The following is a 143,613-nucleotide window of genomic DNA, read 5'->3' on the forward strand; positions in this document are numbered from 1 at the left end:
TGCAGCAAATGTAACGAGATACAAAGACAAAATGTAAGGAAGACCGTAAAAGCACTAAGTAATAAGAAACCAGATGAATTCAATGAATTTAGGAAAAAATATGATCCTAATCGTGAGCATGAGAAAGACTTCGCTGCTTTCGTCCTAGCTGTTGACTAAAGTAATGAAAATAATCTGCCAAGTTAAAGGAATTATGGCTATACCCCAAAGGACTTATGTATGTGGAGTATTACTTCTTTATTAAAATTAATTGCAAGTTACCAATGTTTTTTATTTTATATACCCTATTTAACAATCATGAAGGTAACTTTTTTGTATTTTTTTTTGCTACGCTATCTTACCGCTGTTATAAATAATGTACATACAAATAATTCAAGCAAAAAATCCCAACTGCGGAGGGCGTAATATTTGGTTATGATCTGGCACGATATACTAAAACAATCATCAAGCACAGCATCAGCAATATGATGTAAAATCACGGAATCTGATGATGCGGAACGGTTGCACGACATCAAAGATTATGTGACTGACTTGCACAATCTATGGAGTTACGTCACGGTGCACTGGCTGGTGGCGCAAGCGGCTTGACTGGCGCTGCTGACACAATAACCCACATGCTGCGCAACCGGCTAAATTAATAGCAATATACACGGTCCTTCGTTGAAGGATGTTGCAAATATTATCTGTAGGTCGCTCCTCCACAGCTTATGGACTCAACTTGGGCCTCATTTTTTAAACTAGTTGCATGTGGAACGGACTGCCGAGACGAATATCCGCAGGTTCCAATACCAAGGGTACAGACCTCTGACTTTTGTAAACATTATATGAATATTCGTTGTGACACATCGCTTGTTTTAACAGTGAAGGAAAACATCGTGAGGAAACCTGCATACCTATAGGAATTTTGAAGGAGTGTGAAGTATACCATTACGCACTAGGCCAGCGTGGTGGACTAAGGCCTAATCCTGCCCACTAGTGGATGAGGCCCGTTCCCAACAGTGGGACTGTATACAATACAGGGCTGATATTATTATTGTAGCTTTTCTACGGGAAATTACGGTATAAAGGCCGGTCCTTTTGGAAGGCTTGCGTGGGGACATGGATCCAACACGTAGAGGCCCCTTTAAGATACATTACTCTAGTTGGGGTTTATATTATTATTATTATATAATTATTGAGCAACTTGATTGTTAGATTTAGAATGTCGCTCTATCTGCATTTCAAGAAGTGTCTATTCAGTAGGTAAGATTTGGGACACATCCATATTATTATTAATAGACACTTCTTTTCATTATTAATAAATTTAAATCTAATATAATATGTAGTACACCACTTTTATTCCATAAACTCATCAATTATGGAAAATCAAACAAACTATTTTTGTATAAAATATCAAATATTTTTATTACAATATCAGTCAACATCATGATATTTAAATAAATAACACAACAATGTATCTGTAATCCAATTAACACTGTTAACCACTACAATCGAATAAATTAAAACTGAAAACCCTATTTCGGACACTGAGTATTATTTCAGACTTATTGTTTTCAGAATTTATAAAACTAAAGAATATTATGATTAGTTATGTAGAGAGCATAAACTATTTAAAGGACGTAGAAGCATCAAGTGTAATTGGAAATCCACCACGTTTACCTTGAAATGAAAATTAAATTTAAACTTAACCAATTGTGTCTCTAACTCGAATGCTTAACTTCCCTGAATGAATTTGTCGAAGTTGGCGCGGTGCTTGCCCGAAGGATCATTTTTCTTCACGAGCTCTTCCCATTGCTTAGGATATTTCTGTTGGATCGCTTTGATCACTTTTCTGATGTTCACCTTCTGTTTTTCGGTGCACTTGGCGCAAGTCGTCTCTACCGCCTCTGGTAACGCTTCTGTAAATTTAAGGATAACATTTGAATTAAAAGAAATATTTCTTCTTTTTTGAGTAAATATTTAATGTAATTATTAATGACACGTAATCTGGATATATTTATCGTATATTCATCACACTAGTTAGATGTATTGCATCTCAGAATTAAAAATTACGTGCAACATAAGATCTATCAATATAATCTAATTTGATTGTGCTTGATACAAAAATAATTAATTACCTTTAATGTTAGCTCATTACATGAGAACGAATTTCTTTAGAAAAAGTTATTTAACCTCAATATGCAATGTGCATAGCTTTGCTTCTACATTAATTACTATTTTAATTTAAAATATATGTTTAAAAATGTACATATTCAATTATAGCCTCCTTTGATATAATGTTGAAACCAACTAACGACAAAAATGGTACTACAAAATTTCAACATTGGTATAATTCAAAGATTCACTTAAGCAACCTTCTGAAATCCCTATTTTTATTGAGTCGATGTAACAACGTATCCTTTGCGCCGTACCCTCGACCCAGTTTGCGCCAATACGTTCGAACTGGCAATATCGGTTTACCCTATGTTACGCAAATGTAAATCTTCGACGACAAATAATTCTCACTTTACTACGTGAATGTTACAATTTACCACTATCATCGATGCGTAAATTTTAAATTAATATTCCTACAAAATATTTCGATACATTGTCCAGTAAATTTTAAAGTTGATAATATTGTTTAATCTTAATGTTTTTTCGTATAATTAAACAAATATTCGTAATAAAAGGGCACTTACTTTTGAAATCGGTTCCTTCGGGCGTGCACCGGCCTTTGTCAAGGAAACAGTTTATGTACGCCTTCAGTAGCCTTTCGTTCGAGATCAATGTGTCCACGTCAAAGTTGTCATATTTTGGATTATATTTCTCAGCAGCGAAACACGCTGCTACCAGAAAAGTCAGTACAATGACGGTTCTCATGATGTATACTCTGGAAATAACAATAAGTTCAAAAAATCAACCACACTGTATCGTCTCCAACGTCAGAATGCATCTACGAATCGTCTATCAGTATACAAAATCAGTTTGCCGTTGTCACCATGAACATTGGACGGGACCGGGGTGTGATCTGAATTTAAATGACGTTGTTAATAGTCGTTTATATTTATTAAAAACATAAATTAATGTTGAAGTATTCATGCGTCTACAATTGTTAACTGGAACGTCACTGTTTCTATTTTTTTTAAATCACAGTTCACTTTGACACTAGCGAGAGGTTCATTCACCCACCTTTTACTCTCTATAATGGGCCTAAAGAACTAGCTGTGGCCGAAAGCGACAGTGGTTTATATTGACGAAGCGTACCCACTACCTTCGGTGATACTTGGGTCAATCGTTAAGAAGGTGACTCATTCGACTTTGGACCTTGCCTGAAATACTTACGAACTATAATGGACAAGCGGTGAGGACTATTGTTGGTGAAATGTATTTCTTAGGCCGCAGCCCAAACATATCATAGATTGCCGCATATTACCAGGAACTTGAGCAATTCACAAGACGTCATGGACACGAGTGATACAATTTTTTTGTTTCATAGTGTGGCAAAATAAGGATATACGCCATTCTTAATAAAAGTTAATGTTGAACATTTTTATTACTTTTATTATATGTCGAAAATAAAAAGTGCCGATAGTCGTTTGTTTTCGCTCTTTTCTTCGATCAAATAGACTTTTTCTACAATTTGCATAATATATTTTTAAATTATCCGCGTAATGTTTTGTCATTTTCTGTACTGTTGATATAGAGCAGTCCAATTATTTGACTTCAAGGCGGTGCGCCCAGCAAAAAGGCACGCTAAACGTAATTTTAGAAGATACTTATAAAAAAATTATAATTCATAAATAAAAATAATAAACATCATATTTCTACAGTATTCTATCTTTACTTTTGCTCTTTCAAATTTATTATAATATTAATATTGTTTTATTAATTTGGTTATGATAATGCAACTAAAATTTTCTATTCCGTGCATCTTATCCTAAAGTACAATTCATTATAATTTGAAACTAGCACTTCTCTATCACACTCTTAAGGACGTATGCTTCAGGGAGGGCCTTAACTAAGATGCAAATTCTGTCCTCACTATATTGATTTTCCCGCAATTACCTTACGTTTTAACTAGTAGATAATAAATTGTCCCTCATGAAAAAAAAACTAACAAAAAACTATAAATCATATGGCTAAACTGCAATGAGAAAAGGTTTAATACAATTACTTCATTGTAGAGTTATGATCAAAAACTGATCAATAAATCAGTAAAAATCTGATATGGACAAGAGTTACAACCTAATATCTGTAACTTTTGTAAAAAATGTTTAGAATCTTCGCATTCATATTATCGTCACCGAGCTATCACGATTTGTTTTTAAAAGAAGTTGAGTATAAAGTTTCAATTAAATGATCTAATTAAATCATTTTAGAGATAGCACCTAAAAAAACCTAGCAAACATAAAGTACTTAATGTTGTTATTCTGTATACGAGTTCATAAACCAATAAATATGCGCGCGACGTTTTCGTCTAAGCTTCAATGATCGATGAGTAACACATGAGAACAAAGAAAAATATTTGTCATTGTAAATTCCGCTAAGGAAGTTACAAGTTCCTTTAAACTCACCTCGTAGGTACTAACTTAACCGACTTCAAAAAGGAGGTTCCTTACATACATTCAAGCATTTGCTATAACCTTCTCGAAGGCGTCATAGTACTTATTTTCTGGATCAAATTTTTGTCTCAATTCTGCGTGGCTTTCTGGAAAATTTCTTTTAAATGCGTTAAATGTCTTTCGCGCGAACCTCTTCTGATTAGGAGTGCATTTGCCACAAGCTGTCACTATCACCTCGGGTATGATCTCTGAAAAGATAGAAAAAAGAATATGATACAAGTTCTATGCTTTTGTTTCCCAGTATACAAGTGAGTTCTTCGCACATACGATTTTGGTCAATAACTCTCACTCGACAATTGTTTTTTTTTTTTGCTTTTATTCGCCACCTTGTTTCTCGAAATATACGCTATTAAAAATAGTAACTCTTAAATAATATAGATCTTGGCTACTCAATCCTAGGCCCAGATGAAGTTGGCCCATGAAAACAAACAAAAAAAATGCCTGCATAATTTAAAAAAAAAATATGCCGCAGAACGAACGAATCTCGCCTCGTCTCGTATCCTTATTAGATTTTTATTACACAATTATTAAATGGAAATAAAATAGGCACTATACATGGCCCACCGAAATTAACCCAACTATTAAAAAAGTTGAGCAGACATGCGATAGATCTGTTAATAAGATTATATTTATTCTTGATGAGCTGTATAGAATTTATCTTCGTCGTATTACTTTACATTCACAGGGATTATGATAGGAAGTGCAAATACCATTTTTAATTTATTTTATTTGAGAATAATTCATTTTTTTTCCTGGTAAGCGATGTGACTACTTGTGTACCTCATAGTTACAATGCAGTCCAAGTTCAATATTTTTTTAGGTAATACTGCCGATTCGTCCCAGCTTCGCGCGGATATTACTAATTATCTAGATATAATGATTTCTTATGTTTACGTGAATGTTAGACATTAAAATTAAACTTATCGACTGCCGAGGAGTAATCATCTCTCGTCAGTCGACATTCTGATGGACCCCAATCCACCTATCATGAGATGTGTAGGTCACTTCACCGTGCACGTAAAAAACAATCCTAATACAACTTTTAAAAACATCTTTATAGACTATCGACATTTTCAATGAAATAACAAATTTTATGTTAATAAACATTACTAAAAGAAAGCATTTTCATAAACATTGTTCCCAAACCTTTGGTCTCGACACAAGCACGTAATCGTATTTTACATTCATTCCGCTAAATTTAAATATTGACGTCACACACGGATTTGTATGGGGAATCCGCAACCGCCTAGACTGACGTAGTTACGAATTCTAAATGGTTATTTACTAATTTACAAGATAAAAACGTGAAGAACGAAAACGAAATTGCACGCAAGGTTTCTTCAGTTATACTAAAATTATTAAAAAATCTACGCATGACTGAAATTTCGGCGTATTAAAATATTGTTTCTTGTTTCTTGCGACTATTTGAAAAGACATTCTCATCGCAATACTCAATTTTCTAACATTTTGACTATTTTAGTGACGAGTCTTTAAAACAATACAAATATTATTTTGATAATTTTGTTGCGATATGTTAATAAAAATCTCAGTTAAACCGAGGAAACCATAATAATACATTAAAGGAATTGGAATACATGCACATTTTCACACGAGTAATATTTTTATTTGCGGTTTCACATGGTCAAGTATTTACAAATGTATTTGTGTGACTAGAATATTCAGTGTGGGAACAGAGCATACTATACTCTATTTTAAATTTAAGTACAAAATACTATTTTTTGCTTAAATGTACCCAAATTCTCATTTCGGGGGAACCTTAATTCGAGCCGCAATGTATTTTCCATGCACTTGGTAGTGAGTTGCTATCAGCTGCCCTAAGTATTTTTCTAGTTTATGCTATAAAAAAAATTTCAAATCAACTCATGTTAAAAGTTTATACCAATCACCAAATCCCTATAAGTACGTCAACCACATGAATAGAATCGATTGTCTATTAAAGTAATTAATAAAATTGTTATTAATGTAAAATATTTTAATGTAAATATACATTATTCGTTCAATACAATTTTACAGTAAGATTCACCGAATACCGACAATGATAAACAAACTGTAACGCAGTAGCTTAAGTGTTGCTCAAGACCAGCCCTCATACCTTATTTCAGAAAGACAGGCATATCTGTGTGGACTGAGGACATATCATCTTTTTTCAATCGAAACTATCAGAACACACTCTACATACCATCAGGTACCGTATAAAAACCCTATTTAGATTTTTGCATACAATGGTATCTTGGGTACTATAATATTATATGACGTCATCTACATAATTCAATTGCATTAATACGGAAATCACTTTCAGTAAACCTTATGTGTAAGAATATCGAGATTTTAATTAGGCAAGGGCTAAATAAACCCTTCCCGTAGTAGAGGCCGTCCATAACACAAGACATTTTTTTATTACTGATCAAATAAGGATGGTGCTCTTCAGACGAAATCAATATTTGAAGGAATACTAACATCCTGTTAGATGAGAAATTAGTAAAACAATTACGTTTTATATACACTAATATATAATGCTGAAGAGTTTGTTAATTTGAATTAAAAAAACTACTTTATTCATAACTGCTTTGTTCACGTAGGCGAACATAGTCGCACTTATGATAGGTAAGTAGTGTATTAGTTAATAGTTACTATAGTTAATAGCGACAATATTGTATTAGGTTTAAGGTACCTGCAAAGTTATTGTTTAAATGATGACAATAAATAAAAATGATAAATCAAGGTACATGAGAATATTTAATTATTACTGAAATAAAATCGTTTACATAACTAAAGATATTTTATATTAAATGTGCTAGTCTAAGGGACCACTAAACCGATTTTTTTTCTCTCTAATAGGAAGCTACATTACTTCCAAGTGCTATAGGTCACTTTATATCCCAAGATAATATTTAGCCCGGAAAAAACATTTCACGCGGGCGGAGCTGCAGGCAAAAGTTAGTTACGTATATGAATAACTACATTTTTGTAACGTTATATTAAAATTATTACAATAGTGCTGTTATTCTCAGATTTTACGATTTATTTCTATATGAGCACTATGTTTTACGATGTGTGATATTTGCACAGTATCATTACATTATCTTGAGTATGGTTTTGCAGGAAAAACACTTAAAATATCAAATAAAACGGCCATAATTCTGATTGCAAACATCCTGTAAACGAATAGCTAATTTAATACTTACGTTTAAATAGTCTTCCAATTGGCGTGCACGGGCCCTTTGTTAGGAAACAATCTAGATATTTCTTTAATAACCTAGTATTTTGTATCAAATTATCTCCATCATAATAATCGTATCTAGAATCGTAATACTTTTGTGAAAACACACTCACGAAACATAAACTTAAAAACAGAACTGTTTTTATTTTATTCATTTTTAAATAATTAATTAATACTAATAAATCTGCGTATTGTGAATTTGTCTTCTAATAGACTAATCTCAAATGAAGAGAAGTGTTTAAATGCTTCTATATAAAACCCTCGGATTGTTTGACCTTCAATCAAAGTTAATATTTACAAGGAAGGAGCATCACAAAAAATTTAATGAATGGTGAATATACAATCCGGAAAGTTCTACGAAGCATCACACGCTCAATATGCAGTTATTAAAATCTGCAATCTAGACGTTCTTATTAATTGACAATTATCATATTAGATTAAAATATATAATTATAATTGGAGGTCATTATATGAATGATTTACATTTGCTAAATGCTTTAATTTTGTTGTTAATCTTTTTCCCCTTTTCAATACTCTACAATTTCGATTGCCCCACTTAAAGTTCGTACACAGAAAAGAGATATTACTATTTCGATCAGTTTGCACCTACTCGTCAGTCTCAGAGCTTAAACTAACTGTCACTAGAATAATGAAAGAAATATCATGTCACAACATGGAAATATATTAGGAACTAAAAGGGCGTACTTCACCTCTGCATTTGAAGAGTTTTTGTATAAAACCCTTCCCATTTTAAACTTTGTTATTCAGATGTACTACGTATAACTGCATAACGAAGCCATTAAAATCGACTACTAGCAACACCACTCAGAATTTTCAATCACAAAATACTTAAGTACCGCGCTCGATCCCTGACATATAGGTTGTTAGGTCTCACAAAGACTCGTAATTATACTGGATCCTTTCCTTCATACGAAACGGTGCTTGTGTATTATTGCTTCGCAAGGCGAGAGGCAAAGCGGCGGTACTTAGCCAGAAACAATCTAGCACATAAGATATATTATAATAGTAGGTGGCTCTACTCATTAAAACTCACGTGTAGTTTACAAACGTGAGTTTAAGTTTAATGTGTATGTATAATTATTATATTTTGAGATTATCTGAAATTATGAGAATCAATGAGATCTCTCCATAGCAGTTTATTTTATCTTGTCTCCTTTAATTTCATCTTATAAATGCAAAAGTTTGTAAAAATGCTTTATTGTTGAATAAAAAATCATAGAGACAACTGAATGGTTTTATTTATGGTTAGTCTATTTTTTTTCAATAGACGGTACTGGTAGCCTGCAGGCGGTGCTAAGAGATGGTGGAGTGCAACGCAGAGAATTTTTAATTGTCAAACTATTAATAACATTGTCTTCATTGTAATAATATTTAATATCAATTAAAACAACAATATAATGCAATTTATTCTTGTATAGTATCATATACTCTCTCACATCCGAGCATGGACCTCCTCAACAACAGATAGTGAGTTAAGTTTTAATTCCACTACGCTAAGTGCGGGATGGCAAACAGATACCTTCTAAATTCTTGGCGAGAATTCTTAGGTATGTTTTCTTATACCACGGGCAAAGCCGCAAGCAACACCTAATTACAATAAAAATATTCATGTTAAAATTGTATTTTGCATCAGCGTGGAAAATACCCATGGTGCAAAAAGATACAAAATGCAGTAATAAATAGTAACTATATAATTATAACATACATATAGAATGCAAATTACGGTTATTATAATATGCGGCGAACCATGTAGAGACAGATGTAGAGTTTATATTGTTACTAACATTAATCTGTATTATTAAACAATGGATTCCTATTTAATTATAAGACAATACCCAAACGCGTCGCGCTGATATTTTCAGCTTACTTTGGAGTAACACTACACAAGCATGAAACTGGAACCTCAGGAACTTCAATAACAGTCTACTATATAAGAGTTGAAGTGTTTTATCAAGTTTAAAACGTCTTCAACATGCATAAATATCAATTTATTTGTATACAACAAAATAACAAAACACGAAAGTCATTATTCAATCTTATACAATCCTCGCCTTTGCGTTCCAAAACTACGTGGCTTGCGGAACCACAGCTAGATGGTATCTTCCATCTCGGCGCAAACCAAAACGTTCGTGATGTAAGTATGTATGTATGTGTGTATGTCATTGTGTCTCAAAATCATACCTGCGCCGCACCATCAGGCTGTGTAATGTGCCGGCATACGTGTTCCCTATTTCTTATAACTTAGGGTCCTTAAGGAGGAGCTTGAAGAAGCAATTATGCAGGCCGGCATGACTGTGCTTACCGTCTAGGGATGCCTGTGCCTTTTGCCGGTCGGCAATTTCTTTGGGCTTTACTTCTCTTAACATCAAATGCACTTTGCCGAGCTACGACAATCTCACCTGACGTCTCTAGACTCCAACCTATCCCGATTGTCTTTTGTGCTACTTTTATAAAACGCTTTTTATCTTCTGAGACTGCCTCAGTGGCGTAAGTGTGTTACAGTATGACTCCATTGCTAAGGTACCGGGTTCGATCTCCGGGTTGAGAATCGAACCTACTTATAGCGTGGGTCGGAGTACAGGTGAAAGGTGGGTGCCTCTGCTTACCCTTGGGAGATAAACACGTTATGTGTGTGTGTTCTTTATTGTCGCCAGGTATCCCATTTTTCGACCACAGAAACGAGTGGGATACTTTACCTGTTTTATTATGCCAAGAAAAAAAGTTGTATACTTTGAAGTCTTTTTAGTAGTCTCCGAAGAAAATCCTATCCGTGTTCATATTATAAAAGCCTAAGTAGCTCTGTTGTATCTCTCTATTATACTTACACGGCTGAACAGATTTCGATTAAATTTGTTAAAAAGATAGTATAGAATCTGGGAAGTTCATATGACATATGATACATATAAGTTCATGACAACTTAAAGTGTTGTACATTGAATTATATTTTTTGTAACGATTTTCGTATCCATGCTACAATGTAAGTAACAACTACTGTTTGTCCAAATAAAGAAATAAATAAATAAATATGCTTTATATCGGGAAAATATGTAGCAAAACTTGTGTCCTGGAAAAACTTTTCTTTGGGTGAAGCCGCAAACGCTATAATTTTATATACTATTAGCATAACGTAGCCTCGATTCTAAAGTTACTTTAACACCTATATAATTTCTTTTTATGTCTCAACTTTGTAACAACGTATCATGTAGCTAATACGTAATTATAAATTAGAAGGCGGCCATAACATTTGAATTATATAAATAATAAATTTGTTTTCGTGTATACATGATTTGCTATCAAAAACTACTAGTATCGTTTATATAATAAGGCTAAGCATAGTGTATTGATAATTTATAGGATTTATAACTTTTTGAATTCTTTTCTTCTATTATTAACCCACAAGGCAGCCTGGCCTTATACTGAAATTTAATTTTATTCAATGAAGATTAAAATTTAATAGGTAGTAACAAAAAAGCCAGTTTTAAATAGTATACTTTTAATTCACACAGCAATCTGATACGATAAAATAACACGAATCACGTGTCTTTAAAACAAAGCGGTTTAAAACTTGTTAATGAATACGTTACAATACAAAAAAAACGAACTCAATAATTATAAGAAAAAACTTCTAATTTAGTTACGTCTTCAAATTGGCTATTATTGCCTACAAGTCAAAGAATTACATGGTTTAGTTTGTATATAAAGTTAACAGAATGGTGCGGTTAATTTTTTAAGCTTCATTTAAAACTTGGCGATGGCCGCTTTGAGGGCTGCAAAATATTTGTTCTCTGGATCGTATTTGTTCTTAAAAGCCTGGTATAGTTCTGGATACTTCTCTTCTAGACCTTCGAAGTATCTCTTCGTGATGTGTTTCTGCTTGTCAGTGCATTTGGCACACGCCGTCTGAATCGCCTCGGGTAGATCCTCTGTCGAAACAAAACAGTAAACATAAATAAATTACATAATAAAATTGCAAACAACAGGTCCGTTTTGCGCACGAAACTTGTACGATTGTGGAACAAATTTCATTATAACGAGATATTTTGGCATACTGAAATCTGTTGCCGAGTATGGCAGGCCATTTCTATCTTATATGTCTTAAAAATTTCATAAATGTTTTTTTATTTCTTTTTCGTGTATAATATTAAAGGTATTTTGAGATTAAACTAATTACAAATACTACAAGTGAAATAGTTTAATCTTACATAGATAGTAGTATTTTTAAATCGCCTATAAAATAAAGGTGGTTTATAATTCGATAGTATGTTATTACATCCGTTAATCACCAGTTTTTTTTTTATATTTTGGGAAGTAATGACGATAGCAATAGCTCTTTAGAATAGACTGCCCCGGTCGTGTTAAGGCAATTTATCGGATTACTACAACACATATTAAGATACCTAAGAATAGATGTATTGACGACTTGAACATACTCCTCATCATCTTCGAAACAGTGACAAATAGCATTGTCCATGCGTATCTTCGAAACTAAACATGCTAATAAGAGAATAGTTCAAAGTCCACTCATAAATAATTGACTAAACATATTTGAATGAATGCAAACAAAGTATTCAATAAACTAGCTGTAAAATATACCATACTCACTCTTGAAATCGCCAGACACGTGGTCACAGTCCGCAGTATCCATGAAACAGCCGGTAAACGCCTTCATAGTATCCGCGTCTTTGATCACTCCCTCAATATCTAGGTCATCATTCTCTTCCGTATACTTCTCTTCGGCGTACACCGCCACCACCACCAGGAACAACAGACAGATACACTTCATCTTCGAGATTAGTACTCAGTCTGTGGGATGAACATTACAGCGAGCCTTTAAAACTGGCTAGATGCAATCCGGCCATGAACCAAAAACTTGTTTGTGTTTTTTAGGTCTTTTCTTTTTGGTATCGAGTGCGATAAACTTAAGCATGCGTTTAATAAAAAGTGATCTTTATATGGTTAATGGATTGGAGTTGTAATATTATGTTCAGAACGAAATAAATTCACCAATTTTGTTTGTTACTTCAGTATTACTTAACACAGTCTTCTGAAATAAGTATTCTCATACTTAATAGAAGGCTTCAACCTTAAATGATTATATAATGGGTTACTGAATAATCATCTTACTATTTCTATAGATTGACTTAATGACCAGATGCGTTTGAAAAAACTAAAACAAGAGACAATGTATTTAAATATAATGATGATAATATATGACAAACAAAAATTAGTAATGAGTATACAAAGTCACTGTTTATACTTTCTGATTATTAAACGAGATAAGTACTAAAAACACAACCGAATAAAATATTTATATTATACTAAGAGGCTATCGATACTATATTATTATTCCAATATAATCCTTTCGTAGAAATACCTACTAGAACAGATTTGTGTTTTATCATTAAAATTAAGAATATTATAAATGCATAGTTAGATTCAGTTCAATTCGTTTCTTCGTAAAAAAGATTGTTTAATAAAAATGGTGTTACGTAAATCTTATTCAAAATAAGATTATGAAAGTGGTTTGGATATTTACAAACAAACAATATTCCAAGGTTATGAATTCACTGACATAAAGTCGCATGTATTACGAGTAATCTGGATTCAAAGCAAACTTCACGCAGAATAGAATAGTATTTTATTCTATAACAAATTTCAGTTCTTTATTACGGATTCGTTATATTCTAGCTAAAAGTTTTGATATAATTATAATCTATATTTATATTATTAAGCTAAATACCTAGTTTGTTTGAACGCATCTCGGGAACTACTAAACCGATTTTGAATTTTTATCACCAATAAGAAGCTACATTACTACCTACCTGAGTGTTACCTCTTTTTATCCCGAGAATATATTTATCCCGAAAAATCTTTTACACATGGGCAGTCGCGGGTAAAAGCTATTGTCTATACTACATTAACTTCAATTTTGAAATACGTAATATTTTTGAAACTAGTTTACCAACGATAACTATAGAACTTGTTTCTATGAGTGCATTGCTCTGTGAAGCTCTTACAGTGTGGCGAAGTTTGGGAATACCCAAGATTAGATTTTATAAAATGGAAACTAATATTTACTTTGGTAGTTTGCTTTATACTTGTGGTCACGATATTACATAAATAACACCGTATATGACTTACATTAGAGACTAACTATTGCCTACAGCTTCGCCCGCGTGTTTATTTTTTCTGTAATAAATATTTTTCCGGGATAAAATACTTTTTATTTATCCTATAACACTCAAGAGTAAGTAGCTTCGTATCAGTGAAAAAAAATAAAATCGTTTCAGTAGTTCCTGAGATTAGCGCGTTCAAACAAATAAACTCTTCAGCGTTGTATATTAATGTAGATATGTGGTTGGTTTACGAATCAAAGTATATTCCTGCCAGCAATGTTAATAAATGTATAATGCATTTAAAACCTAGACATGAAATAACTCTCGAGATAATATGCGACTGTCATTCCCTATAACCTAGAAAATTAAAGCTTTTTATAAATGCTTATTTTTTATTATAACAAACAACACAAAAATATAAACATATTAACTGTTAATAAAAATTACATTGCTTATTTATACACACACACTCACACCATCACGCATTTTATCCCCGAAGGGGTATGCAGAGGTGCAACCAGGACACCCACTTTTCGCCAAGTGTGTTCCGTCTCATGATGTGATAGGGGGCGAGCCTATCGCCATATCGGGCACAAATTCCAGACTCCGGGCTGATACTGAGCAGAAAAACTCAATTATCACTTTGCCCGGCCTGGGATTCGAACCCAGGACCTCAGAGCGCTGCCGTAACGCGCATGCAGTACAACTACGCCACCGAGGCAGTCAGCTTATTTATAAAGTTACAAGTATCTCAAAATAAAGCATGGATGAAAAAAATAAACATAAATTATCAAACGTAATTAATATTATATCATATAATACCTTAGATGGCACCTAAAATAGTCCGAGCTTCAAGACGAAACACAAAGATAACTATAAACTATAAAACATGACTCAAGGTTTGTAACTAACTACCGACCACGTTAATTACATTATTATATGAAGGTTGTACGGAATAACACACAAATTACACGTTAATAAAAATATGGACACACAAATAAACATTTTTAATTTGTGTTCAAACGAATTAACGTATTATTTGTAAAAGTGAATGGATCTTCTATTTAACTTGGGAGTGAAACTAATAAAACAGCGATTAGCTAAAACGTTAATTATTATATAAATCTAAAATGATTAGATCGATAGCCTAGTTGGTTGTGGAACGGAATGCCGAGACTTATATCCGCAGGTTCAAATCCCAAGGGCACACACCTCTGACTTTTCTAAAATTATGTGTACTCCTTGCGAATTATCGCTTGCTTTACCGATGAAGGAAAACATCGTGAGGAACCTGCAAACCTTAGAAGTTCTCTATAGGAATTTTGAGAGGGCGTGAAGTCAACCAATCCGCACTAGGCCAGCGTGGACTAAGGCTTAAAGCCAATAATGAGACATTATATAATGATATTATTACGCATTAAACGATTATTTCGATTATATATAAACTTAATTATAAAAGGTGGTGGAGATTAAAAATACCGTTAAGAAGCAAACGTGACTTTACTGTACGTTGACATTGAATATAAATTATCAAATGCAATAAAAAGTTTACTGATAATGGGCCAGTTAATAAAAATAATAAAATGTTTTTGTATTGACTCGTTAAACAGTCCATAAACTTATATCAAACGTCTTATAAATAAAGATAATAATTAATTTAATTGGTACAACGTGGTCTATAGGATTCATTAGATGAGTTATTGACCCTTATCATACGATAATGTAAAAAATATCTTTAACAGATTACATTATGTGCAGACTCACATAATATATTGCCAAATCTAGAAATCGCACCTACAACTTACTACATTATATACTCTATAACAAAATCGTACAGTACAATTATCTTTACCCTTTCTCCATGGCAAAATCATAAAGTTCACATCTCACATTATTCATTCTCTAGAAGGATTAATTTTCGTATAAGCTGAATTAATTTTCATGTTAAAGCTTGCCCTTTAAAAAGATCAGTTTATTTCGCCATGACATATCACCAAGGTTTTTAAAATTAACGAAGATATCTTGCATTCGAATTTTCATACCAACTTATTAACCTGCTACGGATATGTATATATATATATTTTACTTTCTCTTCTATGAGCAATATTAATTAACATTGTTTCCCAAAGATAAATGAATATGCCTTAGAACGAACTCCTGGTACTTTTGGTTCGCTGACATTGCATATATATCCCTAACTCAAGGATCTATTTATTGTTTCTATAATACACTTTTTATACCAGAGATCTCGTAAATACTTATTTTGCGTTAGCCTTGTTTTAAAATTATACCTCAATTTATAAATATTACAGAGTTATTGATAAATATGGCAAATTCAAATAACTTTAATAAGTTTAAACTGCAACGTTAATTAAATTATTATAACATTTGCATTTTTAAACTCGAATTAAGACTTAACTGCACTTTAAAACTCGAATTAAGACTTTTTGGTCGAATATTAAGCATTTTTTTAATATTGTGAATTTTTATTATAGTTTATGAAAACGAGTACACGCTATGAATTTGTGTGAGTGTACATTTATACATATAAAAAAACTCACTCCACGCTTTTTCCTAGATAAAATCTCGCCTATATTAATAAAGGGCTTAACCTATCTATCTGTCAGACTTCACACAAATCCCTGCACTAATCGCTGCCTAACAAACATCTTTATAATCTTATATCCTTCCTATGGGAAATCACCACACGAGCGCCAGTCCTTTTGCAAGACTTTCCTAGGGTTTCCGATTAAGCACCTAGACCCTTTAACATGCTTTAATATAGTTGAGGTCTGTACACCTTGCAGGTACTCTCTCTGTCTGTACTTACAGGACATATATACGATTATACACATAATATACAAAGACAGGCCCTACAATATAACGGCCGAACGTAACTATCATAATCGCTAGTATTCAAATAAAAACATACAATAAGATGTCCTCGCAAGTTTTTAAAGTGTGTCTAACAAAGAGTTTTTACTAGAACGTGAACTTGACCTGACTTAAAAAAATAATAAACATATGACAAATCTAAACAAAACCCTTGAGATCTTAATGTCGGCAACACACGAGGCCGAGGAATATTCCTACATAAAAATTGACCACATTAAGTTTTATGTCTCGAGATTAGAGGAAAATTCTGATCACGTAGTATGCGCGTCGTGTATAGAGCAAAAAATATGACGAATGCGGTAACTTGAGGATTCTTTAAACATAGATAAAATCACAGTTTTTAGAAACAATGTCTTAATTAGCGTGAGAAAATAATTGTTTTATTTAATAAATACATATAATGGCCTTGAAAAATAAATTTGATGCCAAACGTATTTTTATAAAGTAATATTTTTTAAATATTAACCATGCAAAACATCATATACTTTCCTTTTTGATATTATGATATTCAAATATTCTATGGGAAAAATGAATAAGGACGAATACAATGTACTAAAATATACAATAAAATATAACAAAAAGGAAAAAACAAATGCACATAATCTATAATATACATTATGAAATGCAAGATGCAAGATTAATACGTAACTAAACATAAGGTCAAAATTCAAGCATCATAATTTATATGAGGTTAAAAATATCAATACACAACGGGAAAACCGTCTTAAATAAATAAAAGCGTACAAGCAAAAAGTCTTACTTTACAAGTGCGCGTCGCCTTGCCTTCTCGAACACTAACAACAAGGACAGATTTAAATACTTACTGATCTTACATATTTATGAATTACATATAGATAGCTATACACTAAGAATAAAGAAAACGATGTTTATTATTGATAAAGTAATGAGCTTATCGCCCCGCGACGTTACAAGTTGCTATGTAATAATATGTCGTAATCGCAATGGAAGTTTAAAGTTGTGTTTAAAAATATACACCACTTTATACTTATATTGCAAATGGTGAGGTGTTCGTTATCGAATATCTATATATATAAAAATGAATTGCTGTTCGTTAGTCTCGCTAAAACTCGAGAACGGCTGAACGGATTTATCTTATCTTGGTCTTGAATTATTCGTGGAGGTCTAGGGAAGGTTTAAAAGGTGAGAAAAATTCGAATAATTGCCGGGAAAATCCTCAAAACAGCATTTTTCTATTTCCCATACAAACGTTTTCTAACTAATACGTAGAGTCAATTTGAGCTTTATTGCTATTGTATAAAGTTCACTGTTGTCTAAGCAATGTAGGTGTGTTCCTAACATCAAAGCAGTGTGTGTTGGAGCACAGAATATAATAATGCAATGTCGCGTTCTGAAACTCAACAAAAGTGATATCGCGGACCCGACTAAATTGAACAGTCACAAAATTTAATATATCATTAGTTATTTGGTTGACTTCACGATATTATTTCTTTTGTTTTACTTTAAAATGCATGTTTTCGTTATGGACAATTTTTGAGCTACTTTTGCATATCTATACTTATAATAAATCTGTAGAGAGGTCAATTCTGTACATGAAATATATTTCCAAAATAACTGGGGGTGATTAGGGATCGATACTGATGCCAAAAATACAATTAGTAAAATTTTTGTGTCTGTCTGTATAACCGTTATAGAAACAAAAACTACTCGACGGATTTTAACTTAACTTAGTACAATTATTTTTCATACTCCTGAGCTGGTTATAGTATACTTTTCATCACGCTACAATTAATAGGAGCATAGCAGTGATGGAAAATGTTGGGAAAACGGGAGAAGTTACTCCATTTTTTAAGCTTCCGTCATTTCGTGTGCAACTTTAATGGTTAAAAGTTCCTTCGATTTCACCAGGATCCCATCATCAGACCCTGACCGGACAATCGGACCAACTGCATATCACCATAAATTAAAAAAACATCCCGACAAATTGAGCACCTTCTCCATTTTTGAAACCCGAAATCCACGCGGGCGAAGCTGCGGGCGGAAGCTAGTCTTTAATACATAATAAACCCAAAATAATTACCTTTTGTTTATGAACATAAATACACGGTCATTTTGACATAGCGTTAATAAGTGATGTCACATATTCGTATTTACCTGTGCTAAAATGTGCAATAAATCGTCCATGAATAACATAATTTTTTTCCAAAATCCTAGTAATATTTTTTTTGTTTTATTTATCAATAGATAATTTAGTGCGTGTAAAATGAAAATGACGTTTTATTGATATTTATTTTGTCCGTAACTTACAATTTTTTATTGTACCTCTGCTATTTGAGTAACTTATTGTAAAGTGTTATTTTCAAGAAGATAAGGATGTCGATTCATGTATTAACGAAATGTTAAGGTGACAATATATTGTACCCGAGTACAGTATATACATATTATAAGAGAATCTTTTTAAATTAAATTAAATTCCTTAACGTTAAGGCGCTTCTCCAACCCAACAACCCCCCCCCCCCCCCATGTAAACGGCACGCTTACCGTATTTTTAAAGCATATCTGTTCCAAATTTATAATGCAAATACAAATAAAAATAAATATGTTTCTGCAATATTTTATCTTCACTTTGGTTGTTTTAAATTTTTATAATGTAAATATCGTTTAGTTAATGTCATGATGAAAATGCCGGTAAAATTGTAAATTACGTACATCTCCTAGTAAAATACACATCATGGCAATTTGCAACTAACACTATTAGAAAAACAATTTAATAATTAGTATTATGTTACTTTTTTTTAAAGACTTAAATATATGTTTTAAAGAGATTATTCGTAAATGAATTGCTCAAGGCCGTTTGCTCGAAGAGATGCTTTAAGATTATATCATGAGCTTATATTACAGCTGAGTAATTTGTTAGTCAACCCATTCTCCTTGACCAATATTATGATCGCTTATTGGTTCTTAAGATGCGTATTTTATAAAAAATAAACTTAAGCTCAATTATTGCACATTTTGCTTCTGTGTATTTCAGGTTTAACACTTAAGTAAATACTGTAGCAATAAAGGTATTTTTAATACCTCACTGAAAAAGACACTAGAATGTATGGCTTTAAGCTAAATTATTTTATGTTCGATATTCAGATAAAATTGTTACCTCATTTTTATGTATATTACAAGTTCAGCGATTTTATTTAAATGAGTCATCATTTGTCCTAATTCGATAAATTGATAATAACAAGACCTAACTAATGCCATTACCTGCTGTAAATTTAAACCAACAACATAAAAGATAGTCATGCTTATGTGAAAATAAATAAAAAAAAAACGAAATATATTAACATCACGTTACACTAATAGTTTTGAGATGAAACTTATTTCCACGAAATATTATCCGTTTACGAACTGCTTATATATATTACTTCATAGTTTTATAAAACTGATATCCATTAGACACCACTCGTAAAATAAAGGTGTTTGTTCCGTACAAATACGATTATAACCCGGTAGTGAACTTTAAATACCAACTACCTTGTTTAACTTGGCCAAATCGAAAAGTCTAGATTATGCAATTTAATGTATCCAGCTTTTAATCTAACGCCATAAAGTAGTACAGCTTAAGGGGTGAAATAAAATATGTTTTTATTGCTATATTCTTTGTTTTAAACATCAAGAAAGTATCTTGAATTTTGAAGATATTGTCGGTAATAATAAGACTGACGACTGTAGTTGGTTTTGTAATCGCCAAAATAAATAATAGAAGCAATAACAGAGAGTAAACTTGTTGCCATTACATAATAGTAGGCGATTAGTCGTACAAATGGCACTACTCTAATCGTTTTTGGGAATAATATATGTCAAATGGAGTGCTCTTCCAGCTATTGTGACAGCATCTTGTTTCTTGTCTTTCTTCCTTGCCTAACACGACTTAACCTTGCTGACGAAATGTGAATACTGTTACCTACATCTCTACTTAACCATGAAAAGGGCACAAGTCGTAATTCTATTTTTTTTTTATTATATTGAAACATTTTCTCCAACAATACAAACTTTTTTTATTTCAATAAATTTGAACTTTATCACATTTTAATATATGTTAGAATTTAAGTACCACAATTTAAAAATGAGCATGCATTCGTATTTGACTGTAAGAAACAAGATAAAATCTACAAGTTACAAAGCACAGTCTGGGCCCTTATTCTGTATGATAGTGTAAACGCGTAACGCGGCCGTGTCATGTTATCTTCGAGAAATGTGCGTGGAATGGTATTCTGTAAGCCAAATTTCTATAGTCCTAAACATGATGCGTTGTGTTACGTTCTTGTTACGCACTGTTAAAATAACGTGCGGGATAGAGAATAAGGCTCTGACTGTTAAAAATAAATGATCTATTATAGAACACAAATCGATAAGTGCAAAATACTTGAAGGCATACATGTATAATGTATATTCTGTGGTAATGTTTTAAATGATTAAATTATAAGTAATAAGTTCTCGATTTTAATTTATGATGGCACTCAATGAACTAAATATCAAACTACGAAGCTTTAGTTATAATGTAGTCTTGAGTTCAGACCATGACGAATGATAGATAAAAATATTTTTCTAATACCTCATCTTGGAATCAGCGATCTGTAAAAATTGTAGATTCCACCGATACTCATATTTTAAGTACTTACACGCCTTGCAAAATAACAATAGCAATGTTAGCAATATGAAAATTAAACCAATAATTTCCGTCAGGAAATAAAGCGAGAATTAATCGTTAATAAATATAGGTTCACTCTAAGAGATATTTTAACAATATATTTCAAATGTAATATTAATTATGCTCATAGGAACTTTAATAAATTTTTCTCACCAATTAAATTAAAGACACGCAAACAAGATTATCTCCTTTGTAACGGACATCGATAATCACAATCGATTGGTCAATCTAGGTTCACGACAATCTAATACGATAATGTAATAAATTATTATTTTCTTTCGTAAAAGTAAAAACTGCCATTAAAATATTAAGTTTGGGAGACGGAAAACTAGGAGGAAGGAGATTAATTTTAAAAAGCAGATTATTTTCAGTCTTAAGACTGTTATTGAATATCGAGTTGCAATCCTAACTAAGTTACATGACACTTTTGAGAATTCCCAGCAACTACCTACCACATCAACATAGTAATATAATTTCGAACTGGATTGAAGGTGTCAGCTCGTCTATAGAAAACCTTTATCGTATAAAATATTTAGATTAAGTTCTGCCTCGGACACGTAGTTGTATTACGATACAACTGCAGGGCTGAGGTCTCGGGACCAATCCCCGGGTCATGTGACATACGGTTTTAGTATTCAGCATCAAATCGAAGTATGGAATTTGTGCCCAATATGGCAATAGGCTCGCCCTCTATCACATCATGAGACGGAATAGATAGGACGAAAAGTGGGTGCACGCGTTGCATCTCTGTCTAAACAACGAATGTGTGAGTACCTAGACTGATTTAAAATAAAACATAAAATTTAAAAAATATATTTTAATAAATAATGAGCATAATATTTGATAGTACTAATGTGATGCTTTAAATTTACAAGCCCCGTGAGTATTCAGCAAACCTTCCAAATATATGTGATCGTGAGATAATTGACAACAACTTGGTCTAATCGGTAGAGTTGATGAAGGCGAGGAAGTCCTCCTTGTAAATGCCCTCAGGGTCTTCCTTTTTAGCGAGCCGCTCCCAAAGGTCAGGCAACTTGGTCTGGAAGCCCTTCACTACCGTCCTTATGAGGTGTCGCTGCTTCGGCGTGCATTTTCTGCATCTGGTTCTCAGCGCATCGGGGATATTCTCTGCAAGTAATAATTAGCATTAGGCTATTTTATCGAATCTTATAAAAATTTAAAATCTTTAAGAGAGTATAGTATAGAACTTCGAATTAAATGTAAAAATATAAGTAACCACGTTAAATACGATGTAAGTGCTGTAAGAAACTTCAGAAAAGAGAATTCAATCAAGATTTGTCATTCAATCAAATGTACAAGGATCCATAAAGCCATTTTGCATTTCTCTATATAAAAGAGTATAGGAAATTAATTATGCGTATGATACAAGTGCTCCAAGGATCTATAATCCCAAAAAGTAATGCAATGACTGCCTTAGTGATGGGGTAATATTATGATGCGACTGCGGTATTGAGGTCTCGAGTTCGACCCGCTGGTCGGACAAAGTGATATTGAGCTTTTCTCCTTAGTACCACATCATGGGACGGAAAATAGGTGCACTAGTATCGTCTCTGCCTACCCCTTAGGGAATAAAAGTCGTGTATGTATGTATGTCTGTAGGATTTAAACATTATGTTATTATTACTTTTGAATTCTCTTCCTTCAACCGTGCACGGTCCCTCGTCGAGGAAGCATTTTCCGTAGTTTTTCAGTAGGCGAACGTTGCTGACCAGCTCGTTAGCATCGAAGTTGTCATACTGCGTACTGTAGTATTCTTCACACGCGACCGCTGCCACGAGCGCAAAAAGTACCAAAATTGTCTTCATGTTGCTTTCTGAAAATATTTAAATATTTATGTTGTTTAATAATAATTTTAAATTTGTCAACATTCAGCCAGTCTGAACTCTCAAGGTAATAACTAAAGTAGGAGCCAGTAGAGTTGCCACAACACAAGTACCAAAGTAACTTGAAATTTTACTGTTAATGTCAATAGATAGACTGGAGGAAAAGTGTAGATCAAACAACTTTTTACGCTATTTCGCCCGCTTTCGACTTTTGCAGCATGTTCCTTATATATAATATCGTTAGGTATAAGGAAACCGATATCAATAGACAGTAGCGTTTCAATTAAGTAAATACCGCTGAATGAAGCTAAATAAGTGACCCAGCAATTTATATCTGAGATATTAATCAATATTCTTTGAAATGAAAATAAGACAGACTTTAATCTTGTATTTTTAAATAATATTCAAGTTATATGAATCTACAATCTATTAAGCACTGTGTTGTACGCATTCTTATTTAACATAATAATTTACTAAGTAAGAGTGTGACCAACACTTTCTTGTTTCTATTTAATAACATTAAAACCAGCTAAAAACGTAGGGAAAATCTGTTGAACTGCTAATATATGTATATTTACATTTTTCAACAATTATAATGAATTTAACCAAATCTAAACGTAATTACTAAGTATATGTTTTAACTCATGTATTTAGACTGTATTGTATTTTCATGATTTAAGTCTATACGAGTATTTGAAAGCAAATAAGAGGCTAAATACAATAACATTGTTTCCTTGTTAGTCTAACAATTCCAGAAAATTATAGGATATTTTATTTTATGACCAAATCTATGTAGTAGTAATGTTTTCCTTATTTAAATAAATATAACTAAAATTATGTTAGAAAATATAACTTACATAAGAAGTATCCTGCACTATTGTTCTGTCAGAACTGTGCATTGGTATCGACCGAGATTCTTTTATACGGAGCTTAGAGATGGAAAATAATTCAGCATACGTATATAAATAAACAACAATCAGATCTCGCTGACGTGTCCAAACTTGCGAGAATAGGACGTGCAAACTTGACCAGTGTCGAAGCATTAATTTAACCGAACGTGATAATGACTAAAAGCAACATCACTTGGACCTTGAGACGATGGTCGTTAGGTACAAAATTTATCAATAACTAAATGACAATTTTGCAGGCTTCCGCATTGGAACAATCCTTATAAGGTATAAAGACGTCAAAACACCTTTTACATTAAACTTCATTCAGAGCCTTACATAAGATACATAAAATGACCTATTTATTTGTAGTGGCAGCTTTCTTGAACACATACGTCTTGGTCACACGAACACCTCAGTCCGCCTCTTAATCAGGAAGGCTGCAAAGCCTTCAAAATGTCGGGGAAAAAAACGTGATAAAATCCGTGGTCCACCCCATAACCCAAGCGTCCAAGTGACCATCATATTTATTTGTTGGCCAGGCGATTAAGTGACTTCTAGTAAAATTTCTCATTAGTAAAAATGAGGAATTAAATAAAAATAGAAATGTTACCAATTTTATTTTAGAAATATACTTCATTAATAAAAAAAAAATTCACGACATTCTGTAATGATTATTTATTTAATATATGCCAAGATTATTAAATTCGGTACGGCAGCGCTCTGAGGTCCTGGGTTCGAATCCCAGGTCGGGCAAAGTGATATTTGAGTTTTTCTGCTCAGTATCAGCCCGGAGTCTGGAATTTGTGCCCGATATGGCGATAGGCTCGCCCCCTATCACATCATGGGACGGAACATACTTGGCGAAAAGTGGGTGCCATGGTTACGCTTCTGCATACCCCTTTGGGGATAAACTGCGTGATGTTGTGTGTGTGTGTAAGATTATTAAATGGAAATAAGTTGGGTCTTATTTGTTCATTTTAAAATGGTGAAATATCCGTAACATTTATACCATTAACTACAATTTTAAGTATACCTAAATATATGGTTGAAAAGTAAAAACAAGAAAAAATCTTTCGTTAGGGGTTTTATCAAGCCAATTTGGAGATTTTTGGGGTTTTTCGATTTAGCGTTAGGAGTAAATATTTTCAGATTTGGTAACCCAGGATGAAACCAAGATGAGCTAAAAACTGACCTTTAAAGATGTAAGGATTTCAAAAAGTACTATATAAGTATGCTGTTAGAAAACTTTATCTTCCACACAAAATGTAACAGTAATTTTCCAATTTATGGTTTATTTTTTATAAGAGAGTGGTACTATCCCGGAACTCCAAGTACAAATATGTTTCGGAGAAGGTTACCATATGAAAGACTTTAGCTGCATTTGACAAGCTCTTAAAGGTCTCAAACAGTAATTTATGAAAAATTATACTCTCAGAATAATTTCAATCTTGATCTTAATTTAAAAAACATTTGGTAATTAAATTGTCAACAATAGTATCTATTGTCTTTCTTGCTATCTACAGACTTTTACTTTAAAAAGTATTTATGCCGGAAAATCAGACTTTTAGGGATCTTAGATATTTTAATAAATTGTACCTGTATTTCCAGATAAATACTTACCAAACGCGTATACTCTATTGAACGTGCACTTCCAGTTGTATTATTCTTCTTTAAAATTGCTATACATGGAATACGTTTTGACCTTCCTTAATAGCTTTATGGCATGGTTAAAATACAGACAACATTATTGCATATATATTTGTCACAGCTACTACTGTATCTGTTCTAATAACTATAAATTAAACATATTTGTTTACCATTTTTGTCAATGATATAGATGTTTCTTTCGCTTATTGAAGGTTAAAATTAAAATTTGATAATATGACATCGACATATTGACGAGTAACAGTTTTATGAAGATTTCGTTTTCGCAACATTTTTCAAGTTTTTTTATTATCCTTTCGAATAATTTTTCCTCCCTCTTTTGTTCACTTCAAATCTATATTTTATTTTATATAATATTTTATCTAATTAAGTTTCAGTTAAAAACAAAAAAAATCTTCTGTTCATTTTCCATACATTAAGGGCGGAAACCACTTTTTATGAAATTCTATCAGCTACACACTGTTAAAGTCTCTTGATCACAAATTACATCCTTTCAAACGTTTTTTTTCTAAATTATCATAGTATGTAATTTGATGTTATAACAATATCTCCGTGTTTTATATATTTTTATAAAAAATAATTAAAAATAAATAAATAAAACAAATAAATTTAAGACGAAATTCAATAGTACTATGTTGGCTCGTTACAAATTAGTCTAAAGTAATACAAATAACAAACATAGTAAGAGGTTTTTCGATATATTTCATAAACCAAATTTCTATATATATTTTTCCGATATTTATTACTGGGGTTTTAAATGTGTAAAAATAATAGGATCCATAAAAAATAATGGCTTTTTGAGATCTTCAGCTAAGGTAATACCTTAGAGTTAGCTGAAGATCTAAGGATACCTTGGATTTTTTCGTGTTTCCACCGGCGGTAAGCACCTGTAGAAAATTCCGACAGTGTACTTTTCCGAAACCAACAATAACTTATATATTAATCCATGATATGATCTATATATGTAAAATTTATCTAAATATTCCGTTACGGCTTTCTCTTTTAATAAAAATCCATATTATAATATTTATATGTAGAAGGATTAGGAATATAAATTCATGATATTAGTAAGCAAAATTTTTTTCTTTAAGATCTATTAATTATTTTTTTGCTAGAATATATTTTATATTACCCGCCCGTATAGAGACCACCGTACACATATACACCTTACCCTGCCATGTAAGTGTGTCACGTACCGGTAACAGCCAGTGTATATTCAGTTCCAGAAGGCCAGCATAATTGTGTCGACTGTTGAGGGATACTCATCTGTCTTTAGCCGACATTCTATTGGACCTCATTCTACTTAGTATCAGGTGCAGTGGGATATTTAGCCGTGCTGACATATAAAAAGAAAGAAATTATAAAGTTTATTTCGTTTTATTGTAACGCAGTCGCATCGCTGTGGACTACAAGTTTTCTTCACAAATACAACCGCCTCCACAAGAGGATTGTAGCTTCCGTATATATTATACTGTTGATTCGACTCGCTTGGTCGCTCAGGTATAGCCAGTGCTTTACCGTTATTCATATTATATTACATAGTATTTCATTAAATTATTGATAATAATTAGAGGATCATTGCAGTTAGTTGGTATAGAGTACATGCAAAAGGAATATAAAGGGCATTTTGATATAGCGTTACTAAATGAAACCACATACCTACTTAGCTTCATGAAAATAAAACTTTACAATAAATTACTGAAACTGTGGATGTAAAATAAGAATATGTAGGTTTTAAAGAAAATAAATACCAAAAAGTTTTATTTCAATTTTAGACCTCCCAATGCCAATGTCACAACTGCAAAATAATTCCTCGCACCGCCTTGATTCCATTTACAGTCAGAAATAAACTAGCAGACTCACCATATTCGAACTAAACTAAACTAAAATCAAAGAATCAGAAAGTTAACAGGGATTATTGGTGAAAATATTCGTTATTTCCAGCAGATTTTTGGCACATTGTTAGATGAGATAAAGACGAGTATGTGATTTCATTTATTAACACAATGTCAAAATTACCCTGTATTGTGAGCGACTATCCTACTAATATAATAAAAGCGAAGGTTTTTGAGAGTAGTTGTATGGATGTATGTTTGTTCCTCTTACACGAAAAAACTACTGAACGGATTTGTGTGATACTTTACAATAATATTGATTATACATCAGAAAAACACATAGGCTACAATTTATAATGATTTTGTGTAATTTAGTCATAATATAACGTTACATATCAAGTAAGTCGGAAAAAAATATTCCTTCTAAACGAAAACTCCTTCACGCTGGCGAATCCGCGAGCAAATACTATTAGTTCATAAAGCGAAAAGTTTTCTATAGTAGCTCATTGCGAAGAATTGCCTTTCAGGGTCAGCCAGTGCCCATACTACATAGTACGAGTTTACAACCACTAGGTACCAGTAAGACTTGGCGACACAATTCTACCGACTCTGTCAAAGGTCACGATGTCTTACTTTGGACGACATTGTATTTCTTAATTTAATGTATAAGAATTTTATTTATATTTCGAATATATTTGCCTTAAGGTTCAAATACAAACACATATCACGCCTTTATCCCTAAAGATAGAAATAAACTGGGGCACCAACTTTTCGCCATGTATTCCTAAATTTAATGTAAAAGAATTTTATTTATATTTCGAATGTATTTGCCATCAGGTGCAAATACAAACACATATCACGCCTTTATCCCTGAAGATAAAGATAAACTGGGGCACCAAGTTTTCGCCATGTATTCCGTTCCATGGTGTGATAGAGGGCGAACCCGCCATATCGGGTTTGTATTTAACTTCTATCTTGCAGGTGGCACTATGAATCACTACAGTGTTGTAGGAACTTAAGTGGCGGAAAACGCCTATCACGCCGGCGAAGCCGCGAGCAATTTCTAGTATTGCACCAGTTGTTATAAAACATTACTCAATATCATAATCAGTAACAGTGCAGCTGCAAATCGATTCCTTCACGATCCATATTCAATTCTGATAAGGTCTGTTCTACTTCTATCTTTTATAAAACATAAACAAACAAACACATATCACGCATTTATCCACGAAGGGGTATGCAGAGGCGCAACCTGGGCACCCACTTTTCGCCAAGTGCGTTGTCCCATGATGTGATAGGGGGCGAGCTTATCGCCATATCGGGCACAAATTCCAGGGCCAATACTGAGCTGAAAAGATCCAAATATCACTATGCTCAACCTAGGATTCGAACTCAGGACCTCAGACCACTGCTATACCACGCATGCAGTACAATTACGCCACCGAGACAGTCATACGCCACATTTTTATAAAACGTGCAATTAACTATGTACTTTTATTGTATGATTATAGTCTATACTATTATATAGACTTAATTAACTATGTACTTTTATTGTATGATTATAGTCTATACTATTATATAGACTATAATCATACAATTAAAGTACATAGTTAATTGTATCACAGTTTATTTGTTACTACGTATTAATCGCGACTCCACCCGTCTGATTTTTCAAGGAATAGAAATCCACTGTGCACAATTCCAGAATAAAAAGTTTGCTTGTATGTGATCCAAGACTTGGTTTATCTGTGTGCTAAATTTAATTCAAATACGTTCAGTTGTTTCGGCGTTTACATTAAACAAACACCTAAACTTGCGCACATACAAACAAACTTTCCCATTTATAATATTAGTAAGAACGATGAAGACCTATAATCAGGATGTTTCTATACTTATGATCATATTATGTCCTTTCGAGTGATTGCCTATACACAATATCTCGTCTGTTATCTTACCAGAGGCACTTTATCCCTTAAGACATTCCCCAAACTGGGTCGCTGCCTACATCTGGGTCCTGATTGAATATTGGATGAGTGCTGAAAATTAGAACATGACGGACCGAACGGGTTAACAGCCGCACGGCCACTAATGGACAAGAAAAGTGACCAAAATTTCTGTTACGCGCCGCTATCCTAGCCGATTGACATCGGGCGTTTCCGGAAGTATTCGGCTGCTCGGGCAGGCTGGCAGAAGAGAAGATATGTCACGCGACGACTATTCTATTATTCTCTTTGGTTGCACGTAGTCAAAAATGTTTAAAATGAGTGGAATGAATGTGAAATAATGGACCACCGTAAGGATTTTCTTAAACAAAACTCAGAATATTGAACTTTTATTGGCGTCATTTAACTTTGTTAAATTTCTTTGATATCAAACAGCATTAGTAAAATTTTAAGATCAAAAACTAAACAGTTTTTGTAAGTTCTTAAATATGGACCATATGGTTTCAAATGGGGACCATATTGAATGTTATAAAATAAAAATTTAAATTATGTAAAATTTAATCAATCAATTATAATAACTGTTTACCCCAATTTACCCCAGAGTAATATTTGTTCAAGTGACGATCTTACATAGGTAGTTAAAACACACATTTTATATTGACAAAATCGAAAAATGTTCCTCGTGGATTAATCCGTGGGGGTTACTTTATGACAAGCGATATAGAAGCCGTGTTTATACGAATACGAACAACTTTCTTTGTGAAATACCGGTGGTCCGTATTAAAAGCCTGGTCCATATATAACGCGTTTACTCTACACAAGTTATAACGTCAGTTACAAACCACATACAGTGATAACTGATAAAGCTCTATTAGGAATGATTGCCGATAGGTATTTAAAACACATGAATCACGAAGACAATAACTAAAGAAGATGCAACATTATTTTCCTTTGTTATACACTTTCATAAGTCACTTCCTCATTTCACACACTGAAGTAGTTAAAAATAATAGTCTATTACCTTTTATTACTAATAAAGACATTCAGTGGAACAAAAAGGAAAAAGAAAAATACAACTTGACATAAATATATATGTTTTATATTTTCTACGAGTATGTTATTTCACGCTGTAGAGCAAAGAACTTAGATTTTTAATAGTAAAGGGCTCGAGCCAATAGTCTACAGTGTACTCCATGTCTGTACAGTGCGACTTGGTATGTCATCAATGATCAGTCAAAGCGGTTATTAAGATTGACTTCATTTTGAATTTACTGGTGGCAGGTGAGTTAGATCTCATAATATATGAAAGTTGGCCTGGGTAGGTACCACCGCAATGTCTTTTCTGCCGCCAAGCAGCAGTGTGTGGTCGCTGTTGTGTTCCGGTTCGAAGGACATTGTAACCAGTGTAACTAATGGACATAATAAGACTTAACATCTCATGTCTCAGGATGACAAGCGCAGTGAAATACCAAACAATACTTTGTTATTCAAGGTGTTAGGTGGTGTTTTTACTATTTATGGGCGGTCGTATCACTTACCATCAGGCGAACTGCAAGCTCGTCTCGCCATTCAAAGCAATAAAAAAAATATGCAATATTTAAAAGAATATTAGTTAATTTATAGAATCTTAATTTTATTTGGGTAATCTAGTTTAATAATAGCCCTAAAATAATAAAATGATAATCATAGCCTAGGGAATTGCAAGTACCTGATAACTTCATATCAAAAGGTATAACCCTTGTTATTATATATGTTTGATGAAGCGAGAAAGTTCTGTTCTTAATAATTGCATTTATTTTAATGTTATATTTCTTCGTTTTATCAAAGTGCTACGTCATTAAAACTTCGTGTTATGATGATAAGAATAAATGTTCGAAAACGCAGTTAAAACCTTCGATATTAAACAAGCGGGTCAAGAGCGAACATTTAGACTCAATTTAAAGGTCACCTAAATATATGAAGTGTTGCCAATACATAAAATTGTATTTAGTTTTTTGAATCATTTTTGTTTTTATACCTCACTGGTGATTGTGAATAAAAATTTATCTTTTCTGTACATTCATTCAATTGTTTTCGAAGTGACAAACGTTAATTTATTATTTAATATCGTGACATAATGAAGTCTTTTTTTCCATTTTGTACGGCATCTTTATCTTATTTTTTAATTTTAAAATATACATACTCAATACTTAAACATATATTACGATTTAATAACATGTTAATTTTGTGAAACTAGTCTAATATAAGCACAAATAATCAAGCAACTACTAAAATCTATATATTTCGCACGACGAAAACACAAGGATAATCGGTATATCAGTAAAACAAGTTTTTAAAACAAGGTAAATGCAAGATCACTACTACACAGAAACCACGCAACAGGAGAATTGCAAAGACGTATTATTGTACCCCATTGGGCTCATTGAGGCAAATTCAATCACTCCCGATGACATCACACACTAAAAGAGATACGAGTTCCAACTGACACTAATTGAATGCGACGACTAGTGGACCGATCGGCTGCGTCGACTGTTCTAATATAACCTCGTTTGCAGCACTCGTCTGTAAAAAATACGTACAGAGAAAATGACTGTGTATATTGCTGGATTTATATGCGCACTTGTCCTGGTAAGTCCTTTTATATCTCTGCTTACACCTACTTACATTCCATAATAAATTACGCGTCATTAGAGTTCAAAGTTTGCGTTTACGAGTGATTTTGTAGTAAATAATTTCTCTTACTACGTAATTAATGACGTAGTTACAGATTGTATAGAAAAATATTTTCTTTTTAAGGCAGCGTTAGTGTTGGCTTGGATAGCGTATTGCATGTTCGTGAGAGAGAGACACAAGTCAGAAGTGTACCAGTACAGCATCTCCGATCTGCAGCATCGGAACTACCTCATGTCACAGACGCCGGAAAACGAGAAAAAGGAAGAGAAAGAACTGACTGTTGGTTATTTCGTTCTGCCGTCACGCAAACACAAGGAAGAGGATTACAACAACAGACCTGATTACCCGGAAAGTCCTGTTCCTATTTCACAGCCTAGTACCGATAAATTGATTGAAATATTAAATGAAGAAGAAACACACTACAAAGATGGGATATATGAAGTTGACTCAAAGGTTATGTACAGCGAGGTATAATATTCTTTTGACAATATTTTCTCAGAGTATTGCACAACTATAGAATAATTATACCTACCTTCAGCACCTAAGATTTTTTTAATAATTAGCATTACTTTAAAGATATATTTTTCTAATAAAATTATTTTAGATATCGACATTTCTTTATTAATAATTCCTTCACTCACATTAAATAACCATAGATCAAATTTTAAGCACGATTAAAAATTAAAATAAAGGTATTCGTAATTAATTTTGAGACCATATAACAAACTTTGTTTTTATTAATTACGGTCTATCAATCAAGAATAATTTTAACGGTCTTTTAGCCTTAACTATTTCACAATATTTTACTTGTTTGCAAATAGCTATTACAAGTTATTATAAAAAAATATAACCTATAGATGTATAACTAAACCTGTAACACCGATTTGCTAGAACAATTTCCATTTTATAGTTCAGACAACAAAGACCAATACATATAGTTTTATAAAGACTTATGAGCAAACCATCACAAACATAAAATGTGTAGTAAACATCACTTAACAATAAAGCAAATAAATACACACAATACAACCGGCTTGCATTTTACATGGCTTCAATGCAGTTACGTAACTGCGCAGGTCATATAATACATTCGCTTGGAACTGGTTATTGAGATAGACTCTTAAAGCCGTCTGCGACTTTATCGATCACGCTTTTCTCCGTTGGTTTGAACACGTGTACGACAGCGTCTCCTGCGTCGCTCATAGTTTTGACCACATCGTTCCAGGCGCTTTTTATCGAGTCAAAAATGTCGCGTTTCTCTCGAATACCTTCTGACGGGAACGCCGACACGAATGTGATGATGAGCTGAAATGTTTTCAGTCCGATATATATTGTAGACTTTTAAATTTCAAATAAATATCTAGCAATATGTACTTAATTTTGATGTGAGAATATTAGAGAAAATACTGGCTGATGAAATTTTATCGGCATCGAAATGAAAAATATGTTTTTTTTAAATAATCTACTTATATGAACTACATTGAATATCGGATCTTTAAACAAAGTTTATTTTGATTATTCAATAATGCACGTACTCTATAAATAGCGTTATACAGCCGATAGTGATAAAAACTAGTGCAACCAAGCGATTGACACAATATCTGGCATTGTTTTTTTAGTATACTGATACAGGCATCAAGACAAAAGTACAAGTATCGATATTCAAAAAAAAATAAAACGAGAAAAGATTTTATAAAAATCAAAATAAACTACCATGCTTAAAATCGAAAGCGCAGAACAGTAGTACTTGTGATTAATAGTAATGACCCGACCATGACATCTATGAATGGATATGGAGTACCTACAAGCAACAGCACAGGAGAGCGAAATATAAAAATCCACTTACAATGCACAAGAATATCAGCTTAAAATCCATGTCGACACAGATTAAATTTGTTTGCAATTACTGCAACAATAGATGTTATCGGTACAAAGTTCTGCCTCCTACTGGAACACAAAGGAGTAGCAGGAAGATTTGAACTCGGTTTAGCCACGCATTCGAGTCAGTAATCATGCGAGGAGACGAAATTACAGGCGACAATAGATGGATGACGCACAAGGGCTGTGTGTCCGATGGCCAAACATCGTTCCAAACAATAGATTGTATTTTATGTTCATTTTAATGATTTTATTGTGGAAAAAAAATTGACCTATTTTATTAAAGTTGTTAGTACTATATACTACTACTATTACTATATAAGAATTTTGTCTGAAAAGCAGCACAAAAAATTGTTTTTATTATATATATTTTTGTCAGTACTAAATATTACACAATATTTTACTTATTTTACAAATAGCTGTTGCTAGTGAGGCTAGCAACATAAACAATTACGTATAAACTTTACTACTAACTTATGTTGCAACACCGATTTCCTAGAGCAATTCCCATTTAATGGTTATTACATACGAAGGTAAAACAAAGGGCACTATTACGTTTGTTATTATACTTATTTATATACAGACTATTGATAATCCATCAGAAACATATTAAATATATATCACTTTACAATAAAGCCAATAAGTATAAACACATACAAGCGGATTGCATTCTACACGGCTAATGCTTATACATAACTGTGCAGATTTAATACATTCCTTCGGCAACATATATTTTCGACAGACTGTTGGTGCTCTCTGCGACGTTCTCCATCACGCCTCTTTCCGTTGTTGTTGGTTTAAATACATAAAGGACAGCGTGTTCTGCGGCCCCTAAGCTTTGAACCACTTCGTGGATAACGCTTCTCTGTGTTGTGGGTCTGAATACATTCGCGACAGCGTGTCCTGCTTTGCTCAAAGTTTTGACAACTTCGTGCCAAGCGTGTTTTATTGAGTCAAAAATGTCGCGTTTCTTCCGGTCACCTGATGGGTACGCTGACACGAATGTAACTATGAGCTGAAAATTTTTGACTCCAGTATAAAAATAAATAATCCATATTTTTTTTATTTGTCATAGCAATAACTACAACCAATAAGTGCACTGCAATCCAAACATTTCGTCTAGATATCAAACTTTGATTGTTACATTGTATTGTGTGTGCACATGTGTTTTTTACAATGTTGTTAAGTATTTACGACCAAATAAGTTTTAGTAAATTTGCAGCATGACAAAAATGTTGTTCTCAAGAAATAGTACCAAATGCCTTTATAAATTTTATGGAATCCAGATTTGTAAACTTCTACAGCCTAGGGTTAAAATTATCATGAAGTGGAATAAATGAATAAAAATTAGAGATTCAACAAAATTTTTATACTTAACCTTCAATAAAAAAATATAAAAGATTAGTTTAAGTAGCGTTTAGTGTATTTGTCACAAAACTTATTCTAGAACTAAAGAACCATGATGATAATGACGTGGTCAATCAATCATAAGATATTAATTATCTTGCGGTGCGTGATGACAATAATTAAATTCGATGTCATGTTAATGACTTCAGTTCTTAACGAACTTGTATTTGACGCAAAAGTAACTAGTAAGTAGTAATTGGCAGATGTCAATCAAAACTGAGAAATGTATAAAACTGTTTAGTAATAGTTTCCCTTTAAAGTCAACTTGTGTGTTGCCTATACACATTCGATGAATCCATCTGTTTCGATAAACACACGTTACCAAGGTTTGCATCTTTTCTTATCTTAATTATAAATGCCATAGTTTGTGAAAATATTTAGATGTTTGAATGTTTGTTAGAAGAAAGAGCAGATACAACTGAACTGATTTAAATGAAAAGAAGAGGATTTGAAAATGATTAACCCGAAAAGCCTTGCGGGCTAGCGAAACCGCGAGCAAAACCTAATTTTTGTATAATTTAAAATACATTACCTTAAATGGAAAGAGCAGTACGGTATCACTTGTGATTAATTGTATTGGCCCAACCATGACACCAATAAGTGAAAATGGAGAACAAACGACAGCACACTTAAATAGAGAATAATAAACATCCGCTTACAGTGCACAAGAAAATCAGCTTAAAGTCCATGTCGACACAGATCGAATTTGTTTGCAATTACTGCAACAATAGATGTCGGTACAAAATTCTGTCTTATACAGGAATACAAAGGAGTGGCAGGAAGATTTGGACTCGGTTTAACCACCCATTTGAGTCTGTATTTATGCGAGAAGACGAATTTTCTGGCGACTATTGAAGGATGATGTACGAGGTCCACCTGTCCAATAGCCAAACATTATTCCAAACAATAAGTTACTTTAATACTTACATTTATTCTCAAATACTTAATACTAAGCAAGAAGGAATTAGCGTTAATGCTCTGTTTTGCGTGAAAAGCAATATCCAAAATTGTTTTTATTATAGTTCACATCTCTACGTACTTGTTATTACCAGTCGCAAATATGCATGACAAACGATCCATAAAGTTTATGATTTAAGAATTCCATCCAATTTTTTTGGTATTTCGTTTAGTAAACATAGAGCCAGTGTCTTGCAATCCATATTTTTTTATTTAGGTTGGTTAATAATGAAAATTGTTCCTTAATACTGATGTCTACTGACTTTAATAGCGAAAGGTATCTTATCTTCCAGGATCTTTCCACTAGGCCTAGAACAGCACCATCGGAATAGATTGGACTAACATCAAGCAAACTTGGTATGACTGAGAACCTCAATAGAATCGGTTTAGGTTACGGCACAGACAACCTGTATGGAATTTATTATTATTGTGCAGACTTGATATTGGGTCACTTGCATCTTCTATAAGGTCAGTCGGGGGAAGTGCACCATAAAATTTTCATAGCTGGATTCAATGCTAAATAATTTCTTTTTGTGCTGACTTAAGAATGTAATTTTATTAATTTAAGAATATTTGGTATTTTGTGATAACAAAAAAATGGTAGTAGGCGCACTTGCCTCCGGAAATGGGGTAAGAGCGCCTATGTAAAAAAAACGCCAATATGAAACATTATAAAGAAAACACTCACTTTAGTCCATAGAGAAACAAGTTTTACTCGCATTGCTCTTGGATAATTTTTAATCACTCAATATTATAACAAACTATGGCTGTCAAATCAAATTCGGGGTAAGTGCGCCATATATATGTAAATCAGGGCTTGAAAACATTTTAGATTTCTTTTTTATATATAATTTTTTGCTATGTTAGAGTTTTGTGTGCGGATATGTTGGAATAAAAAAATGGTAGCCCTAATATAAAATCCATTTAATTTTTAATAACTAAAAAAAACATACAAAAATGTAGGAATTAACAATTTTGAATGCGTTATAACTCAATTACTTAGAATTTGGCCTTATGACATTTGATATGTTTTAGCTGCATTATATCCAGATAACGTGCCTGATCGAACAGTTGCAACCTATTCACGTAAAGTCGCTCTAGACCAAGGTATTTCAATTTTTCTTTTGTAAAAACGAATTAACTAATACGCCCTTTTATTTAAGTCGGCTCAAAACAAAATACCTTGACTACAAAAAATTCTGCTGTATATAAGTATAACATTTTAATAATAATAAATCATATTAGTAAAACTTATTCTCAAAAAAGGTTGGTTATATATGGATCAGGGGCAAGTGCGCCATACGACTATTAACTGTGGCGCACTTGCCCTACTCGTCAATTTTTAGGTACATTTTTCGCATTGCTAAAAAATCCTTTATTTTAGTATATATAAATAAAATACAGGCAGGAAGTTAAAATAAAAGGTTTAAACTATGTATTCACTTTACTGGTTTACAGAAATATGTTAAAAATCTTGAAATATTTGATGTTATCTTTTACGGGGTCATCTCGGTTTACAGGTCTAAATGACACTTAAAATAAAATGGCGAATAAATCGTATTAAAATGAACATAGCCATTTATGTTTTTAGTGGAACTGTATTTCAGTTAGTAGCATAGATGTAAGATTGCGGTAATTGTATAACATCAATAGTTTTCGATTTTTTTAGGGCAGGTGCACTTACCCCGTCGGCGCACTTGCCCCACCTGACCTTAATTATAATTGTTTTAACCTACAGTGAAAATAGTCTGCTTAAAACTTAATTTGTGTAATATGCAGCTCTATCGTGTTATTCTATAGTTATTAAGCTACTAATTTTGGTTCTGACTGCCTTAGTGGCGTAGTTATATTTGTACACGATACCAGTACGACTATTGCGCTGAGATCCTGGGTTTAATCCCGGGTCAGATCAAAATTGTGGCAGGGTTTTTCCAATAAAATTACTCAGTCGCAGCTCGGAGTCAGGAATTTAGCGCTGTGATATCCCCGTGCCTCGGAAAACACGTAAAGCTGTTGGTTCTGCGTATGATCTCCCTCCGGTCATGTCAGATTGCCATCTCACCGGACTATGTGAGTGAAGGAACAAAGAGTGCAGCTGTATTATTGCGCACACACTTGTTCACTACAATATCTCTTGCGTACTTGGCTGCTTCTCGTCGAGATAGGACACCGTAGCAGAAATTCGGTTAGGAAGAAATCAATCGTTAATCAATAATAAATATATTGACAAAGTAATGTTTTGAAATTTACATGCATTTCACGCAGGTATATCGATGCATGGGTCTAATAAATTTTCAGCAAATACGGATGCACGCACGGCATTTACGTTAAACGAAATAAATTCTTATCAACCGAAATGTCTGTTAACATTTAGCCTACATTGATGTTTTTATTGTTCATAATAATGTATCATACAATATAAGTAAGTACTTAACTTTAAAATATTTTTTTGCAAAAAATCAAAAACCGTGAGTCGGTGACTAATTGAAATGAAATTCCATACTTTATGGCTGACTCAGAGGTGTAATGTATGAATTAAGAAAGGATGAAGGCACAGGCCTTACAGCAAACGTTTCCAGGTAAAAAGGTTTTCCAGTGCGCCTGCGCAACTTAACTAGTACAAATCGTTTATATTGCCATTTTAACTGATATTTAAATAGATAATTACATAACATTAAAACGTGTAGATTTCAATCCGTATAAGGGCTTCACCTAATATGCAAATAAATTTTCAAATCTAGAGCACACGCAACATTTCAATACAGTTTTAATTATGTTACATATTCATTTTAAATATCCATGTTATTTCAAAATTGTTTAATGTTATTTAATGCCTCCTTTAGGCCGATTTCAATAAACGATCCCAATATCAATCTTGAATCCAATTCCTAGAATGAACCAATCAGAAACACTCACTTGTAAGCATGTCGAAAAAACTTTGTTCTGATTGGCCCATTCTTGAGATAGATCAAATATAGCGATCGGGATTCTTTATTGAAAATGACGTTTAGACTATTGCCGAATAATTCTTGCATTATGAGAAACTAATACTCGGATAAGCTGTTTACACACCATATTCGTGTCTATTCTTCTGTACCCGGCAAGTATCTTAAAATCAGGGATAAAATAATATTTTTTTACACGTTGGTCACCCGAGCAATCGCTCGAATTGGGTAATCGGCGTACACCGGAGGTGACAGGCGACTCGAAATCAACAATATAAATAGCAATACGATTCTGGGAACCGATTTGTTTTGTTACACTTGACAAAATGTATACGGTAAATACGATCAATGGTCACGATCGTATTGTTATGTCATTATTTAGAACGAATTGATTGCGCAAATTGACAAACTCAGCTTTAAAAGAAATTTTCATTGTATATTTAAATATGCAAATTAAGCAGCGGAACCTACCAAGAACGCACACTGTTTTAATTAATGGGAATTGTAATTGGTGATAATTATTGAGTTATAAAGCATATTCAACATCTGGTGTGAAATGACAGCGCAGCTATAATACAACGTGTGTCGACTATTAAAACAAATAAATATAATGCGCTTATGTAAAGAAGCAAATCTACTCATTTTTAACGCAGCTTCGTACCCATATTTATTATAATCTTCTCTCAATATAAATTATATGCATGATAGACCTCTTCCAACCGGAGCGCAGAAATTACCTGGGGGTCATATCAATAAATAAATACGTGTTATACCTCTGTGTTCGTCACCGAGTTAATGTAAGTGTTTCATAAAGATTTTTTTTACTCTTTATAAAGGGCTTTTGTCAATTTGTTCTAATTTTAATGTCGGGAAACTATTCTTGAATTGTAAGTTACAACGGATATTAAAATTTTAGCATGTTGGTGTTTAATACACGATACATCTTCAAGCTAATATTAAATGGCGACTCTTACCTGTAATGCCCCAGGAATAAAAATAAAAAATAGTTTAATGTCAATAATGCCAATTTAAATTATTATTGTTAATAAAAGTACACTAAATAAAACAAACATAAAATAGTCATAATTATAATTAGGAACCACTTAATATATACACAAATTGAACCTACAATCCATTCTATAAAATATAACTTATAAATATTTTCAATATCCCATATTTCTTTGTATCCATCGTCCCGTCTTATTGAAAAATGATTTTATACTCGATCCGGCACTTTCCGCTGAACTCACAACTTTGTTTCCGAAATCTTTAATCGAATCCACCAAACTTTGCCATGTTTGTCTTTTGGAACGTACTTCGGCAGAATCAACAGGAACCACGGCATCAAGGGTAATTACCTGAAAAATATTTACATGATATATATTTCTTAATAATTATAATATCAGCCCTGTATTATATACTATCCTACTGCTGGGCACGGGCATCGTCTACTACTGAGAGGGATTAGGCCTTAGTCCACCACGCTAGCCTGGTGCGGGTTGGTAGACTTCACACACCCTCAAAATTCCTATAGAGAACTTCTCAGATATGCAGGTTTCCTCACGATGTTTCCCTTCACCTTTAAAGAAGGTGACAATTCACAAAAATTCACACATCATTTTAGAAAAAACAGAGCCCTTGGGTTTTAAGCCTGCAGAGATTCGTCTCGGCAGTCCGTTCCACACCCAACTAGGCTATCGCAGCTTCAATACAATTTCTCAATGCTACCTTAATTACAAATACGGCTGTTATTGTGTTTTAACAATAATTTTAAACACTGTAGTATAAAGTTTAGTAAATTAAAATAGTAATGTAAATAACTTAATAAACGTAAATTAATGTATATGAAAAGATTAAATTTTATTTCCAATTAATGTATATTGGAAATAATTTTACACGCATAGTTCCGACCCACACAAAGTGTATTGGGTATTGGAAACTTCCCATTATACATTTTCTTTCTCTGTACAGGTACTGAATCTGCGATCACAAGTTAGGCTTAGTACCCACTACTCAGTAAGCATGCTGTACGAGTAAACAACCTCTATAGCAATAAAGTACTGTACAGAAGACGTGTTTAACGCGGTATTGGACACCACGAATACATTTTTAGAGCGAGAAACTGACTACTTGCGAATCAAACCCGAATCATCATTATTTAATTTAACTATTAGTGTATATGTTTAAATTAAAATTACCACAATCAATACAATAACGGCTTTCTGTATCATGTCTTACTTGAACCACAATTAAAATGGAAGAATATGATGACATCGCAATAAATATGTTTTACTTCCCATATAATGGTTTACAAGGCACGTACTTATGTGACATATCTGTCGAAAGAATCATCACAAGAACATGTACTCAGATCTCGCTGATTAAATCATAATGTAACATTCTTATCTTTAGAATTATTATTGTACTGATAAACTCTTTTAAATCTTCTGTATTAGATTTCTGTCTCTTGTATTGCGTGCACGGTACAATATTCTGAGGCCCCGGATTCAAATCCTGGATCGGGAGAAGTGATATTGAGTTTTCCTGCTCTATTGGTCCGAAGTTTGGAATTTGTACCCAACATGGGGTTATGCTCACCTCCTATCACGATTAAAAAAAATCGATTGTTGGTGTTATTTTCTATTATAAAGAAAACCCAAAATGAAACATACATATTTATTCATTTAATTTTTTCATCTTTAGTGAATCGCGCAAATAATATCAACTTGCTGATACTTATTATATTATGAAAAAGATAGAATAACAATCGATTATGAAAATTCTTGTTAAATAAGAATATAAATTATATAATTTTAATAAATGTATATTTTTTTAAATAGTACCCTAATATCGAGGCACTTCACATTAATTATACTTATATATCTCACTTAATGCACTCAATATTGTACGACAGGAAACCGAATACGTGTCATAAAAACAATAAAACGCTTTATTTTACATACTTGCATTGTTATACTCAGATAATCAAAAACGAGTCAATTAAATTGAAGTAACAACGTCAATAACAAACAGATAGGGGACTTATAAATACGAACCAAAAATATATTTGCATACACAACAGCAACCATGGCGCACAAGGTACGTATTTTCAATTTGTTTAATATTTTTTGTACGTTATTAAAAAAAAATCCAAAATTACTCTTATAAGAATTATCAACGATATAGGCTATAATGCCTGTAGCGTAGACCTCAAAAACAAAGTTAGATCCTCTATAAGGTTGGGAGAACCTTTCTTTTAATTCCCTAGGGCATAGGTAAGAAGACTTGGGATTCATTTCTATACTATATACCTGTCCTGATGCGGATTATGTAATTTCTGTGTGATTTTTAATTAAATAATTCGAAAAATTTATAACTTATATATAGGCTACACGAAATATTTATAACAATTTGTTTTTAAGCACCCTCTTCAGTAAAACGTATTTTTAGTTGCTATCTATTCGAAATGACATATAAAAAACATATTTCTGCACAATGTTATCTTTACTATGGTAGTTCAAATTATTATATAATGTGGATGTTGCTACATTTTCATAATGAGAACCTTAATAAAATTGTTGATGTGTGCATCACCTTCTAACGTACACATCATTTCAACATATAATCAACACAACTAGATAAACAAATTAATACAAAAAAATTTGGTAGTTTAAAATTTTCAAAATTACAAAATTTTAACGAAGGTATTCATAAATATTTCCATATTCGCGTTTATAATTCGTGCTTCATAAATGTTTGCAACGAAAGCTAAAGTAGTTCGCTCGGAAGAAAACAAAAGAGAAACAGAGAAGAAGGGTATTTAGACTGTGGAAACCGAAACGGCGGTACCTAAGACTTGTCTTATGTTCCATTTCTTGTCTAAGCATTAAAATCTTTGTTATCGATTTTAACCATAGTTCAGGTAAGTCAAATTCAGTGTAACTAAGGTGTTTATGGGTGAAACCTTGAACCACAGCAGGGGCGTAGCTACCGCTGTAACAGTCGTATCAGTCATACGGGACCATCGAGCATTAAGGCCTCTCTTAGCCCCTACCTCCATTAAACTAAGCGGGCGCTCAAAAGTTCGTACTGCCCTAAAGAGCCCCCAACAAATATAGACATAGGGCCAAGCTACGCTACTGGTTCACGGCTCAAGTACTCTGCCGTGCTAGGCCACTGAGGGGCCTACATATTATCAACAAATAAATCTTAAGAATATGCAAAATAGTTATATGGTGAACTATATTTATATTCCTTGACTAAGAAATCAACGAACTTACGTTGAAGACGCCACTTTGCTTTTGTTTTAAGATAACCTCTATTAGTACAAGCAAATAGTTCTTTATTTTACAAGATGACGACGTTCATATTTTCTTGGTCAGATTATAAAAGGCTTAATGCCGGTTGCGGACCAATAACATTTTTTCTTTCGCAGGGAAAAAACGCGTTTTCGCTACTACCACTTGTGTTCCACTGATCGGAACGTTTATGTTGGTTTCACCAGTATTACTGCCCAATGTCGACAGTCGGGGGTATAGCATCATCCGAGCGAGCGTTGGACCGAGTCCTTTACCCTATGTATATCCTACACCAGTATATTATACAACATTCGCGGTGTCCTTCTTCGGCACAGACGGAACGGCCTCAGAGCACCTTCTTGCACTGAGATCGCTACATGAAACTATGCGTTTGTGATACCGAATGACAACACCTCTCTAATTTAGGGGACTAAGATAAAGGGCCGCCTTATCCCCGTATGCTAAAGGACGCCTTTGGCGTTTATAACATCAGAAAACCGACTACCTGCACAGTCGTCCACCTTGGAGTCGCTATAGCCGAGCGAGCAGCTCCCCACGACTCTCCCTACGGATCTCAATACGCCCCAATTAGTCGCCTCCTACGACAATTGGGGGATGCCGTGCCGGAATTCTCATTCACAGGGCACACGCGGACCAAGAACCAAGCTAATCATTTAGCTTAGTTCACAATGACGAAATATTATTGGGCTTAGAGTTTTCAATAGGACAGTTATTGGGAGGTTTATCCTCCTAATAGCCCAAAAAAAAAAAAATTAAGTTGTTTAGATAAAATAGATTCATAGCTTGCTACTGTATATTATAATTGATTTATAATTTATTGCGGAATATTTTTTTATTTATAAAAATCAATAAAAAAATAACATTGAGAAATAGTTCCTAATTATGTCGTCAGTATTAACTTAGATTAATTTTTGTTCACAGATGATAATTATGATAGTCCTTTTGTACATCTTCGGAACCTTGCACTATGCATGTGCCGATGATGATGCGGAGTTATTGAGTTTGAATCGTCCGCTTGAAGGGATTATGTTGGATCAAAATGATGACCAGGAATTATTGAGTTTAAATCGTCCCATAAAGGGAATCCTGTTTGACGAAGCAGCTGCTACTCCTGAGACAGGGGAGGCAGCTAAGCCCACAGGAGATGGTCAACATGGCATTCAAAGTTATATTGATAAATTCGGAGGGTTTATAAAGAAAAATCCGGTATTTCAGAATTTTTTCCACCAATAGATAAAAATAAATACTACAGTTGAATTCGTTGTTTTTTTTAAGTTACTCTCTATAATATGATCAAAATTTTCTTTATAAAATAGTCTTTTAAAAGCTCTTTTGAATCATCGTAAATCTATCAACTCGAACTGTTTTATCGCTGTAAAAAAAGCGGCGCAAGAAACGTCCTCACCGACATAGTCTGTCAAAATATAAAGTTTGTAGTTTGTATAGACGATGCCGGTATAATAATATACTGTTTTTCTTTGTATTAACATTTTGACAATCGAGTTAATGGTATGAGTTCTCACTTAGACACAAACTACCGTGCAATGACGAAGAAATTATAAGTTACACTCTACAAAGACGTCATTTTACATTAGAAACTATAATATCCAACTGAAATTAAGAAATAAATACCTTCACTTAGAATGGGATAACAAGAATTTCGTATACATAAGTATATGATGCAAGAAAATTAGTGCTCTAAAAATGCTGGAAAGAAGTTCTAAAGTAAATTTGGTTTATTATAAGAAACCAATTAAAAGTAGATTTCGAATTTTATACCTTGCAATATTGTATTTACTGATTGCATAATTCGTAACAGTAGGTACCTGCAATGAAAACTATGGAAAACCCACTACATGTTACAAATTAAAAGATACAGGAGTAGAGATAACACAGTACTTACCAACACGTAATTTCTCAGCCGATAAGAATAATTACAGTCGGTAAAAATGCTTATTTAAATCCTGGTTTGAAGCCTAAAGTTTCATTTGTGACACGACATTTTGTGAACATGTTTGCAAAGATATTTTTAATATTTATTTTGAAGAATATCGTTAGCGCTAACTCCAGTAGCGATAAAGAAGAAATTAATGATGAATGGCTACCACTTTTTGGATCATACGAAGAGCGACTTAAGCCAATCAAAATTAAAGAACCCAAGAATGAAGACAAGTTTTATTTTCAAGGTAGTTTCGGGAAGCCCTACTTTGCAATGCCGTATGTACCAGGACTTTACACTTATCCATATTATATGTATGGAGAACAATCATTCTATCAATACCCTACGTTTCAAGACTATTTAATTAAAAAAGAAAAATACAAGCAGTATGTTCCAACTTACAAAAATTAATTTCTTATGTATATTATAATATATTATATCATGTATATTATATGGAGAATATTTAATAAATTAATGTAAAATAGAATGATGTTTTAGTTGGTCATTTAACGTCCATTACCTCTGCCTGTTCTGATGTATTAGAAGTGAAGGTAAGTCAATTATTAAAAAATGATACATACAACGTTTTAAAATAGGATCAAGAATGATAATATTAATACCATATCGGAAAGAATGTTCTAACTACTGACTGGTGGATTCATTCTCATAGCCGATTTAAAAATTTAGACATTAAAAAAATTCAAATGATGCTTTTATATTGTGAAAGGGTTTTCTGTGATTTATCCTGAATATATTATTTATATATTTTATTTATAGCAGACGTTTTCGCTCCTGCTCCTGTTTCCTGAATTACTCCTTACAAAATAGTAACACATGAAAATATATGACCCCTATCACACTTTGCTCGTAGTATTACATTAGGAACTAAGAGATCAGATACAGAAACTAATAATTGGTACATACAGCTACAAAATACACAATACAAGAAAACAACTTTACACTCCTTTTAAGCACATTGCACGTGTTGAGGAATGTGAGATTTGGCGTAGTTAAAGATCATATCAAGAAAAATAAAATATTATGTGTTACAAAAATGACCACTAGCAAAGATATTTGTTATATTTCTAAAAAATTAGAAACGAAATATGTAAAACCAAGTTAAGTTACTAAATAATTATCATGGAAATATAAAACTTGTTCCAGGTTTGGTTTGTGTTAATTATCGTCACCGCGCTTATATCTACAACATTATCACAAGCCCAAGACAGATTTGGGAGACCAGGTGACTTCGGTGGCTCAGGAGGCTTTGGTAGTGGATTTCGACGCCCAGACGGCTTTGGAGGTCTAGGCGGCTTTGGCAGTCAGGGTGGCTTTGGAGGCCTGGTTGGCTTTGGAGGCCTGGGTGGCTTAGGTGGCGTAGAAGGGTTTGGCCGCGGATAGCGGAAAATAAATGAAACTAAAACCTGATGTTATTATACTTTATAAGATTTTAACTGTTAAAAACCAGAAATAAACGTAATCTCATTAATAGTTTTCATATATTATTAAGTTGTTATTATCTTTTCAAACTGTAGTAGGATTAATTTAAATCTATCTATACTAATATTGTAATATGGAATATTTTGTAGAGAGATCTCTGGAACTATTGAACCGATTTTGAAAATTATTTTACTAATAGGAAACTACATTACTCCCGAGTGCTACAGTCTACTTTTGGGATTTATCCCGAGAAAAAATTTATCCCAGTAAAAATGTTCTCGCGGGCCGAGGCGCAGTCAAAAGCTACATTTGACATATAGCTATTTATATTAACGTAAACTACTATGTTCTTAATTACTTTATTTATTTTATTTTTGTACACACAAAACAGGTTACAATCATAATATAAACTTAATGCTACAAATGAGGTTTTATAACATAATGATAACCCAAAAGGACATTGTTCTGTGCCCATACATAATTCGCCCTGGAACCAACAGCAATGGAAAAATGTTTGTAATATTTAGAATCATTAATAAATTCTCATGACATATTATTTATAAAACGGACAAGCTGGGATATCGCATCAATCCAAAAAACGATGAGATTTGGAGGTTATAATTGATAATAAACATTGAAAGCTTTTCAATGTTCAAGATAGTATTTATAGTCCTATCATTTACGCTTTAAATATGCTTTTATTGATATAAGTACCTATCTAATATATATAAGCCCTAAAGATTCATCACTATGTAGGTATCTTGATTATTTTTACTTAAATCAGGCTATTTTAAGACTTGATTCATATAATTTTTTATAAGTAAAAAGGTACCTAATTATGTAGTTATAGTATTTACATCCTCTAAGAGTACCCTTCATATTTTATGTACTTTCTATATATACGTACGTCGTACGTATTCCCTGAAGAGACAGACAGAGGCGCACTGTTGCGCATTCACGCTTTATCAGAAGCATGGCATATTTTACACACTTTTGGTAGACTCTTAGGGCATGTAGGATTAAATTAAACAAATAAAAAAATATTTTTAGTTCATATTATTTATTTCCTCATCACCTACATTGTTTTATAAAATATTATCTGAGTATTGTGCAGGAGGGTTGTTGTTATGGTATTATTTATCAATTCAGTTTTGCCAATCACAATCACCGTGTCCGGAGTTCCAACATTCTATTACAGAGCACGCAGCTACTACTAACATTGTTACAGCTGAAGTATGTATAGGCTCTTGGGCCGTGGTCCAACATGCTGTACATACAAGATCAAGGGCTACAACCTGAAAAAAAAAAAACAAAAGCATTATTGTCAAATTATAATGGCAATATATTAATATTGTCTCACACGGAAAGCAGATTTATGTATTCAAATCTTGCAGCTGAATTTAATTTTAGAAACCTTCAAGCATATGACACACATTTTTAATCAACAATATACTTGCTAGTTTGCTCTTAAATTGCCACAGCCACATGCTAAAGTGTGTAGTAGGTAGTATACAGACTCTGTTCGCTGTTTCCACGCAGTTACCAAGAACAGGAACTGAGGAGCGAACTAGAAGTTTGGCGGCAGTTACACTTGTACGATTAAAGAAAAATGTGCTTACCAAACAAGGCGCTGTCCATTGTTGTATACAATGGCGAATCTGCTCGTTCTCCAACACCATGGATTCGCCAGCAGAGCCACAATTAATGCAAAAGCAATTTCCATTTCGTATCCGTTATCAATGCCAGGTAAATTGTTACATCAGTTCACAAAGTCCAGAAATCACAGCCAGTGTATGTCAATATCGTAATCAATCGCACAGAGTCTTTATAATAGCCGAATCGTCAATAATATAGTAATAGTCAGAGAATTATAATATATTATATTATATGGAAATAGAGAGTCTAGTTTATTTGTCTCTGATGAGTGAAGTGTAAGTGACATTAAATTGAATTGAAAAATGAAGTAAGAATTAGGGATACTACTCGACTAGATTCTGGATCGATTATATCGATCATTTATACAAAAATCGATTTTATTCAACATAGGGTTATTTTTATTCAGAAAAATATTTAGCGGGACCCTTATCCCGGAAAATCTTTCACACGGGCGGATCCGATAGTAATTTAATACTTTTTATATGTATAATTCATAAATATTTTGTACGACAGAAGAATAAATGTTCGCATAATATATTATGCTCTGCTATCTGTACGAAGCCAGGGCAGATCGCTAATATAGAATCTAAATAAACAAAGTAAATCAATATGAATTAAAAACTAAAAAAAAAAAACGTTTTTCATAGACGACTTGAACTATAATCAATTTAGTCCTAAATAAGTAGTTAGACTTATTTATTTGAGACGCATCCACTGCTCGATTAAATATTATTATAATAATTAAAGAACATATCGCCTCACAAATGGAATATATTAAAAATGTTTCAATAATTAATTATCGGTAATTAGATTTATCGTTTTGTCGAACCGGTACATCTCTATACACAATTCGTTGTAAACATGTCGGCGACTTTGGCTTTAAGTCGTTACAATATTTTTATATATTCATTTTGGATGTAGCAGCTTGTCCGTTTTATACACATATTTGCAAATAGTATAAAAAAATACATAAATAATTATGGTGCTAGTCACACCTTTGTTGGTTCTAGGGCCGTTTTCGACAATGTCCTTTGTGTTTCACAATAACTTTATACAAGTGCGAGTGATATAACTGTTAATATATATGACGCATTACTGCGTAACTACTCAGTTTTAAATTTAAATGATATTTCCGGAAGAATTGACGAGTAGATCTCTCCGCAAAATGTACGCATTAGTTACTAATTAAATATAATCCGGTTAGAATTATAATATATATGACGGTGCCGTAGCTGTACTTTATGCGCGGTATGGCAGCACTCTGAGGTCCTGGGTTTGAATCCTGGGTCAGGCAAAGTGATATTTGGGTTTTTCTGCTCAGTATCAGTCCGGAGTCTGAAATTTGTGCCCGATAAGGTGAAGGGCTCGTCCCCTACCACATCATGGGACGGAACACAATTGGCGAAAAGTGGATGCCATGGTTGCGCCTCTGCGTGCTACTTCGGGGATGATTTAGTTGGAACAGTTACCTATTGCCGAATAGCAAAACAACAATCATCGGCCACCTTCAAAAAATCAACCAGTAGAATTGAGTATGTAGCAACAAAGCATTTGTTTGCAATGACTAAACGCGCGGTAATCCCCAAGCTCAAGGATACGTAATTTAATTATCAAACAACGAAGTCTTACTTTCGTCAACTGTGATTTACATAATATCTAATATTTTATATAAATATTTTCGTACACAACGTTTTTCTCCATGTGAGATCCATTCCTAGAAACATTTTTATAATAGTCAAATATACGTTCAGTTATTTAGACATGGAAACAATGATACTCAAACTTTTGAAAAAAATATTCTTATAAATAAAGATATACCTTTGTTCGAAGAAATCTTTCAATTTGAATTAAAGTATCGTCAGTTATTATCATGATATTGAAATATATATTTGATTGTTTTTAAATACAATACAAAATTATAAATTTGGGTATCAGATATACCCAATATTTACCTAAAAGAAAACTTGAGAAACATCATTATTTGATCTACAAATTAGAAGATAATAATGAACAAACCAAACATGTAAAATATAGTATATAAGCGAATGAAAACTTCCATAACAGTATAAATGTAGATAAAAAATACCCATCAATCGTGCGCAAAATAGTTTTCATTATTAAAGATGACTAGGATTAAGGTAAATAATAATTCATAATGATATTTTTACGCGACTTCTAAAAGGATATTAAAAACTTAACGCTTAATAAAACCTTATTGTACCGTCAATAATATTATAAAAAATAGTACCTATCTAGTGAGAAACGATGTATGTGTTTAAGAGTTTTAATAATTCTACCGCATTTAACCTATGGAAACAACAACGACGTAAATATTCAACAGTACCCTTTGAATATTATTATTGGACCGTAAAAAAATTAACTTTATTGACATTCTATTGTAATCTAAATAAATTACACTTTCAAAATAGACAATACGTGAAGAAAAACGTTACACCCCTTTTTAAGCATATTGCACGTGCGGAGAAATATGAGATTGTCATAGTTAAAGATCATCATATGTAGAAAAATAAAACATAAGTTATATCATATGCATTACAAATACGACTAATAGTAAAAATAATTGTTATAGTTCTAAAAAATTACATTCCCAAAACGTGTAAAACTAACTAAACTAGATAATTTTGATGGAAAAATAAAACTTCTTCCAGGTTTGGTTTGCGTTAGGTATCGTCACCGCTCTTATATCTACAACATTATCACAAGGCCGAGGCGGGTTTGGGCGACCAGGTGGCTTCGGAGGCCCGGGTGGATTTGGCGGTGGACCAGGACGCCCAGGTGGCTTTGGAAGCCCACGCGGCTTTGGAGGTCCAGGCGGCTTTGGAGGCCCGGGCGGCTTTGGCGGTCACGGTGGCTTTGGTAGACCGGGTGGCTTTGGCGGTGGACCCGGAGGGTTTGGCGGTGGACCAGGTGGCTTTGTCGGTAGACCGGGTGGCTTTGGCGGTGGACCGAGTGGCTTTGGCAGTGGACCTGGTGGTTTTGGCGGCGGACCTGGTGGCTTTGGCGGTGGACCAGGTGGCTTCGGTGGCGGCCCAGGCGGCTTTGGTGGATTTGGACGCAGATAGTCAAAAGTTAAAGTGCAATTATATAGTGACGTTATTATACCTCCTAAGATTCTAATTGTTAAAAAGCAAAAATAAATATTTTATCATTATTTTATATTTTCTAACTGTAGTAAGATTAACTACAATCTAGACTAATATTGTGTGTACCTGTTATTGGTGTATATCAGCCACAATACCTTGTAGCTTTGTTTGTGTATAATTGTATGTATCAATATGTATGCTGCTGGTATACCATTAAATAAAAAAATAAAATATTATAATAAGAAAATCTTTGTAGGAGCTAATCTATAGAACTACTCTACGGATTTCGAAAATTCTGTCACTAATAGGATAGTGAGCTACATTACTCCTGATTGCTATAGGCTTTTTATTCTGGAAAATATTTATCCTGGAATTATTTTTCAAGCGGGTAAAGCCGCAAGCATAAACTATATTTGACACATAGCTATGTGTGCATATTTACGTAAACTACTATGTTCTTAATTTTTAAATATTTCATAACATATAATTACTGCGTAACTAGTCAGAAGAATTGACAAGTAGATCTCTCCGCAAAATGTACACATTAGTTGGTAATTAAATATAATCCGGTCATAATTATAATAAATTACTTTCCTAAACTCTTTCATTATGTGTAGTCCAGTCAAATTAACATTTAAGTTAGGAAAAATTCGCATAGAGCTGAAAATTAGTATAGACGTTAAATATGTCATTACCAATAAAATGTCAAAAGTCCCCATCGATCCTATGTGTGCAAAAAATTTTATTCAAGGTCAAAGGTCAAAAATCCATTTGAACCTATTGCAATATGTGAAAATACGGTCTACTTTTAGGCAATATGATATAAAACTCTATATTACAGAACGAGGTTTAACTAAAAACTTTGGTTTAAACCTATACAAAGTACGGTTTATATAAAAATGGTATTACAAAAAGTGGTTTAACGATAAACCATGGACTATTTGATGGTCTAATGCTAAACCTCGGCGCCCCTGGTTTGATGATGGTCTAAATCGTAAATGTCAAATCAAATTTCAAATCATTTGTCAGATTGTGTCAGATTATCTCTTAAATTAGCGTCTGTTTCGTTGTCTTGTGTTATTTTTTACACGAAAATGGATATTAACATGGTAGATTCAGTCGATATTGAGGACATTGAAGCCGTTGAGCTACTGGAAACGCCACGCCGACCAAATAGAAATCGTGTTCGAGTCAATCCCTTCATTGATTTATCTGATGAAGATTTCAGGCAAAAGTATAGATTTACTAAATCTTTTGCAATGAAAATAGTAGATTTATTAAAGGACCCATTAACTCGAGACACCCGTGGATGCCCGGTGTCTCCCGAAATCCAAGTGGTTTGCGCATTGCGAAGCTGGGCTCGACATGAGGTAAGTCATGAACAAAGCTTATATTTGCATTTAACAACACACTCATAATCATTTATAAAAATTATACCCAAGTTCCAAATCAATATTTTGTAATTTTTTTAATATAGATCCAAGATGATACAGCCGATTTGCATGGAGTCTCACAGCCCTTTATAAGTAAAATATGCAAAAAATTAGCAGGAGCCATAGCCGGAATATCGCATAGATTTATAAAAATGCCTGCTACATTGGCAGAACAAGAGGAAGCAATGCGAAAATTCCATAGAATTGCAAATTTTCCTTCAGTAATTGGTGCAATTGACTGTACTCACATAAGGGTAAAAAAATTATGTGAAGATGGTGGTCAAATATATATCAATCGCAAAGGATTTCCATCTATTAATGTCCAGGTATTCTGATTTTATATTCATATTTTTCTTCTAAAATAAACAATAACTTGTATGCAGACCAATCCCTAAAGTACATTTGACTTTACAACCTTATACTAGGGATAGAATGTCTTTGTTTAGTGTGACTATTATACAATAAATAATAAAAATTCTAGGTCAGATAGTTATTATTTACGGTTTGCAGGGATACAGTGGAAAACTATAATTTAAATGTGACTATGCTCTATAATATGAAATGATAATATGTATAGTCAATTCATATGTACGTGTTAGATACTAAAATAATCAACTATTGTTCCAGGTAGTCTGCGATGCAAATTTAAAAATAATAGATATTGTTGCTAGGTGGCATGGCAGTGTCCATGACTCTCGAATTTTTAGAGAAAGTCGACTAAAGCAGAGATTTGAGGCTGGTGCCTTTTCAGGCATTTTGCTTGGAGACAGTGGGTATGCATGTACACCGTATTTGTTTACTCTCTTACTGAATACCTCAACACCACAAGAAGAACGGTACAATAGTGCTCAAATTAACACCAGAAATGCAGTGGAGAGATGTTTTGGGTTGTGGAAGCAGAGGTTCCGTTGTTTATTAAGAGGCCTTTACTGTGACATTGAAACTGCAAGAAAAACTATTGTAGCATGTGCTGTATTGCACAATATCGCAATTGATATGAAGGAAGATGTGTTTTCTAGTGGTCTCGAAGACGAAGTTAACAGGCAATCTCACGCAGTTGTTTTGGCCGCAGAAAACAATGTTCGCGGAAATATTAGAAGAAGGCAATTTATTGAAAGACACTTTTAATTAAAATAATATATTTTTGTAATAAGCTTGAAATTATATTTTTTATACCTGAAAAAGAAAATGATATTAGACATAACTAATATGTGTATTACTGTGACACTAATATAATCATAGCATTGAAAACTTATATAATAGTGGTATATTATTATTCATATTTTTTTTCTTTGCAGTGTTTATGACACTTGCATTTTAAGTTTTACTAAGAATAAAAATCTCCTTAAGTACACATTACCTGTTAGCAAAGATTCCTATTGTTTATATTTTATTGCAGAAGTAAATACACAATTCAAATTTAAAATTTATAATATTATGTTTGTCAAAGAAATGTTCCATTTACCATTTAATATTACTCTGTACTAGATTTCTTCGTATTTTCTAATAATTCTATTTCTAGCTCTAGTTTTTTTATTTTTTATTTTGCAATTTTAATGTTGTATTCATGTTCTTCTGCTAGCATTTCCAGTTGTTATTTTTTTAATTGAGTGTTGCTCTCTAATATTTTTTCTTGTGTTGCTACTTTTCTGAAAAATCAAATATTTATCCTTTATTCCTAATTTGTTCTTAGTAAATAATAAGATTAATATAAACTTAAGGTAATCTTGCTTACATATTTTGAGGGCCCTTTTTATTATGAATGTTGTTTTTTTTTTCGTCAGTAGTAACGGCAGTCGTCACATTTTCATTTGGGGCATCTGAAAGTATTTTAGTTGTATTAATATAGACTAAAATAAAGTCTCATTTTCATGTTTTATTTGCGTACTTTTACTTCCTTTAAATATTCGTAATATGATTACAGGTTACAATATATAATATATTAAAGAAGATTTTAATTAAATATAATTTTTACCTTGGTCCATTATCACTTCTACCACATCATTGTATTCAAGGGGCATGTTTGAACGAGTAAAAGCACTACTAGATCCAGCTATTACTTCCTTAACTTCTAGGGGTTGTAATTGAACCTAAAAATATTCATTATATTGTTAAATTGTTATTTTTATATTAATTTAAGCAGTATTTTACAATAATAAATAAAAATCAATTGTGCTAACAGCTGTTTTGTTAGCATCACTGTCATAGTTATTGAATTCCACAATAAAATCATGTGGAGCAATAGCCATAATCGCTAGATCTTCTTGCGAAGGTGACTTAGGCTTTTCACCACCCCCTGTCTGCATTTGGTGATTTCTATGGGTGGACAAATTAGCTTTAGCAGCAAGCTTCATTCTTTTCCACGCTAATTTAACATCACCATCAGACCTATTCTTTCCCATGAGTACATTAATCCTGAAAATATTTAACAAACTTTGTTAATTTGCTTGGTAATAACTGATTATAATAATATTATAATTATAAAAAAAAAACGAAATACCTCTGTGCTATGTTTTACCATTCTTCAGTCTTTTTCTTGTTGGAAGAAGCTTTTGTATTTTTGTTCTCTATAATATGGCGGGATTGTGCAATTAATTCGCGTAGTACATCCTATAACATTTTAAATGTCGTTTAGCTTGAAATCCATGTATTATCTTTAACAAATTAAAAACTATATGACGGATTTTTTGTTTACTTACTTTTTCCTCAATACTCCAATTTTCAGATCTTTTTTTCTTCCGGTTATCCATCACAATAGTACAAATAATCAATAATCTATATAATAATACACTGATAATAAATTTTAAAGCTATTTGCAAAAGTTACCGCAATAGTTTTGTTTATTGTTATGGTTTCATATAACGCGCGGGAAGCTTACGTTTCGTAACACGCATTTAGATGTATTACCAGCTAATACAACATTAGTCAAAACTTAAAACCTATAAAAAAAGTGCAATCGAAGTTACAACTATTATTTATCTTGGAGCAAAATAACCACGTCTTAATATTTTTAATACTCCTAAACATTATTTAATCATTGACATTGTTTGAAAACGTTTTCATTTTTGTGTATATGGAACGTTGCGATTGAATGATATCGTATTGAACGAATGTTGTTTGTATTTGTCTGTGGTTTATATATAGGCCATAGTTCAGATGGCAGTACTAAGAAGTCTACGGTTTTTATGAGTTTTGTAATAAGGACAAATTTAAACCATGGTTTCTCAGATAAGCCTGGTTTTGTTAGTACAGGTTTAATCTAAGGTTTATTTCGCTTTTTGTAATAAGACGGTATATTTTTAACACATTGACAATCTGTTAAATAAATCGATAACAATTTACGTACATTGACTTATTGATACATCCTTTGGAAATCATAGGTGAGTTTTTATGTTTCTATCGTTATGGCCTCAGAAACGTTTTTGTTATTATTACATCATTTCATTTCACGATAAACTTCGCCTTTATTAACGGACAATAACTTGTTAAGGTGCTCTTCCTATCAAAGCGGCACGCTAGGTGTATTTTTAGAAGCTTTCTACAATAAATTTATAAAACATATGTAAAAATAAATTAAAAGCCATATTTTTACAAAATGTCTCTTAATTTTGGTAGTTTACATTTTTTGTAATATAGATGTCATTAATTTACAATAAATGCCTATAAAATTGTTGTTTCCGTGCATCTCCTTCTACAGTTCACATAATTTTTAATGTGTAACCAACACTACTAGACAGATAATTTAAGAATGATAATTTTGATAGTTTTAATTTTTCAAAAACACCCAAGCAGGTTTTGTTAAGAAATTATTCATAAATCTTAGCATCTTCCCGCTTAACTCAACCGCCGGAAACGTACGGAACGAGTGCCCAAGGCCATTTGCTCGACAGAGGATCTTAATTTTCAAATGCATTATGTATAACAAAAAACATCCATCTTATGTTTTTACTACCTATTATATTGAAGCGACGTTTAAGCCATGTAATTTAACAAACCAATGCTAAATCTTACAATTGTTGTTAACTATCTAAGAACAGACTGGCAGAGTTTCTCAATATTTCAGTGATATTGTAAATGAAATGAGTGTGAAAAAAATCATAATATTAAAACTGACGAAATGGTTCTAATTCTTTCAGATTATTCTCTTTTGTCATATTTATTACTACAATAATAATTTTCTTACGGTAGTAGTCATAATTAGTTTTTTTTATTGTAGGAATTAACTTGATTAGTAACTATGAATTCAATTCTCCTTTAAAATTATAAAGGTAATTATTTAATTGAATAAGGTTATCCTTTTAAAGTTTTTAAGTGTTAACCGGTTTATAATGGGGTTAGTAGATAAGATAAATTTTAAGTAACTTTTTTTTTATTAATCCAATGTTTGATGAAACTATACTAAACAATTATTTGCATCAGTGGAAGAATTGTACATGCTAATACTCTTTAAAAAAACAATCTAATAAACTTGGATCACAAGTATCTATACTTTTTTTTTTTTTTTTTTTTTTTTTGTTTTCGCGGAGAAAGTGTCTTATGACTACCGCTCAGCCTTCGTGGGGGGCGACTGAACGGTTATGTTGGGGTCACCGTGCCTTACGACCCGGCATTGCGCCGCCTGGATTTGATGTCGACCTTCAGGCGACCGCCGGGCCGAGTCCCTAACCTATGTACAACGCACGGCATACCAACTAAAACTCCGCGGTGGCCCTCTTCGGCGCATTAGGGACGACTGCGAGCTTCCTCTGACGGAAATGTCTAAGTCTGCTTCCACAGCCGCCCCTGCGCGGTGCCGCCTAGTGCGGCCCGTCTCCTGTGGGGTAGGGGCTCAGGAGCCCCAACGCACCGAAGGACGCCCTCGGCGTCTACGGCAGCATGAGGCCAACTGCACACTGCCGTCCATCCCGGGGTCAACCGAAAGATGTGCAAAAATGCACAAAAATGTACTAGGGCGGACAGCCCCCTGCTGCCCGCCGACGACCCCCATCGTGGCCCCTATTAGTCGCCTTTTACGACAGGCAGGGGATACCGTGGTGAAATTCTCCAAACGCCCCCAATCCACAGGGCGGGAGACGCCGGTCAGTCGTCCACCCGGCGCCTCCTACGTCTCCTCTGACGACGGGAGGGATCCTCTCTCTCCCGATCCCTCTCGGCACTCTCCTTCTGCGAGAGGACCACCTCGCAGAAGTGGGCCACCGCACGCCAGGCCTCCCGGCTGCCGACCATGGAAGCGATCACAGCCGGCAGCGAGAGGTCTCCTCCGACGACTGAAACGAGAGCGCTGCGCTCCTCCTCCCAGGCTGGGCAAGACTCCAACGTGTGTTGGGCCGTATCGCGCGGGCAGTTGTCACAATGGTGACACACGGCAGACTCCTCTACCCCTACTATCTGACACAGATACTCACCGAAGCAGCCATGCCCGGTGAGTACCTGCGTCAGGCGAAATGTTGCCACGCCGTGGCGCCTGTCCAGCCACTCAGCAAAGACAGGACGCACTGCCGCGACAGTCCGGAGCCCCGCTGACGGGGCCTCCAGCCTGAGACGCCACTCCTCCACGGCGGCTTGCCGTAGAGAGGCCTTCATGGCCTCCACCTCCTTCGGGGCCAGACTCTGCCCGCGATTTAACGCCCCTCCCTCCAATGGAAAGTGTCGGAGAGAGTTTTGGCGTCCAGATCCCAGGGCAGGAATCCGGCCAAAAGACAAGCCGCCTCGTACGAAACCGTGCGGTACGCCCTTACGGCCCGCTGCGCCACTACTCGCTGTGGGCCCCGCAGGAGAGCGACAGAACGCTTCCTCAGAGCGTCAGCCCAGATCGGGCTACCGTATAGTGCCATGGACCGCACGACCCCGTGGTACAACCTTCGGCAAGGGATACCAGGACCTTCCAGGTTGGGCAGCAGGCTAGAAAGAGCGCCCGCTGCCCTGGACAACTTTGTCCGCAACTTCGTGAAATGGATGCGGAATTCCCACCGGCTATCTAAGATTAAACCTAAATACTTCATATTATTTCCGATGGGAATCCGCACCCCCTCTACCACGATGTGGGCACCGGTTGGTGGTCCTCTCCGAGGCCCGTGGAAACAAATGGCCTCGGTCTTTTCGAGGGCCACCTTCAATCCTAGACGACGTATACGATTCACAACGTGACCGGTACCCACCGCCGCCAGAATCGCAGCGTCCTGGAAAGTCCTGGACGTCGCCGTGACCAGCGTGTCATCTGCGTAACACGTCACACCGACGCCCCAGAGATTGGCACCACGGAGCACCCAGTCGTACCCGATGTTCCACAAGAGGGGGCCAAGAACCGACCCCTGTGGAACACCGCACGACATCGCTCTTCGGTGCCACCCGTCAGCGCCCGGATACACCACGTCCCTGTCAGAAAGGTACGCGTGCACCAGACGCCGAAGATAGGGCGGCACCACGTGATACCGCAGTGCTTCATTGATGCAGGGCCAGGGTAGCGAATTGAAGGCATTCGAGATGTCTAAAGAGACTGCAATCACTACCTCTCCTCTGGCCACTGCATCTTCCGCCTGTGACTTGACCCGCAGACAAGTATCTATACTTATTAGAATAAACCATTACAAGAAGATTTAACTTGGTTCTATTTATTACCTGGTTCCTGCGTTAGTTTTTATGTTTCAAGTAACCTTTTATGACTACCGAAATTAAATCCTATGCTTATAATAATACACAAATACATACAGATACAGGCACTCTCGGCTTTTATCTCCGAAAAGATACTTTTTTTTAGTTTTAGTTTTTGAAGCAACGATAGTTAGACTAATCGAGATAAAAACCGTTCATCTTGTTTTTTTATAATCAAAAGATTTATTTAATATAAATTTTGTAACGCCACACGTAACAAAGGACTACATTTATTATATAGGAACAACTTTGAGAAACGATGATAGGCAGTTTTTCTATGAACTGGAAATTTAAAGTAATTTCCAACTTTTTACTGGGGTTAATATACGCCCATACTATATAAATTCAACCTTTACAATAATCAGGCTACAATTACTAAAGACGTTAAGGAATCACCATGGGCTCATTCAAAGTAAGTTGTTTTGTTAGACCAATTGTTTTACTATAAAATTGGATATAATAATTATTAATGAAACATTTTTATTGGAAATCCAGTAATTATCATAGTTAAAGATAACTAATTCACATAAATTGCTTGAGATATTTACCAATTCAACGGCATTTCTATTAAATCTCTACAAAATCTTTCTAAGATATCCCCACTGCTCAGCATTCAGATCATTGTAATTTGTGCTACTCAATGAAGGAAAGACCCACAGCCCACAGTAATCCATTAATCATAAAAGTCGTGACAATATACAAATGAATTCCTTATTCTCCAGGTTATTTTGCTCATAGCAGCAATTGCCGTGTTGCTATCAATAGTCGCTGCTCAGTTCGGTGGTCGTTCTAACGGCTTCGGAGGAGGTTTCGGGGGACGACCAGGTTACGGTGGCGGCTTCGGCGGTCGCCCAGGCTTCGCAGGTGGTTTTGGAGGTCGACCAGGTTACGGAGGTGGTTTTAGAGGTCAACCAGGTTACGGAGGTGGTTTCGGCGGCCGACCAGGTTACGAAGGTGGTTTCGGCCAAAGAGGTTTCGGCCCAGGTTTTGGATAAATATAAATGACTATGGCTTGATTTGTATTTTTATGTATTTGCAATAAAAATGATTCTAATCTAAATTTTGTAATTTTTTTTTAGTGGATAAGTAGTAACTGACAGACATCTTGTAACCTCTCCCAAATAGTGCCGCAACCCTATCTGCCACAACGTCGTTGTTTAAAGTTTAATATAAAATATTAAAACCAAACATATTACAACATTTAATCAATTGAAATTAAACTAATTTTCGGATTCTATCGCGGTTTTAGTATTTTATTTTGTCCCGACGTTTCGAAGACTTTGCAGACTTCAAGACAGTGTGAGCTCATTCGCGTAGATCGGACCACCAACAGCTAAAAAATTTGAAAAAAAGTTGTATAATTGTAAAATGTAGGTAGATATTGTAACTTTGACTTTACGGATGAACAACACCTCAGTCCCCCCCCATGACCATGAAGGCTGCAAAGTCTTCCTATCCTACATGGTAAAGTAAAATATGAAATAAATGATCATCAAAGTTTGAGGAACCTTGATTTGCGGTATTACTACGAACTTGTTTGGAATGGATCTCTATTTTTTACAAAGTTTACTAAACGATCGTATATAAATTCGAAGGCGACAAAAATTCGGCATAATCACTATAGACGCAAAGCATTCATCATGAAATCTGCCAAAGTAAGTTATATTAGTAACCACATAATTTATATTTTAGCTTAGTACGATAAGAACTTCTAGTAATTTCAAAATTTGATAAAGTGCTCACAAAAATATTGTTAAACCATATTCTTTTACAGTCTTTAAGCATGATCACGCGGATAAAACCTTAATAATAATAATGAAACAATTTCGCACTCTTAATAAAATAATGACCCATTCCAAAATTGCCAATTTGTGGAAATTTTCAAACAACCAATTTCTGTTTGGGACCTTTTAGTTTTTTCCCTTTTTTTTAATGCTATAGGTTTCATTTTTTACCTATGTCTGATGTCTCTCGGTATATTATTATACATAATATATTATTGATATAAAACATTTTTGCTTCACAGGTATTTCTACTAATAGCAATGATAGCAGTTATGCTATTATCAGTTGCCGCCCAGAACGGTTTCGGACGCCCGGGCAGCAACAGTGGTTTCGGCGGACGACCCTCAGGTAGCCGACCAAACTTTGGCGGCAGACCTGGTTCTGGAAACAGCGGATGGTTTGGAGGCACCAGGCCCGGCCCCAACGGACCGGGGACTGGATTTGAATATTAATATCTGAAAATACGGGCTTGTGATTTGATTTTATGTAAACATACTATAGGAATATATTTACTCTAATTATCGTAATAAAAAAGTGCAATCAGTTAACGCTACCATTATTTCTCTATACATAGACACCATGTATGTTTTATCCTATGAGCTTTAATAAATACTGCGATTCGACAACAAACAAATAAATAATAAGCATTTTCTTCAAATTACGAGTGACGACGCCTTTCATAAATAGGTTTCATCCGCATGCATTGACGAATTGCGTGTAAATATTAATTGTAAATGTGCTAAGTACCGTGAAAGTGTTAAGAATTAATTAAATTGTTTTTAGTATATAATTGCTACTTTAAAGTTACGCACGCAAATCACATTGCTATTATCTTATTCATGTAACATCGCCCTCTTGTTTTAAAACCTTGTCCATTGTGCAATATATACTCAATTATGTACTCATCTCTTGCGAAATATCTTCATTTTGGCTTTCACTTGACAAATTAACTTCTTAGATGGTTTCGCATTATTTTCTTATAAGTAATATAGTTTTTATCCAAGTGTTTTCACTTAATTAACTTTTCACATTTTAATTTCGATTTTGACGCTACTGTCTCAATTTCTGTTCATTTAATAATTTTAAGTAGTATATAATTTATAATAATTGCAGTTAAGATTTAATGATTTTATTCGCGTTATCGAATTCTCTAGACAGATGAGTAAACATAGTCGCATGACATACTTGTGATAAAATATCCGGAATATTATTTGGATACCAAAATAAATATTAGCAGTTACAAGTTAGAAGTTCTCAAACATTGTCAATAGCGATAATATGAATTGAAATAGCGTAGATAATATGAATTCGCCGACTGCCATATATGAAACTGCGTAGGTACTACGAATTCTGCAAATTGATATAACATCATGCCATATGTCTTAGGAGTAAGCAGAGGTCCATCAAAATATCATCATGTTAACAATTGGCAAATCACAATGAATAGGTCACCAACACTGCGGCATATTTTATTTGAATCATTAGAATTCAATAAGAAATGTGCCTTGCATTATTTATTATAATAGCTATATTAACGCCTTGATTGAATAAAGTACCAATTTTCGATGATTTCTAAAACTTTCTCGAATTTTCAAGGAAAAGATATCTCGACTATTCATAAAACCTGCACAAAATTGATCAATATTATTAACAATACTTAAAAATGTATATAATCGCAGTTTGAGATCAACTGATTTCATCGCTTCTCGGAAAACGAATGTAAATATTCCATATATAGAGACATAGGTATAGAGGTATGTACTACGTATTACTTCAATGTCTAAAGCAAACAAAAGGCACAAAAAGATCAAGCATCGTCTAATACACACGTACTGACTTATGCATATAATGGGAATCTTCAAGGTATTTGTTGTGGTTATTTAACTTTATTATTGTTTCACTATGGAATCGTTTGGGTAATATACGACTTTCAGAAAGAACATAATATCCGGCTACCGCACATTTTATTAGATTAGCTTTTTTCTTTATTAATTCTAAAATATTTATAATTAATTTCCAGTATTTTAATAACGTGATTAATTTTGTGACTAAAAGTTTTTCCTGAAAAGGCTTGATTTGTTTTGACAATGCGTTTTGTGGGTCTGAAATACTTCTGATAAGCGACTACACTATCTAAAATAAGTTGTGTAAATTTAGCATTAAATTATAAACTATTTAAACCTTTTATCGAAAAGAAATAATATGTTGTTGGATATTATATAAAAAATGTTTCATTATGTTTTTGTTTGCTAATTTAAAATTTGTGATATATAATATGCCTCAAAACAAAATTATTGAAAATTAAAGATGTAAGTACTTACTCAATAACAATATGACACAGAAAGCAAAGGTAAAAAATAAAACAAGCTTTAAAGTATTTTCTAACACTTCTATACTTCAATATATGTATAAATTACTATGATAACAATATTGTTTTCAGTTCACACTTATAGTATCTGCACTGACCTTGTTAGTCCCTGATGTAAGCGCCTATTATCGCGGCGGCTACGGAGGCTACTATAACGGTTTTAACGTCTTGGGAAATGGAAGTCCAAGTTTTGGAGGTGGATATAGACAACTTGGCCACAATGGCATCGCTTATGAAGCAGCATCGGGTCTCAGTGGAATCGGTCATGGCGGCCATACTCTGAGCGGTTTGAATACCAATTTAAACAACATCAATCGAGGCATTGAAGGTACATATTATAGACAAAATAACCTCGCTCATGGGGCAGCTCCAGGCCTCAGTGGTTTTGGCCAAAATCATTACGGCCTTAGTGGATTCGGCCCAGGCGGCCATAGTCTGAGCGGTTTTCGACAAAGAAAGCACAGACTAAGCGGTTTTGGCCCGGGACCTTTTGAACAAAACGATTTTAGGCAGTACTATAGAAATGGTTACCGCCGTTAAAGGAATTTATCGAGAAACGCCCCCATTAAAGTAATGTATGTATTGCATTTATGACCTAAATTTTTTGTATCAATCTAATTTTCTTTATCATTCCGTATACTAAGCAAATGGCGTGCGCGGATTATTAAATACCTGAGTCATGAAGTGCAGGAAAGCGCTGCCGAGTTGTATAGCTAGTTTCGATCCATTTCTTAGGCCATCTCGTTGCAAAAACCCCGAGAACAAAGAGGGAGGCGGCGTCTCCTTAACCTCTTGAACTGGTGGTACAATAACTGGAACCGATTTCTCAACACTATTCAAGTAATTATTGATTGATGGTACACGGGATATGTCTGTATTAAGATTATTTGGAATAGGTGTAGGAACTAATACTATAGGTGGAGCTTGAATTGGAATAGGAGGAACTGGCGTTATAAGTACGGGGGGCGCTTCTGTCGGAACGACAATTACTTCTTTGTGCACTATTGGTGCTGGCTCTTCTACTGGTACGATTGGAGTTTCGGATACTATATTTTCAACCACTGGTGCCGCGGAGGGCGTAACAAGAGGTATTTCTTGTTCGACTTTTTCATGTATGATTTCTTCATCATGATGCTCTACTACTGGTGCTACTGGAAGAATTGCTGGTCGAGGAACTTCAGGCACAACGTAGGCAGGTACTGGCACTGGTGTGACAATCACTTCTGGCTCTTTTATATTTATATCTTCCCTCTTGGCAATTTCGTGTTTCATTCCAAAACTACCGAACGGTGTCCATTTCTCTTTTATAAATGCTATAGGTTTAATTGGAAATGGTATGAGTGAGATATCAATGCCTTTCTTGATACTTAATCCTTGGAATATCGTCACTGAGTTCACTTCTCCGAGTAGAATGGTGGTCAGTAACACAGATATCTGTTAACAAAATCAAAAGAACGACAATTAAGTACGCTTAATTTTCCTTAACATTTTGTTTAGTTAATATTTAATTATGTTTTAATACCTGAACCAGTTTCGTCATGTTGTCGTGGATGTTGCAACAATAATAAACTGTAAACTGATTCACGACTTTAAATATTATTATTTTTTCCCATTGAAAGTCTTGAAGAACTGAAGGCATTTTAATGTCCTTATTGAAGAATCACGCTACTTTATTACTCACGGCATTGTTTCTACAGATTAATTATGAATAAAACATCAGTAATGAACTTTGTTCAGGGTTTCTGTGCCAGGATTTGTCTTGACCCCCTTATTTTACTTCCGATAACCTAGTTTTATGTTGTATCAATTAATATCATCTAACTATAATCTAGATCAGATGAATTTTTCACCGGATTAAAACAAGAGGACGTAACTAAAAATACTCGTTTATAATTCTCTCTTCATGGTCAAATTATAATATGCAAAACCGCTCCCTCCACCGTACATAATTTACCTAAGTCTAACAGGGATCTACTCTTACTAATATTATAATACAAAAGTTTGTGAAAATCTTTGGATGTTTGTTAGAAATAAGCTCAGAAACAGCTGAAGGGATTTGGATGAAATTTGGCACACGGATAGACCATGTCTTGAATTAACATATAGAATATAAAATGACTATTTTTTATCCGGTAATTTTCTGAATATGGGAAATTATGGACTGTTTTATCTGATTCTTTTATAGATGGCGCTGACGTCGTACAATGTTTTATAGAGTTTTGTATCGGGAAAGGTGTTCCACGCAAACGAAGGCACGAGGTACAACTAGCAAAAAATCCACTCTATTAGTGTTTACTGTCCGCTTTAAAATTATAAACAATACTTTATAATCCTGAGAATAATTCATTCAAGTCTAATGATAGGACAGCACACTTGGCTAAGCAATTAACCTTTTTTTTCAGTGGGCATGGCAAAGTGACGCCACTGCACCTAATGGTAAACGGACTGGGGTCCAATAGAATTTTGACTTACGAGAGATGATTACCCCTCGACAGTCGACACAATTATGCCGGCCTGTTGGAATCGAATATACACAGGCTGATCCCAGGACGCGACACACTGACGTGGGCCACTATGCTCGGTTTTAACATCTTACGGGTAACTAATTGTTGTTCCGCAGTTCTTAATTATCAGTTATCCAATAGCTTTACACTATATTGTCTTTGTTATATTATTATTAGCATCTTATAAATACTTTTGCCTGGTAAAAACGCCGCTATACGATAATGTGCAGGGTGAACATTGGAAAAGTATTCCATACGAAACAGCTATCATGTATATAGACTGCACATAATGGCCTGCATATCCAAACAGTAGTATATCAAGAAAGTAAATCAATCGGTTTCGAAATTATGAACTGAATACTGATTACGGCCAGAATGCATATATAGTTTTATAGAAGAATCATATAATATATATAATAGCATATACCTATACTTCAGTAATTGCAAAAGCCACGCTGTTAATAGTTTTGGAGTCTCCGATATTTCTAACTGTACAAAGCAAGGAAAAATCTCTCCTCGTAGAACATTCTAGAAGCTAGGTAATGATAATTATCATAATTTATAGTATTACCACCTTATTGGTCCTATGTCAACGCACTACGAAGGCTGCCATGCCGTCAGCAGTGAGAAACCGATTTGTTATCAGAGCAATGCTCCGTCCTAAGATAAATAACGTCTATGAATAAGAGGGTTAGATAATAATATGACATCGTATACACACTCATCGACAGTCAGTAGTATATGACTCATTAGCCTTTTTACTTTCTATAATTTTAGTAACACGTGAAATGAAATGAAATAAAATTATTTATTTGAATCCGTAAAATGTTATACATTATTTAGATTCCGTCAATATTAGCTCTACCACCAGTTCGGAAAGCAGTTCTCACCAGAGAAGAAAGGGCAAGAAATTCTGGTGTTGCTCGTCTCAAAATCAGTTTAAGGTAAAGACTACAATACATGATACGGAGAGGAGAAAAAAAACACAGTTGTTTTTTATTGTTGTTTGGAGCATTTCATTTATATTCTCGTAAAATAAGGAATAAATTAATTGAAATTTTTATATGAATGCACAACCCTCTCAGGAATCATGATTTTCTTCTTTCCTCTTTTTTTTTCTTCTTTAGTACATGGTACAGAATGGTACAAAAATCAAAAGCATAATAATAACTTCCTCATACATCGTAAAATGTCAATGTAGCGTGTAGAATAATATATAATGTTTCTATTAAAATACAGATCGATAGTTGTTAGCAGGAAAAATGATTTATCGTCTTGAGCTAGAATAAATATTATTATGTAAGTGCGCGCATCACAATAAAAACATAAGCCGTCTGACGCAGAAGCTGCTTTGTGACTAAAGTGTTATTTATGTTTTTTAAACTATCTTAACTGTTTTTTACTAAGATTATCTTGACTGAGTTTGTTACTAAAGAACCGTATTTACATACACTTAGATCTAACATTGCGTATCCAAGCACAACAAAAAGGAAACACTATTTTGAAACACTTGAGAAAGTCTATTTACTTTAAATCCACGTAACGTACGAATTTACAGTGTAGAGCTAATACATTTTAGTCACGATACACCAAAGTACCATAATATTCGCATAAAAGAAAGTTGAGCCGTGTGGGGATGATTGGTATTCCGACGAGGCAAATAAACAGACAGTAGTGTTAAAGTTGTCATTTGTATCGCAGTTAAAAATAGAATCAATAATGATAAAAAGGAAAACAATTTTGAGGTTATAGCAAACAATTTAATGATAATGATGTGAAGTGAATTTAGGAAAGCGATAGTGAATTGGACTTCTTCTGAACGTTGTTTTTAAAAATAAGTATTATCCGTTATTTGATATATAATTTTGAGTGAATACTAACAATTGTTTATGAAGGATTGTTATTCGAATAAAAATAAAGGTAAGCATTGAATATGGTTTAGTATTATGACTGAAAATAAATAATTCGATTCAAAATGCGAGTTCTTGATAAAACATTTTGTAAAATTAATTTATTTGAATATTACTCCATGTCGGTAAAAATACTGTTGTACTCTACAATTTACTCTATTCTCTGTTGTTCTTGAATAAAATAAAATATCGAATGATCTTTATGAAAATATAGTAAACCAACATAATGATTCGTCGTAGTGTGTCCAATTTAGTCAACTGGCTTAATTTTTTTTTTTATAATCTCCGCCGACCACCTTTCTAAGACTAGTTTAGAACGAATGAGAACATCAAATTATATGTGACTCATAACCTAAAATCCTTTTTGGACATTTGTAGCTAACAATCATGCAATTTTAGAACAGGAGCATAGTGTGATCGAACATAGTCCGGTTCCCAACATACCGCATTTTTTTTAAATTAAGTATATTAAAACATTATTAACTCAATTCAAATTATGCGGGTTTATACATCTGCGATCAAAAACGACATTGCATCTGCGGCTGGTTCCAAATACACCATTATTTTAAAAATAGCTCAAATTTTTTGTAATGCCTCGTCATGAAGCCAACTTATTATATTAAGTATATAGAAATTTAGTGTACCATTGTTTGTAATGTTACACAACAGTTTGACGCTAAATGATTATAAACTTTATTCCTTTTTGCCTCTTGTTCCATTTTCACAAGATTTTACTGAACTCAGTTGAAAATTCATTCTCCCCCAAAAGTTTCTTATACAAAAATTATATTGTTGAAAAATAATATACTATTTATTTATGCTAAATCATTTCGTAATGATTTGAAACTTTGTAGCTTTACTAATACTTACTTGTCGATAGCATACATGTACTTACGTTAATTTAATTATACGGGCCATGGCAGAACTCATTTTTTTTAACACTCACAATCCATGGTTGCAAAAAAAATGTTGTAATGTAAAAACATACAAGACATTTTTGTTTATTGTTTTACTATAAAATATGTTACAATTTAATAAAAAGTTTTTCCTTATTTCCTTCATGAAACGAATTTATGCAAATTTAAAAATAAAACGGCCCGCAATAGTTCCGTTACTTAGTTGGTTATTTACATTATATTTCACTAAAACTTATACTCACTTGCACTTGTTGAGAATAACATAAGTTTTGATATTTTTTTTAACTAATTGCACAATTTAGGAAGATAACCACCTTAATGTTGAAGAACATAATAATACATTAAACTTATACCAATTATTAATTTTAATTAATTTCATATAATTTCCCTTCCAAAGTTCGAGTTACTCTAACATACTTAATTTATTTATTTGTTGAACTAAGGAAAGGTAAAGTGATTTGTGAGATCAATATACACTTACGTAAAACCGCAGATGACAATGAACACGTATGAAATCAATGATATTTGAAAAAATATATCATTGTATGAATTATGTACTCATAAAGTCCTCATCGTAATCTTTTTGACGTACAAAATTGATGAAAATTACTTACCACAGCGTTATTATAAATAATCCTTAAAAACAATATTAAACGAAATAAACATATTTATAAAGGTCGACCCCCGATAATAACAAACATAAGAGGTCAGGTAAGTTAATAATAAGTACATTTTATTTAAGTAAGACCCCGAACTGGTCAGTCAGTAAAAAAAAATAGAATAATTAATAAAGATTTAATCGCGATTTGTTATTGTATATTACAAATGTATATAATATAATTGTAAACGTAGATTGATATTGTAACTTTGACTCTGTCACCAATACCCTGGTCCACCTCGTAACCACAGGGGCTGCAAAATCTTCGAAACGTCCGGAGAAATTTATAATATAAAAAATCGCTGGTGGTTACTGGTGATAGGTCTCTTATATTTGAGAGTTCGCCTGGGTAGGTACCACCGCAATGTCTATTTCTGTCGCCAAGCTGCAGTGTGTAGTCACTGTTGTGTTCCGGTTTGAAGGATATTGTAGCCAGTGTAATTACTGGACATAATAAGACTTAACATATCATGGCTCAGGAAGGCGAGCGCAGTGGTATATCAAAAAATACTTTGTAATTCAAGGTGTTGTATGGTGTTTCTACTATTTATGGGCGGTCGTATCACTTACCATCAGGCGAACGGCAAGCTCGTCTCGTCATTCGAAGCAATAAAAAAACCGTGGTAAAACCTGATTTTTTTTTTCAAAACATAATATTCGCCTACACTGAGAAATCATTATAGCATATTGTTATTTGGTCGAAGTAATATTTCACGAAGTTTATGCAATGTATAATATACCGGGAGGTCGTAGTTCTATAATTAGCTATTGTTTCATTAAGAAACCAGTTGCTTTCTTTACAATTCGCAAGCCAGAAATATTTTGGTCTTAATTAGGTACTTTCTACAAAAAAATGCTTCAGTTCTTGCTTCCAAACCCCCGAGAATCCACACAGTTATAGAAATAATATCAGTCTAAGTGGAACGGTTTCACACACCATTTGATTTTACGGTCACTTCACCATAGTTACCTTATAACACCTCAATGATTATTGATTCCAGCTGTGTCGACGGACTATTTAATATGACATTACCATCGGACTACCCGTTGTATTGTGTTGTATTATATTCTGCGCAAAAGTTCGAGAAATATCTATTTTCTAATTATATCGTAATTTAACTTAAAACAGATTTATGACATTAAAAACCTTAAACCTTACCATCAAATACCTTATAGTATAATCACGAATTTTGGGACTATAATCTTTTGTTTTGTGTTCCATATAATTGGAACTACAACAAATAACTAATAATAACTCATCTTAGTTACTCGCTTGTAAGAAATTGCATCATTAATTGTAGATAGTTTTATATTCTATTGGCCGTGACTCTGCCCGCGTGCTAAAGTTTTTCCCGGATAAATATTTTCCCGGCAAAAAATCCTATAGCACCCAGGACAAATGTAGCTTCCTATTAGTAAAATAATTTATAAATAGGTTCAGTATTTCTAAAGATTAGCCCCTTCAAACAAATACTCACATTTTTTTATCTTTATAATATTAGTACAGATTAATGTGTTGCATGCTTTGTTAGGAACAAACATCTTGCAACCTTATATCCCACTCAATGTATTGATTTATTTCGAAACTTATAGCGACCCACTAAAATCCGATAAAAAATGTTAAATAAAAATAAATAATTATACCTGTTGGTCATGGCTTCCTCTAATACTAAAAGAGTTTTGGTCTTATTTCGAATTGGTGAACTTCCCATACTTATTAAATGTTAAGTACTTACTTCAAGTAGATATTAGCTCGTCTTTTATTTTCAAATAGCAAGTCAGAGACAATTTGTGCATTATTTGAATGCACCCACACTCTAAAGAACTTATTTATTTATATCCATCCCATGATGTGATAGCAACAATACTAAAACATTGCCATCATACTCAAATGTATCCTTCGAATTAAAAACTCAGTTATATTTCTGTTAGCCGAACCAAGATTGAAACTATACGCCCTATATCTCGGCCAAGTCCAAAGGCATTAGTTGCAAGTATTGTTCTGAGTGTCATATACCTATAGATGTAGGTAATATTACATCAGGCATAATGAATTAACTTCACATCGTTGTTTTCGCTGCCATCATCATTGCTAGTAGTATGTCAACATTACATAACAGCTTTCCTTGAAATAAACAGGTTCTCCATAATGCCAAGCCCCCGAATTAAATCATAAACAATGTGTTATATAACTATTTGAGTGCTAATGTAAAACATAGAAATGAGTCAATATCCAAACTGAATCTAGTTTTAAAGAGCTCATTTGTTTAGCGATATTGAGATATGTGTAAATTTAACTTATTTTTCTAAAGCGTCTAAAACATTCTGATTCATTTCATACGTTTAGTTTACAGAGTAAGAAGTCATGACAAATTAATGATTTATATGATTGCATAAAAGGTGAACTTGTATAATATTTGGTATTATTAACACATCACGGATAAAAATCCGTGGTGCTTTACAACTGACTTTTCTATATAGTTGTAAATGTCTGCATAGTTAAGGTTCAAATGCCGCCTTAGTGCATTATTATTTTGTCTCTCGCTATACCATCGACGAAAGTGTATAAACAATATTTCCAACCCCGCCCTATCTTTCTATTTGATTGTTTTCATTGCGGGATATAGACAAATTAGTGTTTCCTGATACTCGCCGAGCTTCACCACTCGTTGTCATAAAATGCTTGCCACTGCTGAGCCTGGCTTACAGGAGTTGTAGTGATGGATGGAGGGCGGGAAAGTCTCTAACACAAAATAGCTTAGTTTCGATTTTTAGCTGCTATGACATAATAGCCTCTTGAAGTTACAAGTCAACGAGTAATGATCTTAACACTAATATCAAAAACTGCATATCGGTAATGAATACACAATAATATACAATCAGACTCATATCGTCAAGTGGGTGAGTGAGCAGACGTGAAAATCGTACTTCCTATTCGCTCATTCCCGTCCTATAGATTAAGGTAACTGACCGCCAATGACCGCCATTATGAGATAATTTCCAGTCCTGAAGAAATTGTGACAGTCTTCTCACAATTCAAGTGTTTGTGGCCTTTTCTCGAGATCGGACTCAGGACTTTAGCAGTTTCATAGACTGAGTAGGCTACCATTAAAAGTGCTTTTTCGAACCAAAAAACTTCCTACCCGAATGTAAAAACGCCTATAGAAAAATTACGATTAAATACCTCTAATAGACTATTTTGTAACAACTTTATATTCAAACGAACCGTTTTATTATTTCAGAACCATGGCAGGCGTAAAACTTCTTTTTACAATTATCGTCATAGCAATGGTGATATCGACTTGCAAAGGGGGTATTTTAGAAAATATATTCCAATACATCTTCCAGCAAGCGACGGGCAAGCGCAGTATCTCAGAAGCCATCACGGATTACCTCGACGTGGCATTTCCTAAGGACGATAAAGAGACAAGGGTAATGAAACACATATTTATGATGCTTTCTGATGAAGGTGATCACGAAAGTCAGGCTGCTGGGATGGAGTACCTCTTGGATTGATGATTTGTGAAGCCACTACGACGATATCAACCACCAATATTTAATAAAATACATTGTATTCGGATGTATCGACGGAGATAAAATTTAGTACAAAATTCTCCACTGTTCGTTCACACGGAAAGTGGCTTTTATAATTTAACTAAATAATTTATTTTAATATTAAGTATTGTTATAAAATTTTCTTGTCAACCAGCCAGATGCTAATTATATAAAATATTTTATGTACAATAAACTTATTTAAGTAAAAAGATTTTTTAATTATCATCAGTACAATACTAAACCGACTAAACATTGTAACTCAACACACGCCACCAAATAGTACCAACAAAAGAATTGCTCTTTAACAGCATGTAGGCGCAACATCGAACAAAAAGAAACAGTCTTTGGTATATGCACTGAAGACTACTATTAGAAATAAAAGATGAACAAACAATGCACGTGTTGATTTCAAAGTATATTGAGGAAACGTATCGGTAATTGTTTTGTCTATTAATAATATGTGCAATAAATTCAGAACTTGTACCACGCCCGTCCTTGGTATGAGTATTATTTGAAAATTGTATATTCATATCATAGGACCAATGACAACAATACAATTATTTACATCTGGGTTTTAGCACATTTCATTACTTTTATGAAGTTATTTAATAGGCCCCTATTTCCCAATAATCATGTAAATTTTATTCTACACTTATTGTATTAAACAGCTAATGTTCTCTTTGATATTTTATTTAGGAGAATAGATTCGATAGTGACTTTTGTATTTGGTTGGCTTATACTTTTATGAGACGAGTAGCATTTACTCAAAAGATGTGAAATATGCCCTCAAGATAGATAGTGTGAATATAAATTCGACTTTATGGTTGGCTTTACGTGAGGTCAATATACTTATTAACTGTGGCTTCGAAAACTTTTTATTCATTACCGCGAATTACGCTATTAATATTTAAATCGATTACATATGAGTGCACACAATACGCTCACGAATCTCAACACATCTTGTAACGGCACTTCGATGTTTCTTCGTTGTTAATTTGACGAGGTATTTTAATTTTTCTCTCACTTCTTCACTTTCATCGCCTTTGTCTTCCATAGGTTCGTTCACATCCTTATCTTGACTATCATTAAGTTTATCATTCCAAGCAGGAGGTCTCCTTAGATTGGTAAAAGGCGGCTGTTGGTATCCACATTCTAATCTTCCACCGCGTATCCTGCACCCTCCGTTCAACTCAATTGGATTATTTTTGCTAATAGGTTTGCCAACATTCAAATTGTATCCACAAAGTACCCTGTCATCAACAACTCGGCACAAGGAACTATCAAAATCGTACGGACAACAACGGTTACGAGGTCTCGGTGTCTGGACATTTTGATCTGGAACATTCTGTTGTAAATACTCATGTCGAACAGTCGGAGAACTTTGTATTTGATTTTCAATATCTTGACAATGTCTAGGTGTGGCCAATTTTAATGATATTATTAGTATCTAATAAACGAAAAAAAAACTAAATTATCACATCTACCTTACTTATTCGAATTACGTAGTAGACACAAGAAGGAAACATTTATGCAAATGTTTCTACTAATTTAAAATCGAAAGATTTTCTAATGGGGCAATTAAAGATAATTTTATTAAATAACAAAAAGCTAAAGATAGGGACAATACGAACATAATTTTATTCATAAAACCGTTTAAAAATAAAAATCAACACAAACCGTACATATTTCGATGTATCTCATCACGTTATCAAAGCCAACACAAATGCATTTTAATTAAAAATAATCGAATGTACGGTTAACAAAAATAACTTGGAAAGAAAAAAGGAAATTTAAAGCAAGTCGCAAAATTTTGATCCTCATTTCGTTTCCTGCTAAAATGATTATTTGCTAATATTGCAGCTTCCTATTTTTAAATAATCTTCACCGTACATTACTTATATATGGAGTGAAACTGGAAATAGAGCTATACTATAATACGTATAAACAAAATCATTTTTAATGTTAAGGCGTCGTTAAATATTTTGTTGGATAGATTACTCCGTAGAAGGGCTTTGGAAAAATCACGGGCACACGTATAAGCGTAGTATTAAACTTCCCAACTTATATTTACTGTACGAGAGATTACTTACTTTTTTCAATTTTATTTCATCATTTCAGCAACCATATGATCGTCCGTTTTAATATTTTGTTTTCAATACCTAACTCTTCCACATTAATCAGGCTAAGATCAACTTCGTCTATGTTTACATTGTCTATTTCTATATCATTTTCATCTAAAAGATCTGACCACTCTTTATGCGCTTTAATAACACTTTTTGCCCATTCCCATAGCTGACGTCTTAATTTTCGTTTGAATTTACTACTTATAAAACTTTTGCCAGATGTATTCCTAGACATATCACTGTATCGCTCCGTACCACTATAACCAGCTTTACTGGTTTCAGATGAGCTCGGTGAATTCCCAAGCATTGCTTTAAATACATATTTTTTAATATCTGTTTCTTCAAATTTAAATTTCTGAGCAATATTTTTTTTTACTTGTAACCGCCGCTCGACTATATACGTCTTTCCAAAGATTCGTCATTTTTTTACTCAGGCTCGTTTTCGAACTTATTTCACTATATGGCAGAGACGTAGAATCTATATCGCTTTTCGACAGAGACTTGGCATCTATGCTGTATTTACTTAATTTAACAACGCTTTTATTTAATTCTTTCCGTGATGTAACATTAGTATTATTGATTACACCATATTCATACTCTTGTGATTTTTTCTTGAAGATCCGAAAAGAGGGTTTCGATGGTACGTGCGAAGAATAATCAAACGCTATACCTGCAGACAAAGGTTTAGTAAGCTTATTGTAATTGGTAGTTACCAAAGCTGGCTGTAAAAGGTACAAAAATATGCATCTTTAATTGATACGGGCAACATTTTATTTGATAACGGTGCCTAATATTCAATAACGTTACAATATTAACTTGCTTAACTAAATATAGCAGACAACAGCCATGATCCATCAGTTAATATTCTAATATGCTTTTCCGAAGTAACTGCCAACGGCACTTTTAAACTCTTCAAGCTTAGAGGGTCTTGCAAATGTAACTCTTCTTTTTTTCTTCTCCTGCTCTTGAAACTTCTTTATTATGATACTTATTTCTTTTTTACTGAGTTTTTTTACGTCCAGTTTGCATATTTTAGATGTAGCTGACTTTGATAAATCTCCTTTTTTAAAACTTTCTAAAACCTTATCAAACAACCCTCTTTTCAATGAACTTAAAGAGGTATTTGTCTTCAAATTGCCAATAATAGCTTCTGCTATAGATAGTCTATTATTTTTACTCTTCTCCGCATAAGTTTCCAACATTTTATGTAATTGTTCCTTATCCAACTTCTTTAACTCATTATATTTAGATTTATTTGACATTGACCCTGCTGCGGAAAGATCCCCTTTTTTGTAATCGTGAATTAATTTTTCCAAAAGCTTTTCTTTGGATCCTTTGATAGAAAACTTTTTTTTTAAATCTTCAAATTCCAGCCCGTCGATCAAATCTAAATCCTTTAAAGACATATTTATTTTTGAAAATTTCTTTTTATTCTTAAAAAGCGTTACAACAGACGCTAGTTTCTTTAGAGAAAACCGATCCAAATTATCTACAAACTTTTGTTTTATGTCATCCACATCTAAGCGGCCTAAAGTAGATTTAACAGTTTCCTTGAAGTTTTCTATATACATTGAATCAATATTTGGAGAATATTTAGTTTTCAATACGTCAATGTCTATTCCAGTTATATCGTACTGATCAAAATCAGGAGTTACTACATTAATTATTTTTTTCTTTATACGTCTTTTTATTCTTCTGCAAAAGAATCCACAAATCTTTCGTATACATCGTACACAGCAGCCTTGCCTCTTTGTTTTCTTTGTTGTCTGAGTCTTTGTACTTTTTGTCTGAGTGGTCGGGTATCCTGAATTAGAGCAACTTAGATAATCATAATGCGCTTTCACTCGAAACCATAATAATGTGAACACGATTATGTAGACAACCCATGTATTATGGAGCAGTCACAAAAAAATAACAATAAAATTCACACACACAAACATACACGCACACACACGCTTCCCTGAAAATACTCTTATTTTTGACTGCCTGTTATTTAATTTTATAAACTACGTATAAATCCGTTATTAGCCTTAGGACATGTCTATTAGTTTGTATCACTCTAGTATTCAGGGCTGTGGTTTTTAATAAATTAATAAAACTAGACTTTACTTCATGCTCATTAGAGTCCCTCTCGAAGAGCTGCCGGCAGCAATTAACAGTCAACAATTGGGTCAAAACATGCATTTTGACTTATTATTATATTATCTTAAATTCTTTCCTACATATTTAAAATCTGTATCTGGATTCGATAAAATATCGAATATATGTTAAAAGAATGGGCACTTACTTTTTTTACGGCGAATGCACATTACATTTTGATAATAATTTTATAATGCGTTTTTTTAAGTTCATTACATTTTAATCAGCGAACCATATTTAATGTGGTTATTCCATTAAATTCAACTCTTTGATTGTGGCAATCATAGGTGGTAATGTAATTGTTGTGTTTTCTATCATTTTACATATTGATTTTAAACTGTCAACTTCAAAGAAAACACGTATTTTAGTTGAGGATTTCAGTCAATTTGGCTGTCAATAATTATATCAGGTGTCCTTTATAAAAAGAGTTATTTATAAAGAGAAAATACTCAAACGAACACATAAAACAAATATCGTAACCATACATCTAACCATATAATTAAAGGATATTCTAGACGGAAAAAATATAAATAGTAAAGACAGAGTAAGGGCCTGTACACAACTCCTGAGGAAATGCAACTCGCCACATAAATGTATAAGCCGACAAAGTACAAAAGTTACACTCTGATCTATGCTCTCAAATATATGTTAAGAAAATTAGTACTATGTACTATACTACGATAAGTAAGATATAAAGTTATTTGAAACTTGTGAAATAGGCCCTATAATAATAATAATAATAATAATATCAGCCCTGTATTATATACTTGCCCACTGCTGAGCATAACAATAGGCCCTAACTATATTATAAATATAAGATACGGTCGTAACATGAAATTGTTTTTTTTCAAGTTAAGGTAAAAAAAATATTCTTTATAAATCAAATACATGTAATTGACGTGTACGTGGCGTGGAGGTGACATGTGCTACGTAGTATCTACCCAGACAATATCATGACACGAGAAACTTAAGTACCACCTAATGAATTATCCGAAGAAATCACACCCAGAAGCCTAGTACAATCACTAATATTATAACAATCAGGTTGATATTTAAAATATTCTAGTGTGTATTGCGAACTGTACTTAAAATTAACTTTCATATTAACCATATGAGCGTAAAATTTATACATCACATTTCATGACTAAACGATTTACGGTTGCGATGTGCCTACAATGTCAATTTCACTATCGGTAAGAAATTATTTTGCAATGATTATAATATCATTAATGAAATTCTATGCGCTTAGGGAAATTAGGATTAATATATACATATTTTATATTATGCAAATAGCTAACACCATCTACTTAATAAAATATACAATATGGTTGCTTGATGAAAAAATTAATATTACAACGTCCGGTACTAACAAAAGTCAGTTACTTAACGTCAAAAGTAAACGTTGCCCACATTAACTTTGCTTTAAAATTATTAATTTGTCTGTATTATAATTACAGACATGCTTCATAATTTCTAGAATGTTTATAATCAGCGTATGTGCTCCGAAGTTAGAGCGCCTGCTCACTAATTCTATAAGTTCAGAAAGTAATTATCTTGAAAATGACGACATTATTGTACCACGCCAAAACTTTCATATTTTAAGAGCAATTGATAATTCCCAAGAAATATCAAAAAAAGATTGCGCTGGCTACGATTACGATGCAACAAAATGTAAATACGTCAACGATAGAATACTTTGTGGTTACAATAAAAACTTAGGTAACTTTAACGACAATAAAGACGTCATAGATTTGGGTAATGGATGCCAAATGCGCGGAAATAGGATAGAGTGTGGATATCTAGTTGGCCCTTTTGTAAATCCTAGGCGGCCACCTGCGCACGACAATGAAGAAGAATATCATACAGAACAAACTCCGAGAAGGAAGGCTACAAATGCAATTAAATATTTAGAATTAACAGAAAAAGAAAAGGTTATTGAAAACACGAAGCCTACTACGAAATTGGTGGTATTAAATGATTCAAAAACCAAAGAGACAGAAAAACCAATACTTGACACACTAACGACGAAGAAAATGACTCCTAATACACCAAACACAAAAAACACGCCATTTTTCAGCACGACACTTAAAAAAATTACTACTAAGATATACAAGTTTAATATTACAAGCACGCCACCTAAAACAAGTCCACAAACAACGGAAAGCGCAGCTATAGAAATTATATCAACCAAGAAGAAACCAATGTCGAAGTGCGTGGAAAAGGGTGATCGCATAGTATGTTATGATTAGTCACCTTTAGTATTTAAAGCCGTTTAAGATTTTATTAGTTCAAATAAGTGCTGTCACCGTTTTAATTAACTGAGTTGTTGTGTATAGTTGTAATAGTGCTTCAGAGTTAATTAACTTTTAATTTTAATCAAAGTAGATCGTACATTTGTTTAATTTTTACTTTGTAGTTTGTAAGTGTACCTAACAAATAAATCAATAATACAATAATGTATTATAGAAACACTTGGTTCTTAGTATGAGTTAGTGGCAAGCAAGCAAAAATGGACGTTAGCAATAACAATTTTATTGCATTTTGTCATTAATAGATGGCGATAAAAATAGAAGAGAATTCACCAGATTTATCAACAATGCACAAACACCTACACAATGGTGATACGACTTTAAATATACCTTTCATTACGTATCAGAATCTTTGTATTACTATAGCATCATCATTATTTATTCTTGTCTCATCAAACACTAGTAACAGAAGTAGTAGTTATAGAAGTAAAAGTGGTATGAAAGAACTTCTCAAAATAGATGTACGGGTATCGTTATCATTCGCTTTTAGTTTTTATCTAATTACAATAAATCATGGGCTTATACGAAAATGTATGGAAACAACTTTTTGTGGTTTGGAAATATACGAGAGGATGCAATTAAGAAAAAAAAAGTCGTGGCGGATTATTATGAACTTTTTGATTACTTGTTTAAAAGTCATTTGATGAAGTCATGATTTTAAATTTATATCACTCTTCTGACGCATATTAATTTTAGTGTATCAAAATAGCTTAGCTTCTAGAATTTACTTTTATATGATATTAAAATGCAATCAAATTATTCAATAATGAATTTAGTAGTTCTCAAAAACCATGTAACGATTTAAGTGCCCAAAGTTCCAATTCTTGTAACAGTGAATATAACCATTATCTGGACTTGTGGCCGAAGCCAAAAAACCTTTACAATCGTTAACGTTAATGTTATGTATGGGCATGATATACCCTAGCGACAGATTTATCGCTAGGATATAATATTTCCATGACTGTCTTGGTGGCGTAGTTGTAATGGGTAGACCGTACGAATACGACTGTCGCTCTGAGGTCCCGAGTTTGTTACCGGTTTAGGCTAAAACCGTTGTGACTGGGTTTTTCTATCTTAAAATTACTTAGTCACAACTCGAAATTACGAAGTTAACGGTGTGACACCCCTGTGCCTTGAAAAGCACGTAAAGCCATTGGTCCAGCGCCTGATCTCTCTCCGGTCATGTCGGATTGCCGTCTCACTGGTCTATGACGGTGAAGGAACAGGGAGTGCACCTGGGTACTGGGCACACACTTGTGCACTATATGTATGTCCAGCGTGCCTGGTTGATGTCTGTTGAGATTGGACACCATGGCCAAAATTCGGCAAAGCAAGAAATATACACCCATACATTTCTTTTTCTATTAGCGTTGACGATTGAAAAAATGCATCTTAGCTACGGCCTCCGATTGTAATTAGAATTTAAATCAAGAAAAACACTAATCAACAAGAAGCGATAACTTTCATAAGCTCGTAATTATATAATAATAATATTATATACTGTCCCACCCAGCAGTGGCACGAGCTTCCTCTATTATTGAGGGATTAGGCCTTAATCCACCACAATGTCCTAGTGCAGATTGGCAGACTTAATATTTCCCACAAAATCTTATAAAACTGTTTATTACGTCGACTTATTTAATATATACCATTCATCCGGCAACAAAGCATCTCGTTTGTAGTGGAATAACCCGTTTATAAGACATAAAAATAACAGCGATAACATCTTTATTGAAGACACAAACTACAGGTAGCCTGTTAATATAAAATAACAAATGTTTTAACCGAATAGTTTTACCCGAAATTATAACAACTCACTCTCAGGATCCTGAATCACACAGGACTTTAAAAATAATATTAAAGTCACATGGGATACTTACTATATTCATATAAAGACGTAGTTCACCTTCATAATCTAGAAACCACAACAAACATTCAAACGTAGTCCTATTGACGGTATAAAGGTAAAATTCATTTTGTTTATATCTTGCTTTTTAGTTATGCAATACCCGTCGAAACAACATTTATAATCTGATATAAAAATTTAATATATTATGAAAATAAATAGAGAAATGAGTAACCTGTTAATAGTAAGTAATTTTTGGACGTTCTAATAGAAGAGCAGCTTTGATAGACGTAAAGGTAAATAGGAGATTTTTTCCTATAATACCGCTTACAAAGCTGTCCTTCGATTAGAACGCCTGTAATTGCAAAAAGACAGATTCCCCGTAAACGGAACAAGACACCCTAACTATACTCAGATATTTTATTTACACATGCCCTAACGGCTCCTCTATAAGATCAACACAGCCGCAAATAGTGCATCCAATTTGCGGTATATGCATTCCGTCTTATCTTATAATGTGAAAAATGTCGAACCTATGGCCATTTCGGTCACCAATTCTAACCCTCGGACTGATACTGAGCTGAAAAATCCAACATCACTTTGTCCGACTGGAGTTTTGAAGCCTCAGGATGAATTTCACATCTAACTTAAACAACTACGACATCGTTATAATAAGAGGTATATTACATTAAAAAATGTGAATATTTTTCTAAAATCAGTATAACCTTTTAATACCTATCAACCAGAAGTTTATTAATCGCCACTGTATTTTAGGGTTCATTGACATCTTTGGATTAATCCAATGTAAGTAAAAACTCTGTTGCTCCCGGATTCCGTTTAGTTATATTACCTAAGATATCGTGTAAATCTTAAGAAAGCAATTGAGTTAAAAAAAAGGAATTTAATACATATTTTTACATTAAATATGTCTTATCTGATTTACTAATTAAATTTTGTATTATCGAATTCCACATTAATAATAATTTGATGTCATATTAGATATGAGTGCATTAAGTACTGCTTATATGGAACTGACTTTTATACCCCTTAGGTAAGAACAGGCTCGCAAAGAAAATGGAAATTAATTGTTTCAGTTTAAAGTAAATAATATTTAGTATAAATATATAAATATTATTATAGAAACATTGCTTGATACGACTATAACATCCATGACAATACCATACTCTTGCATGTAGAATTATAGGATTAGCTCTACTTGACATCTAACTACTTTTCAGATTATAGTAATCATTGGATGGATTTAGAGCATCTTGTTATTCTTTGATTGGGTCCAACATATTCTCAATTTAACAGTTTAAAAGTCGCGTATCAAAAGCACATCATCGGCTCCTTAAAAATACGCCGTCGTCTGCATAGAATTTAAAAATATCAAACTTTTGTCCCATATATTCAGCAGACCGGCATAATTGTGTCGGCTGTCGAGAGGTAATCAAGTCTTGTCAGTTGACATTTTATTGGACCCCACTTACCATCAGGTGCGGTGGGCTCACTTAGTCTTGCACGTATAAAAAAAATAATAGAACGGGGCTAACTTTTTAACCCATAAATAATAAAAAGCCGTAATTACTATGTTATCTTTGGTATAATTTGCTTAGACACAAATAAATAATGAGTGATTTGATTTAATGCAAATCCTCTTCAAAGCAAAAAACCCAGTCATTTAAAAATACACGAATTCGTATGTAATAAAATTGATTAGACACACAGCACCGTCGGCCTAGTCGAACCAATTAACAATCAGAAACAATTATTACTATAACTCACAGAACTAGTAAGCTGATGCTGCAATCCGCCAGTTATATCGATACTAATCCTTACATACATAATATTATAAAACAAAGTCCCCTGCCCCGTCTGTCTGTCTGTTTGAATGCGATAAACTAAAAAAACTATAAAACAGATTTCGATGAAATTTGGTGTGAGGATAGTTAATGACCCTAGGAAGGACATCGGCTCCTCTTAATCGCGTGAATAGATATAGCGGGACTTTTATCCCGGAAAAACTATATCACGAGGACGGAGCCGCGAGCAAAAGCTAGTATTGTTATTAATGCGAAAGTAACTCTCTGTCTGTCATCCTGTGTGTCTAATTTACAAAAAAAAATACTGAACTGATTTTTAAGAAATTTTATGCGCAATAAACTTGATACATAAGAAAGGACGTGAGCTACTTTTTATTCCAGAAAAGTACTTAGAGTGTGTCGAAAACTTTTTCACTCGGGCGAAGCCGCGAGCAGCACTAGTTAGATAACCACTCACAAGTATTACAACAAATGGGTGCAGAAGTAGAAACGATGACCATTCGATCTCAAATTCTCATTATATTAAACTAATTTAAGTTTAGCTCGCGAGTCCAATTAGTTTCTAGGAATAAGACGTGCGCAGACGCTGCCAACTAGCTAAAGTTACTGAATAATTGTCACTTTTATAGTACTGTAGTGCTTCATGGCAGGTAGTTAATATATGCACCACGCCAAGAATTCCTACTCTATACCGTTCCGGAATAAAATATAGCAATTTATACAGAACACAGAAAAACACTTCTAAATTTAAATTTGAATTTATGTTTTGATGTTCTTAATAATATAGTAAAGTTTTAAGGTTATGTGTTACATAATGTTGTCGTATCACATTAATATTCAAATTACTTATTGTTTATTAATCATACCCCGTAATAACAATAAATAACATGTCACCACATTGGGCAAGTAGTAGCGTACTTGGCCTTACATCTATAGGGGAGGCCTATGTTCAGCAGTGGACTTGTGGCCGATAAAGATTTTTTTTATTGTATTGGACTCCGCAGTCAACACCGGAGGAAACCGCGAATGGGATACTGGAATCTCCCGGCTTAGAGACTGCAAGGACCTGAAAGAAAGTTAGGAGGGGATGTCTGGTGAAGAAAGTAACGTGGAAGGAGAAGGAACACTCTTCGGATGGACGGAGGGAAAAAGGCCTGGAAATGTACACGAACCCTTGGCTGATAATGTTGATGAGGCTCGTCTATTACCGCACCATATTCAAATACAAGCTCAGCTAGCACTATTTGTACCATTGTCTAGTACCTGTTTGTCTTGTTGTTATTTGTTTGCATAGGGGAACCAGACGTAAGCATACCTGTTCAATAAAACATAAGCCCCATGTTCCAAAGAATGGAGCTTGAAATTTAGACTCATGTAATTACGAATATCTAAATGTACAGAAAAATATAAAAAATGTAGTATTCTCAAACGTAAAAGAAAATGTTCATTAAAGATTACATAAGAGATCACAAAGAAGATTTAATATACATATAAATCGACGCAGCGGTCACTGGTGGTAAGTCTTTTGGTTTTTTTAATGGTTAATAAAAAAACCAAGAGCTATATCTGCATAATATGAATATTTGCGGTTATTTACCTACGATAAGTCAGGGATGCCCGAGTAAACCAGTATAAAAGGAGTTGCCCAATCTCTCATATTCACTGTACTACGGAACCTCACGCAATGAAGACTGTAAGTTTGTTAAATTATTTCGAATATTTAAGTTACAAAACTAGTAAAACTAGTATATGAGAACAGGCACCGCCCATGAGCCACAATACCACGGGAATTATTATGACTTTTATTAAAATGTGAAGATTTGGACGAAAAAAAGGTTTTTTGGCCTTGATCACCAACGCAAAATGCAATAATAATAGCGCCTTATAACGGTTTGCTATAAAAAAAATCGTTTGCAGAGCCCGACAATTACTGCTATAGAATAAATATTTGTGTTATTATTCAAAATATTTATTTTTTCCTATATTTTGTCATTAAATGGACTCATAAATTATTATTATTATTTATAAAGAATTTGCATATTATGTTCGCGAATTGTTCATATTTTTTTTAGTAAATCTGCATAGGAATAATTTTACATAAACAAAAATATCTTCTCACGTTCTCGTCTTTCAGGTTATTATAACGCACACGAAGTTTGCCAGCAATTTAATTTAAAACGTTTATTTTTTTATTTTTAGCTAATCTCATTCGGCCTTATGATGTGCGTGTGCGTGGCGTACGCCACAGCACTACCAACTGGACCGAGCGTAGAAACTCTACAAACTGCCGAATCACACTGGGGTGGATACGGACACGACCACGGCCACCATGGTCACTACGACCACCATGATCACCACGGCCACTATGATCACTACAAAGGTCACCACGGTTACCACGGCGATCACCACGGTGGACACCACGGCGGATACAATCACGGCTATGGTGGCGGAATCGGTGGCGGATACGGATTCGGTGGCGGATACGGATTCGGAGTCGGATACGGTAGCGGCCACGGCTGGTGAAGTTAGATAATTGTTATTTGGCAGCTAACATCGGTATTACAATCTGTGATGTCATTCATTACAATTAACGTTTTGTAAAAAACATACCTATATACTTTTGTTTCATTCTCTTGGAAGTTCTTTATTGTTATAATACTAATTTCACACACACTCACGCCTTTTATCCCCGAAGGCATAGGTAGAGGCACAATTGTTGCACCTACTTTCTGCTATGTGTATTCCGTCCCATGATATGATAAGGGGCTAGCCTATCGCCATATCGGACACAAATTTTACACTCCGGGCCGATGTCGAGTAGATATATCCAATATCACTTCCTTAATATCGTCGATATAGTTTTAATTTGCATAGTAGAAAATAAAAATATTAAGGAATTGTTTAAATTGCAAAAATCTTCAAGTCAATTTTTTCAAATAGCATGCTATCAACGCCAGCATATTAAGCAAATAATTCGAAATAGTTAATAGTATGAAATTAATAACCACATAAGGAGATCGATAAAATTAGAAGAAGTGATAGATGTGTACCAGAATGAGAAAAGTTGGTATCACATAATCTCAGCCTACCCTATGAGATAGAGGCATGATATTATGTGTACATAAATACTGAGTATAAGTACCATTTAACATGTTTTTGGTGACTCGCAACCGGCTGAGACAGCCCGTTAATGCTGGCTATAAACTGGAATAAAAACAGCTCATAAGATGATTTGTTGATAAACGTACGCTTCTTTAAAATTCCGCATTCCGACATTAAGAAAAACTTAAAGTTTTGTAAACATTTCGCTTCAAAACAGGTCTTATTTACGTTCTAAACGAGTGCGACATTATGTGAAGTGAAAAAACGTGTCAGACTAGATCCAGACACGGTAGGTTTGTACCTTTTATTTTTCTCTAATACAGCAAAATGTTTATACTTCTTTTTCAAACTTGTCCCACTTCATTGTGAGATCAGCACGATACTCAGTCGGTGTTATCCCCTCCCAGTGGTCGTCCTGACGAGAAGTTCCTAACCTGTTAGTGGGTTCCCCTCAGCATGGTTACTTAATTTCAAAGGGTTGCAACTCCTAAAACGCTAACCCCAAAGTCCGTTGTGTTTAAGCCTACTCTTGTTAGACTAACAAACGTATGTCATGTCACAAAAAAGACAACTTTACATGATTAAAATTAAACAATTTGGGGATTTTATCGCGGTTTTTATATTTTAATTTCTCCCGACGTTCCGAAGACTTTGCACCCTTCGTGGTCTTCCTCCTCCCCGTGACCATCGAGGCGATATCGAATCGAATCGAGGCGAATCCGATAAATAGTTTAATTTTAATGTCTAATATTCGCGTAAACATAAGAAAACTTTACTACAATTTACACTCCGATAAACAAAGCTGGAAAAAAACAAATAAAACTATAAATTAGTCGTCCTCATAGTATTGTTTGTGAATATTGATGTTAGTCTCACAGAGACGTCCTTCAACAACTGTAACTTTCACATTAGTGTAGTATTTCTTGGCAACAACTAAACAGAGTCTGCGCGATGCCTTAATATAAAAGAAATAAACATCATCGTCTGCCATTAGAAATCTCTTTTATTATAACATATGAATAAACGGTGAATAACAAATACTAGAAGAACATGAAGTATATAGAGAATGTATAGTAATTTTAGCCCCAACGTTTGCCGTAGTGGCCGCGACCATAGGAACCGCCGCCGCGACGGTGCCACTTGGACTCCTGCGGTTCCAGGGTCTCGCCTGCAGGAACCGCCGGCTTGTCGACGGGGGAAGCCGCCGTGTACCCCAATACGGCGCACAGCATTAACATAAACAAACCGAACTGAAATTTACATATAACACTATTAAAAATAAATTCAACCAATTTTCATGGTCGTGTTATCATGGCAATTTAGAAAATTTGCATGTAATTTGCGATATTAGTAATCCAATAGACACACACAAATACGTTTACACTGATGTCCCCTGATATGATAGGGAGCTATACTTTCAGCCTGTAATGTCGGTATATAAAGGCTCAAACATGTGAATATAATAAATTAAATACATTTATCGATGATTACTTTCAAACTTAAGGGTTGAAAATAGGTGTTTCGTTTTTAGTCACTGTTTATAATACATTCAATTAATATTATGGATACCCATAATATTAGTTACATCATTATCGTTTTGGAAAAAACAGTGTTTCCAAATATGCAGATTAATCATTACTTTAAAAAATCAATTTTAGGTCTCTTTAGCAAAAAAAAATCTACCAAAATGATCCTTATTAAATTGTCTATCTAATAGAGATAAGTTGCAAATTATTTTTTGTGTACTTTTGGAAGAGATACAAGGAATAAAAAAATTAAGTGCCATATTCATTATAATTACGCTATTATTTTAAACCGCATGAATCTAGAACCTAGGTTTTGCAGAAAACACGACGTGGGTAATCAAACTAATATGAATATTACAAGCAAGATAAAGAAAACTTGATACAATATACACGGTAATTTTGACATTGCGTTACTAAATGATATGTACCACATTCTTATCTTCTTGAAAATGACAGTTTACAGTAACTAACTCACCGTAGATGTCAAATAAAAAAGTGGAAGTTTCCAACGAAATAAATATCAATTAAAAGATATTTTAATTTTACATACCCTAGCCACTACTATCACTAAGAAATTCCATCGCAACGGCAACATCAAACTTTCAGTCAGAAAAATACTCAAGGCCACGCAATATTTGCACTGAACTATAAAATAAAATAAACTGAGATTTTTGGTAAAAATATTCATTATTCATGGATGATTTTTAACACAATGTTAGGCGAGGTAAAGCCGCAATTATTAACGCAATGTCAAAATTATCCCGAAAATATTAAATCTTGAGTCACAACACATCCCTAAACACTGACTGTTTTAAGAGCTGTTAAATTACCACTTCTATTGTAAAATCAAATAAAGTTTGATTTCTTTCTAAAGATATAATGTAATGTACTTACAATTTTCATGATGTTTAGCAGATCACTGGATATGCTGCACCCGTCTGAGACTTATATAGTCTCGGGTACAGTCAGCCCAGTAATAAAACTCCAACCTTGTAAAAAATACCTATTCGTCAAATTGCGCACATCAGTACATTTTTTGCAGACGAACTAAAGGACCAGAAGACGTATTGTGTTTTTTATTGTGGAAAAATTCTTCAACGCACCCAAATCACTTTAGACATGAATGATATTACCATTTATACACTAAATAGAATTTTAACATACAATTAAATACAAAACCTTAATAATTCATTTCAAAAACATTAATGTTTTGGTTTATATTTTGTTTTTAATGATGTATACAATTTTAAGTGCTAGATTAATCTGTTTTTCTGATTCGTGTAAAGCTAACTGCTTCATACTGATAGTATGAATGCAAAAATTGTGAAGATATTCGGATTTTTATTATAACTAAACGCTGTATAAATATCGAAGAATTTTAATAAACAATTTTATCCAGATCTAGATTAACATATAGGGACTAATAAAAAATTTCGTAAGATTTCTTTTTTGTTGGATGATGTACCGACTGTATACAATAGGTATATATATCATTTTGACAACAATCTAGCTTTAAGATTAATAAGTTACATAAATTAATTAAAACTTCTAATGAGAGGACTTGACTATGACTAAAAATATGTCCAATAACACTTTTCTTATTGCCTCTATGAAGGAGAAAACACATTGTTTGTGTGATCTTTTTAAAAGAACACTCACAGCACTATGTTACGCTGAACAGGTTTGTATTCGTAAGGTAAACATAGGTTCTGCATCATAATGTCACCATTAAAAGTTTCAAACAATAGAACATTGGTAGAAAAATCTCTCTGTAGGCGGCGATAGCCTTTTTAACAATAAAATATATTCGCGAAACATAAATCGCCGGTACAAAAACCTCACATCTCTATCTTTTCGAAGCTAACTTTATTTACTTTGTTATAATCACTCTCATTAACGGTGAAGCGAAATATCGTGAGAATACCTAGGTACCTAAAAATTCTTCATAGACAAGACGAATATGACATCATATCATTTAATATATGAAACTTGATATGTTCAGTCTAGGGAGCCGAGACCATGAGAGTACATAATATTGTATTACTTTTACGCAATAATGCTTTGTGCGCCTGCGCAATAGCAAGATATCGGAAAAGTGAACTCGTATTGTGCTAACTGTGGTTTAAAAGTAATTTTGACAATACAATGAAGTAATTGTATATTTTCATATTATTAACTACAACGGAATCAAATTCAAATTACTTATTAAAATGAAAATTAATTTGTTTTCCGCCTTTCGACCTTTATTTCGACGTTTGACACTCATTTCCGGCGATACCATGGACACTAAAATGTGTAATAGATATTGTAATTTATAATGTACGTACATTAAATTACTATATTTTTATAACATCCTGTATAAAATTAAAGCCACTAAGCAAATTTTCTTATGTTTAGATAATTATTTTGCCTGGACAATAAATAACCCTATATAAATAAATCGCGATAAAATCCGCAAAACAGTTTTATTTTAATGTCTAACATTCGCGTAAACATAAGAAATCTTTAACTCAATAAATGTTTATGATAAATAAGTGGATATACTCTATAAGTTGTTAAAGCATTTAGAAGGAAAAAGTTTAATGACCAACATAATGTACAGAGCAGCTGCATAATTATAGTAACTCTCTCACTCTATTAATTGTTATACGATCATAGTATTACCTATATCATATTCTATATACTTATATAAAAATGAATCCCTATTTCTCTTGGTTACGCCATCACGCGTGAACGGCTGGACCGATTTCACTATTTTTTTTTGTTGTGTTTGAACTTAACGAAAATATTAATTTTATATAACTGTCAATTGTTTGAAATAACTGTCAGCGATTGACAGAATGCGCGCTGCAAATTCATATTTAAGACGGGACAACGTTTGTCGGGTCAGCTAGTATTATAATAATATCTTAAATAATACATAATACTTTACTGGTTCGAAATAAAATCGTACAGATTTGCAAAGAACTTGTCTTTGTCTAACTCGCCTTAAATTAAATACTCTTTAGCACAAGGAATACCACCAAATACTATATGTAGTACAATACCTAAAAAATACTTGTTATTTCAAAAATATGTCGACTGCTCCGGTGGCGTAGTTTTATTACGGTACGGCTCTTGGGCAAAATGAGGAGTTTTTCTCCTAGTATCAGCCCGGAGTCGGGAATTTGTGCCCAATATTGCGATAGGCTCGCCTATCATTACATGAACAGCATACACATCTTATTCAATTGCAACAAAAAGAGAATAACTCACCAGCACTGGCAAAACAGATGCGGTAAACTTTACCATTCCACTCAAAGTCTAAAATCAAACTAAAGTAGGTACTTCAGTGTCTATCCAATACGAATACGTTCCCTTATTTTATGAGCCTACCTGGCGTCTTCAAACTTAAATTCTTTCTTCCTTCCCAAATGCGTGTTGAGAATCAACCTTCGATTCCACAGCTTCATTCTACATACCTACTGGAATATGGACGACGTACTTAAGCCTGACTTATAAGGCTATAATCCTCATCTCATCCTCATCTCAGCTCTAAAGGGAAGATTTTTAAATGAAAATGTCCCAAACTTGCTAACTTTATGGCATTTACTTAAGACTAGCTTTTGCTCGCGGCTTCACCCGCGTGAAAGATTTTTCCAGGATAGAAAGTATCCTATGGCCTTCCCAGGGACTCAAATTATCTCCATACCGGTTCTGTCTGTTCGGTCTGTTGGTAGTTTTTGAGTTTTTTGCAGTCAGACAGGCAGAAAGATGGAGCGATGACTTTAAACGCCAAAAAATGCTGCGTATAAAGCGATTTCCGAAGCTAAAATTAAGGAAGTAACTGAAATTGAATCATAATAATACTGCAAAAAAAACTATTATTGTTAGTCACTACGTTACTAATTTACTAAACAGGTATAATCGATCGACGTAGTAGAAGTTCGCGACCTCCACATATGTCAAACAGTTTATATACTCGTAGCGGGAAATTCTGAGCACAGTTATCCACTGAGCCTGCATTATGAAGATCGTGAGTATACCACAGTTTTACTTTATTTTATTACAAAATATTTTCATCTTGCCTGTCTTCTTTGAATAACTTTATTGTTTGAAAAAATTCGGTTCACAAGATTAAGAGGGGTTTATGGTTTATTGTTTGGGGTTTCCGAACTGTAGTACTATTATAGGGTATTTACCAATTTGACTATAAAATTGAAGATGCCGCTATTTATATCCTCTTTTATTTTCTTGGAAATCGAAATAATCACCAAACATATTATTTCGATTTTCAAGAAATAAAGAAAAACCTACATAGTGTTATGGACTCGATTCAGTCGCGCTAAACAGAGTCCATAACACTATGTGCGTCTTAGACTGGTGTTGCTACATTGATGCGTGTTGTTTCGAATGATGACTTCTACTGCAATTACCTAAACCACTATTATACCGTCCATGTAGAGGTGGCACAATGTAAATAATTCGAAAAGTATGTAGTCACAGCTTTTCAAAACATGTTCGTAGCACCTAATGGAACCGTTAATCCTCATTAAATAAGGTTACGATTTAAATCACAATAATAATAATTTTGGTTCTGTAGATCAAGTTTTATAATGTGACGGTAAGCACTAAAATGAATCAGTAGAAATAATAAGTTTGATAGTGGTTGCGGTAACACCTCTACATTACCCAAGACAAAAATACGGCAAATATTATTGAATCGGAATTGTTTGATCAAAATTGAAACAAAACATATTGATATAACATATCTTTGTATTTTCCTTTTCAGTTCGGTTTGTTTATGTTGGTGTTGTGCGCCTTGCTGGGATACGCCATGGCTACCGCTGTTCCCGCGGCAGAGACCCTAGAAGGACAAGAGTCGAGGTGGGGTCACGGTGGTGGTCACCACCACGGCGGCGGTGGTCACCACCACGGGGGCGGTGGTCACCACCACGGAGGCGGTCACCACCACGGAGGCTACCGTGGCTAGATGAAGCTAATACCGCGCCTTATTGCTAACTAATTATATACCTAATGTTATATTGTACTGTAAATTATTAAAATAAATATTTTGTGTTAATAAATGTGTCATTTTGTTTTCTCATATTACACTTATTATTGTCTACTAACTGACAATGGTTGTAGAGCCTTACTCAAACCACGACTCGTATGGTTTATTGTGAGTTAATTATTTAACAACAAATCCCATTGGATGTACTACATAATACATTATCTACCTCGACGATACAACCAACGTTATGGTGTACATACTTGATGCTTTCCCCTGTGCTGTGAAGTGTTAAACGTAACAATCGAAGAAATGTTCTATAAACAGCAATTGTGTTAACAAGCAACGAAAATTACCCGACTTCAAAAAAGGAGGAGGCTATCAATTCGACGTGTATTCTTTCATAATGTTTGTTACATCAGTCGGTAATTTTTGATTGAACCGATTGGCAAAAAAAAATATTCAAAAGAATATACCTTTTTTTGCAAAATCGCTTTAGTAGTTTGGTTTTAAAACTAAAATGACACGAATAATTATGTCGTCTAAGCAAACAAAATTGCGAATTTGGCTTTTTTGTGACGTTTTTATTTATTATGCGACTAATTTACGAGAAGCACAAGCCTCTTCTGATTATATGCTCCCAATATTGTTTTTTGTGGTGGTAATCCACTAGGTGCAAAGGATTGTACTCAGTGCCTAACAAGACGAAACCTATTCCACTCACTCTAAAGCTTACTCACGCTATATTCGTAGGGATTCTTCGTATTTTGAATTTTTGCACCCTTATAGCTTTGGCCTGGCGCCTCAAACGTTAAAAAAAATATTAATAAGAAAACTAATTAAATAGATTTAGGTTCATGAACTTAAAATTAAAATGAGTTCTCCGAAATTTATTCCGAATAAGGAAAATAAGTTCTTAAACAAAAGAAAATATTGATAACATGAAACTATATTTTAATGTTGAATTGTTACGTTTTCAATATAACCACATCATATAAATATGTTTTTCTATTGAAACGGCTTCTATCCTCAAAAAGCACACGGGTCAACTTTATTTTACTGTAGATATCTATTCACGCCAACCGTAATGTAAAGTATAAAACAAACATATGTTTTGCTTATTTTCATACACTAGGAATATGCATTTTTTATTTACCGGTTTTCTATTGAAAGACAGCTCTATCAATATATAATCATTCAATTCTTTTTAATAATATTTATCGTCTTCAAATGGTAGCTGGATTTCAAAAGTGAAACATCAATACCAGAATTACCCTATACATTTGATGTAGGGTTTCTAGATTAAGGGGTAGTGACATCTTCTAGGGTTAAAGACATTTACACGAAGGCTGATAACTGTACATACCTATCACTGAAAGTGATATGAATTTGAAAACTTTACATGAAATGATTAGGACCATAGATTTTAAATACTTAACTCTATGATTTGCACTTTTTTAACAATTGAATAACAAAACTTTAGATAAAACGAACTAGCAACACCAACATAATATCAATTCCGGGCAAAACATAAATTTACAAAACGCAGCGTGGTAGGTATTGCACTGCACTCTTCATTAGTTTCCTCATTTATGTACTTTACTTTTGTACAAAAGATATTTAAAAAAATATGATTACGAGCCCGTTCGGCCGTTCTATCTAACCGATTTGCTTTTTTAAATGAACGGTTGCACACATTCTTCATAAAAAAATGGAAATCACCTAACTTTCTCCCTTCTCAGGTTATATATACTTAAACGCGATGTCCTCCTGAATATTCCATATGGTTTCATAGCCTCCCTTTTTTGCAATTTCGATTATCATTAAGATATGTTTTAGTCTAAGTTGTAAGTGGAACGAGCTCTTTCATTTATTATTTTACCAACTTAAATTGGTAAAGTTGGAGGGAAACTAGTATGTGTGAATATTCAACTTGACTATCAGTATGTGCTTAGGCTACTTAGGTTAAGGTGTGTTGGATAATAGAGACTGACACAGAAAATAAAAATTTGGAAAATATCTTTGTGTCTTTTATGTGTGCCTATTAATAATTATTCATTATAATTATTAATATTTAAATCAAAGTAGGATAAATAAAATGAAATAGTTACTTATGTAATATAATCTCATTTAATACTATGCAACATTATATCTACAGGTACGAGGAATAACTTTAGCCGCGGTAGTAACCACCGTGGTGGTGTCCGCCGCCGTGGTGCCATCCGCCGTGGTGGTGCCCACCACCGTGGTGCCACCCGCCACCGTGGTGCCAACCGCCGCCATGATGGTGGCCACCGTGTCCCCATCTCGACTCTTCCGCCTCGAGGACCTCAGCCACAGGAACGCCGATTGCGGAGGCCGCTACATATCCCAGCAGGGCGCACAACACCAACATAAACAAGCCGAACTGAAATAGAGAAAAATATAAAATATCATAGTGTTCAGCATACACATAAACCATCGTAAAGTATCTTAGCTCTATAAATGCGAAAGTTGCACAAGTTGGGAGGTCCGAAAAAAGTTAACGTAGAAATGGTTCAAAGAGTTGTGATGAAATTGGCCACATGGATAAAACTTGAACCAACTAAAAGGTTCCTTTTATACACGAAAAGGAAATAGAAGACTTTTATTCCATGACACACACATGGCCAAGTAATAATATTAAATTTAATTTCTGTGGATCAAATACTAGGTTGCTAGCATTAATGGTAATACCAAATAGTATATTATAGAGGAACTCTTTTTAACCCCATAAGAGCCATAGCGTAAATGAGATATAGTGTTAATTTTATTACTACTTTGCATAAAAATAAAAATTATTAACTAGTTAAAAAGAAATTGTCGAATTATTTCGAATTCTAATAAGATAGTGTAAGCTTAGCCTGAGTCCTACCAAATTTAATTTTGAAAAGTTCTACTAAAAATTTCCAAAAAAAAAAAATAATAATGCTGGTATATACATCTGCCTCCAGAAACGACATTGCATCTATGACTAGCACTGCCATTTTGCTGTAATGCGTCATGACAGTGGCCAAGTTATTATTTCCATGAAGTATTTTTTTTTTAAAATATGTTTAAATTGCACTACATTATTTTTATTAATGCAGCATACATAATCTGTTTGATATTTAGTTATAGGTAAGTTATATTGTTTTTGTTCATTGTTATATTTTCACAAGATTGTTTCACTCATGGCCCACCACAAGTTTTTCATACACAACAAAAGTCAACGACCGTATATTCATACAATTTATTGTTATATTGTTGCCAAATATTATGCTAGATCATTACATATTATGTCATTTATTTAAGTATGTACGCTAAATTATTTATATTTCCATACACTTTTTTATTTAAATACTTTGAATATAGTCCACGACCAAGATTTTACTTCTTTTGTTTACTATATTGATATTTAAAAAAAAAAAAATCACGTCGAATTGATAACCTCCTCCTTTTTTTCGAAGTCGGTTAAAAATAAAACCGCCTGACAATACGTTATAAGTAGAAAGTAATACTTAAATGTCGATAATATAGGTGCTTCTTTATGTAAAGATAATAAAAACTGTGGGCCATATTGAATACCCAGGTGCCTCACATGGCGCATCAGCCATTTTTTCGAAATTTTTTTTTCTTTTTATGTTATAATGTAAGCTTAAGACATTTATTTGTTGGCGCTTTTATTATTAAACATTTAGTCATTTAATCAAAGATTATTGTTTATACGAATATCCTTCCACGAAATTATTAAATGAAAATTTTAAAATTAGAAGGGCCATCAAGTGTTCCGTTTACCTTATGTATCCCAGTTCTTTGAAAAATGAGCAAATCATTTCTTCAACACGCATAATAAAAATAAATCTTTTTTCATTCCTATTAGGGTCGTTTTAGTAGTCAACTAACGAGAAATAGGCTCCGAAATATAAATTTTCTTCCTTTTAATTATGTCACGCTGTCCCCACGAAGGAGTATAACAAGGAAAATGCGGACGAAAAAGAACATTTTGTTTAATATAAATCGCAGGCTTTTGCCATTTATATTTTAACCAAAATAGGACGGACCCTTTCAAAGACATAGCAAATATAATTTTTGTTTAAAACACTATTTCAACTTCGAGCCCTATGTAATTAAAAAATGAAATTTTAAGCAATTAAGTAAAATAACATTATTTATTAACTTTAGGTTGATAGTTAATTTAAAATTAAACAAATTAACGTGTACTCACAATCTTCATGTCGGAGATTCTGTGGATAACTGTGATGTTTATCCTCTCCGAGAGTATATAAACCTCTTGGGTGTCACAAAAAATGACGTAATCAAACATTATTAAATTAAATGATCATTATACACCAGTTTGCCATCAAAATTACGTCGCAATTTTCAACATGTTCGTTTTGAACAGAAAAAATTCCTTCATCCCGATCCCCAGCATTTATAAACTTAAAGTAAATGGATTAAATTACCTAATGGATCAAATTGTCATTTTAATGTTTTAACTAAGTACATCATTATCTCTATATTATTTTTTTAACCAGCAATGTTATGTTTCCACCTTAGGCATTATAATGGTCATTGATTTCCGCGCTCTATCGTATTGGGTAAAAATGAGTACTAGTGCGATCACTGGGCGATCCCGGTGGTCGAAATTCGACCGTTCTGTTTAATATATTTGTAAAACATATTGTATATAAATTTAATTTACAGCACTCCTCTATATGAACTTTAGTTATACTAAATCTGACACTTGTTCGTGCGCGCAATGTATTTAAAAAGGGATACAAAGTTTTTTCTTTATGTATTCATATATAGATTACTAGCTTTTGCTCGCGGCTTGGCCCGCGTAAAGGAGTTTTCCGGGATCATTTTTTATTCCGACTTGATATTATGCATCGTTATATTATGACCAATTTCCACAAAATCATTATAAATTATAGCCTATGTGTTATTCTGAAGTATAACCAATATTACTGTTTGAGTTATGAATAATATGAGTTTCATCCAAATCCGTTCAGTAGTTTTTTTCATAAAAAAGGAACACACATACATACACTCATCCTCACAAACTTTCGCATTATAATATTTGTATAACAGGCATCATTATGAAAATGTATTCGTCGCGACTCTGAGTTGTCCCAAATATACAGTCGGAAAATATGCCACAAATAAATTATTTACTTTGAATTCATTTATTAATAAACACTTGCACTGGATGTATGGAGCGCCATACATTACTACAAATTCTATAACTGAACAGTAAAACAATTTCCCTGTCATAATTTAATCATAACTATTAATATACTTACAATTTTCATGACGGAAACTCACTGAAACCCTCAAAAATTACTATATAAACCACAGAACAAAGAAGGAAGATATAAACTGTGCGATACTGGTAGCTTCATATAAATATAGCTCTGTTTAAGAAAACAGAAATCCAGTTTAGACATAAAAATTCTAATATTATGTAATCTGTAGCAAAAAAATTGAGAATTTTGATTAAATTACGATAATAGGTTTTGTTTGTATGTATTCATACCAAAATGCATATTTTTATAATATTCCATTAAAGCAAAATAATGTTTTGGTCTGAATGTATGTATTACGCAAGAATGCAATAAACTTATTGACAAATTTCTATTTTCAGAGGTTGATTGCGGGACATCAAGTAGGTACATCTGGCGTTTTAAGTAATCTTCATCGTCTACAAAATCGTCAATAGAATAATACCAAAGCTAGCTAACTTATCGCCCTATTGCCCTAGGGGCTAGAGCATAGGTTTTCAATATATGCGCTAACGCTCCCTTGCCTTCAAGACTTTCAGGGGGACAGTAGAATACCCAGAGAAAATTAGAGGGCATTGAGATAACACAGAGGGAACATGAGCAGATTTAAAAATATAGTCTAACAATAGCAAAAAATACACGTTAAAAATAGTCATAATAAATATTTTTTGATTTTTGTTATTTTAGGTATTGTAACCATTTTTACAACGCGTGCGAAAACTATTTTTCGGATTTTATCGCGGTTTTAATGGTTTAGTTTTCTCCCAACGTTTCGAAGACTTTGCAGCCTTCATGGTGACGGGGGGACATGAATCATGGATATTCGTACTAGTAATTTTTATCAACCAATTTATGAGTACCACACACTCCCTATAGAAGGCATTCAGGAGAGAAAAATTAATTTTCATTGCACTTTTCAATTATTTATTTTGTAATAATATCATACTTAACTAGTTGACCCGACAGACGTCCCGTCTTAACTATGAATTTGCAGCACGCATTCTGTCAATCGCTTACAGTTATTTCAAACAATTGACAGTTATATAAAATTAATATTTTCGATAAGTTTTCTTAAATTTTCTAATTTTCCGCGCAATATTTTGATTTTTTCTGTCTTCTCCTGACAATAATAAACAACAAAAAAAATAGTGAAATCTGTCCAGCCGTTCACGCGTGATGGCGTCACCGAGGGAAATAGGGATTAGATTAGTGGGTCTAAACACGGGCATTATTACAAAGAGGAAGATGTTACGTAGAAATCATTTAAACCAAACCAAAACAGTATACAGAACAAGAAAAAAATGAAACGTGTCTCATAAAGCAATATAATTAAAGCACACGAGACTAGAAACACGAAATATCAGTTTTAAATTACGAGTTCGGGCCAATATCGAATATGTAATCAAAGCAAGATGAGGCATCTGCAAAATTTAAAACAAAGTTCAATGCCAAGGAAATTAATCGTTTTGGTGAGCATTTGCAAAAAAATATTGATCTGTCGGATAAGAAACATCAGACAGGCTAAAGGCCAAACGGGCGTCTAATATATGTATTTGGAGACCATTTATCATTATTTTGTAAATAAAATTGTAAATCACAACACAAAATATATTAATAATTGAATTATTTCCACCCAACTGCCTTCGTACCATTCCAATATAAAAACTGCGCGAAAAAATTCAAACATGTTGCAGAAAACATTGGACTTAATTTTACGACCGGTCGCCTGCTAGATATTAACCCCTTCTGGGAGATATTGCCCGACCTGGAAACTGACCTCCGCACTTCCCGAACATTATTCACAGCCCAAATCGGTCGATGCGCCAAGGAAGACAAATAATAATTATGGTATAACTTTATCACATTAATTTCAAATACCTATTGCTAATGACTAAGATAAAAAGGTTTGTTACAAAGAAGTAACTAAGTACTTTAATATGCGTAATTCTTTATTACAATTTGTATAACTCGGGGCGTACCCGCAGGTACGTGCCTAACTTATAATGGCAATATTGACAGTAAATTAACCACCTAGTGTAGATGACTTTACATTAGTTACAATATATTATTCTTAAATAATTGATGAAAATAGTCAACAGATTAGATTTATGATTTATTGACTATGGACTGTTATGTGAACAGAAACCCTTACTTTAAGACTATCAACAAATTAGAAAAGAATATAATTAAAAAAAAACCTGTTTAGACATAACTGTAATTTTTAAAGCTGCGTTTAAATTGAAAGTCCTAAATTGAAACAAAAGAATTTCGTTTCATAATCACGTTTTTTCCTAATAGTATTATAAAATAAATTCTTCATTTTAACATCATCATCGTTCTAAATAATACTTAGAACATACGTCATTACGTACGTACTTCAGGGGTCAGTAATGTCACTTTTCTTTAACCTGTACCTACTCGAACTCTAAGATGTTAAATAAATCTCTAATCACTATTTTACTATAATCCAAAGGTTAAATAGTACACCCACACCGTAATTACTTTTTGTAGAGTAACGCAGCAACGCGATATAGGTATCTACGTTTCGATAGCAAACAATTAGAAAAAATAATTCACTACAAAAAAAAACTATTGGCTTCATATAGTCATCTAAATCAACGAGTTGTCCACATTTTATATATAAATCATGGTGAAGGAAGCAATCTTATTATGTAACGAATGTTTACTAATACAGATAAACAAAAATACACCGAAATATGTTAATGTCAATGACACAAGTGTTGAGCAACTTTCACATTTTATAGAAGTCGACCTTGAATGAGATTATGAATTTTAATAGGTCAGACTATAGGAGTGGGAGAAAGGCTTTCTATTCTAAAAGTATTACCAGTTCCATAATATCATCCCATGTGTTACACCACTCTACGTAACCGACATTTAACATAATAAAAAACAAACTAAGTGCGTCATTTGGAAAATTTAATTCATTAAATACTTCAACCATTAATCTTAATCGATTAAAGTTTTTAAAATTTGTGCACAATTCCATCTACGATATGTTTGTAAGTATTTTTATTGACACCTTCCGTTTACATACTTATACTTTACAATTATAATAATGATCCTCATTATTATAATTGGTTTCAATTTAATTTTTTTTTTAGATTTTCTTCCAGTTGTGCTTAGTTATTTTAAATTCGGAATATTGTTGGGCTGTTAACGATTCAATATCGTCATAATAATATTTGCCTATAAGAATGAATACGAAAAATAACTGTTTTGTTTTTTCCCGCGTTTAATTTCAATTGTAGAAAATATTCTATACATAATTCAACCGTTACAATAACCTTATATGTAACTGCTAATTTGTCCATTTACTATTATTGCGAGCTGCGCCTAAGCTGACCTAAGTTTATTCTTAAAGTGACATTAGATTCATTGCTAATTTACCTTACGATAGCTTTTATTTATCAAATCACCGCCAAAATATATATGAGACAGAACACATGATTTCGGTAACTCGTTATTGCTATTTCAAAAATAAAGGACCAGTTTTTTTTTATTGTATATAGCAATAACAGATAATGATTCACGTAGCATTTTCAAAAACCACTTTTTATCGCTAACAACATAAATCATGTAAATGGTATAATTTAAAACCAGTGGCGTAGCAGTCTGTGAAGATATAATTGAGTACAAGTATTACGTTAAAATGAAATAAATCATTTAATTTATTAAAAATATATTTGTAAAAGTACTTAAATACTGTTTTAAATAAAAATGATCGAACTTAAAAATCGAATAGTTAATAAGGATTGGGATAAAAACATGTTTTTTTTTCAAAGAATAATGAAATGTGGAAAAATATATTATATTTTCTATACCTGTTTGTATTAGGTTGCCTGGGTCACTCAAGCCGCGTAACGTTAAAATATATTATTAAGACCCTCCTCCGAGCAAATGGCCTTGAGCATTCATTCCATACATTTACGACGTGGCGCTGCGCCGCACACTAGTTAAGGGAGGGAATATGCAATGGTTAACGAATTGACTTGAAAAATAACTTTAAGTCTTTTTCAAAATTTTAAACTACTAAATTGGTCCCTAATAAATATCTACCTATTGGTTGTAAACTAAAATTATGTATACTTTGGGAGGAGATGCAGGGAATCAACAATTTTTATGGCATTTTTATTGTGAAATGATGATTCAATATCACCAAAATATTTTTAAAAAAATAATTAAATGTTTAAGTTTTCTATACTTTATAAATTTCGAGTAAATTCTTACGTACTAAAAATACGGTTAGCGCGATATTTTTCTGGGGGAAGCACCTAAATCAACAGATACTATAAATTAGGTTCAAATTTATTATTATGTCCAAATATTGTGTTTTTCGCTACGAAATAAAACAAAACAACCATTATGATCGCGCCTCCAGTGCGCACAATCTCAGCCAATGTTATCTTACATGATCTATACAAGTACTTAAATAATTTAACGAACATAATACACCTATTAAGTCGTGTTAATTAAAGCATCAAATGCAATTAAAATTGCGGTTTGAAAAACAAAATACGGCTCAACATTACAAACCTGTTGGTCTTCCTACTTTTTTGCGTTAAAATCATTTTTTCTCTGGTGTTACCTCCTATGGCCTGGCAAAAGGTACTAGTGACTAATAAAAATAACATGGATATAGTTTGCAAAATTTATTACGAATCAATTTGTATATAGCAGTTCTAGGGTTGTCATCAGCTAAATTGCACACGCTGGATGAACACGGCAAAAATCCCGGACATTTGGGCGAAATATGAGTTTTTCCCCGGACCCCTCTAAAAATACTTATTGCAACAAAAATAAAAACATCGTTATATTTTTTTTTTAATTTTTATTAATTTATACAGCTTGTTATAAATTGTTTATACTGCTTGTTAAAAAACCCCTGCTGGATGGCCTCCGGACACCCTTCAAACTAGGACAAATTCGGGGAATTACGGATGGCAGCCCTATTCAGTTCACTAGTCAGGCGGTATTCTGTATTACCTATTTTTGATCCTTGGTGTACGAATATAATATTACTCGTGAATAAAGCAATAAATACCTAAATATGAACCATCCTCACATAATTTTATATCAACAGGAAAGAGTTTATAATTTTTTTGTGAAGATTCTCATAATTTAATTGTACTCAAAAAACGTCAGAGCAATATAGAAAAAAGGTTTTTTGTACCTCCTATACTTAAACGTTTCTTTACATTATGCGTAATCAGATGACCCATCCTTAAGTAACACAAACACTAATTAAACGATAACAATGTAATATAATGCTGCTATACAATAAAAAAATTGAATCCCCAGACACCTAACCAAAAACAAATCTTAACGCTACGCTGAGAAAAGCCAAGCTGCTTATTATTCATGAAAACAACCAAATCAAGTTAATAAATACAAGGTCATTTTAAATAAGCTTTTAATGTATATAACGACTTTGATTGTTAAATTTTTCTGGGGAAGACCCATTTCCGCCTTCAATAAATTGACTCTTAAATTTTGCAGGCTATATTTGTAAATCCTAAAGAGTAGAATGGTATGATATATGTTACAACTGCAGTGGCGGCCTTAACTACACGAGGCCTCGAGCAAAAAGCAAAAAAAATCGACGCGAGGCTTCGTTCAAAGCAAAATAAATCTTTCTGATTTTCAGTTTTATAGGCAATATGTTGAAAAAGTACCCCAAGACATCGCACGAATCCCCTGAAAGCGCTACGCCCCAGGTGGTTAATTGCCAAGTTCGCCCTCGACATCGGTCGCCAGCAGTTACAAGAATATTCTAACCAACATAAACAATAAGACATGTCGTATTGTATGAATCGCAATACTAGATTATTTAATAAAGAGATACAGCAACGCTTGCATGCATCAAGACTACAAGTGTTGAAATGTGTGTGAAGAATGGACAGAACCACGTGAAAATCGATCTTAAACTGATGTGACTTTAAGCAACACACCCACCTATAATGACTTCCAAAGATTTTCAGATGTAACCTTTTTTTTACAGGTATCAATTTTCTTTTGTATATACATGATAAGCGTAGTGGAAAATGCTGTGTTGGATCCAGCATTGTATCTATCTCCTAATCCACCATTAAAAGACGACACCAAACATATTCCACAGACAGAATTGTGGTTGCGAACTACAGATAAAAAAGTAGAGTGTACTACTGTTAAAGCAACAGTGTCGGAAATTGAAGAAAGTAAGAATATTTATATAGTAAATGAAATCTTAACAAAATTAATACAAAAGAAGGCTTAGGGGTCTCTTTAATACAAATACTTTCTACGACGTTTTCAGCGCTAGGAATTTCACTAGTGACCCTGGCTTGAGTAATGATTTTGTTTAAATTCCTTGTGGTTTTTAGTAAGTAGATAATTAAGTTAAATATTATCTACTTAATAAAAACATTTAACATTAACTAAATATACCTACATTCCACAATAAGAATAAAAAACTAAAAGAAATTATATATCTGATATACACATGCATTATATATTATTTCAGAATATCCGGATGATTCGGAAACAATGGAAAAATCTGAAACATTCTGGCCTTTCGTTCGGTCTCCAGAGATCCGAGTAGGCGGAGTCCACATTCCACTCACATTTAGCGTATCTGGAACTTACGATAGGCTCCATTCTGCCTCAGGAGTTATAAGTAGTAGTTATTTAAAAATACCAGGGACAACAGGCATTTTCGAAAAATACGGAAAATCTGGATTAGCTGGCAGCGCCTACGGCAAGTATCCTGTGGGATACCCAAGCGTAAAAATATATGCTGGTAGCAATGAACCTGCTTGGGGAGGATGGGGCAATGGGAAATGGGGACATTATGGCAAAGGTTAGATTAGCACAGTAATTTGATAAATGTATTTATTTTAAATCAAATTATAATATCCTGCAAATTCTTGTTTTTTTTTCTAAAATGATAGACTGATGATTGACTAGTGGATGAAGTATCTATACTTAGCAATCACGATAATATTTTCAATATAAATGATCGCAGTCAGAAGCGCGTATAAGGATTATATTTTATTATACGTTTTTGACAGCAAAGTTTTTTTGTTAGACATACATTTATATCTGTGTTGTGCCTCATTTTCCTCATAAACTTACCGCAAATCACAGGCCTTCAAAATCAAGAGGTTAAGAATTCGTATAAGACCTGTCAGTAGTCGTCGCTGTTGGTTGAAGGGTACCAGTTGCGAAGGATCAATATAATCTGATTCCTACCGCCTTCCCTTTCAATATATGTGTAATATCTAATTTTCATTGGAGTAATTTACAGACTATGTGCTATGTATTATTATGTGCTCAGCAGTGGGCAAGTATATATTATTATTATTATTAATTTACAAACTGAATTTACAATTTTTTTTTTTTTTTTTTTCGTAGATGGCGCTTTACGTGTAAACAGTTAGTCCGTACCCAAATATTAACTAATAAAATATATGTGGGCCAAAATCAGTAATAAGTGTTTAGTGAGCAAGAAAAACATACAATAGAAGCGTGTGAATGTTATCCAGGATTTACATACTGTTCAAACGGAGCAAAAAGTCAATATAAGTGCTGTGACTAAAACTATCACTAAAGGTACTAAACTAACTTATTATAAATAAATCAGTATTCAGAACTGAATAGCGAGACTACAGTGACAATTAGTGTGTACAATCAGAAGTTAATATGATCTAAATTGCAAACCTGTTAATTAATAACCTATTCATTAACGGAGAAACTGTTACAAATTCAAATTCAAATTGTGTAATCATTCGTCTGTTCAGACTAATGGATAATTTCACTAACCAAATCTGAGTGAAATTAGCTCAATCAATTTTGTATCCATCTCTACTCAACGTTGCGGTGTCGGGACCGAAGGTTCGAAACCAGTTGCTTAAGGAATCAAAAGTTTTTTAAATTTAAATTTGTAAATATAATTTCATATTGCATAGGTCTCATCGCATTGAATAACGTTTGTAATTCATACTAATACCGATAGAGGGCATAAAAAAATAAAATAAAAATAAAACAGAAATAGAAACAAATTGCAATACTACCGTCCTAACTATGTCGACAAAAAGGAACTCCCCTGCTGTCACTTCACGGACAAAACCACAACATCGTAAAGCAGCTAAACATGAATGCGACATTGAGTCATCAGAAGTTACGAACGAGTCACTCAGAGCCATGATTAGAGAAGAAGTAGGACGAGCAATACAAGATGCAGTGCGAGAAATAATGGATGAAAAATTCGTGAAAGTTACTGAACTGTTGAATAATTTTCAGCAATCCTTATCGTTTTTTAATGAGACCTATGAAGAGATGAAAAGAAGTTTGGAAGAAAAAAATGCTAAGATTCATGATTTAGAAAATAAAAATACTGTATTGCAGGTCTCTGTTAAGGACATTACTAAACGTATAAATCAACTTGAGCAGCATGCTCGCGCTAGCAATGTGGAATTACAGTGCGTCCCCGAGCATCGTGCAGAAAACCTAGTAAACACCGTAAAGCAACTAGCGACAGTAATTAAATGTAATATCAATGACTCTGAAATTCTGCACTGCACCAGAATTGCTAAAATTAACCCCTACCAATAAAAGACCCAGATCCATAATTGTAAAGTTCAGTAGTCCTCGCATACGTAACAGTTTCCTTGCTGCGGCTATAACTTATAATAAAACTAATAAAAAAGACAAACTTAGCAGCGCACATTTGGGAATTTCCACGGATAATCCTGCTCCGATATACGTCGTCGAACATCTTTCGCCGGAGAATAAGTCTATCCATGCAGCAGCACGTCTCCGATCCAAAGAACTAGGATATAAATACTTATGGGTGCGAAACGGAAAAATCTTTATGAAGAAAGAAGAATCTTCGGAAACTTTACTCATAAATAATTTTGAAAAATTAAGAAACTTAACATAATTTAAGCCGATTGTTTATTCTAGAGTTCTGTACAAGATAGATTTTGTTAAAACATTTTTAAATTCGATAATCTTAAGTTTTACTACCAAAATACCAGAGGTTTAAATAGTAATTTAGCTGAAGTAAGGCAACATTTACAAAATTGTGAGTATGATGTTTATATTTTAACAGAGACCTGGCTTAATAGTAGTGTTCATGATGCTGAGCTATTTAATCAAAATTATTCATTGTATAGAAGGGATCGTGAATTGTCATCCTTAAACAATCACAAAAAACTAGGAGGAGGGGTCTTAGTTGCAGTTTCAAATAAGCTGCAATCGAGACGTGTCCATGAGTGGGAAAGTAACTGTGAAGACCTATGGATTACTATTGACCTACAGATTGTTAATACTCATACACTTTTAAAATTATGTGCTGTATATCTACCCCCACCCTTAAACAGGGAATCTTTAGAATATTTTTTAGACAATTGTTCTTCAGTGATGGACATCCATCAAAATAGTTATACAATTATAATTGGCGATCTTAACTGCAGTAACATCGAATGGATACAAAAAGATCCTAATGATTCATACAGGTTGATCCCTAGTCCCAGTACGGGTTACCTTAGAGACACCTTAATTGACTTCATCAACTTACACGGCTTAACACAGTTTAATAACGTCGTTAATGCTCAGCAAAAAACCCTTGACCTTATATTATCCAATATTGATACGATAAAAGTAAGCCGCTGCATTGATCCGGTAAGAAAAATTGATAAGTATCATCCACCTATTGAATTTATACCTATAATCAATTTTAAAAGGAAACTTAGGCCTAATGTTATTAAAAAAATACAACTATTTAAAAGCTGATTACAAAGCGATTACTGATGTACTAGAGAGCATTGATTGGGATGAAGAATTCAAACTATGTAGCGATGTTAATAAAATGGTAGACAAATTGTACACTCTTTTGAAAAATACAATCGCAAAACATGTGCCTGAAACGGTACTCAAGCGGGGTAAATATCCACCGTGGTACTCTAAAGAGCTTAAAAAGATACTCACCCGGAAGTCTAAGTTACACAAAAGGATCAAGAAATACAACGACCCGCTTGATAAAATTGAATTTAATTATCTACGAAATGACACTAGGTTGCTTACAAATATTTGCTATAAAAGATATATATCAAACGTAGAAAACGCCATAGCTAATAATCCCAAATATTTTTGGACACATATCAAAAACTTACGTAAGTGTGAATCTTCGTATCCATCACAAATGTCTTATTATGATGATCAAGCCAATAATGCAAAAGATATATGCGATCTATTTGCTAAGCACTTTTGGTCAGTTTATGAAACACACTGTCCTAGTATTACCTTACCGACATTTAATAGCTTTACATGTGTTATACCTGAAATGAATAATTTAACTATCTCCTCCGATATGGTAAAAAAAGAACTTTTAAAACTTGATACTGCTAAGGGTCCGGGTCCTGATAACATACCGTCATCATTTATAGTACGATGTGCGAAACAGCTATCTAAACCATTTACATATATATATAATACCTCTTTAAACACTGGTTTATTTCCTAGCGAATGGAAGCGCGCAAGAATCGTACCAGTTCATAAAAATGGAGATAAAAAAACAATTTCAAATTATAGGCCTATTTCAATTTTATCGACTATGTCTAAGATTTTTGAGCTTTTGGTATATCCGATGCTATATAGTCATGTAAAAAATTACTTATCCATCAATCAGCATGGTTTTATGCCTAAAAGATCAACAAATACGAACCTAGTCACTTATGTTGCCGATATATCAAGCGCTGTAGATAAAGGTCATCAAGTAGATGCCATTTATACAGATTTTTCGAAAGCCTTTGATAAAGTAAATCACAATATACTTCTAAACAAACTGCAATTGATGGGCATTACCGGTATTAGTTTGCAGTGGTTCAGTTCATATTTAAAGAAAAGGCAATCGGTCGTTGTGATTGACGGCGAAGAATCGAAACCTATTCTTGCTAGTTCTGGTGTTCCTCAAGGATCCAATTTAGGTCCATTACTCTTCAATATATTTATAAACGATATATCAGATGTTTTTAAATATGCTACACCTTACTTTTTCGCTGATGATTTAAAATTAACACTAACTATACAGTCAGAATCTGACACACATCTGTTGCAGCATGATCTGGACGCCTTAACTTATTGGTGTACACAAAACAAGATGTTTCTTAATTGCAATAAATGCTACCACGTTAAATTTACACGTAAACGTAATAAAATTAGTTCTTCTTACAACATAGAGGGCACACCACTAACGGAACAGGAAGTCATTCGCGATTTGGGCCTTTACGTTGACAGTCAGCTTCGATTCACCGAACATTTTGATAGAACAATAAGTTCAGCATATAAGGCCTTGGGGTTCGTCCTGCGCTCTACTAGGGAATTTAAAAAACTTTCGACTGTAATTCTATTGTATAACAGTTTAGTGAGGAGCCGACTTGAATATTGCAGCCCGGTCTGGAATCCAACCTATCAAGTCCACATAACTAGGATAGAGAAAGTGCAAAAAAGACTGGTACGTAATTTAGCGGCACGAGCAAAAGTTAAAACTAAAATACCATCGTATGTAGAAAGACTAAAGTTCTTCAATTTAATTTCTCTTCAGAATCGTCGCAAACTATCTGACCTAGTCTTTCTGCACAAACTCTTGAACAATGGTTTCGATTGTCCGGACCTTCTGAACAAAATTTGCTTCTACGTTCCTAGAAGGATTCCACGTTTTCCTTGTCCAATATTGAAAGAGCCCCACACTCGGACCAACCTAGGCAAACACTCACCGATAGCTAGAATAGTGCATGAATACAACGAACTCACAGCCATCTCACCAGAAATTGATATCTTCAATAATTCTATTTTAAAATTTAAACATCATATTATAAAAAATATTAAGTTGTAAATGTTCAATTGTGTGTGTTTATGTTAAAAATTGCTATTCTCTGTATTATTAATTAATTTATAATTTATATTGGCCAAAGAAGAATTATTATTATTTAAATTGTTGTTAATTTTTGTTTTTGATTTTAATAATGTTAATTTTTGTTTTTGATAATAATGTTAATTTTTGTTTTTGATTTTAATAATTTTAGAGATTTTATAATTTTTATATGTTTTTTATAGTTCTTACTTAATTCCAAAATATGTCATGTTTAAACTGCTTATTTTTTAATTATTTTTTTTATTGTTCGATACGTTTATGTCTTTTCTTTTCTTTTTATTTTCTTAAATACTTAATGCATGCTGTGTCTCCTTAGATGTAAGATGCACATTGTTTTATACCATATTTTATTTTTATGTTAAGCGGTAATTGATTTATGTGTTATCTTTTTTGGAGAACTTATAATAAATAAATAAATAAATAAATAAACTGCATTTATGCAAGCATCTATATGTTGTCTGGTTATCTTTTGGAAAATTTCGCCCTTCGCCACTGAAGGGTACCTATGTATATTATATCATATATATTTTATAGCAACTAGATAGCAACTATCACGTTATACAAATTATGTAAATCCTGCCATAGTGATTCAATCACATAAGGGGCATCTCAGGTAAACTGGTGCAAGTAGGTACCTAGGTAAATCTAATTAATGAAAGAAACCAATAGGATTACTGGTTCCCGTTATAAAGTTTGGACTAAATGCACTCTATCATGAGATTTAGTTCTATCACGATGCCATGCTTACCAAGTTATAAAATAGTGAAAAATTTCGAAATAAAACTTTAAAATTTCGAGGTCACAAAGTCTGCAATGTGTTCTAAATGTCTGCAGAAAATTATAATATAAAAGCACAATAAAATGCGCAAAATAATTTTATTTCAATGTTTAACATTTGCGTAAACATAAGTAATCATATCCTTTTTCCTATATATATATACAGTTGTATTTTTTGTCGCGGGACCTATTTAAATACAAGATAGTTCACGCTTGCATGTAACTCGCGAGTGATTCTTAACCAAATTTCGGGCACGGCGGCCAAATTCAAAAGAGATTAGCCAAGCACGCCGGATATATTAAAGTACACAGGTGACCTTCTGTACCTTCACTCTAATAGTCCGGTGAGACAGTGATTCGACATGATCGGAGTAAGATCAGGCGCAGGACCAACAGCTTTACGTGCTTTAAAGCCGTTGGTATGTAACCAGTAAAAGTCTAAAATAATGAACACATGTAAAATAATGAATACTTGTTTAGTCTATCTTATCGGTTATGACTTTTGAATATGGTCCGTTTCCCGCTTATATTCCAACCTCGCCAAATACCATAGTGCTAAATTTCCGCAAAAAACTGAGGTCATATATTTTATATATAAAAGAAAAAAGAAAGAGGAAAATCGAACAATTAATACCATCCTTAAACAGGTCCCTCGAATAACCTAACATATTATATATTGTAACAAAATTATTCAGTTCCTAAGCATCTAAACATTGATGATTATTTATTCACCGTGGCAGTAGGTAGGGTCCTAAGTACACATTTATTAAGTAAGTATACACTCAATAAATTATTTTCTCAGAAAAGGTGATGTCAGGTAAGTCTCACAATAAAACACACCTAAGTACCTACTTAGCTCACAAGATATGTAGGTAGTATATTATTATGACATAATATTGGAATTCCGTAATTTACCACCTGGGATCTTAATTACTGTCAACTATTTCAAATCCCTATAAATACCTAGAAAAGTATTTTGCTTTTATATAACTGCCTACAGTATATTCCCTATCCATATATTTCCTATATACCACATTATAATATCTGTTACAATAATAATACCTGTCTGTACTATACTACGAGTCAGCACTGCCCTTTTCTACTATTGAGAGAGTTCAGGACTTAGTCACAGTGGCGTAGAGAAGTTGGGGCAGCAAACCACGGGCACGGCACGGCACTTTTGAAGAGGCGGTAAAATATGATAAATAAACGGTTTAAAGCATTTTTACTTTGTCTTTTCATATTTTAACACATATATCCATTAGTTAGGAGTGGGCGCTTTAATCTCATTGGAGTCTAAAAAGTAAAAACACTTATTTTGCCAAAGCCTCGCTGAATTTCCATACCCGATTCTATCTTCATCTTCTTACCATCTTCTTCGTCATGTCTTACATGATTCTTACGTTCCGGCCTTGCAGTTCGCACGACGGCAGGCGTAAGAGATGATCTCGACGCAGGTACCTACAATTTATTTGGATAATATTTATTTTTTATAAAACTTATTTACCATGTACGAGCAGTTTGCCGAGCCAATGTTGAGTTCCACGCTTGCATTCACAGATTTGGAAACTATTGCATAGTTAATTGCTATGGCAACAATATTTATTAAAACATTTTATCATTTGAATATATACAATAATACTTACAACATGATTTATGGATCTACGGCTAGGTACCGAGCCACTTACTATTATATTGTCTAGTTCAAACACAATGTTATGTAATGAATGATTACTAAAATATAATACTATAAGGAAAAACAAATTCTAGCACATACAGCATTGATGTTCAATTAGAGTTAAATACATTTATGACAATAATAAAATGGCATGCGCATTTAAAGTCAAGTCTTCACATATCATGTCAGTAATTTTGCAATGGATGGATGGATGGATGCAAACGTTCCCATACCAATAAAACCGATCATTATTCTGTCATAAATAATCACCCAACTTCCTGTAAAAATGCAATTTAAATGCAGAAAATTGTAACAGTAGGTCATTTTTGTTGCAATGGTTGGAAACATAGCACTTTTATTGTTTCTGCCAATTCTGGTGTCGTGTTCTGGGGAAGGTAATATTCGCTTGTTACAAGAAGAAGTCACGGTGGCTCTAAAAGCCTGTACTAATGGCAACGATTTTAACAATGCCCAAGATAACGGTGGCAGTCGTCAACGCAGATCCAGTAACTCCAACGATAATGCATATATCGATTTTAACCCAATGCAAGAAGTCGAGTATGCCGATGAACGACGCAATGTAACAGATATACTTAAAGAAACAGACGTTCCAAATAGTACTAGCTTTAATGATGAGGGCTTTACTACTCGAAACTTAGAAGATGCAGCTCTAGATTCTACAAAAATTCAGATAATTAGGAAATATAATGATACTGACACAATTTCCAGAAGGAAGAAACGAAGTGAACCTCTTTTTGATAAGCCAGACACTAATCAGGTGAATAAAATTTATTATCATAATATTTAATGTTGTAATTATAGGTATATTTGGAATAAACATAACATTTATTGTGTACATAATATATTGAAGTACCTGACTTAATCGCATGAGCAAAGTTTATTCACAGTATTTTTTGCATGTTTCAGTGTCTTAGTCAATGTGTGTTCGCTAATTTACAAGTGGTAAGTCTATACAGAATAACTCAACAAAAAACAAGTACATCAATCATCATAATATGCGTCATGTTTCGTTCATTAGGTAGACTCCAGAGGAATCCCCCGAGAAACTGAACTTTGGAACCTTGTGCAATCAGCGGTGACATCGCAACAATCACGAGCTGCTTTACGTGACCAGATCAGAGCGTGTTTCCAAGAGTTACAATCAGGTACTTAAGTATTCTATTTATCACATTCATCTTCAATATTCCATGAAAATATGCAAGACGCCAAATTATTAACCTAAGTACGTATATCAGGTACCGTAAATATATTATGAAATCCGAAGTAATTAAAAACTATAGTATTAAACGCCTAGTATTCAACAGTAGTTTTCAGTTTATTAGCTGTTTAAAACCATCTTATTCCCATTATGAACCTTTATTCCAATACTTTCAGCCAGTCATAAATCGACAATTACAATGTACAAAGGCAAGAAAAAGGCTAATCTTCGATCAAATACTGTTATCAAGCTGGCTCCTTTTCAAACCTCTAAAGCCATTATAGTCCACGATAGGTATTATTTACTAATGGCACGTTTGTCTCATGATGTGATGGTGATCCCGGATCCCTTCAGTAAATCTCATCTCTAAAACAACGGCGGGCTTAGGCGAACGGGGCAATCACTTAGACCTCGCGATAATCCTCGCGATATCGCGGATTTCAAAAACCTCATAAATCTCCGCCCAAAGCCTGGCAATAATAGACGGCGCCATTGCTCTTACATATAATGCATTTACTTTATAGATTTACGAGTCGCACAAATTTTCACTGACTCGGCATGGAAATCGAACCCAGGACCTCGCCAGTTTCTAAAATTTCTGATTATGTTTTTATTTAACCAACAGAAGCCGAAGATAATGGATGCTCTTACTCTAACAAATTGGAAAGATGTTTGATGCTACGATTCGCTGATCGCAAGATGGATGAAGGCAACGCTAATGAGAAAAAGGCTGACCAATAGTTTAACTAACCAAGGGTCAGTGTAAAAACGGAATTACGACACATATTTTAAGCGGTAATCCTTGGTGATCTAACGGCTAGTCAAATCTTTTCGGCAACCAGCTTTAACAGAAAATAGTTAGTATCTAACATAATTATATTCTGAAGTTAGTGACGTAACATGAGTTTCTGCTATGCGAGGACTGAAAAATTGCCGCCTCCTATTTCAGTAGCGGTCTCAGGCGTCGCGAGGCTGCGATAAAAAAAATAGGGCCCGCTTTCAACTATACTAAGAAAAATTGCAGCGCAGCCCCATTTTTCATATGCCGCCCCTACTTTCGTGTACCGCACGAGCCATAATAGGGGACCGGCCTATGCTTGATTTTGTACATTATTCTATATGTAATGGTTAATAATACGAAAAAGAAGCACTCCTGCGAAAACTGCATAACAATTGATTAAAAAATGAGCGAGTAATTCATATTTAAAATATTGTAACGTGCAGAAGTGGGCGCGATGTGGGGATATCGCTTCATCTCTTTTTTTCGAACGCGTCGTAATTCCCGATGACGTCACATGTGGATATTTCGTCTCTTTTCTGTTTCTTGTTAATTACCCCTTCCACCGAAATTCAAAGTCTTATAACTTGTTGATTTTTTACCGGATTTTAATAATTCCTTCTGTGTTATAATTTATATTATGTAAATATTTGATAATAGTAAAGAACAAAAATGAGTCCGGTACCCTATCCACTACCACTGCTCCCTCGCTGCGCCACTGTCCAGTCTCAGAAAGACACGGTCAATGTTTTGCCAAAGAATAGTTACTTTTTAATTCTAAAGGTTCGTGTTGCTATTTTTATGAATAGGTATCAGACAAGCTAGCTGATAGTCTTTTTCTCTATATAAAAGAAAGAATTCAGCTGCCAAACCATCCGTCGATGCTGACCCTACATGCATTATGTTATCTACTGTAATGATTATAATTAGTAAACATTACAGTATATCTATAGTAATAATAATATACGGCCTATGATGTAAAAAACGACCACGGCGCGCACACGGCTATGAAGTAAAAACTATTATTTCTAAATTCTTATTTACTTATCTATGTAAACTTTGCATTAATGTAATAATGAAACAAAATAAATTCTGCATGCAACATTGTGTTTATTTTTTAATTATTTGTTACAAACACTATCACAAGTACAGTATGACAGGGTATCCAGGGAATGCAAAAGGTTGTGGATGGTAGACCACAGGGTTTTCCAAACTAACATTCTTTAATTCATGTGGTAATAATTGATTAGGCAATGGTAACCGAATTTTTACTGGCGAATTAGATGACTGAAAGTATAAATTAGTATTTATCATAAAAACAGCAATGTACCTAAAGGATGAATAAGATCTAGGAGTAAAACGGAACGAAATTTCACAGATAAAATAACTTCAATTACTTAAAAATACCTGTTCTACTAACAATTCTTACAAATTTATTTCGCTCAAAATAATTTCTTTTTATCGACAGCAGATACAATAGTTTAGGTTTTGCGCCTTTGAAACTTGGCCATAATAATTTAAATAATAAACTTCAATAAAGTCAGAACACAAATTTTATTTCGATGTCAATACATTCATATAAATATAGTTCCTTTTTACTCCCTTAGTCCTATTCACCATTTTATAAATGTACAAATAATGTTATGTCAATATTTAACTTAAAAAAAAAGGTTTATTATATTACACCAGTCAATAAATATGTCATCATTAAACACATTAAACATTTCACTTTACACATTGAGCAAATTCAGAATTATCAATACATATTTTTACATTGTGCCAAATTGTAAATTGTTTGAAATATAAATAGTTTTATTACATTCAATAATACTGATAAGTCCTGTTATCGTGTTATACATTACTTTGTAATTGGATTCTGTTACCACACCAATTTTTTTTTAAATGTTTTTAGACTGTTCTTTTTTCACATCCTTAATTCTAAAGCATTATTATAACTGATCAAATAATTTCAGATTCTCTAAGTCAATGGACAGCAGGTGCAAGTACTGAGAGGGCAATGGTTTTCAAAGGAAGAGGTGGTTTTGTTTTACACACTTTTGGTTGTGCTTGTATATGTTTTAACCACCGGCATGTGTTGATAAATGGTTCTCGCTCACTTACAGTTAAGTGTTCCTGTAATAAAAAAAACTTTATTACAACCAATTACCTAACAAAATAAATCAATATAATATTTATCACATTATGAATGAGTTCGTGAACTTGTCCCGATTTTTGTTAAATGTATACACAGAAGCAGCTCAAAGAATTTAAATGAAATTAGGCACACAGATGGAATATGTAATGACATTGGCATAAAGGCAATTTTTATCCTGGAAGAGTATTCGGATCAGTGTCAAATTTTACTTTCCATAAGTATAAAGCACTGCTTGTGCCATCCAGCAGATACCTTTATTGTGGCCACAAAATAAAAAGGTTCCCAAAGCAACTATGTCGCCCCCCCCCCGGGTTGTGACTTATATGGCCTATTGACTAATCAAATACTCATTAGAACATTTATTCTGGAAAAATCCTTCACACAGGCATAGCTACAAAAAACACTTAGAGTAAGCCCATATATTTGCTCAAAGATAGACTATGCTTCCTATTTATGCTCTGAAAATGATAAATATCATTGTGTGTAATTTAATTAACAAGATTCCGGATAAAATTAAATATAATTAACATATACCAAATTACTTACTATAATTGGATAAAGTACATAATATGCAGCTACATCTGTCACAGTTAAATAGTGTCCAGTCAAATAAGTGTTCTTTTCGAGGGCTCTATTTATGTCCTGTAATTAATAAGTGAAATGTAGTTCTTATACTTGATTCATATATTTAAAAAAACAAATAATAATATTTTTCTATGCAAACCATTATATTATAATTTTATATCTTCCAAAATGATTACCTCCTAAGTTATATTAATTTACCTGTAAAAAGTTTTTGGCGAAAGCCGGGTTGCTAACTGCTTGGTTGGCATACATAGCGATATATTCTAACCACTGGTAACTAAGTAATCTCTGTTCCTGGCTCATTTTTCCACCACTCTTTTCAGCTAATCGTAAAATGATTGTCGCAAAGCCTTCAACATTTTGCTTGTCTAAAATAGTCGTTAAAACCTGAATAAAATAAACATTAGACATAATAATAAATATATTGTAACATGCTTACTAATCTATATCACTAGATGCAACATTTACCTTATCAGTATTATAACAGATAGTCCCCACCGGAACATTAAAATATTTACCAACCAATTTTACCACGTCCACATTACACGCACTCATTTTGCAAGAATCTTTACTGTCTCCCCGGATAAAAAAATATTGTAGAATTTATAACCTCTGAAAATAAACAGCGGAATCAATGTAACATCTACTGACACTTGACAGGCGATAGCTGTCAAAGTAACGTGTCTGGTTGGGGGTTAATAGATTATTATTTTTATTGCAAACCAGCTTTTGCCCGCGGCTCCGCCCGCGTTATAAAGTTTTTCCGTTATAAAAGTCACGCTATATATTTTCCCTATGGTCTTCCCAGGGTCTCAAACTGTCTCCATACCAAATTTCATCTTAATATGTTAAGTAGTTGTTGAGTTTAACACGTTAAGGCAGACAGATGCAGCGGGGGACTTTGTTTTACAATATAGAACTTTTTAAGAGTAACAATCCCGTCATACATCATTTTTGCATAACTTTAACCGTTTACCCAGCGCACGCAACGGAATCTCTCAAAACTAATAAATTTTCCCCGTTTTTTTTTTTTATTTTTGAATAGGACAACCAACAAGACATACACATATTATATTACTACATTTGCAACATGTTTCAATACTGCTCAGCTCCTATTGGTCATATCGTGATGATATATAGCCTATAGCACTCCACGAACAAAGGGCTATCCGACACAAAAAGATTTTTTCAGTTCAAACCAGTAGTTCCTGAGATTAGCCGTTACTACTCCGCTCCTATTGGTCATAGCGTGATGATATATAGCCTATAGCACTCCACGAACAAAGGGCTATCCAACACAAAAATTTACTGAGCAGAGTACAATGAGTAGCTGTCAAACAATGTATCAAGCACCGGCGCCATCTACTTGAAATGAAACATACTTATTTTCGTGAGGGATACTCACGCACCACGTACTGGCGCCGTTGTAGTACATGCTATCTATCAGAAATGGCGCTGTATATGAAAAATGATTGTCCTTGTTTTCCTGCTTTTCTCTTGAAATTTTCCTGAATTTTCTTTGCTATAAACCTCACAGAACCCGAGACCTTTCCAACGAATGCAAAACCGTGGACATCGGTTCGTGCGTTCTGGAGTTATAGCGTCAGGAATGAAAACCCGCCTTATTTTTATATTATAGATAAAACGATCCTTGACATGTCCTTTGAACCTTTCCCACTGCTGCTGAGAGACAAAATTTTGTATTATAACAAACCAGTACAGATGACTGAAATAGTTTTTTACGGCTGTTGCTTATCCTAATTATCGAAAAGTGAGATAAACACTCACGCCTTTTATCCCCACAGGAGTAGGCGGAGGGACAACCACTTTTCGCCGTCTATATTACGTCACATAGAAATTACGATAATATCAGAGATAATATTATATTCAAACCAAAACTGGATAGACCAATACAATGAGCATTATACATACTCAAAACTAGTATATTTTGTAATTTACGCTTAGTGTATGCAATTGTCCTAATTGGGATAATTTCGAGACTATTAAATAATTAAGCGTTCTAATAAGTTTACTTTTTAGTACTTTTTACTAAAACATAATATTATGGATGAGAGTTTTTAACAATATTTGAATGTTAATATGTTTGTCAGAAGTAAAAAACTGAACGGATTTCTATGAAATTTCGCATACATATAAAATATGTCCTGGATTAACAAATATGCCACTTTTATCCCAGTGATTTGCTCCTGCGCGAAATAATAGATTTTTAAATGCGATAAATCAATAGATGGCGCTGACATCGTACAGGGCTTTTAGGGACTTTTGTAGTGGGAAAGGCAAAAATAATTATAATGGGAAATACACGCGGGCGAAGTCCCGAGCATCACCTTATATATACGTTTATACTCTACTTACTTAAATATTAAAATTAAAGAAAATGCCCAAGTACAATATTGTCGTTTATTTTGTTTAAACTGCTTTCAGTCAACTGTAGCGTGACTTAGCAAATTAAAATATTTTTTCCACAATATGGCTGCATAGAATAAAAATTTAGTACAAAATTAACTCATATACAATATTCCACGTGATACATAATAAACGTACGCATAACGTATTAAACACAACAATCCTTTGTTAACACATTGCACTCAAACACAAATAAATAAATTGGTCTGGAATGTTGTTATTACTTAAAGGTTAACATGCTTCATATTTTTATCATTAAATGCTATATTTATATTAGACTAGGAGTAATGTGTCGATACATAAACCTCATGGTGCATGATGGTGCAAACACACAATGCAAAAATCTATAATAGTCGGCCTCGATGTACGCATACAGGGTATTGAAAAATAGATTTAAGTTATGTGATATACGGTACATTTTAGGTCTCTATACGATAGTAACAATTATTATAATCGTCATACCTTTATGTATAGTTATTCCATAACCCATCGAATCGATACCATTTATCATATAAAAGACAACAGTACAGTAATATGGTAAAGGCTACTCTGTAGCACGCCGCCATAGTATACAGCGGCATCACGCGCCACCACCCCTCGCGCCACCCCTCGCACCACCCCTCGCACCCCGCTCAAAAGCCTACGGTTTGCGCCCGCGTTCATCGCTCCGCGCTCCCCCAGTGCCCGAATAACTCTCTCCCGGGGTGGAAGCGCGCGCGGGCGCGACTCGTACGCTTGAGCCTATACTGTTTTTTTTTTTGTTCATGGTAGTACTTAATGTTATAGTGATATAAAAAATCATATTAGTTACTCAGTGTTTTTTTTGGCATTATTTTCCTGCCCCGACGAGGCACTCAAAGCACACACCCAAGCGACAATTTGGCTGCCCAACGTTCGGCTTCGAACATAAGTTGTGTTTAAAAACTCAGTTATTAGTGTAGTGTGTGAGCTAGGAAACCCCTGTGTATGACTGTGATAGTGTTTGTGCTTATTAACGGCCTACAAGTGGCCTACGTGACCGCGAGTTGCAAACCGATCGCGCGCGAGGCGCGACATCAAAGGTGCCGCCGCGCCGCCGCGCCACTTCGCGGCCACGACGAGTCCGCGCGGCGAGTATACCTACTACGTCGGCTAAGGGACGATAAGTACACTATATTATACTCATTTTACAAACATTATTACGCAGTTGTGTACATTGAACGTGTTTGTGTTGCTGAACGATACAAATAGACAATTCGTCTGTGTTCAAGTGTGTTAAAGTAGCTCAGACTATTACGCTATTATCTGACGAACTTTTGAACTGTATTCAAATAATACTATTGGGTGTACGATGCCGCGCACGCGAAGTCATACGGACATTACCGAATCGAGCGCGGAATCGAATAATAATAATATGGCCGCCGCGAATGAATCGCCGTCGGCAAGCCGCGCGCCGTTTGTTGACGGCAGCGCGCCTTCATCGTCTAGTACATCTATCGTGATGACGGAGCAGCAACTGCTGCGACTTGTTCGGTTGCTTCAAATGCAATCACCTGCGGCTGCGGCTACTTGTGCTTCACCATCGCCTGCGCTTTCCCAGGGCAACTTTGCCAAGTGCACGGCGCGGTTCGACGGCGCTAAGGAGAGCGACGTTGTAGCGTTTATTGACGCTATCGAAGTTTACAAGGAGTGCGTCAGCATGGAGGACAGCATTGCCCTGCGTGGACTACCGATGCTTTTCACCGGGTTGGCTGCGACCTGGTGGCAAGGTGTGAAAGCTTCGATCGATAGTTGGTCGAACGCTATTGACCTACTGAAGCAAACTTATGGACCGCGTCTCCCGCCTCACAGAATTTATAGAGAGATTTTCTCCAAAGAACAAGGAGACGAGACTACAGATATGTTTATATGCAGGGTGAGAGCCCTGATAGCCCAGCTGCCACCTGGTAGTTTAAAAGAAGACGTACAACTTGATATGGTTTACGGGCTATTGAGTACCAGAATAAGGGAGAAAATTACCAGAAGTGGTTTCAAATCATATGCTGAATTGTTATCCCAGGCTCGTCGCCTGGAAGACCTGTTTGAAGAGGGTCGTCCGAGACAGCGCAAGACAGATGCTGGTGATAAGCTGTCCCCAGCCGTTCCCCAGAAATCGGCAAGTCCATCCACTTCTACGGTTAAGGCAAAATCCCGGTCGTTATGTGGGTACTGCAAGAAGTACGGCCACGAAAAGGCCGACTGCTCCCGGTTGCGCGAACGGAACCAAACCAAGGCAACGGACGGCACGTCATCGCCGCCGTCGGTTTCGTCACTCGTGTGCTTTGGTTGTGGCGCGCCAGGCGTCATACGTGCGAACTGTACGACTTGTCGAGCATCGTCTACATCGAGCGCTATGCCCTTCCAAGCTGTAGCTGCAGTGTCGGCGACGTGTCAACCGCGAAGTCGTCCCGTAATGCGTGTCGGAATGTACGGAGAGTACGCACGGCTACTCGTCGATACCGGTGCTAAACAGTCGATCGCGAGTGATAGTTTAAGAAACTTTTTATGTAAAAATAATCATGTGTTTCACAAAGTTCATTATGATTTTAAATTCGCCAACGGTGTCACCAATAGCGATATTGTAGAAACGGCATTGGTTGACGTTACTGTGCAAGGGGTGGTGGTACCAACACAATTTGTGGTACTCCCAGGCGCGACGGAATCATTATTAGGTATTAATTTCGTTAGGGATGCTGGTATGGTACTAGATTTTCGTAAGGATATTTGGTCATTGCGAGATAAACAGGGGTCATTTCCATTAGAATATGAAGACGTAGGGACGCGTATTGTCTGCTCTACGGTGGACCTATTACGCGAGGACGAAGCGACGCGCTTAACTGTTGAAGAACGCGTCCAACTTTCGAAAGTCCTAGACAACAATAGGGACATTTTCGAGCCAGGGGGAGCCGCTACTTCTTTCGCGGTTCATCGTATAGACACAGGTGATCACCCCCCGATATCCGTTCCCCCCTATCGCGTTACGCCTGCGAAAAAGAATATTCTGAAGAAAGAAATTGACAAGATGCTACAAGAGGAAATCATAGAAGAGGCGGACTCTGAATGGACCTCTCCAGTAGTACTAGTACCTAAAAAGGACGGGACCGTTAGGTTCTGTGTCGACTACAGGAAACTCAACCACATCACCCGCGCGGATAAATATCCACTTCCCTTGATAGACGAGTTGATACAATCAACGAAATGCAACAGCGTGATGTCAACTATAGATCTTAAGTCTGGTTACTGGCAGATTGAGGTTGCGCCGGAGGACAGGGATAAAACGGCCTTTGTCTCTCCTTTTGGAACGTTTCGTTTCCGACGGATGCCTTTCGGGTTGCGCAACGCCCCGTCGACGTTCCAGCGGTTAATTGACCGCTTCCGCAGTGGCCTTAAGGATATGACAGTAGTGTGTTACCTGGACGATATTTTGATCATATCAGATGACCTGCCGACCCATCTTACTCACCTACAACAAGTGTTTGACCGCTTGAGGCTATTCAACCTTAAGGCGAATCGCGAAAAGTGTATCTTTGGCAGGGAGCGCCTAACATACCTAGGCCATGTAATCTCCGCAGCCGGAATAGAACCAGATCCGGATAAGGTAAAAGCCGTGATGGACATGAAGCCTCCATCGAATCTAAAGGAGCTCAAGACATTTTTACAGACCTGCGCTTGGTTCCGGAAATTTATTCCGCAGTTCTCAGAGGTAGCGCGGTGTCTAACAAATTTGACGAAGAAGGACCAACATTGGAAGTGGGGAGAGAGTGAGCGTAAGGCCTTTGAAGAGCTAAAGTTGCGTCTCTCGTCGAGCCCCATCCTTCGTCAACCGGACTTCAATTCACCTTTTATCCTGCGAACGGATGCGAGCGCATACGCAATTGGAGCCGCTTTGATGCAAGGGTCCAATGATAAGGACGAGCGACCAGTTGAATACGCGAGCAGGTTATTAACATCCGCGGAACGTAATTACCACACCACGGAGCGGGAGGCGCTCGCAGTTGTGTGGGCGTTAGATAAATTCCGGTGTTATTTGGAAGGTGTTGAAGTTAGGGTAGTTACAGACCACCAACCATTGAAATGGTTGCTGTCCATAAAGACCCCGAGTGGTCGCTTAGCTCGATGGGCCATGAAGATACAGCCCTATAATTTGAATATTGAGTATACACCTGGGAAAGTGAACGTGGTAGCGGACACTTTAAGTCGACCTCCTGGGTTCGATAATGCCTGTGCATTTTGTCCGGTGGCAGTAGATATGCCACGCAAGACAGCGGAAGAACTCCGTGCCGCCCAACTAAGCGATGCAGAGGTATGCAAAATTATTAAGGATTTTGAAGAAGGAAATTCGGACGCATCCGCACATTGGACGGATCGTGGTTTTTATATGGACCAAGGTGTTGTGTGGCGAGCTAATAGCTCTGACAAAATCGACGATCCTAAACTAGTGGTTCCCGTGGCCATGCAGGATGAAATTTTACGCGAGCTTCACGACGCACCTACTGCAGGTCACCTCGGCGTCGAAAGGACTTTGCACCGCGTGAATAACCGATTTTATTTCCCGAACATGAAACGTGTTGTCAAGGAATACGTTAGACGATGTGAGGTATGCCAGAAGTATAAGCCTCATAACCAAAAACCTCCTGGGTTACTGCAAGTTCCAGCTTTGCATCAAAGGTTCGAAGTTCTAGCTATGGATCTATTTGGTCCTCTCCCTGAAGGTCCGCAAGGCGAGCGTTGGATCTTTTTAGTAGAAGATACAGCTACTAGATGGGTGGAGCTATTTCCACTCAAGGATGCTAAATCAGAGACATGTGCGAAGATTCTGGTTGAAGAAATATTTCTTCGTTACGGCCTTCCGCGCCGAATCATCAGTGACAATGGTACGCAGTTTGTGTCAGCTGTAATGCAGAAAGCGTTATTTGTGCTCGGCGTAAAGCAGAGCTTAACACCTGCTTATCACCCCGAGGCCAACCCAGCTGAACGAAAGAATCGTGACCTGAAACAAGCGTTGGCTATGATGGTAGGACCCGAACACCGCAACTGGGTCGGTGCATTGCCAGCGGTACGATTTGTATTGAACACCTCCTATAACCAGGGTACAGGCCAGACGGCCTCCTTTCTTAACTTCGCGCGAGAGCTGCGGTCTCCCCATTGAAGTGAGTTGTGATTTGGGCCGAGTGATTGAGCAAGAAAAGTTCGTTCCACAAATCACTCCCTATTTAAAGAAGTTTGCTACACTTTTGCCAAGGCTTGCCGCAAGAGTACGGCAGCAGCAGGAACGTCGCAAAGCCACGGCTGACAAGAGTCGTCGTGAAGGTCCCCGTTATCAGATGGGCGATCTTATATTATTGGAGAGCCATCGGCTCAGTTCATGTGCACAGGGTTACACGGCGAAATTCGGTCCTCGACGCGAGGGTCCTTATCGCGTACGCAGACTCGTGAGCCCTACGTCTTATGAAATTGAAGATAGAGATGGGGTTCTGCTAGGGAAGTACCATGTCAGCTCCCTGACGCCTTATCTAGCTAAGGGAGAATTGGTTTCGCGCCGTAAGAGGGGCCGGCCCCTGAAAGTTGATGCCAAGTCCCGTCCGAGACGTAGCCGTGACTTGGAGGGGGAGGCTGTAGCACGCCGCCATAGTATACAGCGGCATCACGCGCCACCACCCCTCGCGCCACCCCTCGCACCACCCCTCGCACCCCGCTCAAAAGCCTACGGTTTGCGCCCGCGTTCATCGCTCCGCGCTCCCCCAGTGCCCGAATAACTCTCTCCCGGGGTGGAAGCGCGCGCGGGCGCGACTCGTACGCTTGAGCCTATACTGTTTTTTTTTTGTTCATGGTAGTACTTAATGTTATAGTGATATAAAAAATCATATTAGTTACTCAGTGTTTTTTTTGGCATTATTTTCCTGCCCCGACGAGGCACTCAAAGCACACACCCAAGCGACAACTCAAATTATTTTTTTAATGTTCTCTATTGCACATAAATTAAGATTTATTTTCAATGCGTATTCTATTCTGAACAGACAGGGATTGTCTGGTGCTGCGAGCGTAAATAGACGCCGACCATAACACGTGCAATTCCATAACGGGACTATGAATGGCGAGAAAAATGCACAGTCGAAAGCAGGCGGAAAATTATTTCAACATTACGCACAATAACATTGAAAATAAAGTAAGTGTGTAAAGGAAAGCATAGAATGCCATTTAGAACCCGTTTGTGAAATGCACAAGTAGTAGTTTAGGTATATTTGTTTTAATTACAATTCTACAATTTACACATTTATGTAAAATAGTAACTATGAGCTTAAACCTGTCAAGATTTTAAAGCGAGAGAAAATTATACGATATACCAGGTGTTAATTAAATTAGTATAAATATTTTAATATGGTGAAATATCTTAGCTCCAAAATTTAAAAAAAAAATGTACAAATAACTGTCTGTGGTTAGGGGTTAAAAACACTTGCAATAACAAACGCAATTAGCGCAATAGTTATAACAGTGTTGCAAGCAGAAATTTCTGAAAATCTACTTCAAGACGTAAAAATCAGAACAAAAACTTATTTTCGAAAATACTAAATAAATTAACACCTAATGAAAACCTATCAACCGTCTAATAAGGGTCCACATATTACATATACATTTTAAGAACAACATAAATATACCAGAAGCATTTTTGTGATCGAATAGTAGAATTTTTGAAAAACCTACCAAATTTTCTGTAACATTTATATTTAATTTAATAATGTGTCCTATAGAGGGTTGAAAGAAATAAGATCAGCATTCAAAATTTTATAGTTAATATTAGTAGAGTTATGAAACTTCACACGATAGATTAATCTACACTATTGAACTTATATCATTAAATTTCTTTACAAATCGTGTATTTCTTGCGCTCACATGTGCACATTGCCTTATACCTGATATATTGTGATAACTACTATGAACAGAGTATCTGACCTATGTTTAAAAAAATAAGAAAAGTTATAATATCCATCTATGCTATACGTGAAAAAATATGAGTTTTTCTTAGTGGTCTTGATTTTGTTGCTTGGCGAATAACATAAGGGCAATTTTTATTGGAAAGGAATTTTGTTGAAGAAAGTCTACCAACGTTTTACACTTGATTAATAGAATATTGCACCCCAAAAATACAGGTAATCAAGAACATTGTTTATATTTTAGTCATAGTAATATATTAACCCGAATACCTCTAAAAGAGCACTACTAGCAATGTAACATGTGTCACATAATTTTAAATACATATTCTAATACTTTCATAGTAAAAAAAACTTACCACATTCTTAATTTCTCATCAAAGTGTTATAAAGTCCGATAATGAGTATCGAGTCAAAAATGCTATTAACATTTTTTTTTTAATTTAACATAACTAAAAAATACATGTATAGTCATTTGAATACGTCGATACAAGTGATTTTAGAATAATAACACTAGAGCCAAGTATCGATATTTACAATAAATTATCGACCTACAATTTCACATTTCCGTTAGTAATACCAATAGTCGCATAGGACTAGTTTGATATGAGATTAACAAAGTAAATCTACATATTAATAACACAGATCTACCGTGTAACAATTTCAATAAGTTTGTGACCAGGGCTGCAGCTAGAACGAGGGAAAAGGTAATTATCGATATCAAAATCCCTCTAAAATAGGGTTGCCATACGTTACGCATTGTAGCGTTTTATTTCCACTTATAAGTCACTTGTTCGTTTTTCTTTTTATAGTGACGATAGTAGGTGGATGGTTGATGTCGAAAGATGGTTGGTTTACATATTAGACATCGATAGTTCATGTTTGAGTTTAGGAAGTTCTGACAACCCTAATTTATAGTCTAGCTGGCACCTATTGTGTAAACCTACTTATACTACGCTAACAGCCAGTACAATTTGGGTGTAAGACGAGTGGAGGTCAGACTCGAAGCGGCTTCTCTCTCAGAAAAAGCGCTGCAAGTTGTGCTACGTCGGCTCGTCCGACGACATCAACGCTTCTGACTGCTCGTCCAGGTCGGGTATGTTTCTTAACGCTCTGTGGATGTATAAAGAGTTGTTAGACACTGTTGTTAAGTGTTGAAATGAGCAATCTCTTAGTAAAGTTTTAACGTATATCGATAAAATGGAGTTACAGTATTCGATTTGGCATATTGTCAATTAATGATGTTGTTAAGCAATATTAGTATTAATAACTATCAAAATATACATTTGAAAATTACTTTTAATTTCACAGGAAAACTAACGCTGTTGCTCGATCGTCGGTGTCGGAATCCTTTGCTCATTTCCTAGGAAATTACCGAAATAGGTGGCGTGAGAACAAGGCCTTATAATAAAAGTATTGAGTGTGTGTACTGACGAGAATCCGTCAGCGGCGCGCAGCCGTTCGGTGAGCGTGAGCGCGGGCAGGCGCAGACACGCCGCCGCGCCGCCCGCCGCCGCCAGCGCCGCCGCCAGCAGCGCGCCCGCGCCGCGCCAGCCGCCCGCCGCGCCGCCCGCGCCCGCCGCGCCGCGCCACGCCTCCGCCACCGCCGCCAGCGGCGCCGCGCACCACAGCATGCCCGTCGCCGTGCGCCACGACGTCAGCGACCGGCCCCTACACAAACATCTACTAGTGTATACTAAACATTAAACACTACACTCCTTAACAATTACTTTTTTTGTTAAATAATGTAAGTATATTCATTAGTCAACATCACTCATTATTCTCCCTCTCAGTAGTAGAGGAGGCCCGTGCTCAGCAGTGGGCGAGTATATAATACAGGGCTGATATTATTATTATATTCATTAAATTCACTCACAAAAATAAATATATTTTTTTAGTCTAATTGAACACAGATTAAACATATATACCTACATCCTGTACATTAAAAAAAACATATTAGAAACAACAGAATCGCGCACTATGTATAAAGTACAGACCACAGCCAGAGCGAGTCGAAGAGCAGCGGTCCGAGCGCGGCGTCGAGCAGCAGCCACGGCCACAGCCGCTGCGGGGGCAGCGCCGCGCGCTCCACGCCCGCCGCCGCCAGCACCGCGCCGCCCGCCCACCACACCACCATGCACACGCACCCCACCACGCCTGCGCACACACCGCCACCATCAATGAACATAATGAACAGTGGTGAAGGCGAGCGAACACGCATGCAAAACTTAAAGAAAGTGTCATATGAGCCAACACACAACGAGCATCCACTAACAAACCAATCACGCCAAAACTTTGTCGCGTTGAACGTTAAACCGACGCAATCCCGAGAGTGCTCACGACTCGTGCCTCTATCTGTTCACAATGACATCGTAACATTTTGCGTCCTTCGTATGTCTTGGTTGTCGAGTGTCGACATTTAATGCTGTTAAAACGAGATGAATAAAACTTAAAAGGGTGACTGTAAATAACAATCATCATTATTATTAGATGAAGCGAGTGTATTCGCGGTTTTTATTTACTCACCGACGAGTAAAGGTGAATTTATGCCGTCTCCCTTCCTCAGCTCCCTGCGGAATAGCAGCAGATGTATCGCGTAGCACAAAGCTGAACCAAGCGCCGCCAAAACCGCAGTCCAATTGCTTTGGTGACTTTCTGACACACCTAGCACCACCTATTGACATAAATAAACATTATAAGTAAAATTACATTTAGCGTCAGTTTATAAGGAGAGAGAAATAACGATAGCAAATATTTGAGGGTACCATTTGAAGGTCAATATTAATTTTATAACAGTCACATACTAAACTCGAAAGCCAGAATTACAATACTAAAGACATTGACAATTCCTGTTAATCCTTTTCTAACTTTTTATCTACATTTTAGTCTAATCTAACTAACTAGGCTCAGGTGGTAAAGGTAGACTCACTCACCAGGCCGGCAGCAGTGAGCAGCACGGCGACACATTTGGAGAAGGTGAAGCGGTCGTTGGGCACCTGCGCGAACACCGCGCCGAGCGACAGAGCGAACGCGCCCGCCGTCGACGTGTAGATCGTCGCCGAGCTTGTGCTCGTGTATAGTAAGCTCAGCCGGTACAGATAGTTTGATATGAACCACTAGAAAGTGCAAAAAAAAACATATTCTCTAATATTTATTTGCCCAAGCTAAAGATATTCACGAGCGGACTTTAACTGTTATGATTTTTTTACACGAAAAGTTGGCGTCGACAAGAACAGAGGGTCTAATTCGAAAAACGAAATCCGTAGTTTCGTATGATGGATCGCACATTTTGTTACTGCGAAGTGTTACGGATCCGATGACGGATTCGACGAAAGATACTATCGATTCATCTCAATATTTCGGACATGGAATTTGTAAGAACTTATACGATCCCTTTTTAAAACCATCTGCGAGGATAAAATTCCAGTACTTTCTCCAATAAAATATACAGGAAATTTATTCTACCACTAAGGTAAGCTACAAAACGGTCACGGATCCGAAGTAATTTGGTAGTAAAGTTAAAACCGAAGTTTGTCGTTTCTTCGTTTCGGACCAACGCGACATTTCGACGTTCGTTTTTCGAAGTAGACCCTCACTATCGTAGCGTGCCTAATCGAACCGCATTTATTTTAATACACAGTGTTTCGGCTCGGCGATGTGGCACATTAATGGATGCAGCCACGCGAATTGAGGTGACCTGATTTGATTCGCCGAGCCCAATTTACGCTGAATGAGAAGATGCGTACGGAATGGGTAGGTAACTAACTACAGGGTCACCAAAATATTAAGGATATACTCACAGGAACGGAGAAGAGTACAGCGAGGCGGAGGTGCCGTCTTGTAGCGGCGGCGGCGGCGCGGCGCTGCGCATGCTCCGACGCGCGCACCGACGCCGCCCACGACAAACGCGCCAACAGCGCCTCGCTGGCCATTGCCGCCGACATTACGCGCACCTACCCAACATCCACGAATTAAATAAATAAATCCAGCAATCACATATTACGTTACAAATCACCCATTCGTTTATCTAAACATGTGATAAACTCACTGATGAGTGATAAAACAAGTTTGTGAAACGAATAATTTTATGTGAATAAAGTTCTTTAACCAAATGTATAAAGGACTTTTATGTATTGTAGTATCTATACATAAAATATACTGATGGAAATCCACCATAAATAAACTCGTGTAAATTAAAAGTAGCATCAAAGGCGAGAAAAAACATGCATTAAGGTGGTAGCTCAAGGTCCATTTTCATACATTTTGTTTCGGCTTTAATCTGGGTAACTAAACAAGTATTGGCAAGTAAAGAATTTAAATTCACGTCTAGTTAGTGATTAGTTCTCGCAGTTGAAAGAAAAACGTAAAAATAATTAATAATCATGGATATTTCGGCCTTTAAAATTTCGTCATATTAAATTTTAAAGGCCGAAATATCCATGATTAACACAGCGGTTTAGCTTGATTTGAAAGCCTGTATAGCTCTCACGTTATAAGTTTTCGAATACTGAACAATAAGTTATTTAGCGTTATTTACATTGATCACCTAACTATTAGTAAAACAGGTTTTTATTTATGTAGTAACCATTGTTACAAAATTGTTGATAAATTAATAAGAACGAGATTTCACCGAGATACAACCTTGACATAATGATTGCGAAATGTTAATTTAATCAAATTAATATTAAATAATTTTGTTCTCGTGTAAAAAGAATATTATAGCAAATCTTCATATTTATAAAAGAGAAGATAGTATTTTATATTCCGCGACTATTTCGTTGCGCTTATTTTACAAGTTGTCTATAATTAAATTAGCAATACTAACCAACCAAGTAGATAAAGGAACATAAGGAAAATATTATTTTTCCTTTAACAATCTATAATTATTGGCATAAATTGCAATGGCTTAAGTTCATGGCAATGGTTTCCTTCGAGACTTGCAATAATTACGAGAGCTAATGGTAATTTGTATAGAACAAAATACCTACGCCATGTCGACAAAACATCAGCCAGTTTATGAAAAATTATAATATCAAATCTTAAACTTCAAACATTTCCATTACTGACAATTATTTAGTAATAGAAAGTTGACCTTTATAAGTAAATGTCATTCTGTTTCAAAAGGGTAATTGTTATTTCTATATAGGTGTACAATATTCTTCACACTGGATTTAGTCGAGTCAGTCCTTATTATGAATTCGCCTTGTGGCTACACACAAGGCAAATTAATATAAAGAGATGTAGCCAACTGCTAATACAGCTAACCGCTAACATATTATTATACAAACATTTCTTACCTCTGCCACTTTGTTGAATCGAACAGCCCTGGGCGCCGCATCGTCACTATCTGTGGTCTCTCCTGCACGGACTGGCACAAATGTGGAGTCACCCTATTAACAATATGTATAAAATTACTATTTTTTGTACAATTCATGATAAGTCATTCAGATTGCTTGCTTAATGGTAAGCATCAGGATTAACCAGAAACAATAGCAATATCAACCAAGACTTCAAATTATAAACCTCTCAATAACGGGATTGCAATTCCGACTTACCGCCACTTTGAATAATCGATCCTAATCGCTTTTTTCGATCTACCTTGATATGGACTAATCACAGCAAAGTTTTTTTGACATTACAAATGAGTTATTTTGATTAGTCCATTCTCAGAATCGGATTGAAGATTGAGATCGTTTATTGAAAACGGCCGCTAGCCAGTAACAGGAAGTAGGAACTCTAATGACTATTACGAGCGTATAGTCTCCGATTGCCGCCTTAAGTTTAATAAAAGTCCCAACCTGTTTTAAATTTAAGATAAGAATCTTTGTCACATGCCAGGTACATAAAATAAAAATCTATCTATTAATTAATCGCTGTATGTTAGTTCACTTCACCCTCCGCTATTGATTATCGAGTCCTTGTCTTATCAGTGGTCCCCCGTAATTTGATATGCGAATGATGGGGAAAAGTAGATTATCTACTTTTATACGGATTCCAATTCTTAATATTGCATAATATACCCTTTTTTAACCTGCCTTACGTTTGTTAGCCCGACAAGGGTCAACTTATATACAAATACACCGGACTTTTTGGTGAGAGCTTTAGGCGCAAGCAACCCTTGAAAAATGAAGTGACTATGCTGAGGGCAACCCACTAACTTGTTACGAACCTCGGCTCAGGACGCCACTGAAGAGGATGACACATCAAAGTTTATGGGATGAGCGTTGTAAACAATCTATCCATAACCGTATTCGTCGGTACGCGGGCCGGAACTATTAGAAGGGTCGGGGGGACAGGGAATAGCTGAAGATTTTGGCGGCGACGACCAAACTACGATCATGTTGAGTGTTGGAGTTTTAAAAACTCATTTTGGCGACAAATAGCCAGTGTGATATCGTCCTCTGGGTCAGTCAGAACTGAAAGCAGCCGTCTTTATTTAGTAGGGTTGAATGGGGCATACAATGATTATAATATAACGATGATGCAGTCACTTACTTCCCTATAAAAAAATTTATGATTATCAGGCCCGACACCATACCTCTTTCTCTTCTATTATAAAAATATTACTTACCAGGCTGGTATTGCTTGAATCGTTGAAATAATTCTCATCATCTGTTTCTGCAGTTGGTTCTAATAATTGCTGAAAATAACCAACAACTGTTGATTTATAGGTTGGTGGATGTATCATTAAAAAAAAATCTTAGAACGGCACGCTTACGCCAATTCCAATAACGACCCCAGTCGCTTTTTACTATCGAACTCAGAAATGGACCATTCAGAACAGTTTTTTTTTAAATGCTTACAAATGATTTATTTTGATTGTTGATTCTCAGAATCGAATTAAAGATAGAGTTTTGGGATTGAAAACGGCTGTTAGTTATTCATAAATTGCCCTATGGACATCATGTGTTTTAAACGAGTTTATGGCGCGCTTAAAGTGTAAAACTTCGTTAAGATTTAGACAGGGACGTACAAGCTGAAGACGCGACAGGAACAGACAAACTGAGATCACGCGTATTAAAACGTTTTTCTGTGTAATTAGTTTAAGAAAAATTGTGGCCATAAGCCCTTAATGAAATTTTTTCTATTATAAATTCTCAAAGCAAAATCTACTGTTGGGTATAAAATAATATTATTTTATGTCAGAATTATCTCAAAATTACAAGACTATTATGAGATAGTAAATCATGTTATACAATGAATGTAATCTTAATTACAAGGTTCTAAGACCTAAGTAATGTAAGAAAATATTTAAAAAATCTTCATCGTCTAACTTGGCAATGAAATTTGGGTAAAAGAATAGTGTTTGGTTGTAAGTAGCGATTGTATTAAATATAATGCCAAAGAGAACACAATAATAAAATGACATCACCATTTGTAAACACTTACAGTATAATCAGCTGGCCGGCAAGGATCCCGAGTTGGTGGTGAAAAACATAAAACTATAAGATAAATAAACAGCAGCGAACTTCTCACGTACGTCACAAGAAAAGGTCTCTCCAGATTTTTTTCTATGTACAAATACTGAAAACAAAAAATAGATATATTGCTTTTCTTAAAATACTAATTTATACAAATACAGAAAAAAAAAGTATTGTAAAATTGAACTTAAGTGGTGAAAGAAATAGATAGACCTATTATTTCTTTTAAGCGACTATTGTATATATGTGTATATTTGCAATTAGTATAACTCAATATCTCAAAAATAATTTTGCTCATCAATTAGGTTTTCACATATTAAAAATGTTTATAATATGAATATTGTTATGAGTTTATTATATTTGTGATAAAAACTGTGTTGTGTGAGAATACAGCATAGAATATCTTGAAACAATATATTAGGAAAGGTCACATACAAGTCAAACAAATTCATTAAAAGATTAATACTGTGCAACTTTTTGTATTTAAACATTTTTTTTTAAATATTTGTTTGTAGTGAATGAACTCAAAAACTTCTTAAGTAATTTTGTAAAAGCTTTTACTAATAGCTACATTTTTCTTATGTGTGATAGACATCTTTTTATCCCGGGATGGTTATTATTAAGGGCAAATATGCAAATAAAAGCTAATTGGTAACATATTGGATATAATAAAATATATTCTGTGAAAATATCAGCATACTATATATTTTGCTTCATGAGAAACTGGAGAGATGGCTAAGTGTTAATAAGACACCATTTTTTGACCTTGGACACATTTTAAAAATTATGATAGAGTTAATGCAGCTTATACTTGCATAAAGTATTTTGGCAATTCATTATAGCAATAGAAAAAATCATCTATTATGATGTTAATAAAATGTGTTATGGTAAAAGAATCTTTCTATATAAAACTGAATAAATAGAGAGTAGTAACACTATACAAAACTTTGAATTGCAATTATTATTGTGTGGCCCTCCTTTGTGTTCGATATCCTTACACATAACCCGTTAACTCTGCTACTGTCCAGTAATTATAATGGGTAAAATGTTCAGATTGGAGCACAATGGGGCATGAATATTGCCGCTTAACAGTCAAAATATATGTTACAGTGGTACCTAGACATATGATAGACCTTCCTAGAGCAGAATAAAGCTCTATAGTAGTTTGCCACTTATATAATAAAATTTCAAAGTATTTATCCTTAAGATACATGCTAATAATCAAAGATATTGCATATTGTAGAAAGTAGGCTTTGTTTTCATAAACATTTTTCACTTTTTGTAATCAGATGTTTTAAAATAGCAGTTTAGTTGCATTGTGTGCATATTATTACAATAAGCACATAATGTTATAAAATTTATAGCAAATAAGAGTCTAATATGAATGTCATCAGGTGAGATAATGTGAATCATTATAATTAGAAGTCTTTTGTTTGTTCAGTTGATGAAAAACACTATTTTATGCTACAAATTACAGTTACATCATAAGTAAAAACGATGTAATTAAAAAGTCATTAACATATAAAAAAATTAAGATATAACTAATGATAAGATTTTTTATACCATCAATTATGAATTTACCCTTTATAATTTAGTAACCAGGAAAGACAACATATGAATAATAATAAACACTTACTTTTGTCATCTCAGATGAAACCACCCACAAGACAACAGCCAGTAACAAAATGAATACACCAAAGGCATATTTCCTTTTATTAAAGTGTTGAACATCATCTTTATTGTTTTTGTTATTGGAATATACGCGAAAATAATTATGACAAAGGATCAACATGAAGGCAGATTTATAGTACAGAAAATGTTATTTTTAAATAGATAAATTGCTTCAGTTCATAGTTTCACACAACATATCAAATTATCAGAGTGTAGGACGTTATTTACTTGTATAGTTTCATGTTTCCCAAGAGTGGTTATTAACGAAGTTGTAACAACAGTTATACGACGAAAATCAATGTGATTTTAAATTTTTTCGATAAATTACGGAATTTGTAAACCATTAACACCGTTTGGTCACAATATTGTCAATGTCACTTGTCATTTCGCATTTGTCAAGTAGGTAGATTAGCATCAAGAACAGTCTTTATCGATAGATGTTTTTTGAGGGTAGCTGATACACGAGTCAGTGGGATTCTGTATTTAAACCTTTCAAAAAAAATCAGGAAATCTCTATATTACTATAATTCCTATTGAATTGTGTTCTGTATATTCTTAGTGGTGTCGGTAAGTGTTTTTGTGTATTAATTAGTCCTTGTTACTATCTCATATAGTAACAATGGACATATCACCTCCGGACCCCCCCGATCCCCCGGATATTTCCCAAACGGTTGCTATGGATGTTATTTCCTCCCTGCACCCTGATACTAGTGTGGCTAGACAATCGGCCTTTAAACGCCAAAGCGATGACTCCTCGGAGACAATCATCCCTACCAAAAAAAATAGTTCAGCACAACCGGTCCTTGAATGCCCTTCCATTCAAACCTCATTCACTCACACAAGTTACAAGGAACTTTTGAGTTCTTACCCTGATTCAAGCACAGGACCATTTATCGTTCATGTGTCTCGTGTTGAAACTGATCCTTCATCTGGATCGACCATCAGACCCATTAATTTTGGCCAGTTTTTGTTCAAGCATAAAATACCAAACATAATGAAAAATGGGGTAAAAAAAGTGGGTCGCAATAGAATTTCTATTGAATTTCTTACTGCTGTTGACGCAAATAATTTTTTAATTAATCCTACTTTATCACTCAATAATTATGTTTCTTCAATCCCCTCATACAATGTGACCCGGTTGGGAGTAGTTCGAGGAATTCCTGTTGAGGTTTCCATGGATGACTTCATTAAATACATAGAAGTTCCAGATGGATGTGGTAAAGCGATTAAAGCGAGACGACTCAGCAGAAAGGTAATTACAGATGGTGCTCCTAGTTGGCTACCAACTCAAACTATTGTAATTACATTTCTGTCACAAAAATTATTCCTCTTACGTATATTACTTCTATAACTCTCTTCCTGTGGATATATATATACTTCCCACAATTCAATGTCTTAACTGCTGCGGTTTTGGTCACATTAAAATCCAATGTCGGTCAAAAACTAGATGTTATAAATGTTCTCTTCCACACCCAGGTGACTCATGCTCGGTGGACATGCAATCTGCTAAATGTACTTCCTGTTCTGGTAGTCATTTTGCCACACACAAAAGCTGTCCTGAACATGACAGACAAAAAAATATAAAAATGCTCATGTCTAGGGACAATGTGTCTTACGACATGGCATCCTCCCATTTTAAACCTAATAACTCTTATTCACAAGCTATCAAAGCTGCTCCTAATCTATCTTCCCCAATTAATATGCCTTCTCCTTCACCCAATAATTCACCTCCTGAACGTTCTTCATACAATAAAACTACTTTCTCCTCCCCTCGATCCCGAGTCCCATTAGGTAAGAGCTATAATAGAGTGTTACATTCTGATATTACTTCTGATCCTGCCTCTTCACAACCAAATGGCTGCGCTTTGAATACTCCTGTAGATGACTCTCTCCCAGAAAGTAACCTTCTAGAAGGTCTTATAAATCTAGTATTCACTATTATATCCACATATTCTGATTGCCTACCGACCAACGTTGCCAATAAATTACAATTAATTTTTTCCCTTGTTAACAATGGATCCAATAAAGATTCTTCAGTGGAACAGTAAGAGTATCCGCAATAAGAATCATGAAATTTCTCTTATGATTTCTAAATATTCCCCATCTATCCTTGCTATTTCCGAGACTTGGCTTGTCCCCGGCTCTCATTTTCGAGTCCCTGGGTTTGCAGGTTTTCGGGATGACAGGGACGATGGCTATGGGGGAAGTGCTTTATTTGTAAGTCAGTCCCTCATTTATACCCAGTTAGCTGTTCCTCCTCATAGTCAAAACTTTAATGTCGTGGCTGTGAGGTGTTTTAACATTTCTTTTGTTTCTATTTACATCCCTCATCCTTCTTCCTTCATATTCCTTGAACTTCGTTCTATTTTATCTTCCCTTCCTAGTCCTATTATAATCATGGGCGATTTTAATTGCCACCATACATCATGGGGTCCTATCGGTGTGACCGTGTCTCCTTTCCTCTTCTCGAAATATTGGATGATTTTAATTTTTGTGTTATCAATGATGGGTCTCCTACCCGTCGTGTTTACCCTTCTCAGAATCCAAAGAGTGTTGTAGATTTATCCATTTGTTCTGCATCTCTTGCGTCTCTACTACATTGGGAAATAAGTCCCCACAGTTTTAGCAGTGACCATTTTCCAATTGTTATCTCCGTCCCACTTAATTTTCCTCTTCAAAATCCCTTCTCCCCTCTCCTCAAATATCGTTTATCTGGGGCTGACTGGCCATCATATGTAGCATCCCTCGATTCTCAATTAAATGTTATATCTGGCAATAGTAATTTACACCCTTTAGATGCATATAATATATTAGTTGAGGCGATTTCTTCGTCTGCAGACTCTCACATTCCACTTAAAAAAGGCAAATCATCCAAAAAGTCGCCGCCATGGTGGGATGCAGAGTGCACGAGCATTATTCACCAACGCCACAAAGCTGAAATTAAATATAACTCTTCAATGACGACAGAGAATTTCATTTCTTTTCAACAAATGTCGGCCCGTTCCCGCAGATTATTATCCCTTAAAAAGCAGGGTTGGATGCGGTTTTGCGAAAGTCTGTCACCCAAATTCCCTTCATCATATGTTTGGAGTCAAATAAAAAGGTTTAGATCTGCCCGTAATTTTTCTAATACCCCATCCAATGATCCTTCCACTTGGATCGACTCATTTGCTTCTAAAATTGCCCCTCCTTCAGTCCCAGACTTTTCCTGTCTTCCCCTCTTATATCCTCCTCTTCCTTCAACTCACCCCCTAGCATCCCCATTTTCGTTTGAAGAATTGCAATTGTCTTTAGACGGCCTTGTCGACTCTTCTCCTGGGCTTGATGGCATTCCCTATTCATTCTTGACAAGAGCTAATGATAACTGCAAACAGTTTTACCTAAAACTGATTAATCATTTTTTTGAAACTGGTGTTGTTCCCGATGCATGGAAAACACAAATTATTATACCTCTTCTCAAACCAGGTAAAAATCCTCTTCACTCTTCTTCATATAGACCCATAGCCCTCTCCTCTATATTACTTAAAATTTCAGAACATTTGCTCAAACATCGATTGGATTGGTTCATGGAGAACTCAGGCAAATTGTCAGATACGCAGTTTGGATTCAGGAAAGGAATGAGTACTCTAGACAGTCTTAGCATTCTTACAACTGATATTTACCGCTCTTTCCAAAACAAAGAAGTACTTTTAGGTGTCTTTTTAGACATCACTTCTGCATATGATAATGTTCTTCTTCCGGTTCTCAGAGAAAAACTTCTAAAGCTGAGTGTCCCTGAGAAGATGGTACATTTCATATTTAATTTGATGACGAGCAGATCAGTGGTAATTAAAATCAATAACACATTCTTACCCCTAGAACTGTCTGGAAAGGCCTACCTCAAGGTTCAGTACTGAGTCCTCTGCTTTATCAACATCAAAATGCAATTCAGTGTTGTTTACAAAAAAAAGAAATATTCCCCCTGTTAAAATCCTTATTGATGACGAAGTCATTACTCAGGTCTATCAAACAAAATTTCTAGGCATTATACTAGATTCGAGGATGACCGGTATCCCCCATTGCCTTTACATTTCCCAAAAATGTGAAAAAATGATTAACATCTTGCGTTCCCTGTCTGGAGTTTGGTGGGGTCACATCCTTACTCTCAAAATTGCTATACAATGCAATTATCAGAAGTCACCTGGATTACGGTTGTTTTCTGCTAGACCATTGTAATAAGGCAGGTTTGAATAGTTTGGATAAAATACAAGCTAGATGTTTACGTATAATTATGGGGGCTATGAAATCTACTCCTATCAATGCCATGCAAGTGGAGTGCGTTGAACCCCCCCTTCATATCCGTCGCCAGTACCTGTGTGACAGATTTTTCTTTAAAATTGTTCAATCTACTTCTCACCCTCTTTAGATAAACTTAGAACTCTTTCACAGTCACTTCCAAGTAATCCACGGTCCATGCCTTGTCTTCTTCTTAGTTTCCGCAGTTTTTCTCAATTATCTTGCCCAACGTTCCAATCCTCACTTAGTCCTTTGTACTCCCTTCCTTATAAGGCCCTAATTTTTAAACCCTCTGTCCTTCTCAATTTCGGCATAAATAAAGGTACAATTGAGGCAAACATTGTTTTTAATGAGATATTGAATTCAAAATGGGAGGGTTGGTTACCAATGTTTTGCGATGCCTCTAAATTATCAGATGACGCGTGCGTGGGTTCGGCTGTTTGGATTCCTAATTCACGCATCATACTTTCTTTTAAATCTCCTCCCTGTACCTCTGTATTTACAGGGGAATCTATAGCAATACTTGAAGCTGTTCGATTTGCCCAATCGCATAAATTAGATAAATCTATAATTTTTCCGACTCTTTAAGTAGTCTTCAGGCCATAATGTCCAATCCATTCCGCTCCAAATCTAAATTCCCTATTACCGTTGAAAAATAAGACAGACATTGTTTGAGTGTGCTCTACATAACCTTAAAATAGTACTGGCCTGGATTCCGGGTCATGAAGGGATTCATGGCAATGAAACTGTGGACTCCTGTGCAAAATTTGCGACTCAGAGTGGTTCCTTGGAATACTACAATTACTTCAGCCAAGACTTATGTCTTTTGTCACGTACTCGACTAACTCGCACATGGAATGAGCAGTGGCGGGTATCTAAATCGGTGAAGGGAAAATACTATGGAGACATTGTTCCAGATATCCCAGTCAAACCATGGTTTGTTCAAGTTCCGTCAATTGGACAAAACTGCTATTTCCACTATCTGTCGTCTTCGTTTCGACCATGCATGCACCCCGATTCATCTGGCAAAATTAAGGGTTAGAGACCATTCACTTTGTGAATGTGGCTTGGAGGAAGGAAGCGCCGATCATTTATTCTTTAATTGTCCCAAATTACGATATCCCTATATAATATTCTTCCTGATAACGTCTCCCGCCCCACTAGTTTCAAGTGTATCCTCTCCTTAGTAGACTCTCCCTTTGTTAGACAGCTATGTAAATTTATAGAAATTAACAAAATAAAGTTATAACATAGGTAACTGTCTAAGTCTAAAGTCCTTTCTAACTTTTTAGTCATAAGTGTCAAATGTTTCTGTACGTTTAGTTATATCTAATGCATGTGGTGTTATTTATTTATTGGTTTGAAATAATATTTATATGCGTGATGTCTACTTATCATATACATGTTGTTGTAGATCACTAACATTTGGGGAAAACATCAATTCAATACGCTACGAGGGAAAAAAGAGAGTCAACTGTCACTCAATAACTGTCTTAACGTAGTGGTTATATCCTATGGAACTGTCAAATCCCCTTCGTTTATCTTCTCCCATTAACAAAAGTCTTCATCATAAAGACATTCAACTTTAATACCCAGATTAATACCTCAGTAATCTGCAGTCTGAAACAACGTGACATTGGCGGAATAGCTTCATAATCAAGCTCGTCGCCAGTAATCAAAGAAGAAGAAGAAGAAGAATTTATCGATAGATGGGCATCGATTATATTCATATTGTCAAAACAATTGTCATTCACATTCAATCATAATATAAAGCATGTTTTAGCAAAATAAATAGATTTTTATTTTGATATGAATGATTGTTCTAGAGATTCAGTAAAAATTATAATTATTTACACTTTCTTGTTTTATACTACTTCTCTTTATCTCTTTATAACATAAATCAAGGAGAAAAGATAACATAAACATTTTTTATCTATGTCCTCTACTGCACAACATAACCTCAATTTTTCCAGGCATGTCAATAAATAAATTTTGAAGAAATATTTGTAGAGAAATACTTTTCAGTGTGCAAATCACAGGATACTAATGAAATAGCTAATGTGTCTTCTGGAACGCGCTTATTTGTGGGTAACCTCCCAGAAAATACAAATGAAAATGAATTGCGAAGTGCTTTCTCGAAGTTATGGCGAGATAACTGGTGTAGATTTAAAAAGTAAATCAGGATCTTCAGTGGAACAGAAAAAGTTTGCTTTTGTAACTATTTCCTCTTCAAATCTTAATATAGAATCATGTAAGTTGGTGAATAAACATTTATTTATTTATTTATTATCAAACTAATACTACTTACAGGGTCATTACCCCAATGCTGTAGTATCGACAATCTATTTACATGTGTATATATATAATAGTTATTTAGTTTTATAACATATTATCCATGTTGCTATCCTTGTGAATTCACTCAGAGGACAATTAAATACATCAGTTTCAATTGCAATGAAGTTGAGAGTTGAACATGTAATGACTGAACGTCTATCAATATATACTATTTTAATTTATCTATATGCAGGTATAAAACATTTTTCAAACGAAGATTTTAAGGGCGCAAGGTTGTATGTGACACGAGCTCGTGAAAGTTTTCTGGAGCGCTTGCAAAGGGAAAGACAAGAAACCCAAAAAAAGGAGGAAAACAAGGTTATTAACAATTCAATTAGGGCATGTGTTTGGCTCAGAGCTATTATAAGTCTTGAAAACTAACCCTAGATTATGTTAGCTCTACACACATTTTCACTTCTTTATAAGCAAATGAATCTA

The 143,613-nt window shown here is 34.4% G+C and overlaps 19 protein-coding genes and 3 long non-coding RNA genes across 37 annotated transcripts in view; 11 read left to right on the top strand and 11 right to left on the bottom strand.

Annotated features, from left to right (window-relative positions):
- LOC115446230 (ejaculatory bulb-specific protein 3) overlaps positions 1-260 on the top strand; it is a 4,847-nt gene extending 4,587 nt beyond the window's left edge. For both annotated transcript variants that reach the window (XM_030172808.1, XM_030172807.1), the window contains exon 3: positions 1-260. This exon is cut by the window's left edge and continues 29 nt beyond it. In XM_030172808.1, coding sequence (XP_030028668.1) covers positions 1-159 — 159 coding nt within the window. In that variant the 3' untranslated portion in view covers positions 160-260.
- Positions 261-1,377: 1,117 nt separating this feature from the next.
- Positions 1,378-4,789, bottom strand: LOC115446238 (ejaculatory bulb-specific protein 3). 3 transcript variants are annotated; one of them, XM_030172821.1, is made up of 3 exons: positions 4,554-4,789; positions 2,679-2,869; positions 1,378-1,898 (listed from the first exon to the last, which is right to left on the bottom strand). In XM_030172821.1, exons 2-3 carry the CDS (start codon positions 2,857-2,859, stop codon positions 1,714-1,716), a joined length of 366 nt encoding a protein of 121 aa, XP_030028681.1. In that variant the 5' UTR covers positions 2,860-2,869; positions 4,554-4,789; the 3' UTR covers positions 1,378-1,713. The 3 variants fall into 3 exon arrangements, with proteins under 3 accessions (XP_030028681.1, XP_030028680.1, XP_030028679.1); XM_030172820.2 differs by lacking the exon at positions 4,554-4,789 and adding an exon at positions 3,169-3,270; XM_030172819.2 differs by lacking the exon at positions 4,554-4,789 and having other exon boundaries at positions 2,679-3,068.
- Positions 4,790-11,339: 6,550 nt separating this feature from the next.
- LOC115446237 (ejaculatory bulb-specific protein 3) lies at positions 11,340-17,860 on the bottom strand. Its single transcript, XM_030172818.2, has 3 exons — positions 17,635-17,860; positions 12,466-12,666; positions 11,340-11,786 (listed from the first exon to the last, which is right to left on the bottom strand). Exons 2-3 carry the CDS (start codon positions 12,644-12,646, stop codon positions 11,602-11,604), a joined length of 366 nt encoding a protein of 121 aa, XP_030028678.1. The 5' UTR covers positions 12,647-12,666; positions 17,635-17,860; the 3' UTR covers positions 11,340-11,601.
- A 4,500-nt stretch (positions 17,861-22,360) lies between these two features.
- Positions 22,361-24,430, bottom strand: LOC115446236 (ejaculatory bulb-specific protein 3). Its single transcript, XM_030172816.2, has 3 exons — positions 24,260-24,430; positions 23,204-23,392; positions 22,361-22,686 (listed from the first exon to the last, which is right to left on the bottom strand). Exons 2-3 carry the CDS (start codon positions 23,382-23,384, stop codon positions 22,499-22,501), a joined length of 369 nt encoding a protein of 122 aa, XP_030028676.1. The 5' UTR covers positions 23,385-23,392; positions 24,260-24,430; the 3' UTR covers positions 22,361-22,498.
- Positions 24,431-31,890: 7,460 nt separating this feature from the next.
- On the top strand, positions 31,891-33,019 carry LOC115446270. The gene is made up of 2 exons (XM_030172871.2): positions 31,891-32,363; positions 32,532-33,019. Exons 1-2 carry the CDS (start codon positions 32,322-32,324, stop codon positions 32,880-32,882), a joined length of 393 nt encoding a protein of 130 aa, XP_030028731.1. The 5' UTR covers positions 31,891-32,321; the 3' UTR covers positions 32,883-33,019.
- On the bottom strand, positions 33,014-34,386 carry LOC115446271. Its single transcript, XM_030172872.2, has 2 exons — positions 34,255-34,386; positions 33,014-33,713 (listed from the first exon to the last, which is right to left on the bottom strand). The coding sequence occupies exons 1-2, from the start codon at positions 34,282-34,284 to the stop codon at positions 33,513-33,515; spliced, it is 231 nt and encodes a 76-aa protein (XP_030028732.1). The 5' UTR covers positions 34,285-34,386; the 3' UTR covers positions 33,014-33,512.
- A 5,537-nt stretch (positions 34,387-39,923) lies between these two features.
- LOC115446274 lies at positions 39,924-46,074 on the top strand. Its single transcript, XR_003938893.2, has 2 exons — positions 39,924-40,392; positions 44,836-46,074. It is a non-coding gene; the product is annotated as an uncharacterized LOC115446274 (long non-coding RNA).
- On the bottom strand, positions 40,670-41,937 carry LOC115446275. Its single transcript, XR_003938894.2, has 2 exons — positions 41,794-41,937; positions 40,670-40,953 (listed from the first exon to the last, which is right to left on the bottom strand). It is a non-coding gene; the product is annotated as an uncharacterized LOC115446275 (long non-coding RNA).
- Positions 46,075-50,994: 4,920 nt separating the features above from the next.
- Positions 50,995-54,651, top strand: LOC115446277 (WW domain-containing protein C660.06). Of its 2 annotated transcripts, XM_037439341.1 has the most exons (4): positions 50,995-51,087; positions 51,619-53,423; positions 53,531-53,812; positions 54,114-54,651. In XM_037439341.1, exons 2-4 carry the CDS (start codon positions 53,052-53,054, stop codon positions 54,612-54,614), a joined length of 1,155 nt encoding a protein of 384 aa, XP_037295238.1. In that variant the 5' UTR covers positions 50,995-51,087; positions 51,619-53,051; the 3' UTR covers positions 54,615-54,651. The 2 variants fall into 2 exon arrangements, with proteins under 2 accessions (XP_037295238.1, XP_030028736.1); XM_030172876.2 differs by lacking the exons at positions 53,531-53,812; positions 54,114-54,651 and having other exon boundaries at positions 51,619-52,300.
- Positions 54,652-55,007: 356 nt separating this feature from the next.
- On the bottom strand, positions 55,008-56,451 carry LOC119189489. Of its 2 annotated transcripts, XM_037439343.1 has the most exons (5): positions 55,987-56,451; positions 55,667-55,901; positions 55,462-55,576; positions 55,222-55,306; positions 55,008-55,135 (listed from the first exon to the last, which is right to left on the bottom strand). In XM_037439343.1, the coding sequence occupies exons 2-5, from the start codon at positions 55,886-55,888 to the stop codon at positions 55,081-55,083; spliced, it is 477 nt and encodes a 158-aa protein (XP_037295240.1). In that variant the 5' UTR covers positions 55,889-55,901; positions 55,987-56,451; the 3' UTR covers positions 55,008-55,080. The 2 variants fall into 2 exon arrangements, with proteins under 2 accessions (XP_037295240.1, XP_037295239.1); XM_037439342.1 differs by having other exon boundaries at positions 55,667-56,451.
- Positions 56,452-60,445: 3,994 nt separating this feature from the next.
- Positions 60,446-61,197, top strand: LOC115446259 (H/ACA ribonucleoprotein complex subunit GAR1). The gene is made up of 2 exons (XM_030172854.2): positions 60,446-60,549; positions 60,860-61,197. The coding sequence occupies exons 1-2, from the start codon at positions 60,535-60,537 to the stop codon at positions 61,130-61,132; spliced, it is 288 nt and encodes a 95-aa protein (XP_030028714.1). The 5' UTR covers positions 60,446-60,534; the 3' UTR covers positions 61,133-61,197.
- A 485-nt stretch (positions 61,198-61,682) lies between these two features.
- LOC115446269 lies at positions 61,683-73,752 on the top strand. Of its 5 annotated transcripts, XR_005112436.1 has the most exons (6): positions 61,683-61,792; positions 62,164-63,784; positions 64,362-64,864; positions 66,475-66,548; positions 66,692-66,887; positions 73,521-73,700. XR_005112436.1 is itself a non-coding variant. In XM_037439344.1 (5 exons), the coding sequence occupies exons 2-5, from the start codon at positions 63,761-63,763 to the stop codon at positions 66,746-66,748; spliced, it is 411 nt and encodes a 136-aa protein (XP_037295241.1). In that variant the 5' UTR covers positions 61,683-61,792; positions 62,164-63,760; the 3' UTR covers positions 66,749-67,616. The 5 variants fall into 5 exon arrangements, 1 of the variants encoding a protein (XP_037295241.1); XR_005112438.1 differs by lacking the exon at positions 64,362-64,864 and having other exon boundaries at positions 66,692-68,713; positions 73,521-73,752; XR_005112435.1 differs by lacking the exon at positions 73,521-73,700 and having other exon boundaries at positions 66,692-67,616.
- On the bottom strand, positions 64,290-65,888 carry LOC115446260 (repetitive proline-rich cell wall protein 2). The gene is made up of 2 exons (XM_030172855.2): positions 65,812-65,888; positions 64,290-65,723 (listed from the first exon to the last, which is right to left on the bottom strand). Exons 1-2 carry the CDS (start codon positions 65,827-65,829, stop codon positions 64,929-64,931), a joined length of 813 nt encoding a protein of 270 aa, XP_030028715.2. The 5' UTR covers positions 65,830-65,888; the 3' UTR covers positions 64,290-64,928.
- Positions 73,753-74,690: 938 nt separating the features above from the next.
- On the bottom strand, positions 74,691-78,492 carry LOC115446280. Of its 4 annotated transcripts, none has more exons than XR_003938896.2 (3): positions 78,244-78,492; positions 75,924-77,760; positions 75,165-75,245 (listed from the first exon to the last, which is right to left on the bottom strand). XR_003938896.2 is itself a non-coding variant. In XM_030172881.1 (2 exons), exons 1-2 carry the CDS (start codon positions 75,532-75,534, stop codon positions 74,750-74,752), a joined length of 438 nt encoding a protein of 145 aa, XP_030028741.1. In that variant the 5' UTR covers positions 75,535-75,913; the 3' UTR covers positions 74,691-74,749. The 4 variants fall into 4 exon arrangements, 2 of the variants coding, with proteins under 2 accessions (XP_030028741.1, XP_030028740.1); XR_003938895.2 differs by having other exon boundaries at positions 75,203-75,280; XM_030172881.1 differs by lacking the exons at positions 75,924-77,760; positions 78,244-78,492 and adding an exon at positions 75,516-75,913 and having other exon boundaries at positions 74,691-75,168.
- Positions 78,493-79,216: 724 nt separating this feature from the next.
- Positions 79,217-81,022, top strand: LOC115446262. Of its 3 annotated transcripts, none has more exons than XM_030172858.1 (2): positions 79,217-79,288; positions 79,553-81,022. In XM_030172858.1, exons 1-2 carry the CDS (start codon positions 79,271-79,273, stop codon positions 80,342-80,344), a joined length of 810 nt encoding a protein of 269 aa, XP_030028718.1. In that variant the 5' UTR covers positions 79,217-79,270; the 3' UTR covers positions 80,345-81,022. The 3 variants fall into 3 exon arrangements, with proteins under 3 accessions (XP_030028718.1, XP_030028721.1, XP_030028720.1); XM_030172861.1 differs by having other exon boundaries at positions 79,253-79,288; positions 79,921-81,022; XM_030172860.1 differs by having other exon boundaries at positions 79,255-79,288; positions 79,573-81,022.
- A 4,644-nt stretch (positions 81,023-85,666) lies between these two features.
- On the top strand, positions 85,667-86,706 carry LOC115446264 (holotricin-3-like). The gene is made up of 2 exons (XM_030172864.1): positions 85,667-85,766; positions 86,273-86,706. Exons 1-2 carry the CDS (start codon positions 85,758-85,760, stop codon positions 86,594-86,596), a joined length of 333 nt encoding a protein of 110 aa, XP_030028724.1. The 5' UTR covers positions 85,667-85,757; the 3' UTR covers positions 86,597-86,706.
- Positions 86,707-92,609: 5,903 nt separating this feature from the next.
- LOC115446263 lies at positions 92,610-93,767 on the top strand. Its single transcript, XR_003938891.2, has 2 exons — positions 92,610-92,716; positions 93,473-93,767. It is a non-coding gene; the product is annotated as an uncharacterized LOC115446263 (long non-coding RNA).
- Positions 93,768-95,798: 2,031 nt separating this feature from the next.
- On the bottom strand, positions 95,799-97,952 carry LOC115446265 (dormancy-associated protein 2). Its single transcript, XM_030172865.1, has 2 exons — positions 97,917-97,952; positions 95,799-96,098 (listed from the first exon to the last, which is right to left on the bottom strand). Exons 1-2 carry the CDS (start codon positions 97,923-97,925, stop codon positions 95,865-95,867), a joined length of 243 nt encoding a protein of 80 aa, XP_030028725.1. The 5' UTR covers positions 97,926-97,952; the 3' UTR covers positions 95,799-95,864.
- A 15,727-nt stretch (positions 97,953-113,679) lies between these two features.
- LOC115453899 lies at positions 113,680-115,657 on the top strand. The gene is made up of 4 exons (XM_030182623.1): positions 113,680-114,141; positions 114,291-114,326; positions 114,403-114,529; positions 115,208-115,657. The coding sequence occupies exons 1-4, from the start codon at positions 113,698-113,700 to the stop codon at positions 115,321-115,323; spliced, it is 723 nt and encodes a 240-aa protein (XP_030038483.1). The 5' UTR covers positions 113,680-113,697; the 3' UTR covers positions 115,324-115,657.
- A 793-nt stretch (positions 115,658-116,450) lies between these two features.
- On the bottom strand, positions 116,451-118,827 carry LOC115453900 (eukaryotic translation elongation factor 1 epsilon-1). Its single transcript, XM_030182624.2, has 4 exons — positions 118,569-118,827; positions 118,299-118,487; positions 118,062-118,157; positions 116,451-117,493 (listed from the first exon to the last, which is right to left on the bottom strand). The coding sequence occupies exons 1-4, from the start codon at positions 118,653-118,655 to the stop codon at positions 117,344-117,346; spliced, it is 522 nt and encodes a 173-aa protein (XP_030038484.1). The 5' UTR covers positions 118,656-118,827; the 3' UTR covers positions 116,451-117,343.
- A 7,655-nt stretch (positions 118,828-126,482) lies between these two features.
- On the bottom strand, positions 126,483-136,952 carry LOC115453898 (solute carrier family 35 member F5). Its single transcript, XM_037439354.1, has 10 exons — positions 136,532-136,952; positions 134,864-134,998; positions 134,046-134,114; positions 132,772-132,864; positions 131,275-131,427; positions 130,408-130,590; positions 130,001-130,148; positions 129,472-129,631; positions 128,909-129,145; positions 126,483-128,587 (listed from the first exon to the last, which is right to left on the bottom strand). The coding sequence occupies exons 1-10, from the start codon at positions 136,685-136,687 to the stop codon at positions 128,518-128,520; spliced, it is 1,404 nt and encodes a 467-aa protein (XP_037295251.1). The 5' UTR covers positions 136,688-136,952; the 3' UTR covers positions 126,483-128,517.
- Positions 136,953-142,761: 5,809 nt separating this feature from the next.
- The window catches only part of LOC115447759 (nucleolar protein 8), an 8,984-nt gene continuing 8,132 nt past the window's right edge, over positions 142,762-143,613 (top strand). Inside the window, exons 1-2 of one of the 2 annotated variants that reach the window (XM_030174971.2) lie at positions 142,762-143,092; positions 143,369-143,493. In XM_030174971.2, the coding sequence (XP_030030831.2) occupies positions 142,900-143,092; positions 143,369-143,493 (318 nt within the window). In that variant the 5' untranslated portion in view covers positions 142,762-142,899. The remainder of the gene's footprint in view (positions 143,093-143,368; positions 143,494-143,613) is intronic. The other variant, XM_037439353.1, reaches the window with a different exon arrangement.

The sequence above is a fragment of the Manduca sexta genome, chromosome 16, assembly GCF_014839805.1.
Source record: "Manduca sexta isolate Smith_Timp_Sample1 chromosome 16, JHU_Msex_v1.0, whole genome shotgun sequence".
Taxonomy (NCBI): domain Eukaryota; kingdom Metazoa; phylum Arthropoda; class Insecta; order Lepidoptera; family Sphingidae; genus Manduca; species Manduca sexta.

Excerpts from the sequence above, each read along its gene's own strand:
- LOC115446238 (XM_030172821.1), bottom strand. The coding sequence starts at position 2,859 with ATGAGAACCGTCATTGTACTGACTTTTCTGGTAGCAGCGTGTTTCGCT. Across the intron at positions 1,899-2,678 it reads CGAAGGAACCGATTTCAAAA|AAGCGTTACCAGAGGCGGTA; the intron begins GTAAGTGCCCTT and ends TTAAATTTACAG.
- LOC115446237 (XM_030172818.2), bottom strand. The coding sequence starts at position 12,646 with ATGAAGTGTATCTGTCTGTTGTTCCTGGTGGTGGTGGCGGTGTACGCC. Across the intron at positions 11,787-12,465 it reads CGTGTCTGGCGATTTCAAGA|AGGATCTACCCGAGGCGATT; the intron begins GTGAGTATGGTA and ends TTGTTTCGACAG.
- LOC115446236 (XM_030172816.2), bottom strand. The coding sequence starts at position 23,384 with ATGAAGACAATTTTGGTACTTTTTGCGCTCGTGGCAGCGGTCGCGTGT. Across the intron at positions 22,687-23,203 it reads TGAAGGAAGAGAATTCAAAA|AGAATATCCCCGATGCGCTG; the intron begins GTAATAATAACA and ends TATTACTTGCAG.
- LOC115446270 (XM_030172871.2), top strand. The coding sequence starts at position 32,322 with ATGACTGTGTATATTGCTGGATTTATATGCGCACTTGTCCTG. Across the intron at positions 32,364-32,531 it reads TTATATGCGCACTTGTCCTG|GCAGCGTTAGTGTTGGCTTG; the intron begins GTAAGTCCTTTT and ends TTTCTTTTTAAG.
- LOC115446271 (XM_030172872.2), bottom strand. The coding sequence starts at position 34,284 with ATGGATTTTAAGCTGATATTCTTGTGCATT. Across the intron at positions 33,714-34,254 it reads AGCTGATATTCTTGTGCATT|CTCATCATCACATTCGTGTC; the intron begins GTAAGTGGATTT and ends AAAACATTTCAG.
- LOC115446277 (XM_037439341.1), top strand. The coding sequence starts at position 53,052 with ATGTCAAATCAAATTTCAAATCATTTGTCAGATTGTGTCAGATTATCT. Across the intron at positions 53,424-53,530 it reads GAAGCTGGGCTCGACATGAG|ATCCAAGATGATACAGCCGA; the intron begins GTAAGTCATGAA and ends TTTTTAATATAG. Across the intron at positions 53,813-54,113 it reads TTCCATCTATTAATGTCCAG|GTAGTCTGCGATGCAAATTT; the intron begins GTATTCTGATTT and ends CTATTGTTCCAG.
- LOC119189489 (XM_037439343.1), bottom strand. The coding sequence starts at position 55,888 with ATGGGAAAGAATAGGTCTGATGGTGATGTTAAATTAGCGTGGAAAAGA. Across the intron at positions 55,577-55,666 it reads GTGATGCTAACAAAACAGCT|GTTCAATTACAACCCCTAGA; the intron begins GTTAGCACAATT and ends GAATATTTTTAG. Across the intron at positions 55,307-55,461 it reads AGAAGTGATAATGGACCAAG|ATGCCCCAAATGAAAATGTG; the intron begins GTAAAAATTATA and ends AAATACTTTCAG.
- LOC115446269 (XM_037439344.1), top strand. The coding sequence starts at position 63,761 with ATGCATATAATGGGAATCTTCAAG. Across the intron at positions 64,618-66,474 it reads CATCAATCGAGGCATTGAAG|ATGGCGCTGACGTCGTACAA; the intron begins GTACATATTATA and ends ATTCTTTTATAG. Across the intron at positions 66,549-66,691 it reads CACGCAAACGAAGGCACGAG|TGGGCATGGCAAAGTGACGC; the intron begins GTACAACTAGCA and ends CTTTTTTTTCAG.
- LOC115446280 (XM_030172880.1), bottom strand. The coding sequence starts at position 75,534 with ATGAGATACATCGAAATATGTACG. Across the intron at positions 75,281-75,510 it reads GATACATCGAAATATGTACG|ATACTAATAATATCATTAAA; the intron begins GTTTGTGTTGAT and ends TTCGTTTATTAG.
- LOC115453899 (XM_030182623.1), top strand. The coding sequence starts at position 113,698 with ATGGTTGGAAACATAGCACTTTTATTGTTTCTGCCAATTCTGGTGTCG. Across the intron at positions 114,142-114,290 it reads ATAAGCCAGACACTAATCAG|TGTCTTAGTCAATGTGTGTT; the intron begins GTGAATAAAATT and ends TGCATGTTTCAG. Across the intron at positions 114,530-115,207 it reads TTTCCAAGAGTTACAATCAG|AAGCCGAAGATAATGGATGC; the intron begins GTACTTAAGTAT and ends TTTAACCAACAG.
- LOC115453900 (XM_030182624.2), bottom strand. The coding sequence starts at position 118,655 with ATGAGTGCGTGTAATGTGGACGTGGTAAAATTGGTTGGTAAATATTTT. Across the intron at positions 118,488-118,568 it reads TCTGTTATAATACTGATAAG|GTTTTAACGACTATTTTAGA; the intron begins GTAAATGTTGCA and ends TATTTTATTCAG. Across the intron at positions 117,494-118,061 it reads ATGTACTTTATCCAATTATA|GAACACTTAACTGTAAGTGA; the intron begins GTAAGTAATTTG and ends TTTTTATTACAG.
- LOC115453898 (XM_037439354.1), bottom strand. The coding sequence starts at position 136,687 with ATGTTGATCCTTTGTCATAATTATTTTCGCGTATATTCCAATAACAAA. Across the intron at positions 132,865-134,045 it reads ATTCAAGCAATACCAGCCTG|GGTGACTCCACATTTGTGCC; the intron begins GTAAGTAATATT and ends TATTGTTAATAG. Across the intron at positions 131,428-132,771 it reads GATTCAACAAAGTGGCAGAG|GTGCGCGTAATGTCGGCGGC; the intron begins GTAAGAAATGTT and ends GATGTTGGGTAG.